The 144,179-nt window shown below is 33.4% G+C and overlaps 1 protein-coding gene and 1 long non-coding RNA gene across 2 annotated transcripts; one reads left to right on the top strand and one right to left on the bottom strand.

The window, feature by feature from the left end:
- Positions 1–655: 655 nt before the first annotated feature.
- On the bottom strand, positions 656–39,931 carry LOC127554601 (uncharacterized). The gene is made up of 3 exons (XR_007952019.1): positions 39,813–39,931; positions 29,554–29,637; positions 656–1,175 (listed from the first exon to the last, which is right to left on the bottom strand). It is a non-coding gene; the product is annotated as an uncharacterized LOC127554601 (long non-coding RNA).
- Positions 39,932–44,417: 4,486 nt separating this feature from the next.
- Positions 44,418–110,614, top strand: SLC38A11 (solute carrier family 38 member 11). Its single transcript, XM_051986249.1, has 12 exons — positions 44,418–44,663; positions 45,147–45,267; positions 46,824–46,898; positions 52,618–52,752; positions 54,833–54,898; positions 65,981–66,087; positions 69,349–69,428; positions 90,308–90,378; positions 90,975–91,136; positions 94,109–94,221; positions 99,092–99,223; positions 109,464–110,614. Exons 1-12 carry the CDS (start codon positions 44,601–44,603, stop codon positions 109,746–109,748), a joined length of 1,410 nt encoding a protein of 469 aa, XP_051842209.1. The 5' UTR covers positions 44,418–44,600; the 3' UTR covers positions 109,749–110,614.
- Positions 110,615–144,179: the final 33,565 nt, after the last annotated feature.

The raw sequence follows: 144,179 nt of genomic DNA on the forward strand, positions 1-144,179 counted from the left end.
CCCACTTTTCATAGTACTATTACTGGCTAACATTTATATAGCATCCTTCACCATCTCTGCACAAGCATTGTGACAAGTACTTTACAGTTTTTATGTCTTTAATCTTTACAATCACTCTAGAAGTAGGTGTTATTTTTATGCTCATTTAACAGATGAGGGCACTGAGACAAATAGAGGTTGACTTTCTCAGGATCACACATCTAATAAGTATCTGGGATAGAGTTTGAACTCAGATTTTCCTAATTCCAGGCAGAGAGCTCCCTATTGACTCAAACCTTCTCCCTGGGGCTTTATAAAGGACTTTTACCTTTACAACATTCTTTATATTTTCTCATTTGATCTTCACAATAGTCCTGTGAGTAGGTGCAATGATTGTGCAACATTTTACCAACACAGCTAAGTGACATAATGCATAGAGTGCTGGGCCTGGAATTAGGAAGATCTGAGTTCCAATCCTGCATCTATGTGACATGGGCAACTCATTTAAGCCTATTTTCTCAATTTCCTCATCTATAAAATAAGCTGGAAAAGGAAATGCAAACCACCCCAGGATTGCTTCCCAGAAAAACCCAAATGGGGTTATGAAGAGTCAAATGTAACTAACAACAAAATCATACAGATAAGGAAATTAAGGCTCAGAAAGGATCATCTACTTTTCTAGAGTTATATAAGGTATGTGTTTGGCACAGAATTTGGCCAAGGTCATGGGGATTTCGTGCCCTGAAGGCTTACTCAAGGATAAGAATAACTCTAAAAGATCCTTGGGGGATGGAGGGTAGTGGAGAGAAGAGGAAAAATAGTATATGACTCTAACCCTATCTCCTTCCATTTAAATAAAACAATCAAAAAGTCAGAGTGTCCTGGATGAAAAACAGCACAGATTGAACAGAAGAGAATGGATACAAACAAAAAAACCTAATAAATATTTATGTGCTTGGTGTGTGGGAGGCGTTGCCTGAAGTGTTTCCCACAAAGCCTTGATGATGGAGCCAGAAAAGAACTGTTGCAAAAAATATATTGAGAAAGAAGCTTTTAAATAGTATGGTGGGCAGCTGGGCAGCTGGGGGGGGGTAGAAGGAGGGAGGGAGGAATGAGTAATGCTGTCTATAGTGCTTTAGGAGCCCCGTAGAAGAATCAGCTTGAAATCTTCAGTCTCTCCATGTAATTGCTGCTTGCTAAAGAAAAATCAGAAAAAATCAGGTCAGACATCAGAAAGGCTACAAGTAAATACCCTTGTTCCACGCAGCCCCTACCTTTTGCCAAACATCAGTCTGTACCTATATTCACTTATTTCATGGATATTCCACCTAATTAGGACAAGTGAAGCTTCCCTTCATCATTTTGAAAAATAAATGTTTCTTCATGTTCCATATTGTGTCCATGAGACCTGTGGTATACTAAGGCTGTATTCATAAAAACTGTCCTAATATTAATTATTTAGGTAGAAATGCAGATTTTGTTACCTATAAAAGCTAGGCCTAACCTTTATTTCAAAGATTTTCTAGAGTTTCTGGAGTGTGGGCAAAAGCTAGACAATCAGTTAATAAAGTTCTGAGCCTGGACTCAGGAAAATCTGAGTTCAAATTTGGCTTCAGATACTAGCTGGGTGATTGGGGCAAGTCATTTAACCTGTTTGCCTCATTTTCTTCAACTGTAAAATGTGGATAATAATAGCATGTACCTCACAATATAGTTGGGAAGAATAAATGAAATATTTATAAAACTTTAGTACAGGGGCTAAAGCCAAGATGGCAAAGTAAAACCAATATGCTGCTTGAGTGCTCTGTTTTCCTGGAAAACCACATGAAACCAAGCCTCTGAACAGAGTCTGACAGAATGAAACCCCTCTCCATCTCAAGATTGGAAAACTTCAAGAAAGGTGTGTTTCTGGGGTGAAAAGGGTGTTCAGCTCAGCTCAGTCAGACTGTCAAAGCTGGTGTCTTAATCACAGCAAATCAGCAGCTAGGGCTCTTAGTCCTGGCTCAGTAGAAGAGCAAGTAAGGAAGGAAACCTTCAGTTCCAGCTCAGAAGTCAAATCCTGGGAAAACAGGCTGTTTCTTGGGAAAAAATAAAAACAGACAAAATTACCTCCTGCAAACACAAGGGCCCCTGTGTTCAAAGTCAAGGCTCAGAGTTCCAAAGGAGGCTTGGGCAGTGCTCCCTTTAACCATAGGAGCAGAGCTCAATCAAAAAAGTAAAAAGAAAATAAAAGAGGAAATACCAAAAGAAAAGGAAAGAAAATGAGCAAGAAATAGAAAAGAACCTTGACCATAGAAAGCTACTATGATGATAGGGAAGATCAAAATACCAACTCAGACTAGGACAAAATGTCCACAAAAATCTCCAAGAGTGATATGAATTGGTCTCAAGCCCAAAGAGACTTCTTGGAAGTGCTCATAAAAGACTTTAAAAGGCAAATAAGAGAAGTATGAGAAAAGAAATAAAGGAATGCAAGATAGAGTCAACAGCTTGGAAAAGGAAGGAAAAAACTGACCGAAGAAAACAACTCCTTAAAAAATACAATTGGTCAAATGCAAAAAAAAAAAAAAAATCCACTAAAAAAAAAACACCACCTTCAAAAGTAGAATTAACCAAATGGATAAAGAGATACAAAACTAATTGAAGAAAATCACACATTAAGAGCTAAAACAGGACAAATGGAATCTAATGATTTTGTGAGACAGCAAAAATCAGTCAAACAAACTAAAAAGAAAGAAAAAAATGGAAGAAAATGTGAAATACTTCCTTGGAAAAACAGCTGACCTGGAAAATAAATCCAGAAGAGACAATTTAAAAATTATTGACCTACCTGAAGGCCATGGCCAAAAAAAAAAAAAAAAGCTTGGGTAGCATTCTTCAAGAGATCATTAAGGAAAACTGCCCTGATAGTCTATAAACAGAGGGGGAAATACTTCTTGAAAGAATCTGTCGATCGCCTTCAGAAAGATACCTCAAGGAAAATCCCAAGGAGCATTGTTTCAAAACTCCAGAACTACAGTCTCAAGGGAAAAAAAATACTACAAACTGCCAGACAAAAACAATTATCAAGGAACAATTACCCAAGGTACTGGCAGCTTCTACAATAAAGGATCAGAGGGCTTGGAATTCCAGAAGATAAAGGATCTAGGGTTATAATCAAGAATTAACTACCCAGCAAAACTCAGCATCATTTTTCAGGGGAGACAATGGATCTTCAATGAAGTAAAAGACTTTCAATCATTTATACAAAAAAAAAAATTAGAACTAAACAGAAAATTTTATCTACAAACACAGATTAATTTACAAACAAACTTCAAGAGAAGCATAGAAAGCTAAACAGGGAAAATACATATATTGTGTAATGGTTAAACTGCTTATATCTCTAGATGGAAAATTGATATCTGTAACTCTTGAGAACCACATCTGTCACTGGGGAAGACAGAGAGGGGCATAACATGGATGAAAGGTATAGTTGTGAATGGGCTTTGGTGAGATGATATTAAAATTTAAAAAGACATTAAGGGGTGGGGGGAAAAAAGCTTTAGTACAATACTTAGCTCAATAGTAGACACAATAAATGCTTGTATCTTTCCTTCCCTTCCTTCTAGATTGTGCATCTTTGTCCTGAAAACTTTCTTTTTCCTTTTTAAAAATTTGCTCAGGGGAAAAGAGATAGTAGAAGAAGCAAATCAGAATAAAAGAAAAATAAAGAATATATAAGGAATGGTTCTCTAGGAAGGATCAAGGGTAGGTATATCCTTTGGATTAATATAAGATTTGGATACTATAAAAATCAGTAAAACTTTGCTTAATGTTTGTTGATTGAAAGATTGATAAAACTAAATTCTGCACTATTGTAGAAAAGCTTCTGCTTTGGATTTCAAAAGGAAAAGAATTAACATTTAAATTAAGAGTAATAAAAACACAACAAAAAAGTATTCCTAGGACCAGAAAAAGATACACCTTTTTGGAAGGTATTTACTTGAACTCCAGAGAGCTCTTTTCTAGACACTTCTTGGGAATGCAAGCATTCAAATATTAGGCAATATTTATTGTCCTGCACTATGAGGATGAATGAGGATAAGTGACTTTTTTAATTTTTCAAGAAAGATATAGGCCAAACACTTGTAATAAAATTCTGAGATAAGATTTAAAATGTTCTGGAAAGATGCTGAGGGATAGCTATGGTGATATATTGAAAATCTATATATATATTGGAGTCCAAGGGAAAAGTTGATTTTCTGTAGGTTCTGGGATTATAGTCCTTTCCTTCAACTTTCCTGCCTGGGAGGTAAGGAAATATTAAACATGTAAATGACTTGAAATTCTGTTTGTAATACTAATATATTTCTGTTGAGAGATCTTTGGCAGGATAATAAACATAATATGGATGAATAAATAATTTTAGAAATGGAAGAAAAATTGAAGCACTTTGGGTAGATTCTCTGTTAGGAGCAGGCTCAATAGTTCTAAAATTTAAGGCTGAAGTTGGAATAAAATGAGACACTCTTTATTAATATAATCTCATTTGTTCCTTACAATAATCTTGTAAAGGAGATGCTTTTATCATGTCAGAGGGCCCTAACTCTATATGGGTAGGACTTGTTAAGATGTTAGGTTACCAGGAGGCCTTGTCAATACAGCCAGAGATCACCAGTAAGGCAAGAACCAATTAAGACAAGGGATAGCTTTGTAGTTTTTTAGGGAAAAGAAATCCAGGGGATCAGGAGAGAGGGAGAAACATGGGTCTAAGGAATGTTATGGGGAAGAGGAGAAAGAAAAGAGAATTTATGCTAAAGAGAAGTCCTTTAGCAGAGGAGTGAGGTAGTACAGTGGACATTTCTAAATTATCCAGTTACTTTAAAAGGCAATATAAATAAAGAAAACTTAAAAATATACTTCCATCTGTACTCAAATAATTCAGTTCTCTGGAGGTAGATAGTATTTTCATCATGGATCCTTTATAATTGCCTTGCATCATTGTCTTGATCAGAGTAGCTAATCCACTAGGAATAGTTGACTATCATTACAATATTGCTATATGTTTTCTTGGTTCTTCTCAGTTCACTTTGCATCGATTCATATGTCTTCCAGGTTTTTATGAAACTATTATGTTCATCATTTCTTGCAGCACAATAATATTTCATCATATAGTATATAACATATATGCTATAGTACAACTTGTTCAGCTATTCCCCAACTGATAGGCATCACTTCAGTTTCCAATTCTTTGCCACCAAAAAAAGTTTCTATAAATAATTTGTACATAGAGTTCCTTTTTCTTTGATCTTTTTGGGATACAAATCTATTAGCAATATTGCTGCTGAGTCAAGGGGTATCCACAGTTTTATATCCTCTTGGGCAAGGTTCTGAATTGTTCTCCAGAATGGTTGGATTAGTTCACAGCTCCACCAATGGTCCATTAATATACCTTTGTTTCCATATATCCTCTAGCATTTATCATTTTTCTTTTCTGTCATGTTAGCCATTCTGATAGGTTTAAAATATTATCTCAGGCTTCTTTAAATATTCTCTAATCAATAGTGATTTAGAACATTTAATCATGTGACTATTCATAGCTTTGACATCCTCGTCTGAAAACTGACTATTCATATTCCCATATCATTTATCAGTTGAGAAATGACTCATTTTAAAATAAATTTAACTCAGTTCCCTATGTATTTGAGAAAGAAGGCTTTTTTTCAGAGAAACTTGCTATATATATTCTCCTTCTCCCTTGCTCCCAACCTCATTTTTTGCTTTCTTTCCAATTTTGGTTTCACTGGTATTATGTGTACAAAACTTTTAAAATTTCCTGTAATGAAAAATTATTCATTTTTACTTCCTATGAGTTTCTCCATCTCCTGTTTAGTAATAAAGTCTTCCCTTATTTATGGATCTTACAGGCAAAATTTTCTATACTTCTCTAATTTACTATCCTTTTGAATAAGTTATGGCATATGATTGTTATGGAATAATATTGTTTTATAAGAAACTATCAGCAGGATGATTTCAGAGAGGCTTGGAGAGACTTACATGAACTGATGCTAAGTGAAGTTAGTAGAGCCAGGAATCATTGTACATGACAACAAGATTATACAAAGATCAATTCTGATGGACTTGGCTCTTTTCAACAATGAGATGATTGAGGCCAGTTCCAGTGATCTTGTGAAGAAAAGAGCCATCTACACTCAGAAAGAAAACTATGGGAACTGAATGTGGATCACAACATAGCATTTACTCTTTTTGTTGTTTGCCTGCATTTTGTTTTCTTTCTCAATTTTTTCCCTTTTTGATATGCTTTTTCTTATACAGCATGATAATTGCATAAATATGTATACATATATTGGATTTAACCCTATATTTTAACATGTTTAATATATATTACTTGCCATCTAGAGGAGGGGGTGGGAGAACGGAAGGAATTTGGAATATAAGATTTTGCAAGGGTTAATGTTAAAAAGTTATTCATGCATATGTTTTGAAAATAAAAAGCTTTAATTAAAAAAGTTACCTCTTATGTCTAAATTATGTACTAATTTTGACCTTATTTTTCTATACACTTTGAAATGTTGATTTATGTCTACTTCTTATCAAACTGCTCTCCAGTTTTCTCAGCAATTTTTGTCAAATGGTAAATTCTTGAATCTCAAACTTGGATCTTTGTATTTATTCAATACAAGACTATTATGATTATTTACTACATTGTACTATATACCTAAACTATTCCTCTGATGCACCATTCTATTTCTTCATCAGTACCAGATTATTTTGATGATTACTGTATTATTTGAAATCCAGTACTGTCAGGCCATTTTCATTTTTTTTCCATCTATTCCCTTGATATTCTTGATTTTGTGTTTTTCCAGATGAATTTTGTTATTTTTCTAGCTCTATAAAATAATTCTTTTTTGTCAGTTTTTGATTGTATAATATTGAATAAATTAACAGATAGAATTGTAATTTTTATTATATTGATTTGTACTATTCATGAGTAATTAATATTCCTCCAATTATTTAGATCTGTATTTATTTGTGTGAAAAGGGTTTTGTTATTATGTTCAAATAGTTTTTTGGTTTGTCTTGGCAAGTAGACTTCAAAGTGTTTTATATCATTGATTGTTATTTTAAGTGTAATTTCTCTTTCTAAATTGTCCTGCTGGATTTTATTAATAATATACAGAAATACTGATGATTTATGTGGATTTATTGTACATCCTGAAACTTTGCTGAAGTTAATTGTTTCAGCTAATTTTTCAGTTGATTCTTTAAGGTTCTCTAAAATTTCATCATTTCATCTGCAAAGAGTATTAATTTTGTTTTCTTACTGCCTGTTCTTATTCTTTCAGCTTCTTTTTCTTATTTTATTGCTAAAGCTAGGTTTTCTAGTATAATATTAAATAATAGTGGTGATAATGGACAACTTTGTTTCATTTCTGATCTTATTGGAAAGAGTTTTAGTTTATCCCCATTTCAGATAATGCTTGCTCATAGTTTTAGATAGGTTCTATTTTTTATTTATTATTATTTTTAAAAGCTCTAATGAGTGTATTTTGTCAAAAGATTTTTCTCTATTTTTGAATATAATCCTCTGATTTTTATTGTTTTTGTCACTGAAAGTCAATTATGCTTATAGTTTTCCTAATATTGAACCATTCTTATATAGGTCCCACCTAGTAATAGTAAATGATGTTTATAATATATTGCTGTAATCTTCATGCTAGTATTTTATTTAAAATTTTTGCATTAATGTTCTGGGGAAATTGGTCTCTAACTTTATTTCTCTGTTTTTATTCCCCTGGTTTAGGTATCAAAGTCATACTTAACAGAACCAAGATAGAGCTGAACACCAATGTGGTGTTCTCTTCTTTAAAATATAATGGTTCTCTCTGGGAGCAGGTTTCTTGGGGAGTTTTTCTGGAGGCAACCTTAGTATCAGTTCAGATCAATAATCATCCCAAATGCAGCCAGGTGTTAAAAGTTCAGATCTTTTATTGCTTCCTCCAAAATAGCCCGGTTAGTTTTTTTTGGTAGCCTATCTCTCAGCTTGGTTCCAAGTCATAATAGAAGAAACTTAGTAAAAGACCTTTATTTTTTCCAATAGTGTATATAATATTGGAATTAATAATTCTTTTAATGTTTGGTAGAATACAATCCTGGAAATTTTTTCTTAATGGGCTCATTTATAGCTTGTTCAAATTCTTTTTCAAATATATGGCTAAAGCAATCTATTTCTCCTTAAGGATTTTCAAAATTTATCTGTTTTACTTAGATTGCCAGTTTTAGTGGTATTTTATTGGGCTAAATATTTCCTGATAATTGCTCTAATTTTATCTTCATTGGTGATGCATTCAAACTTTTCATTTTTGATACTGGTAAATTGCTTTTTTAAATCAAATTAACCAATGATTTATTCAGCTTCTAGGTTTTTTAAAAAAATAACTCCTAATTTTATTTATTAGTTTAGTAAGGTTTTTTTTTTTTTTTTTTGCTTTCAATTGTATTAATGTTACCTTTGATTTTCAGTGGGGGTTTTATTTGTTCTTTTCCTATTTTTTTAGTTGCATATTAAATTCATTGATCTCTTTCTCTTATTTATGTGACTACATTGCCTGCATTCCACAAATTTTGATATATTCTCTAATTGTTGTCACTACCTTTTTTTTTTGAATGCAGAAAACATTTATTTTACATTCTTGCAAGAATAGGTGCCTAGGTGAGTAAATGCATCTTTGTTTTTTTTATTTTATTTTATTTTTTAATAGATTTTTATTTACGAGTTATATGCATGGGTAATTTTATAGCATTGTGTTGTCATTACCTTTAATAAATTACTGGTTTTTTTGTTATTTGTTCTTTAACCCACTCATCTTTTAGAATTATTTAGTTTCTAATTAGTTTTTTAGCTATGCTGCCAAAGTCCTTTGTTATAATTTTAATTGAGTTATGGTTTGAAAGGAGTGACTTGATGTTTCTGCTTTTCTTCATTAGCTTGTAATTTTTCATGCCTTAATACAGGGGCAATTTTTTTGAAGGCATATTCCTTTCCATTCCCATTCAGTTTTCTCCAGAAGTTGAACATCTAACTTTTCTAAGATTCTATTCATCTCCTTAACTACTTTATTTTATGATTAGATTTATCGAGTTCTGAGGGGAGAAGGTTGAAGTCCTCTACTAGCACAGTTTTGTCCATTTTTTCTTGTAACTCATTTAATTCCTCTTTTAAAATTTTAGGGGCTATTTCTTTTGGTGCATATATGTTTCATATCTATATTCAAGTTTTTTATATATTTTAGCAAAATATAATCTCCTTGAATATCTCTTTTAATTAGGTCCATTTTTGCTTTTGCTTTGTCTAATATTTTTCAGCTAGGATATAAATTTTGCTCCTATCCCTGTGTGTCTATTTTTCAGGAATGTTTCTTATTGTTGAATTTTGGTTTCTAAACTATTTTACTAATCACTTCTGTTTTATTAATAAATTCATCCCGTTCATATTCACAGCTATAATTACTATCTAGATATTTTTTCTCATCCTATTTTCTGTATATTCTCTCTTTCTCTCTCTATTTGTCTGTCCATCCCTCTACCCCTCTTAATCTGCCTTCCTTCTTTTCATACCTACTCTTTTCTTGTCCCCTTTTCCTCCCATTTCCCTGTTGGATAAGATTAATTTCTATAACCAATTGACTGTGAATATATACTCTTTCCTCTTTGAACCAGTTCAGATGACAGTGATCTTCAAGTCTTGCCCAACCTGCACCCCATTTTCCCCTTCACAAAACTTTTTCTTGTGCCTCTTTTTTTGATGTGAGATAATTTTCCCCATTCTTCCTTTCCCTTCCTCCTCCTTCCTCTACATCCCTTTTTCTCAATCCTCCATTTTTTAGATCATTGCAACATAATCAACTCATATCCATATTTTCTGTATATATACATTTCTTCTAACTTCCCTAATAAAGTTCTGTATCATCTTCCTATATTGAAATGTCACCAGTTTTAACCACAATTGGCCACCAACAATTTTGTTTCTCCTTTGCTCTTGTTCTAACTTTACTCTATCCCCTCCTTGAGAAGGTAAGCAATTTGATATGCATAATTATGTACATTTTTAAATTCAGTTTTTTTTACCTATTCGTTTTTATTCATTATCTTTTTTGTTTTTAATATTTTTCCAATTACATGTTGACAATTTTTAACATTCATTTTTACAATATTTTGAGTTCCTAATTTTTTCCCCTTTTCCCCTCCCCTCTTCCAAAAATGTTAGGCAATTGATATAGGTTATTTCTATCTGCATTCAGAATCCATTATTTCTTTATCTGGATGTGGACAAAATTTTCTTTCATGTGTCCTTTGTACTTGTCTTAGATAATTGTATTGCTGAGATGAGCTGAGTCATTCATAGTTGATCAATATACAATGTTGTTGATACTATGTATAGTGTTTTCCTCATTTCAGTTTATATAAATCTTCCAGGTTTTTCTGAAGACTGTTCATCATTTCTTACTGAACAGTAGTATTCCATTACATTCACACAGCTTGTTGAGCAATCCTTACTTCCCAATGTTTTGTCACCACCAGAAAAATGTTTTTCCACATGTAGGTCCTTTCCCCTTTATGACATCTTTGGTATACATATCAAATATATTCAAATATATATAATTGGTATTCTTGTATCAAAGAGTATGCAGAATTTGATTGCCCTTCGGGATTAGTTTCATATTGCTCTCCAGAATAATTGAATCAGTTCACAACACCACATTACAATATTATTAGTGTCACCATTTTCCTATAACCTCTCCACATTTATCATTTTCTTTTTCTATCATATTGGCCAATATAATTTGCATTTATCTAATCAAAAGTGATTTAGAATACTTTTTGATATGCCTATAGATAGTTTTGATTGCTTCATCTGAAAACTGCCTGTTCATATCCTTTGATCATTTGTCAATTGGGAAATGGCTTCAATTCTTATAAACTTCACTCAATTCTCTTATGTATTTGATAAAGCTTTTATGAAAGATACTTGCTTTCCATATTTCTGCTTTCCATCTTTCAGCTTTCCTTCTAATCTTAGTTGCATTTATTTTGTTTTTGCAAAAGCCTCTTATTTTTATATAATCAAAATTATCTATTGAACATTTTGTAATGTTCTCTATCGTTTGGTCATGAACTTGTAACTCTGTATACTATGCCACTTGATGCAATTTTTAGTATTGCACATATTTAGTACTGATGTCACTTCATTGTATATGATACCTTATAGCATAATGTAATTTCCTTCCCTCTCTCTTTTAATTAGATCTGTTTTTGCGTTGTCTGAGATCAGGATTGCTACCCCTACTTTTTATTTTATTTCAGCTGAAGCATAATAGATTCTGCTTCAGCCCCTTACCCTTTTTCTGTGTGTGTTTCTCTGCTTCATGTATGCTTCTTGTAGACAATGTATTGTAGGATTTGGGATTTTGACCCACTCTGCAATCTGCTTCCATTTTATGGGAAAGTTCAATACAGTTAAGATTATTAAATATGTATTTCCCTCCTTCTTTCTGTTTTTTTTCCTCTCTCTCTCCTTTCACCCTTTTCCTCGACAGTATTTTGCTTCTGACTACCACTATCCCCAGTCTGCCCTCTCTTCTTTCAGTTCCCTCCCCCACCCTTCACCCATGCTTCATCCAATGTCCTGCTCTCCAACTTTCCTGTCAGGTAAGACAGATTCTATATTCAAGTGACTAGAGATATTATTCCCTCTTTGAGCCAATACTGATGAGAGTAAGGATCAAGTAATGCCCATCACCCATTTTTCTCTTTCCCTCAATTGTAATAGGTTTTCCACGTCTTGTCATATAAAATAATTTATCCTAGTCTATCTTGCCCTTCTGTCTTAACCCAGTGTACTCCTTTTCCTCATCTCTTATTTTTTATCATTTCTTTAAATTCACCGTATATTCATAACCTCTATATATAGTCCTTTTAGCTGTTCTATTAGTGGTACAATTTTTAAGAATTATAAGTATCATTTTCCCATTTAGGATTGTAAACAATTCAGCTCCATTGAATCCCTTGTTTTCTTTTCTCTTTTTCTATTTTTAGGAATTTCTTGGGTCTTGATATTGGAGATCAAATTTTTCATTCAATTCTGGTTTTCCTTCTATTGTGTTGAGTGACCATTTTTTCCCCTTGAAATAATATGCTTAATTTCGCTGAGTAGGTAATTCTTAGTGGTAGTCGTAACTCCTTTGCCTTTTAGAATAACATGTCCCATTACTTCTGGTCTTTTAATTTTGCAGCAACTAAATTTTGTATAATCCAGATTGTGGCTTCCCAATATTTGATGTTTCTTTCTGGCAGTAATTTTTCCTTAACCTAATAGTTCTGTAATTTGGCTATTATGTTCCTTGGAATTTTTGTTTTGGGATCTCTTCTTGAGGGGACTGATGGATTCTGCCAATGTCTACTTTGTCATCTGGTTTCAGGATATCAGGGCAGTTTTCCGGGATAATTTCTTTTTTTTTTTTTTAATCAAAGGATAAGTTTTATTCTCATGAGTCGAAAATACTGAGCCTGGAATAAATACTCTCTGCATAACTAACCTCTGGCTTTTCTCAAATTCTTTTTTTTTTTACCAGCTCCATATTTTTCCTCAGGGGAAAACAGTTTGTTCAACCTAATCTCACAAGCCTGAAGAGTAAGGTCAAATGCCTGAACCCATCAGGCTGCGTGGATTTTGAGCTTGTTCCCTCATTAACTTTTTTTTTAATAACTTTTTATTGACAGAATCCATGCCAAGGTAATTTTTTACAACATTATCCCTTGCACTCACTTCTGTTCCGATTTTTCCCCTCTCTCCACCCCCTCCCCCCAGATGGCAAGCAGTCCTTTACATGTTAAATAGGTTACATATCCTAGATACAATATATGTGTGCAGAACCAAACAATTTTCTTGTTGCACAGGGAAAATTGGATTCAGAAGGTATAAATAACCTGGGAAGAAAAACAAAAATGCAAGCAGTTTATATTCATTTCTCCAGGATAATTTCTTAAAAGATACTATCCAAGTTCTCCTTTTGATTATGGTTTTCAAAAGTCCAGTGATTCTGACCTTGTCTTTCCTGGATCTATTTTCCATTGAGATACTTTATATTTTCTTCTATTTTTTTCATTTTCTTGAATTTGTTTGATTCTTGATAGTACATTAGCTTCCATTTGCCCAATTCTAGTTTTTTGTGTAAAATATTTTTAATTATAGTATTTATTTTTCCAAATATATACAAAGATAGTTTTCACCATTCACCTTTTTAAAACCTTGTGTTCCAAATTTTTTCCCCTCTCTTTCTCCTTCCTCTCTCCCCAAGACAGCAAGCAATCTGATATAAGTTAAATGTGTGTAATTCTTTGAAACATATTTTCATTTTTGTCATTTTGTACAAGAATAATCAGACTAAAAGGGAACAACCAGGGGAAAGAAAAAAAACAAGCAAAAAAGCAACAACAAAAGGTGAAAACACTAAGTTTTGATCCACATTCAGTCTCTATAATTCTCCCTCTGGAAGTGGATGGCTCTTTCCATCACAAGTCTATTAGAACTGGCTTAAATAACCTCACTGTTGAAAAGAACCAAGTCCAACCCAGTTGATCATCATATAATCTTGTCCTTACTGTGTACAATATTCTCTTGGTTCTGCTTACTTCACTTAGCAATAGTTCATGTTAATCTTTCCAGGCTTTTCTGAAATCAGCCAGCTCATCATTTCTTATGTGTGCTGCTGCACTGAAGAAATCTGGTGGGAGTCGGAGTGACTAGTACTGCTAGAGGTCATAGGGAGCTGGAAGCTTACTAGGTGCTGAACTGGGGTCCTAGCTGGCTGGTGTGTTGAAGACAGTGATGTGTTTCTGCATTTCCCTGGATCTGGCCACTGGAAGCCATCTGTTTTCCAGGGGCTACACTAAAGCATGTATCAATCTAAGCACTGGAGTCTACTTTTCTCAGTGTGGGAGTCTGCTCATTACCTTGGCTGTGCATGTAGGGAGTTCTGGAATTGGTTTGCTTGTTCCATCACATTGGGGCTCAGGATCTCCCACTTATTTGCTGAAGTGGGGCTTTCTGCTGGCTTACTAGGATTATTTCTGTTCTAGATTATGCTCCCCTTTTACTTTCCTGCTTACCTTCCAAGTTTCTTGGGCTAAAAGATTGTTTGACCCTATCTTTATGTTGGTTCTATTATTCTAGGAGTTCTTTTGTGGTATAAGGAAAATTAGCTTCAGAGTCAGAAGGGTAAAACAGAAAATCCTAGTTTTTGCTAAATATTTGTCTTTGTAACTTTGAGCAATATACTTAGCCTTTCTTTCTCCTCTTTAATATCCTAAGCTATTATCATACAAAGCAAGTACCAGTCTACATTGGTAGAAGGAATATCCTCTTTGAGAATTCTCTATATTAAGAAAATTAATATGTATAATTGTATACATATATACATTTAGACATATATACATATAATATATAAACATGTATATATGTGTATACATATAGATACATACATGCCTATATGCACACATATATATGAACTGAAACTAAGAAAAATTTAAAAACTTGCTCTAGTCTCAAAGCTAATGTCAGATATGTGACTTAAATCCAGGAGTTATTATTCCAAGTTCCTTGTTATTCTACTCTACTTCACTAGTTCCCAAATTTATTTATATAACCCAGGCAAGGTCCACTTGCTGGGAGAGGATCTACTCTCTGACTCTCATTCTCTTGGCTACCTTACTCAACCAATCTGTGCTCTCACTGGCAGGTCTTTTATTCCCAGAATACACAATGCTGCTACAATGAAAACTCTCTCAAGGTCTTATGGGTAACTTTAGTATACGTATTTGGGAAAGGTAGGTTTGGAGTTTGTCAGGACAGGGAATGGAGGCATTCTACTACCAACCCTGTGGCTCCTGAGCCATCACTTTTGTGCTTCACATTTACACAAAATCAGTTGTGAAAGCTCCTTTGGCTCTTAAACATAAAATATTTAGGAAATCTAAGATAAAAGCAATGACAATTATAGCATTTACCCAATAGAAAGTAAGACTAGGAATAATCATATTATAATAATCTATTTGTAAACTAAGGTCACTCTTTTCTACCAATGAACAATGTCTCAATAGGGGAGAATGGAAACTCAGAAACATAGCGGAGAGCATATGGATAGGAAAAACTCTTATTTTGGGGCAACTCACACCTCTGGGTTGCAGGATTTGTCCTTGTCCATACTCTCCTCTGCTGATGTTCCTGTTTCTGGTCCTTACCTCTATCTTGCTGACCAAAGCTGCTCTTCTGTTTTTGAGCCAATGAAACAGTGACATGCACTTTTAACCCACCATAACCTTTAACAGAATACTGAGAAAATATTATACTATAATTACAAAAAGTTCCATTAAGTCAGAGAACTGCCACACTCTTCAGATATGCAAAGGGCTTTGTCAAGTCAGTACTAAGTTTCTTCTAATAGCAAAGCAAATAGCAAATCTTGCCTTTCCTCAATCAGATTACTCTTTTAAAGGTTTCCCTTCTATCAGCTGGCAGATGGCGTTAGAGAGCAGTAAGTAGATAACTTCTCATTTCAACAGGTTTCAGTTCTCTTCCAATCTTGCTCCAGTCTTTCTTCAATCAGTCAGAAAAGTAATGTTTCTCTTAAGTCAACAAGTTCTCAGGAAACTCAACAAACTCTTTCTCTGAAGAGTTAGTTGACTCGGCTCTAAGCCATTTGCTTCTTTGGTTCCTAACATTTTGTAAATTCTCTGCTCCACTAATTCTCCTGCTTCTTCTTATTTATCCTACAGCTTCCCAAAGATCTCCAAGTTCTTCTGATGTCTTAAACCATAACCTCCTGATGATCAACAACTAATCTTTACCTCAAAGTGCAAAATTAAAGAGACATTTCTGTATCTTGTGAACCCAGCAGTCCTCAAATAATCTCCCTATAGTCCCCAAAATAATTTCATTTGTTTAAAAATATCTTTTAAAATTAAAAAGTATCTTTAGTATCTTTTTAGAATTTCAAAACTCTAAAAAAACTAAATGAACTAACATCTAAATGAACTAATGGACCACAATATCTTGTAGTCATTGTTATCTCAGTCATTGTTTAAAGAAGTCTTTCCAATACATTCATATGAGGGTCAGGTGAATGTCTCAAAACATTCTGACTCTCTGTGAAATTTTATTTGAGAGATATGTGTTTCTTCACAAGTTGTTTTTTTAATCATTTTGCTTTCATAAAATTATTTTTCTGTCTTTTTCAGCAATAACACGGTTCACATATAAAAGGTACAGTACCTTACACATTAAAAGGAAAGGTTGAAATATATTAAGGTACAGTATCTTACACATTAAAAGGAAAGGTTGAAATACATTAAGTTTGAAGTAAATTTGTCATGAATCTTTTTGGACTGTAAATAATTAGCTTGCTTTGTATAAATGTTATCTATTATTTCAGGATTTTCTTCAACAAAAGGACAAAAAAGTTGTCCTATTATTCTGTGTCATTAGCTGTAAGCATTTGGGAAAGGGAAAGCAGTATGTTAGCTTTGGGGAGGGAACTGGAGAGGGATTTTGAAAGATGTCTGTTCCAATTCTCTTTCAAATGAAGATAAACAGTCACATAGCCTTAGCCCAAATGAATTTGATAGTTATTAATGGAGTGGATGACATGTGAATAAAGCAGAAACAATGTAGGCTTTTTTCCAAACATAGTCATTATGAAATGACCAATTTGAGACAAACCATTCAAATTCTTTGAATTTTTTCACTTGTAAAACTGAGATAAGAAAACTGTTCAGGTCTATCACCCATACAGAGGATTAAAAAGTTTCTGTAAACACCATTTGGCATTTCAGAAGAAAGTGCAAGATGCCATGTAGCTCTTAAATCTGTTAGTGAGAAAAACTTAAATATGTTTGCTGATAGTTTATAGGTTGCCTTATTAATCTTCCTTAGACAATTCCTTACAAAAAGTATTGATTTAAGGGACAGAATTAAACTAAGTGATTTCCCTTTATAAGTCCTTGTAAGAAATAGAAATTGCACATACAGACACACACACACACATACGCGCACACACACACACAATATATATTTCTGAAGAAGTTAATTCATCATTAGTATCCTCATAAAATCACTCTCATTCTCTTGTAATAAGTTGTGTTTCAATATTTTGGGTTTAAGACTGTAAACTTCAAATCATTGTAAATTAAATATTTAAGACACAGGAAAACAAATTATTATGATTAGAAGTTATATATATTCAAAGTTACTTTATATATTATGAATACATAATTTAACAATTGCCTCTTAGCTCTGTGAAGAAATAAGTGGTCTCAGAATTAGCAAAATTTTGCCTTGCTGCCTTACAGAATATGTAAAGATAAAAAAAAGGATGAAACATTTTAAAATTGAAGAAAAATAGTAAAATTCAAAACTAGATAAATATTAAATGTAAGAAGATCCTTGAGGGCAAGGACAATTTTAAAAAATATTTTTATTCCCCAGACATAGTATGCAATGTACTGTCTACTTAATTTTTTGATAGATTGTATTAAATTCAGTAAGCATAAAGAAATGTTAATATAACATTTTAACCAAAATTTGTGGTATCTGTGACTTTTTGTAAGGCGTGCATGAAAAATTATTAATCCATAAGGATTTCCCAGGTTGATAAGTGAAGATAGAAATACAATAGAAGCAGATGATGCTGTATTAATTTTCTTATGGTAAAAGATCTATGGGAAAATTAGCTTAGTCTTTACTCCTAAATTAAAACTCCATTTAATACAGTATTCTTTGACTTATGATGCCAAAATTAGACACTTGTTTTTATCACTGAGTTTGCAGGGAGTTGTTAAAAGCTGTGATTAAAGTACCAAAATAAATAATCTGAGGGAAATTAAGAACATTGGCTACAAATTAAGCTGATTATCAGATATTCTATCTGGTGATTTTAAGAGGCTATTCCACATTGTAAATTATAATTATAAACATATAATAAATGTTTGTTGGACAAGCCAGAGGAAAATAGCATACACAAAACAGATTCTTTAGAAAAGGAAAACCATGTCATATTAACATGTGTTGTCAGTGTCATGCAGACTCTGTGTTAGAAATGGATGATGATTAAAATGTGCCAAAAGGCCTAAATGAGGTTGCTTTTATGTTACAGAGAATCTTATTTCTTGGTTTTTTCATAAGGCATTTATATCAAAACTGTCAAATCAATTATGCATCCAGAAATTCGCTGTTCTAGACACAGAGAACCACATGATAATGTTCTCCTTTTGTATTTCCTTAAATCAAGAAGGTCTTGCTTCAGGCATCTTATGACCTGGGCTTACATGGTAAAAATTGGAAGCTCTCATTTGCTTTTGAATAGCTATTTGATCTTGAAGGATTTCTAAAATATTAGTTTTAAGATGAAGCCATCCTCACCAATTCACTACTTATATGCAACTTAAATGTATCAACAATACATTGTAATAAATTTTGCTTTCTTTTCTTAGTTTAAAAAATATTTATTAAGTACTTACTGTATACGAGGCACTGCACTATGCCCCAGGAACACACAAAAAAATGGCAGAAACGTAGTTTCTACCCTCTATGAGCTCACATTCTAATGAGGGACACAAATACAAATCACTAATATAAGTTATAAGCAGTGGAAAAGCACTTTTAAAGGAAAGAACTAGCGATGAGAGGAACATGAAAAGTTCTCTTGCAAAAGGTGGTATTTGAGCTGAGTTTTGAAGGAAGTCAGGATGCAGGTTGAGGGGAGAAGTGTTCCAAGCATGAGAGACAAAATAAAGGCACAGAATCAGACGGTAAAGTATTATATCTGAGGAATAGCAAATTGGCCAGTATGTTTATTGCTTCATTTTCAAAGATGGCCAATGACATCACTGAGTGATATTTTGACTTGCATGTGAATTGGATTTAAGGAAGGCAGAGTTGCATTGGACTCATTCTATCTGAGTCACTGGAAATCCAGGGTCAAGGCAAAAGTTGGACAACTGGTGATCATCAGGGAATTCAGTGGGTGATCTTGGTATCTTTGGTATCTGACCAAACCTCAGAAGCCCCTTTCATGGTCTTTGGAATAAGTTATTCTCATCTGCCCATTCTGCTGGGGGAAGTCTTCTTATACATAGGGTAGACAACGCTCTAATTCCCTGATGGGTTTGAGATCTGTTGATTACTCCCAACCTGGTTGCCTACCTACTGAGATGATTTTGCCAGTGTGTGGCTGCTGCATAAGCTATAGCTTCTTGGAGCCACAGTTGAGAGTTGGATGAAAGGTGGACACCTGGTCCAGTGTGGTTATAGGGGAATAGTGCTAAGGGGAATATAATATTAAAAGAATTAAAAGAAAGGAAGAGGACAATTTGTAAAGAGTTTTAAGTGTCACACAGAAAATTTTACAATTGATCCTGGAGGTAATAGTAAACCACTAGAGTTTATTGAATAATGGGTGGGGTCGGATCTGCACTTTTGGAAGAAAAAAACCAGTGTGACAGATAAACAGAGGATGGGTTGGATTTGGGGGACCTTTGAAGAAGAGAGATTAACCAGAAAACTATTACAATATTTCAGATATGAGGTGATAGAGCCTGCTCCAAAGTGATTTGTGTATGAGTGTATGAGTGTATGAGATGTATATGAAAGATATTGATGAGAAAAACCAATTAAACTTAGCAACAGATTGGATATGTAGGGTAAATTCAAATAAGACAAGGAGTCAAATGATGTTAAAGATTATGAACATGGTTAACTAGGATGATAAAGTTACAACAGTAATAGGAAAGAGAAAAGATTTTAAAGGTAAAAGTAATAAGTTCTGTGTGGATTTGAAATGCCTATAGGGCACCAACACTCTATAGTACAAAGTCCCAGTACCAGTACTGCCTTAATAGCCTTTTAATAGATCTACTGTCTTTATCCTCTCATTTCTTCAATTCATACCCTACTTTATTACCCAGTGATATTCTTTATGCACTGATCTGTCATGATCAAAAATGTCAAAACTCTATTCCTACCCTATTACTTACTGATCAATTAAAGTTCCAATTTGCTTTTCATTCAAAATCCTCCCTAACTGGTCCCTCTATCTTTTCAACCTTATTTCATAACTCTTCTTCCTGTAGTTTACCAGCCAAATTATATCATTTTTTGACCACTGAAAACAGAACATACTATGTGCTTTCTAAATGTTATACCTTTTCTCAACTTGTTCCTTATGGCTAGAAAGTTCTTTTTCTTTGCTTAGTAAATTTATACCCATGCTTTAAAGCCCAAATCAAATGCTACCTCATACATGATGGCTTTCCAGTTTCCTCCTATAGGTAATGATCTTCCCTTTCTCTCCAAACTCACATAGCACTTTCATTCTATGGCACTCTCAAATATTTACCAAGCACTATAATAATGTACATTATAATTATCTATGATAGGATGTATGTTATAATGATAACTAGATAACTAGTTCTAGATATCTAGAAGGCAAGAAACAAATACTTATTAAATGTCTACTATGTGCCAGCCAGAATTCATAAATGTTATTTATCTCATTTGATCCTCACAACACTAGAGGTTATTACTATCCCAATTTTATAGAGAGGGAAACTGAAGCAAATGGATTATGTGACTTATCAAGAATCACACAACTAGTGAATGTCTGAGATTAGACTTAAACTTAAGTCTTCCTGACTTAATGTAATGATTTATCTACTAAACCACCTAGAACTGGTCTCAGAGTCAGGAATTGCTTTATCAGATGATGCTTTATAAAGCATCATCAGAATTGATCATCGCTTCTGATGGACATAGCTCTCTTCAACAATGAATTGATTCATTTTCTTCCCGGGTTATTTATACCTTCTGAATCCAATTCTCCCTGTGTAACAAGAAAACTGTTCGGTTTTACAGTATCTAGGATATACTGTAACCTATTCAACATGTAAAGGAATCTTGCCATCTGGGGGAGGGGATGGAGGGAGGGAGGAGAAAAATCGGAACAGAAGTGAGTGCGAGGCATAATGCTGTAAAAAATTACCCTGGCATGGGTTCTGTCAATAAAAAGTTATTAAGAAAATCTCAAAACAAACAAACAAACAAAAAAAAAAACAATGAATTGATTCAGATGAAGAGAACCATCTACATCCAGGGAGAGGACTCTGGGAACTGAGTGTGGACCACAACAGCATTTTTACTCTTTCTGTTGTTTGCTTGCATTTTTGTTTTCCTTCTCAAGTTTTTTTTTTCTTTCTAGATCCAATTTTTCTTGTGCAGCAAGATAACTGTATGTATATGTATATGTATATTGGATTTAACACATATTTTAACATGTATTGGAATATCTACCATCTACCAGAGGGAGTGGGAGGAAGAAGGGGAAAATTTGAAACAGAAAGTTTTGCAAGAGTCAGTATTGAAAAATTACCCATGTATATGTTTTGTAAATAAAAAGCTATAATAAAAAAGGGGGAAAAAGAATTGATCATTGCATAATCTTCTTGTTGCTATTCATAACGATCTCCTGGTTCTGCTCATTTCACTTAGCATCAGTTCAAATAAGTATCTCCAGGCCTCTCTGAAATCATTCTACTGGTCGTTTCTTATAGAACAATAATGTTCCATAATATTAATATACCATAATTTATTCAGCCACTCTCCAATTGATGGGCATCTACTCAGTTTCCAGTTTCTTGTCACTATAAACAGGGCTGCCACAAACATTTTTGTACATACAAGTCCCTTTCCCTCCTTTAAGATCTCTTTGGAATATAAGCCCAGTAGAAACACTGCTGGATCAAAGGGTATGCACAGTTTGATAATTTTTTGAGCATAGTTCCAAATTGCTCTCCAAAATGGTTGGATCTGTTCAAAGTTCCATCAACAATGCATTGATGTCCCAGTCTTCTCACATCATCTTTGTCTTTACCTGTCATCTTAGCCAATCTGAGAGGTATGTAGTGGTATCTCAGAGTTGTCTTACTTTGCATTTCTCTGATCAATAGTGATTTGGAGCACCTTTTCATTTGACTAGAAATAGTTTTAATTTCTTCATTTGAAAATTGTTCATATGCTTTGATCATTGATCAATTGGAGAGTGGTAAAGTGATCTTTCTACACAGTAAATTTGTCACTTTTCTACTCAATAAATTCCAATAATTCCACATTGAATCTAGGATCAAATATTACTATAATTTCTATTTTTGTAGATTTTATAACTATATGCATAATTATTAGAAAACAAAGTGTATGATCCCAAAAATTCAGCATCTCTTTGGGGTATGTGACCAAAGAAATTCATTTAACTACTAAGTACATTGGACATCTATTTAAGTCAGGGATTCTTAACTTTTTCGTGTGCTGCTAACCCAGAAATGTGCTAGAGCCAGTTCCTCCTTCAGGGTTCTGAGATCCAACTCTCAAATTAGCAGTGTGAGCATTTTTACAAGCTACACATCAGAGCCTGATTTATTGTGTTGTTGGCTGTCTAGATTTTTAAGTGATGGGAGAACAGGAAATAGGAAGAAAGACACTATCTCCATTTAGAGAAAAGACTGATAAATTAGAATATTTTAGAATGAGTTTACATATATAAATAAGTATACGTATTAGTTAATATACAGATATACATATTTGCGTCTAATGGTAGCCATCTGTAGAGCATGTGAACGAAAAGAAAAAAAGAAATTTACATGATAAATTTATTATATATTTAGAAGAAATAGCCACTTGTACATAATAGATTTGCTTCATGTGCAATAATATTTTAATATTCTATCTTACAGAAATACTTGTTTTATTTCATAAATTACAAATAAAATTTTAAAATAAAAATTTTTAAGCGATGGAGAAAATGCAAATTAAACTTAAAAATATGTTCTGGATCTTTTTTTTTTCTTCAGAGAGGTAGTATTATTCCATAAAATGGAGCAGTTAGCAATCAGATGACCTCTTTTCAGAATAAATGAGGAAAAATGTATAACATATATAGAATTACAAAGGAAATCATTTTATTGAAATATTATTATGTTAAAAAAAAAAGTAAGCCAAGGTCACAGACCCCAGGTTAAAAACCCTTACTTTGAGACTATAAATTGCAGAACAATTGTTCTGCAAATTGCATTGTTCAGAACAATTGTTCTTATTTGCATCTATGGAAGAAGTTTTCTCAAAATAAGTTCCCTCTACCAGTGAAAGCACTGATTCACAACCCACACAAAAATAACTATCCATATTTGGGTATTATCCTTCTATGTCCATTACTAGACTGTTAGCCCCAAGAGGGCAAAAACTATGTCTTATCCAAACTGTATATCTTTCTTCCTCCCCCCATCTACCTGTGGAATTTTATTTTGCCTAAAATAGAATTTTTTAAATTTGAATTTTAATAGTTTATAAGATAGTCACAAAGATTACTTTCTGTGCAATTTAGCTCTTTGTTATCCAGTAGTGAATAGAAAGTGAAGTAATAATTTCCAGAAACCACTTCAGATCTTTTTTGGAACCGAAAGGGTATATAAATCATATATTTATATGGGGTGGGTAGATAGATAAAAAACTAGTCAACAGAAAATAAACATTCTAATTGGTAGGAAATTTACTATCTAATAAAGTGACAGCAACATTCAAACTTCATTATTTTCCAAAAAAATTTAAGTCAATTATTAATAAATTGTAATACATTTTAAAATCTACTGAAATTAAATACTAAGTACAATTTTCTCTGAAAGCCTGTAGAAAACTACTTTTGTGAGCAGCAATTATAACAGAAAAACAATCAAGTTGAATTAGAAATATTTTCTAAAAATCTATCCTGATGAAATATATCTTCTGCTTCTCAACACAGAGGTATAATATATACTATCAGATTCTAGAGTCTTATCAGAGGGTTTTGATTCAATGGTTTTCTTATATTATCAAGGAAGGATACAAAGAATAAAGAGTATAAGAGGAAATGCCTGAGTTGTGAAAATAAAAAGCAACAATAAAATTTATTTTTAATAAATTTTAAGAAGTTTTTTTTAATATTCTATCCTTAATGTTATTGCCAAAGAAAAACATGGTGTGAATGGAAAATTGAACTGAACAGAGAGTATCCAAAGGTTGGGTCTAGACTTGGGTTCTGCTTTTGATAAATAGCTGAATGACCTTGGGCAAAACATTTCATTTTTCTGGGTCTCAGTTTCATACTGTTAAAATGGAAAAATATGAATAGTTTCAGATGATCTCTAATGTGACTTCAAGCTCTCAAATTCTGAGTCCCTGAAAAACAGGCTTAATGAGAGGGAAAAGATGCAAACGTGTACAGAAATTCTCTAAGAACTTTCAAGGGCTTTGGAGGTTGATTGCAGAGGTCTTTTATTATGTCTAATTTGCCTTCTAAAGCACAGTTTTCCTTTTCCTTGATGTGAGTGTGCTTCTTTGCTCATCAGCCATGATTAGGGTTGTCTTTTGCTTCAGAAATGAGTAAAGAGAAAGAATGATGGATAAGTGGAGGGAAATATATCTTACTTTGTTAAGTAGGCCAGAATAGGAAAAAGGAAGGGAAAGGAAGTAAAAGTGTGTGTGTGTGTGTGTGTGTGTGTGTGTGTGTGTGTGTGTGTGTGTGTGTGTGTGTGAATAAATGGGTCTGGAGGCACAATTTTTGGATTGTGAGTAGTGAAAAAGGAAAAGGAGTGCATGTTGTCTGTACAGTTGTCCTTTAGAAGTGAAAAAATAGAGAAGGAAACAAGGCAAGGTAGGGTAAATTCAAATAAGACAAGGAGTCAAATGATGTTAAAGATTATGAACATGGTTAGGCAAGGAAACACCGTCAGACAGTTCTCCCTTCCTGCTGTGATGACCCTAGTAGTTTCTCCAAGATGCCAAACAAAGAAGAGGAGATACAGGAGAGCAGAGCCAGGGAGCTCAAGACTTCTAAGTCAACCCTACCAGCATCAACGACCTGATGTCCCTCCTCCCACTTACTGTGATTTTGAATATGAATTAGCTTCCAATTCTCCAAAAATTTTCTCTTTCTCCACTAGAATAAAGAATCCCCAGATCCAGGCTCCTTGCTTCCTTTTCCCAATACTTAGTCCTCCTCTCCCCATATAAGAAATCTATTTTAAAAAAACACCAGATTTTACTGGTTAGAAGTGCCAATTCCATCTGGCCCCAGTGGCTCTGATCTTTGTCCATAATTTTCTCTCTGACTTCTCTTTATATTGCAAGTTTGTCCATTCAAAAAAGCTGACTTGTTTTCCTATCTTGTTATTTACTTCATAATTCTTTGCATTAGGCATTAGTATTTTATACCTTTCTTATTCTACATCAAGACAACCCGTCACTAGGGAGTCACTAATCCAACCCTTATTGTTATTCTCTATACAAGAGTGCAAAATGTGACTTTTTGAGTAAGAAAAGTAGAGAATAACCTTCATTTTTGACAGAGGAAACATTATTAAACCAGGGTTCCCTAAACTGAGGAGTGCATATAAGTTTAGAATGCATTTGACTTTCTCATTTACAGATAAATATAACTATGCATTCCCCAAGTATGTATTTTAAAGCATATTGGAAATTTTTATAGTATATGCCAGCCTTCAAAGTAGGGGACTAGATCTCTGGGGGCAATGATATGACCTCGATAGGAGGTTATAACATTATCCTAAGGAGTAAGTAACTAACTTGTCATAGGGTGGGAAGATGTATTACATCCTACCCTCCTCATAATAGTTTGTCTCCAATATAGTCATATGTACTATTTATCCATTATTGGCCCAACATTTCCTCACTCTGCCCCTTCATGAAGATGTAGAAACTCATATCCTGCTTTGGCCTCTTAGAACCTAGAGACTGGTTACTTGCATCAATCAAATTAGCTGAATAGTTAGTTATTATTTTTAATAACTGAATCTTAATATTACATAATCATTCTTTGAAAACAATGAATCAGGGGCAGCTAGATGGCATAGTGGATAGAGTACAACCCTGGGATCAGGAGGATCTGAGCTCAAAGTTCACTTCAGACATTTAATACTTAATAGCTGTATTACCCTGGGCAAGTCACTTAACCCCAATTGCCCTGCCCAAAAAAGAAAAGAAAAGAATGAAGCAAATGCAATTATATCCTTTTTAGAGAGAACAAAAGGGGGGGCACATTATAGTGTTAAATACATTTTAAAGTTTGGATTTCATGTTTTATAAAGTTCATAACTCATTATTACAGACTTACTTTATGGAATTTTTATAGAAATACACTTATATTAGTAATGCATACTCAAAAAATGTTTTACTGATTGGAGTGAAGAAGTTTGTAGATTACTGGTTTCTACTACAAACATCCTCTGAAGGAATCAACAAAAAGCAGTGTGGTGTAGTGGAATAAGCATTAGACTTTTAGACTTTGAGTGCTGAGACTTCAATTTTTTATCTCTGCTCAGGTTTCAGCCTTTATTATCTGTGTTACCTACCTTTGTGCATATCACTTTCTCATCTGAGAAATGGAGATAATCATATCATTTGGCTTACAGAAAAGTATTTGTATATTTTTAGCCTGAATTTAAAATCAAGTGTGAATTAAGAAATATTCCAGGCTTTAATATTATTCTGCTCTTTGTCCTTGTTACAAAATATCAGGTCCACAATTTTCCCTACCACCAATTCTACCCTTGTGTTCAGTAATGAGTGAACAAATCAATGGTGAATTCAATAATGAAAAACATGTATTATGGGTGATATGAGGCTTAATTTCAATTCACATTTTGACCATTATTACATAGTTAATAATTATAATTACTTAAAAATATATATTTCTCTGTCTTTCTCAGACCTTAAGGTAATTTAAAAAGATTATTTCTGGAACTTCAAAGGGTCAGCTGAATATTCTTCATCTTTTAAAAAATATTATAATTCTAGCAAATTATGTTTTTTGGAAAACAAGAGGGGAAGAGCTAGAAATAATACTTAGGGATCACACTTTCTCATTTATTTAACCAACTTTATCTTCCACCAGTGTTTTTCAAATTAAGAGTCAGAACAACAGAATTTTATTTTAGAAATGATATTTACTAAGATGCTATTTACTTTTTTTAAACTTAGATTACTAAGATTAATAGTAACAACAAAACATCCCTCCAAAACAAACCTGGAATATGCTCTCCAACATACATACATAAGTAGGAAAATAAGTGATCAAGGCAACTCACAACCTCAAAACTTCAAAGTTTTGATTATTTTTCTTTTTTATTATTATTATATTCTATTATTTTTCTCAACTAATGTTTTCAGTGTCTCTAAGTGAGCAGTTTCATTGTTAGACTATTGATGATGATGTCACCATCACTTCAAAGAAATAAAAGAATTGCATTTTTTTTTCCCAACTGCTGGATCTTTTTAACTATCTCAAATGAGCAGCACTCTACTTTTTAAGAGTCACAGATTGAATCAAAAAGGTGTTCATATTTCACAAAGACATAAGGGTGTTAACATTTTGTTAACAAATTAACACCTCATCATGGTATAATTATATTTTGTGATCTGAAGAGGAAAACAAAATCCTTCCTCTCTTTTCCTTATACTAGTTACCTCACAGGGCTGTGAAGGAAATGCTTTGTAAAGAACGGGAAATAAAATAGAGTTTAATTAACTGAGGAATAACCATAAATTGATTTGTAAATTGCACAAAACCTTACTGAAACCATTCCTGCCTTCTCTTTACCCTGAAGACAATAATTTAATTAAGCATTAGATTTAGACATAGAGGAATGAAACATTTTTTCAGGATTCCTCAGTCAGGTTATGTTAGATCTGCCTCTGACTCAGCTCAGTATTAATACAGAAAGGTAGCAAAGATAGGATACAGGACTTGAAGTCAGGAACACCTGAGTTTGAGTCCTGACTCAAAGGGTTTTACTGTAGTTGTCACTTCATGTGTTTATCTTAATTTCTTCACCTGTAAAATGGGAAGGATAATACTTACCTTCCAGGATTGTTGTTAGGAGTAAATGAATTTACATTTACAAAACATCTGTAAACTTTAAAGAGCTATCTAAATATTAGCTATAAAAATATTAGACTGTAGTATATTATGTCTCTTAGGATTAGAGGGATGATAGGGATGGTTTCAGAAAAGTCTTTGTTCTTGGATTTCTGGTTAGTATAAGAAAGATAGCCCTCATTTTCATATGTCACAATTTGTTTGGTTATTCACCAATTCATTGATATGAGAAATGAATGGGCACTTATTTGGTTTCCAGAGTTATAAAAAATGTAGAAATGAAGCTTTTATTAGAAAATTGAAAATCACAAGGATATCAAAGAATACTTAAGGGTAGAAATTAGTTGTCTTCCTCCAAAAGAATGTAAGCTCCTTGGGAGTAGGGGCTGTCAAGATTCAGGTCCTGTAACTTCTGTAATATCCAATTAATGTGGAATCAGGGGAGGGACTTGTGCTTGAGGATAGGAAATAAAATCTTGCCTTTGGAGTTTCAAATATGTGTCTACAAAGCTAGGCACTCATTCTTTCAAAAATATAAAATAAATCTTTCCTGAATTCATCAGTCAGTGGAGTTCTCGTTAAGATATTTTGTTTCTTACAGTTGGCTTCTATTTTGATTCCAATTCTTTGCAAAGCATTTTCTTCACTACCCTTGAGGTAAACCTAAGAAAAGGGGGATTATTGTATCATAAAAACTACTGATAAAGATAAATTAAAAGACACCTATATGAACTGATGCAGAATGAGATGAACAGAACAAGAAGAACATTTAACAAAATGATTACAGTGATGTAAAGCACTGTTCAATATTGAGACTTTTCATGATTTTAGAAGAATAATGACACATATTTTACTCCTGAGCAATCTACTTTCAAACAAGGCCGATGTGCTCATTTATTTTTCTTATAGTTATTTGTCACAAAAGAGGATTCTATTGGAATAGAAGGAATTAATGGGAAGTTAAAATGAAATAAGAGGGGGGGGAATCAATAAAAAAAACTGAAAATAAACAGAAGATATTTCCCAAATTAAGAGATAATCTAAAAATGTGGTTGATTATTATTATTGTTATTTAGAAGTTATTCACAGATAGAAGTTGCATCAAATGTTGAAATTAAAAGAAAAAGAAATGTCCACAAGTAAAACCTTTTCCTGATCATTTCAGAGCCCAAGCAAGTGAATATTTAATGCTAAAGATATTATTTTTCTGTAGAAAGTATGCTTTCACTTTTATTTTTTCAGTGTGTACATTTTTCTCTGCTGAGTCATTGTCAGCTGACTGATCACATAAGAAAACATGTCAGTTTTCAATTTACAACTAGGGAAATCAGAGATGTTTTGAACAGGGATGTAGCTTGGGTTAAACAGATAATACAGAAAATAGCGACAGATAGTCATTTGTGTTAAATTATTCTGCTAGGAATTTTTAATAAAAAGACATTGAATATAACTATGCCCTGTGTTCAATACAAGAAAGATAAAACATACTTTGTAGTCAAGGTTTTTAGCAGAGAGTTTGAAAATAAGTTTTTTTCCCTACCTTCTCTGATGAAAGTACACATTTGTCTGGTAGACACTGGACAGCTCAACAGAATAAAATACATATTTGATTTCTTTTCACTTCCTAGGGAAGATAAAATAATATGATAAGTTCCAGTGACTCCCAGTCAAATATAAAGTCTTTTGTTTTGTCTTTTAAAGTCCATCAGATAAAACTATAAGTTCTAGTGACTCCCTATTACCTTTAAAGTCAAATATAAAGTCTTCTGTTTATCTTTTAAAGTCCATCATAACCTAGACTCTTCTTACCTTTCCAGTCTTCTTATATATCCCTCTTTTCCATGTACTTTGAGACCCAGTGATACCTTTCCCCTTGTGGCTCCTCAAAAAAAGCCACTCCATCTCTCAACTCTTGGCATTTTCATTGATTGCCTTGCCAGAAATTCTCATTTCTCTTATCTATCTCCCAGCTTTTCTAACTTCCTTCAAATCTTAGCTAAAGTTCTATCTTCTGCAAGAAGACTTTTTAGACTTCATTTAATCTTAGTGCCTCTCCTCTGTAATTATCTTTACTCTATCCTGTATATATTATGTTTGTACATAGCTCTTTGTATCTTGTCTCTCCCATTAAATTGTAAGCTTTTTGAGGTCAAGTACTGTTTTTTGCCCTTTTTTGTATCCCAGTTTTTAGAACAGTTCTTGGCACATGGTAAGTGCCTAATAAGGTCTTCCCGATTGACTCCCTATCTACTTACCTCAAATAAATACATCATTTATTTTTAAAAATAAATTCTTATCATCCCCCAAATGCCAACCAAGGGCAAATTACACATATCTTGTGCTTTAGCCATCCCACAAAAATATATTAAAACAATTAAAATAATTTTATCTCTATTTTCAGCTCCTAAGTACATTAGAATATTAAAAACAGGTACAACAAAGATCACAAAACCTCTAATTTTCCATATGAGGTTGAGTCTCAGAGAAAAGAAGAGTCTACTAGTCAGTTACTGTCTTTCTCTACATTCTAACATCTACCATCATTTTTAGTGAAGTCAATATTCACATTGATGCTGGGTTTTTAAAAAAAGTTTTATTTTTTTGTTTGTTTAAAAAATTAAGAATTCATTTTTATTTTTAAAATATATATAAAGATTGTTTTCAGCATTCACCCTTGGAACTAGTGTTCCAAATTTTTCTCCCTCCCTTTCCCCTACTCCCCTCTCATAGATAGTAAATAATCCATTATAGGTTTAAAATATGCAATTCTTCTAAACATATTTCCACATTTATCATGCTGCACAAGAAAAATCAAATCAAAAAAAGAAAAAAATTGGAAAGAAAAAAAAGCAAGCAAACAATGATCAAAAAAAGTAAAAATACTATGTTGTGATCCATATTCTGTCCCCATAGTCCTCTTTCTGGATGCAGATGGCTCTCTCCATCACAAGTCTTTTGAAATTGTCCTGAATCACCTCATTGTTGAAAAGAGCCAACTGCATCAGAGTTGATCATTACTTAATCTTGTTGCTATATATAATGTTCTCTTGATTCTACTTATTTTACTTAGTATCAGTTCATGTGAGTCTCTCCAAGCCTTTCTGAAATCATCCTACTGATCATTTTTTATAGAAGAATAATATTCAATTACATTCATATACCATTGCATAAAGATTTAAATGATATGTTGATCAAATCTGCAGGTAACACTGAACTAGAAGGAATAGCAAACATACCAGATGATAGATTCAGGATCCAAAGAGCATCAGGCTAAAACTAATAGTATAAAATTTATTAAGATTAAATGTAAAATCTTTCACTCTAGTAAAAGTAAAAAAAACAAAAAAACAAAAAACAAAAAACAAATATATGATTATATTGGATGGATTGATGGATAGACAACAATAGTCTAAAAGAGTATGATAGTCCAGAAGAGGATCTAAGTCTATAAACTCAATATGAATCTAAAATCTAATAAAAATATAATGAAAACTTGGGATATGTTAAGCAGGATGTATCTAGTAGGAATAGTGAGTTGAAGATCTCATTTTATACTTCTCAGATCCTTCTGTTGAGTATGAATTCAGTTCAGGGCATAAGAGTTCAAAAAGAATAATAATAAACCAGGTTGTGTCCAGAAGAGAACCACCAAGATGGTGAAAGGCCATGAGTTTATAACATATGAGGATAAGTTGAAGTGTCTGGGAATATTTATCTTGGGGGAAAAAGAAGACTCATGAAAACATGGTATCTGTTTTCCAATGTTTGATGGCCTATAAAGGAACAGGATTCGACATGTTGTGTTTGGCCACAGAAAGCAGAACCAGTAGCAAGGGACAAAAATAACAAAAAAACTCAATTTTATCTTTATGCTAAAGGGAAAAACTTTCCAATATTTATAAATGTATAAAAGTGACATGCGTGCTTCTTCCCACTTTCTTGGTTGTCTTCAAATATAGACTGGATTGAATATTGCTGGATATGTTAAATTAGAATTCAATGATGAGGTGGATTAAATTAGATTGATCACTTCTCAGATTCTGTGATGTTGTGACCTTTGATTTTAACAATTCTAAATTCTCCTCATTGCCACTGAGCCTAATACAACATATCTACAACCATAGTGAATTGCCTTTCTAAGACAGCATTAAATAGCTTATATACTATTACATTATATAATAAAAGATTTGAAGGAAGTTAGAAAAACCGGGAGATAGATAAGAGAAAAGATTGAACCAGTCTTGCTTTTCTGAATCCCAATTAAGTATTCTATTTACAATATCAAGTTTCCTGAAGAATATTTTCTTAATGTAATAGTGTTCAACATGTGTCTATAGTGATTATATACAATGTTCCTTTTATAAATATATTTATTTGATTGTTTTTTTTTCCTTTCTTTCTTCTTCCCTCTAATTTTCCTTCTTTTTTTCCTCCCTTCCTTTCCTCATCTATTTTTTAAATAATAGCTTTTTATTTTCAAAATATATGCAAAGGTAGTTTTCAATATTCACCTTTGCAAAACCTTTGCAAAAAAAAAAAAAACACAAGGTTTCCCTTTATCCTCTCCCCTAGACAGCAAATAACCCAATATACGTTAAACATGTACAATTCATATATATATATATGCCTTCCTGATATACCCTTCTTATTACAGAGACTTTTAAAATTTGTAACAAAGAAAAATGTGAAGTAAAACCAACTAATATGGTAACTATATCAGACAATATATGTATATTCCTTCCATACCAATAATTTCTTCCTATCCTACAAAGAAGTATTATTTTTGTTTCAGCATTTGTCCTCTGGAATCAAGAATGTTCTGTGATGATCTTTCTAACCTCATGGTCTCTCAGTTCATCAATCTCCTCATCTCTTATGCCTTGTGAATCTCTGTTCTATTTCACTCACCCAAAGGGATGGTCATAACCTTAAAGTCTTTTAGAATAACTCCATGCCAAAAATCCCAAAAGACTGACTTTTTTCTTTTTTAATCATAATCTATCTTTTTATCTCTCTCCTGATCCATGTGTCTAACCTCACCCTGACCTCCAGGCTTTCTTCCCTCCCTATCCTCTTAATGTATCATCCCTCTTCTGGTTTCTCTTCATTTTCTATATAATCTCATTCTATAGTTAGCAATTTCATCAAGCATTGTCTTCTACCTGGAATCATCCTCCCTTTTGCCATTCCATTGTTCCCACTCTGCTAATGACCAAATATGGGTCACTCCTAAAATCCACATTTTTCATTCCTAAATTCAAATCTAATAAAAATCATAAAAAATCATGGGAATGAAGAGAACTATCTTGTTCCCATTAAACATTCTTTCCTCCTAAATATGCCTGATTCCTTTGGTTGCTCCTCATATTGTTGACTAGATCTTCTACAAATTCATGCTAATTATAAATAGGCTCTCTCCTCAGTGCATAGAATTGATATGATGTCTTTCTGGCTTCTGATTTACTTGTCATCATATTCCCAATAGCTGTTCCAAACCTCTGACATCAAGGTGCCAACTCTGCCTTATTCTCACCTCTCCCTTTCAGCAAATGATGCCCTAAAATGACTAATACTCTCATCTCTTCCTTCTCACCTCAAAACCTCTCTATGAACTTATCCACCCTCTTCACCTTCCTTTCAGTCTCAAATGATGAAGTAGTTCTCTTTATTGCTAAAATCAATCCTTCTAGTTGGGTTCTTGATCTTGGGTAGAGATCTCTAAGATTTTAAGCCAAAATTTTTCTTCCCCCTTCTTTCACTTTCTTTGAATTATCTCCTATTCTATGAGAGAAGAAATATATGTTGAGAAAAGAGGTGTATGTCACATCAAAAGAGATTAATTTTAAATAATTCTCCCAACATTTAACAGTTAAATGAATATGAGCAAATTATAACCTCTCTGAAGTTCAATTTCTTCATTAGTAACAAGAGAATGCTATTATCTAGGATTATGGTTAGAAACAAATGAAGTAATGTTTGGAAAGTGCTTTGCAAATCTTAAAATACTATATAAATGTCAGCTGTGATTTCAGGGATCTTTCAGTTTACAAATATCTGTCTATATAAAACCAAAATTGAAAAAAATTAAACAAAATTCTTTCAAACAGACTATAGCATTTTTTGAAAAATTATTCCTTATGGCCAATGGGATTTATACCAGGAATCCAAAGATAATTGAACATTAGAAAAATAATCAATATAATCAATCATATTAAAAAACAAAACATTCAAAACCACACTATCATTACAGTAGATGGGAGAACAAGCTTTGACAAAGCACAATATTCCTTATTCTGAACGAAAGAAACAAATAGAAAATGTACAGAGTGTAGAGATAAAGGAACCTTTTAAAAATATCATTAAAAAGCATCTATGTCAGGACAGCTAAATGGCACAGTGGATAGAACACTGGCCCTGAAGTCAGAAGGACCAGAACTCAAATCCAACCTCAGATACTTAATGCTGTTATGGGTCAGAACTCTGAATTAGAAACAAGGATTCTTAAAAGGTGCTAATTCTTTGACAAAAATTGCTGGGAAAATTGGAAATCAGTATGGCAGAAACTAGGCATTGACCCACACTTAACACCGTACACCAAGATAAGGTCAAAATGGGTTCATGATCTAGGCATAAAGAATGAGATGATAAATAAATTGGAAGAGCATAGGATAGTTTACCTGTCAGACCTGTGGAAGAGGGAGGAATTTATGACCAAAGAAGAATTAGAGATCACTATTGACCACAACATAGAAAATTTTGATTATATCCAATTGAAAAGTTTTTGTACAAACAAAACAAATGCAAACAAGATTAGAAGGGAAAAAATAAACTGGGAAAACATTTTTACAATCAAAGGTTCTGATAAAGGCCTCATTTCCAAAATATATAGAGAACTGACCCTAATCTATAAGAAATCAAACCATTCTCCAATTGATAAATGGTCAAAGGATATGAACAGACAATTCTCAGACGAAGAAATTGAAACTATTTATAGACATATGAAAATATGCTCCAAATCATTATTAATCAGAGAAATGCAAATTAAGACAACTCTGAGATACCACTACACACCTGTCAGATTGGCTAGAATGACAGGGAAAGATAATGGGGAATGTTGGAGGGGATGTGGGAAAACAGGGACACTGATACATTGTTGGTGGAATTGTGAACACATCCAGCCATTCTGGAGAGCAATTTGGAACTATGCTCAAAAAGTTATCAAGCTGTGCATACCCTTTGATCCAGCAGTGTTTCTACTGGGCTTATACCCCAAAGAGATACTAAAGAAAGGAAAGGGACCTGTATGTGCCAAAATGTTTGTGGCAGCCCTGTTTGTAGTGGCTAGAAGCTGGAAAATGAAAGGATGTCCATCAATTGGAGAATGGTTGAGTAAATTGTGGTATATGAACGTTATGGAATATTATTGTTCTGTAAGGAACGACCAGCAGGATGAATACAGAGAGGACTGGCGAGACTTACATGAACTGATGCTGAGGGAAATGAGCAGAACCAGGAGATCATTATATACCTCAACAATGATACTGTTTGAGGATGTATTCTCATGGAAGTGGACCTCTTTGATAAAGAGAGCCTTAATTGATCAAAGATGGACAGAAGCAGCTACACCCAGAGAAAGAACACTGGAAATGAATATAAACTGCTTGCATTTATGTTTTTCCTCCCGGGTTATTTATACCTTCTGAATCCAATTCTCCCTGTGCAACAAGAAAACTGTTTGGTTCTGCACACATATATTGTATCTAGGATATACTGCAACCCATTCAACATGTAAAGGACTCTTGCCATCTCGGGGAAGGGGTGGAGAGAGGGAGGGGAAAAATCGGAACAGAAATGAATGCAAGGGATAATGCTGTAAAAATTACCCTGGCATGCGTTCTATCAATAAAAAATTATTTAAAAAAAAGGTGCTAATTCAGTGGAAATGATGATACAATGGTTATCTAGTTTAGCATGGCACTTAATAGTTCTCTAAGTTCCCTATGACATTTAATTTTACAACAAATAATGGTTTCCTAGTAATATAGTCATTGGTTTATTCAGTGTAGAGCATATAAGCTGGGAGCTCAAGCTCTCAGAGGGAAAGAGAGATTCAATTTCATCTTCTATCAGGCTCCTAGTGGCTAGCCTGGCCTCCTGCACTTTTCCATTGAAACCAAAACTCTGAAAGGCTCTCCAGAAAGCTGTCCACCCCAGGCAAGGAGGCAATAAAGAATTTGGACTTTAACACCTGGCTATTTTTGTGGTGATAACTGAGCTGAAAGGAAGCCTGCCCAGAGACCTCCAGAAAACCAAATCAAGAACATTATATAATACTTCCTAGCTGTGTGACCCTGGGCAAGACACTTAACATCCAATGGCTTTAGCTTAAAAAAAAAAAAAAGGCATTTATGTGAAGTCAAAAGAAAGTATCATATGCAATGGGGATACACTGGACATTTTCCCAGTAATTTTGAGTGTGAAGCAAGGATATTTACTCTTCCATTATTATTTGATACAGTTTTGGAAATGCTAATAGTAGTAATAATACTAGAGAAGGAAATTAAAAGCATAGAAATAAAGAATAGAGAAAATTATCTCTATTTGTTAATAACATGATGGGTTGTTTGGAAAATTTTAAGGAATCCTAAAAGAACTAATTAAAACAATTGAACAAACATACACACACACACACACACACATAGCTTTAGCAAAGTTACAGGCTACAAATAATTCTTCAAAAATAAACAACATTTCTACAAATAGCAAAATGGAAGGGGAAATCTCATTCTAAGTAACAACAGAATGCATAAAATATCTGGGGATCAATTTACCAAAGCACACAAAAGACTCATATAGATTCAATTACAAAGTACTCATTAAATAAATAATTTAAATAGTTGAAGAATAATCAGTGCTCATGACTAAGCCATGTTAATATAATAATGACAATGCTACCAAAATTAATTTTTACTTTCAATGATATACCAATTAAATTATTAAGGTAATACTTTATAGAATCTAAAAAATTAACTTCAAAAAACAAAAAAAAATAGACTATCAAGGGAAATTATGAAACAAGGATGAAAGGTAACAATATTTACAACATCAATCTACATTACAAGGGAGTGGTATTTCAAACCATCTATATTAGTTAAAAAATGGAGAGCTAAAGCAATGGAATAGATGAGAAAAAGAGGCATTGGAAACAAAAGAATTTTTTAAAACTAGCAAATGATAAAGGAAACCTGTATTACCTAGGTAAAATTTCTGAGAAAACTGGAAATTAACTAAGAATTAGGCTTACATCAGCACCTTATATCATATCCCCTAATGCATTCTAAAAGGATGTGACCTTAATTTTAAAGATTATACTATTAAACAATTAAAAGTGAAATAGATCATATATGACTCACATCTATGAATAGATCTATTTGACATACATACACTTTAAATATTATATATAACATAGTATATTTGCTACCCATATTTATAATATATATAAATAGCATACAATCACAATCATATATACATTATGTATATACTTGTATATATATCATATAAAATGTATTATATCGAATTTACATAAATAGTAAAGATTTATATGATATATACACAAGTATATACATTGTATGTTTACATGTATTATATGTTTACATAACATGCAATGTACATATAGTTCAGGTAGCATTCAAAGTAAATAGTATATATAACATATTATGCATGTATGCCATATATAATATATAAAGTATGTATATAGAGTATCTATACACACACACCCATATATATATGTACTATATATACATATATATTGCTAATAATCATTCCTATAATAGAAAAGTGATTTGAACAGTTCTCAAAGGAAGAATTTAACTATTAATAACCACATGAAAGAATGCTCCAAATCACTAATAAAAGCAAATCAAAACAATTCTAAGATTTTTCCTCACACTCTGCAGAATTTGCAAAGATTACCCCAAAATGGCAATATTCAATGTTGATGGTTTTGTGGAATGATATCACACTTGTTGGTAGAAGTGATACAGTCATTTTGACAGGGAATTTGGAATTATGCAAATAAAGTAACTAAGATGTTCATACTCTTTGACCAGAGACTCCATTCTTTGGCTTTTATATTTCTAGGAAGTCATCAATAAGAATAAAGTTTCCATATGTAACAAGATATTAATGGCAAAACCTTTTGTGATAGCAAAGAATTAGAAACAAAGTAGAAACCCATCAATTGAGGAATGCTTAAAAAAAAGGTAAATTACGACTGTAATAGAATATCACTGTGCTGAAAGAAATGATGTAATGATGAATACAGAAAACAGAAAAATCTGCATAAAAAGGATGCCAAGTGAAGTTAGCAGAAGAAAGCAACATATATAATAACTATAACAATGTAAATATTAAGAGCAACTACATACTAAAACAATCAAAAGTAAATGTAACAAAATTATAAAGATCAGGCATGATTTGAATGAAAAGAAATAGCACATCTTCGAATCATCCCTTTGTGGAGGTGGAAAGTACACAGGTGTTTACACATGTTTTTGAACTTTTTCAGTGTATTGTTAAATTGTATTGATTTTTTTCTTTTAGAAACACTATTTGTTATATTTAACAAAATGGGATGGATTTCTGGGAAGGGAAAAGAAAAAGATACTAGGAGTGACTATAATTTCATAAGAAACACAGACTACATAAAAAACTTTAATAAAACAGAAATATAGTCTCTGTCCTCAAGGAGCATCAGCCAACACACAAAAGGAAACTGAAAGTCAGGGGATGGGAGAGATGAGAATACCTGGAAATGGTTTTATAGTCCAGAAAGAAGGAAAAGAATACTTTATTCTTCCTTTTATCACTTTGGGAGACAAGCTGAAGGATACTATCATTTTCTAGTTCATCATGATGACTTGAACCAGAAACTATCTCCAGCTCCCAAAAGCCTCCGTAATATAGCAATCATACTTTACACTTGTTCCGTACTTTAAAGTTTTTACAATTTTACAATTATCCTATTTTATCTTCATAAAACTTGAGAAGTTGGAATGAGTTATCCTCAACTTACAAGGAATGAAGTATAGGCTTGTGAAAGTGATATATCTATGATCATATTACTAGCAGTTGACAGATCCTAGATTCCAATTTAGGGAGTATTACATAAAAATTAAACAAACATTTAAATGCTTAAAGCACTAGTCCTTTAATAGGCACAAAATTTTAACTTGCACAAAAGAAACCATAAGGCCTAACAGACATTGACAGGCAAGGGTAGGTATTGGGGGGGTGGCAAAAATAAGGGAAGAGGAATTTAGATTTCAATAGTGGGTCTAATATTACATGGTGATAAGAGCAGAGAGGAGATATATTTACTCCAATTCAGGTATGATGATATTCAGTGCATTCCCTTGCAAGTAAGGATTCTCTAATTCATCTCATTTTATTCCTAGTGCTTAACATATTGCCAACAGTTAGCATATTGCTTAATATGCTTAATTGGGCATAATACCTGTAGACTGATTCAAGTCAAAACAATAGTTAAGATAAGGTATGTTACAATAGAAAGAATGTGAAATCTAGGGTGAGAAGACAATCCTAGATTCAAATTCTTATTCTGCTACTTATTACCTCTGTAACCTTGGGCAAATAACTTTCATGCTATGGGCTTTCATTTTCTCATGTGTAAAAATTAGATGATTAACCTAGATGCCTTCTGAAGTAACTTCCAGCCCTACTTGTAAGGTTCTAAGATCTATGATCCTATGAAGAAAAAAAAAATAGAGCATGGCATACATATCTTGTTAGAAACTGTGCTCTGAACTTGATCCAGTTATCTTCAAACTTTCACCATTCCTCTTAGTTAACACAAAGAGTGCTTGAGTCATTTCTCTCTTCCATAAAAGTAAAGCTTCAGAATGTAATCAAGAATCTTGCAGAGAGATAGATGGCAAATGCTTACTTAAATGCCTCCGATTGGTTTGTCATTTCTGATGTCACAGATAGAGAAACTCTGGCATTGGCTAGAGGAATAGGGCATGGAAGCTCTTAAATATAGAAGATTATAGAAAAGAGATTCTAGCGCAGAAGCAGGCTATCTCAAATGAGCATTATGAATGTCAGAAAAGCCCCCAAACTGGGAAGATTTGGGAACTATCACTCACAGTATGTAAAGTGCTTTGCAAACTTTAAGGGTTATATAAATACATCTTTTTCATGTTTTCCTCTAGAAGTGACTAGAAGTTTATTATTTCAAGATTTTAGAAGTCATCTAATTTAATATTTTCATTTTCCAGATGACAAAATTGAACCTCAAAGAAGTTAAATTAAACCCAAGATCATACAATGTATTTAGTGAGTGGTAGATTCAGACCTACAATGCCCATTTCCTGATTCCTAGAACCTTCAAATGCCAGCTTAAGTGTCATAATTTTTTTTCTTTCACAATAAAGAATTATATAAATGTCAGCAATTATTATTATTATCTCACTCCTTTTATAGCTAGTTCCTCCCTGAATTCCTGCAACAATTATTGTATATGACACTTATTATATGGTGTATGATATTTGTCTTTTTCTGTCTATCTGGCATATACAGTATGTATTCTATTCATAATATGGCTCTAAACATAATAAGAATTTATTGAATGTTCATTGCTGTTGATGCAGATAGAAAAGAGAGAAGCAGTAAGTCATCTGGAATTCCATATATTACTTCCCCAGTCTGACTCAATAAGCCTTCTGGCCTGTAATAAGACCGGAGATCTATATTGTCATCCTTCTCTCTTCTGTCCTTGCTTATGCCTATCAGTGGACAGGCCTGTGCCAAGGTGAGTAGGAAGCTTTTACATATTTGAAGTCCTTTAGTTCATCTAATCATTAATATTTTATTAGCGATTTCTAATCAACTACTTATGAGACAGATTAAAATCATGATCCCTCTCTCAAGACTCTTTGCCCAATCACCATCTATACAGTAACATAACTTCAAGACTCTTCTATTAACTTGATACTATTTAGATTACCTTTACTTTTTTTAAACAAGCATTTATTAAGCGCCCATTGTGTACCATGTATTTTGCTAAGCATTTTATATGCATTACCTCATCTGATCCCTTCAACAATCCTGGAACATAAGTACTATTATTTTCCTCATTTTACACCTAAGGAAACTGAAGCTGAGGTTAAGAGACTTGCTAGGGTTATGTGGCAAGGAGTATTTGAGTCCAGATGTGAATTCAAGTCTTCCTCACTTCATGTCCAGGGGTTCTATCTGTGGTTCCATCTAGCTTCCTACATTCCCCAACTTCCCCTTTTCTCCAGTATCTATACTCTTTTCTTCTAAATTCAACTATACCATGTATTATATATGTAATTGCTTTCTGTTGTGAATGACTAAATTAAAAGGAATCACAGAAAAGAGACACAAAAAAATGATGACATTTTTCTTAAAAATGGACCCAGGGAAAAAGAAGCATTGGAAATGCAGGTTTTGTCATTGTGCCATTTGTTGATTGAATACTAATGAGCACTTGTCTTTGAATCAGAAGACCTAAATTCCAGATCTGATACTTTCTAGCTGTGGGATTTGGGACAAGTCACTTAATTTTTCTTCATTTGCAAAACTGTAAAATGGGAATATTAATTTCATCTCTATTTGATTGCTGTAGTATCTGCTTCAAGGATTAATAAATCTTAAAGTGCTGTATAAATACAAGCTGTTGAGAGCTTAAAGATTACTTTGTGGGTAAACGTGAGCATCTGTCTTCCATTTCTTCTCTCCCCCCACTTAACAGTATCTTACTTTTTCCAATTACATGTAAAGAAATTTTCAACATTCATTTTTGCAAGATTTTGAGTTCCAAATTTTGTCTCTCTCCTTTTCTCTCCTACCCAAGAGAGTAGGTTGCTCTCCTGATATAGGTTATACATGTGCAATCATTTTAAAAATATTTCCATATTAGTCATATTGTGAAAAAACACAAGAAAGAAAGAAAAAATTAAAGTGAAAATAGTATGCTTCAATCCACATTCAGTTTCCATAGTTCCCTCTTTGGATGTGGATGGCATTTTCCATCCCAAATCTGTTAGTCTTGTCTTGGATCAATGTATTGCTGAGAAGAGACAAGTCTGTCATACTTGATCATTATACAATCTTTCTGTTAGTGTATACAATATTCTTCTGGTTCTGCTCATTTCATTCAGCATCTGTTCATATAAGTCTTTCTAGGCTTTTCCTGTCTTCCATTTCTAAAGAAATCCTTTTTTCTAAATTATCTCCAATTTCTAAATCTAACAGAACATTTATCTTACCCATTAGAGGCTTGAAGTGATATGATTCTGAAAGTGGGTTCAAGTTGCTAAATAATAGCAGGAGGGACCAACAAAAAAGGAGAATTTTCTTATAACATTTGTGAAACATTATAACCTATTGGCCATATGAGGATGTGGAATATATTTCATTTTTAAATACCTTCCTGCTCATGGTTTTTTCTCCAACAAAATTATGCCTTCTGTGGTTCTTCTTTATCATGAGCAACTTGAATGCTAAAGCAGTCAAATTAATTCTAACACCGAGGGAAAGTTTATTCTCTCAGTATGAATGGGATTCCAGAGGTCACCTGCCTATATGAACATGTCACAGAAAGCAAAATGGACAATTTTAAGTAGATAAAACCTCCAGAAGATTAAGATAAAAAATAAACAGTTCCTTGATATTGTCTCCTTTATATTTCTGTATCTCTTTATAAATCCCACATTGCATGGCCTCTCTTCAGGACCAAGATTTACACCAACTCTACGTGTTGCTTAGGACTTGACACACGCTCTTAAACCTCAAGCTTTCTGTAAAGCTTTCTATGGTACGATCTAAGACTCAATCAACTTTTTGAAAATATTGGTAAAGTCCAATCAGCAGATAACAGTACTTATTTCATTGTATTTTAGCATCTAGATAGATCAGAAGACTTATCTTCATAACTTCATATCTAACCTCAGACACTTAGAAACTGTGTGATCCTTGGCAAATCACTTGTGACTATTTGCCTCCATTCCTCATCGTTAAAATGAACTGGATAAGGAAATAGCAAATCACTCCAGTATCTTTGCCAAGAAACCCTACATAAGCTCACATTGAGTTAGTCAAGAATGAACAATGCAAAACTAAATCCCTAAAAATGAGGAGACTTGGAAAGTTTAATAGCTTGTTTTATATAATGCTTTAAGGTTTGTAAAGTGGCCTTATATACATTATCTAATTTGCTCCTCCCAATCAGCTTTAATTTTTTTTTCATAATCAGCTTTTGAAGTAGGCACTATTATTAGTGTCCTATTTTGCAGTTGAAAAAACTGAGACTCTAAGGGTTTAATTATTCATTTTTATATAAAGCTTTCAGGTCATACTTTATCTAATTTGAGCCTTTCAAAAAATCTTTGAGGTCTTTGATTTACCAATGAAACTAAGTGACAAAGAGATTAAGTGACTTGATTAGAGACACAATACTAGTGTTTGACAGATTTTCAACTAAGGTCATTTTGACTTTCAAGTCCAACAATTCTATCCACTATGCCACACTAACTCTTTAAGTGCCTGAGGTCATTCAGGGAGCAAATAGATGTATTAGATTCAAACTCAGATATTTTAATTCCAAATTTCCTACTCTTTTTACTCCAATGAATGCTGTTTGGGAAGCAATTAAGGACTTGGAGAGAGGAGGTTTAGATACAGGCACTCTGATACTAGTCATGTTAGCTGAGGCCTGTCTCTCAATTTTTTTAATCTGTAAAATGCAAGTGATAATCACTTCGCTGATTCCCTCCCAAGGCTATTATGAAGGGGGTAAATGTTTTGCAAACTTTTACAGGATCATATTCATATGAATTATTACTGTTATTTGCAAGAAGCTTTTTAACCCTCTCATCTATAATCCCCAGTTTTCCAACTGCAAATTACAAACTTTATTTCTATTGGCTCCTCGGGGGAGTCAGAAAGGGAAAGTTAAAGGGCAAAGGTGTTAGGGTTGGGGATGATGGACACAAGTGGCAAAGCAGGAGGAATAAAGTGAAGCTGTCCCTCAGCCCCTCTACTTTCCTACCTAGTAATCAGGAGAAAGGGAACCAGAACAGGAGTTGACTCTTATCAGCCCATCAGTTTCTACTTAGAGGAGTCAGAGTAGAGAGACAACAGAACATGTTGTTCCTTGCCACCGAAAGCCTAGGGGCAAGAATAACCCTCTCTTATTGAGAAAATAGGGGCTGCCCTAAAGATAGAAACACCATCTCCAAAAGGAGAAATCCAACTGGAAAAGCGTTTGGCTAAAAAGCACTCCCCCGAGACTGCTGCGCTGCAGCTAACCAAAGAGAAGCGGCTCACTTTTCGCAGTCTGGCTCACAGAACGTGTCGTGCCAGGGGGCCCCCGTGAGGTGAAGGGAACAGTTTCCTAAGGTTTTCGCTCTGGGTGCCCAATAGTTTGGAAAACTGTCCCTGTGGGATGAGGGAGTGGCTGTAGGAGGAGGCGGCTTCAGGGGTTGGGGCAAAGGCAGACCAGGGCTCCAAGCATTTGACCGATGTGCCTCCCTCTCCAGCATGAACCTTGTCACTTCTGCACCAATGGGCTACCAGGGACAGCGACCTTGCATTTCACTGAAGGTAACTTGGGGATGTGTGGATCACGGATGGGCTAGGCAAAGAAAGAGTGATCCTGGAAAGCTTAATCTACCCTACAGAGTTTCAGGACTTCCTCAAGTTCTCGACTTAGAACTCTTTAAGAAACTCATTTCACTTCCCAAGAAAAATTTTGTCTCATAATTTTCTTCCTGTTGACAAAGGCTTTGTAACATCAGGAAAAAAATATCTTTAATCACTTAACAAAATGACATTTATTGCTTCGGTCCATTTGTCTTGAAGCTGTTTAACCAGGTGCCAGCCCTGTTCTTTGTGGGATACGATGTCGATTTTGGGAATGGGAATAGGGAGTGATATTTATGAAATGTCCTTCAATTATACTTGTTATTACCATTATCATCATGACATTTGTTTTATTGTCTTTTTTATCATTAATGATGTTGTCTATCATCTTTCTTTTTCCTCCTCGGACTTTTGCTTAACACCAATCTTGTCTTATCAAACTAGAGAGATCTAGATGACAAGGAAGCTCTGGTTCCTGAACATAAACAAAAAGAAAAGGGAAATTTTCGTCAGTCCTCTGCTATTTTTAATGTTGTCAACTCAATCATAGGATCAGGAATAATAGGTAAGGGTATTTTAAATTCTAATCTTACTCTAAGCATATATGGTCATACTTTGAAAGATAATATTATTTTGAAACTATAATTCAAATATGATGAAATTAGCTATTCTTTCTTGAATTTTTTTTCACGTATATGAATGAATACCAGTTTCATCTCTGCCAAAGTAAGACAAATTTCATGTTGATGTTCTACCCGCTAGTGGTTAGTGTTCTCTCCTGGGATGGAATAAGATGGTAACTTAAAGGATTGTTAGGTTCTGATTCTATTTTTTTTTAAGGTTTTGAACAGTGAGCTATGGTATCAAATAATACCTTTTTCCATTCTGCATTTAACAACCATTGCTTTTGTTATCTTTCTAAGAAGCTTTATGGGACTGAAAAATCTCCATAAATTATAAAGTTGTGAAGGAAATACTGTCACTTCAAAAGTAAACATTTCAGGGGAAATGGAAAAAATGCAATATTTTAGCACTTCTTATAGATATTAACTCATTATGACATTTTACAAGCATATTTCTGCATATCATGCTTTGTCTGAAAAATTAACTTTGGAGGGTAGCTAAGTGGTGCAGTGAATAGAGCACCAGGAAGACCTGAGTTCAAATGTGACCTCAGATACACTGCCCATCTGTGTGACCCTAGGCAAGTCATTTAATCCCAATTGCCTCAGGAAAAAAAAAACACTGTTTTAAGCTTTATTTCAAAATAAATTTATAGTCTATCTAAGCTTAAAGAACTTAGTTTTTAAAGTTTTTCCTCAGTAAATAAGTAGACAAAAACTTTTCTTGAACTGAATAGATTTTTATCCTTCTAGTAAAGTAAAAGTCATTGTGTTTTCCAAACTAACTGTCTTCCACAATGTTAGAAAACAAATAGCTCAGAAAAGTGCAAAAAAAGAAAAGGTACTGACTGAATACAATTTTTGTTAGATTGAAAACTATCCAATCAGTTATTTTCCAAGCTATAACTGCAATTTTGCCTTTTCTTGTTCTTTTTAATCATCTTCATACATTTCTGAAAATCAAAAGTTTACTGGTATCATTGGATCCTAGAGATAAAAGTATAGACAAGTCCAATTTGCTCATTTAAAGAACTTACAGATTCAAACAGGTACAAAGAAGCAAAGATGAGATTGACCTCAGATCTCTGACTCCAAAATTGAGTGATCTTTCCATTACACCATACTGTATACTTTTTATGTACACATATTAACTTATTTTTTATTTGATTATATCCCCAAATACACAACACATTTTCTAGTATATGTCTTAGTTTTCATTTCACCCATACTCAGGGAAACCATTATTTGTCAATATTCAGGATCTGTTTTTTATTTGATGCTTCTTTAGTAAGATCAAATAGTTTACCTTTAGTATCTATTGAACTTTATTCTACTTCCAAACTCAATATGCAAATTAACATTAGTCAGATGACAGTAGTATATGGTGCTACAATGATACCACTGAAACCTATAGTATAAAATTAGTGCAAATAACCTGAATATGAAAAAGCTACTGCATGTTTAATCAGTAGGGGTATATGTTTTCTTTTTTCCCCAGGGTTACCTTATTCAATGCAGCAAGCTGGTCTTCCTTTAGGGATACTGCTTTTATTGTGGGTCTCTTATGTGACAGGTAGAGTACTCTCTAATTCCTTGCATAATCATTATTACTACTTGAATAGTTTCAGAGAATATCTGCATTTGGATTTGGGGATATTATATTGGCAATATCTGGGGGCATTTACTTCCATTATTAATTCAAAGCTCTGATTATCAAAGGCAGGGCATTATATTGACCATATTTCAAACTCTTTTATGTTTCTATTTCATTTTTGGAGAAAGCGTCAGGTCATTTTTTTTTAAGGTTTGGTTAAAGAATGAAGGATAGAAACTGGAAGTGTACATTGGTCTCCTTCACAAAATCATTAACAGAGTATAATGCATTCAGAATTAATGGGCCTGTCCACCATCTGTGCAGGAGTTATTGTAAACACAGATGCTTAATTATTAGTTAAGTTTTTTCCTCCCATGATGTGCATACTGTCTATGAACCTATCCTGAAGTTCAGCAATCCAGAATTCCCTTATTTCTATTTCTTCTCTCCTTTTTTCCTTAGATTACTTCCATCTATTATCCTTTACCCAGTTCCTAGAAAGAGTTCTTCATATCTTTCCAAACCTAAACTTTATAATTCACCCTCATTTTCTCTTCTTACCACCACTTCCAATGATACTTTGAAATGTATACATTTTAACCTAGTTCTCTCCCAGTAGCAAATAAAGCATGTGGTGAAGATTAAATGGAGAAAGGATTTGGGGAAAAAAAAAACTCTCAAAAGCCAGCAAGCCTCTCCCCACCTCTAAGATCCTCCCAGTTTATCACTTTTTTGCAACTTTTGCTCTGTAGCCCCATTTCATTGGTATGACCTCCAGAATTTGGTGCTTCTTGCATTTAATCATAAAAGTTTAACTAAAATACTGGATCTATTTAATCTTTCTCATCCAATTTCCTAAGGGGTTTTCTCTACTGATTTTTAATTTCCGGCTTCCCAGTACATTTGTGCTGTTAAGTAATTAATTTCTTCCTAGGTATATTTACTTATGGCTTATTTGAGGACATTGAAATATTATGTGCATAACAAATACATAGAAGTCTAACAAAGTTCAGATTGTGCATAAATTCACTTCTGTTCATTCACTTTTTAGAGGAGTCAGAATTGCCTCTTGGGGATTAAGGCAAGGCAAGTCGAGTTAAATGACTTGCCCAAGATCACATAGTTAATGTCATGTATCTGAAGTCACAGGTCTTCCTAACTCTAGAGCCTCACTACCCCCAGAACTGCCTCTTAAAATGAATGATATCAGTGTTACAAAAGATTAGCTCAAACTATTAGCAACTCCATTAAGATGTTATATGTACTTTTACAATAGTAATTAAATGAAAGAAAAATGTGTCTTAAATAATTTTCTCATTTTACTTTCTGAGAGGTGCTTAGAGTCCTAAGGTCTTGGGTTTATTTCTCAATTTTTCTACGTACAGTGTAGTTATAGAATCACAGAATTTTAGAACAGGGGCTAATTATTTACATCTCCTAGTTCAACTGCCTCCACAGGCTCAAAGTCATTATCAAAGAACAGAAGACCTATGTCCTCTGACTGCAATTCCATCTATTTACAATACCAAGCACATCTTGGAATAGTCTCTTAGACTCTTTAAGCTTTAGGGTCTTAAATGTAAAAGGAGAATAATGATCCTTCTGCTACCATTCTTCTAAGTTTAATCAGGTTCACATTACCAGTGATTTATCATTCTCTATGTCCTCTCATTAATTAGTTTCTAATCCACTTAAATGTATTAGCAATCAGTCCATATCATTTCATCATATACATACAAGGATATTGTAATAAACTCAAATTACTTACTGACCAAAATCCAGTTAAAGCAGGATCTATTAGTTTGTTATAGCCTTGATTACTCCATTCTTTTTCTGAATGCTACCAAAATATTGTTTCAATAATATGTTGTAATTCCCCCTCTCCCCCCTAATAACCTTAAGCCCCACTGATATAGTTTAAAGGAAATACCTTCTTCTTCTTTTTGGATAAGTAGAGGCATATTTGCTTTTTCCCATTATGGCAGCACTTCTATTATCCACATCTTTCCAAGTAATATTTACAAAAAGTGGTTTAGTAGTCATATCCACAGATTCTTTCCACAACCTAGCATTCATCTGGTACAAATCTGGTATCCTTAAATAATTAAGAGATGTTAAGAATCTCTTGCCATATTCTTACTTAACTTGGATTCCATTCCCTATTGACTACTTTTGTTTATATTTCATAAAATGAAGATCATCTTTCTTGGTAGAGAGAATAGAAATAAAAATAGAAGTTAAATACTATCAAAAATGAAATTTAACAAAAGAGTAAATTGAGGCAATTCTCCCAGCAAGATAACATTTATTAACAGAAGCATGCTGCCTGTCAATAAAGAGCCTGAGCCAAAGGACAGTTCCTCTTTTATAGGTTTTGATGAGTACAAAATAAAGAGTGGAATAATAGGTGACATCATGAGATGGAGCACAACATAATTGGTTACAAAACTGAGATTCAAGGAACAGTGTGATTTATTGGAAGTTTGGTAATGGGGATTAGTAATGACCTCTTTCCTCGTGAGACTATGAAGTGCTCATTATTGGAGTCCAGTTGCGTTTTTTAGACAGTAAATCAGACATCCTTGTAGGATGGTTTGATGGTAAAAAGATGCATCCCCCCAAGGAAGAAAAAGATCAGTGATTAGCAGTGTAGCTGGATATCTAAACTTAATCTATTATAGACCAACTGAATTCTGAACCAAATTCAGAGACAAAGAGCCATGACTCAAGCAATTATAAAATAAAAACAATTCATTTTGAATAGAATTAATAAGAAAATAATACAGGATCAATCTTAAACTTCTCAGAATTTTTGTCTTTTCTTAATTATATATTGACATTATTCCATTAACTCAGTGCTCCTACTAATCTTTCTGTGATTATTCTTTTGTGTTTAATATAGCTTAAAAAATTCTTTGATTATCCTTAACATTCACTTGAGGTTTCAAGTTGTTCTGCAATTTAGCATTCCTAAGAGTCTTAAAAGATCAAAGTTCTCTTTGTAGTCAAACTCATTTACTTGTCCTTGTTTCCAGTTTCTATATATGGATTTTTAAAAACCAGAGTTGGTCATTGAATTCCAAGATTAGCCAGACCAGTCTCATTAAAAAGTTGTCTCCTTTTCTTCCTCATTAGAATTATTTGTGTTTGTATTTGAGAACATAATATCCCTTTCAAACCAACATTATCTAAAATAGAATTCTATCTTCTACCATAAGCTTCTCCCTTTCCTTTCTGAATTGTTTGAAATCTATTTTTCAAAGTCCTGGGTCCTACTCTGACCATGCCCCTTCTTCTTCTGTATGTTTCCCTTTACCTACATCTACTATTTGTGTAATCTTGGTCAAGTCACTTAACTTCCTTGGGCCTCTGTTCCCTCAACTGTAAAATGAGAAAGTTGTATTGAATATTAAATTCCATTTAGCTTTAAGTCCATGATCCTATGATCCTATTATGAACTTGTCCTCAAAGTTCTAATCATGCTACTTTGGAAATTTAACCACTACTCCTTTATTGCTTTCTCTACCTGTTAAGGTTGAAGTAAGAGAAGTGACAACTTTCTTAGCAGCTCTATTTTTAGCACAGAAGAATTTGTAGATGTAATTGAAGTTCCTCACCCTTACTATATTATGCCTCTGTGCCAGAATTCTGGCTTACTTTTGGAACTCACTATCCAATTTCTGTTTCTGGATGGTGGATCTATAATATAAAAGCACCTTACTATTGCTTCTGTTTCTCCCTGCATTTATCTTCATTTGAATACTCTTCACCATGTTCCATTTATCTGACCTTTGCTTTCCACGCTATTATATTTTCTTGTTATACAATGCTACTCTACAGCGAAGAAATGCTACTTTCTTAACTAGAGTTCTTAAAGACAAGTCTGCAAGTAAGGGAAAAAGATGTATATCTCTTCTCTTTTTGACTTCACATTCTAATTTGGATGGTGGTTTGCTTCCAGACTTGTTAAGTCTATTTTAAGCCTTTAATGAGGATGTTCAGCGAGACAAGTGGTTTGTCTCTGCCCTGTTTCTCTGTTTATAAGATGTTTTAAACTGTATTTGAAGGTAAAAATGGACAGTGATGATTTTTATTTCCCTTGTTTGTTGGTTACATCAAAAATATATGCATATGTAATGATTGAAGTGAGCATTTCCTGGATTAATAATTATATATATATATATATATATATATATATAATATATATATATATATATATATATATATATATATTTACATGTATTCATGGGCATAGCATAAATGAAATCATGGTTACATATGGATTAAAATTTGATATTACAAAGCTTCTAAATGAATATTAATTATTTTCATACCTGAACCCTTCAGAGCATGTGAGTATATATGTATATGCATGTGTGTGTATGTATGTATGTTTAACCAATGAAGGTACTCCTATGGATATCAATTGTGAACTCACCATACTTTGATACATGGGGTTCCTGTGGATTAAATAAACATAACTATAGATATAATTATAGGAATAGATATATTTGGATATGTCACTAGTAGCCAAGCTTCTGATGATGCTAAATCTGATTCTTCAAATTTAAACTAGTCTTTTCATACCAGACATACAGTCCATTGGTCAGAGTTCAGAAATGGAAACAACTTAGAAATCATTATCCAAAATTTTCATTTTTACAATAAAATGAGTCCCCACCTAAATTGAATGGATTATCCAAGGTCACATATCTAGTAAGTGACTTAAGTGACCCCCAAGTTCTGTGACTCAAAATCATTCCAACTTCCACAGTCCCAGGTTGCCTTGTCATATGAGGGTCACTTCAGGGCCTTTCACAACTAATACCTCACTGGCACAATTTTTCAGAGCCTACAATCACGATCTTCATGCTATGACCAGCCTGTTAGTAGAGAAATTCTATTTACATGTTACCAATATTTATTTTCCTTTAGAACTAAGAATATGGTAAACTTCATAGCTTAATAAAATACCTTTAAATGTATTCAGAAGGACATTAAATGGTTTGGAAAATTGATATGACTAGGGATATCACATTTTAAACCATTTATGTTCTATATATTTCACCCAAGATTGACCTTCTCAGAGAGGATCAAAAGGCTGTAAATAAAATATTATAGAAATGTTTCTTTGTGTTTACTTAATAACTATAATACAGAATTGCTGGAGTTTTCTTTTTATCTAGAAGGCCAATTGTATACTTTTCCTAATCATATTTTGTCTGTTACCTTGAGAAAAAAATAGGAACAATGTGGTGCATGTTTTTTTTAATTTAGTTTTCATATAATTTTGCTTATATATATTATAAAAATGAGGAAATGAGTCAGATAATAATGCAAGAATTTTCCAAAATTGCAGAAATTCAGTATAAGAACTGAAAATGGAATTTCTGACACTCACTACAGGGTCTTGCCTTCTATTCAGGTCAATGCACTAATCCTTAGAGCATATTTATCCCTAGAATGGAAAAAGTTCATGGGAAAATAGCAGCATTAGAAAATCATGGCATCCTAAAAAGAAATTCATACTCATACCTTATCAAGTTAATTCCTTAAGAGTGATTTGTTTTTGTTGTTATCTCAATCTAAACTGGCTGCATAAGTTAGCATTTTTCTTCCAGAATAATTTAGATTTAAACAAGAAAATCTTTGTATTCAATATATAATCTCATGCATAGCCTGTTTGTTTTCTTAACAGACTTTTCCCTTGTTTTATTGATAAAAGGAGGAGCCCTTTCTGGAACAGATAGCTATCAGTCTTTGGTTCATAAAACATTTGGCTTTTCAGGGTATCTACTCCTCTCATCTCTACAATTTTTATATCCTTTCATTGGTAAGACCACTATTAAGTTAAATATTAGCAATTTTGGCAAAGTTAAGTATTTTAATGACTGTGACAATTACTTCTGAAATTAATGACACTTAAAATGAAGCAATGTTAAGGATTTTATGTAGTTTGTATGTTTTAAAGAATACATGGAGACATTGTTTACGTAGGTAATTTATAAGATGATAATTCTAAGAGGAAATGTTATTTCTCTCTTTGCCCATATTGCCTCCATCTCTATTCTAAACTCCTTCTTCAGATCTCACTTACCAGGTACCGGGTGAGACATTCTCTTCAGTCAATACGGGTTTTAGCAGCAGAGTTAGTGATATTTGACCTGTTTCTATACAGATGTAGAGGCTAGTATTGCATCTGTGTCAGTATGTCAGATGTTATCCTTTTCAAGGTCCCTTTCAGAAAGTAATCTCAAAGAGGACATGCTGAAAGGAAGTCAAGTTAGTGAAACTTAAAAAAATGGAATATTCTGCTAATTTGTTGGTCCTCTTCTATTTTATTTTCATGAGAATCTTTTCTGGGAAAAATGAGAGTATGACAAGAACAAAGCATATCTTCTTGGGTCTTAGACTAACAAGTCAAATCTACAAAAATTTATTAAGCACCTACTATGTTCTAGGTATTGTGCTACATTCCAGATATGCAAACGCTTAAGGATGACTAGATAAGAAATGAAAACAAGAGAATCAAATAGTTCATTAAAGAATAAACAGCATTTCTATAAACTTAATGATTCATGAAAAAATTTATAAGACTAATAGTCTATTTTTAGTGTGCTTTGGCTCACTTGAAACTTAGAGTAAATTGTCCTTGCTGTGTGTAGTATCATAATGAAATGGTAATCTCTTCATTGTTAATGTGTAAAATCAGTTCACCATAGATAGTTGATCTGAGTGGACTAGATTTATTAAAAAGTCACTAACAAGTATTTAGTTTCTTCCTAATTATTTTCATGACAAATATAATTGGTAATTTTAACATGTCACATCAGTCACCTTACAAGTTGTACAATGGCTGTAAACCTCAGTAAAAAAGCCAAGGATTATAAAATTTCTAAGAAAAGTCTTTCTTGTTTTTGTAAATGAGGTAATAAGTTAGAATATCTTTCCCTTTTTGCTATTGCTGTAACTAAGTACATATATAATTTTAACAGTGTGATATAGGTTGTATCTTTGTGAATTCAACAATTTTAAGTGTGCTAGGAGAACTGATTAGTTAAAGGATCCTATGATGAATACTCCTAAAGTAAACATTTATTTTCATAATGAATGTCTATCTTCTGACTTGTGATTTTTAAATTTGGAGTCATCTTGAATACTGGGTATACAGTTTTAATTCATACATTTTAGCTGAATAAACTTGAGAATGCCCTTGTTAAAGAAGTAGCCTCAGACTATTTTTCAAACTATTCAAGATTCAGATAGAATTTTAGAAAAGTAAAGATGCCAGATCTCTGCAATGAAAGAATGGGAACAAAAAAGATTTTACATATTTCTATGTAATGCATGGCACATTTACAAAAACTGACCATGTATTGTGGCTTAAAAACCTCACAAACAAATGCAGAAAAGCAAGAATATTTAACACAATGTTTAATAACTATAATGCAACAAAATCATATTCAAAAAAAGATCAAATAAGAAGTTACTTAAAATTAATTGGAGATTAATTTGATGCCATAGAATTAGTGAGTAAAAGAATAAGTCTTGGAAATGATGGAAAATTTCTTCATAGAATATGACAATGAGACAACAAAATAAAACTTAAGGGATACGGCTAAAGGAATTCTTAGGCAGAAAATGTTTAACATTTATTTAAAAAGAGGGGTGCAATTTAAAAAAAAATAAAAAAGCAACAAATCAATCCCTCATCTAAATATGAAAGAAAAAAATCTGAAAATCAAAGAAGAGTTTCACAAAACTGACAGCAAAAATAAAAAGAAATCCCAAAACAAAACACATTGAAATGATAAATATATAACTAGGACCTTTTTTTAAAGAACCATTCAGGATTAAGTATATTATGGATAATTGTGTCTGAAATTAACATATTATCTTTACTTTGTTTCTAGCTATGATTAGCTATAACATAATAACAGGAGACACTCTAAGCAAAGTTTTTCAAAGAATTCCTGGAGGTAAGTCCTAATGAAAGATTTTTTTGAACTATTGATTATATTTATATGGATTAATATTTGATATCTATTTGATAGTTGGATTTGGGGGGGAACCATCACCAAATAGAGATTTTTAGTCATCCTATAGTCATACTTATTAATAGTAATATTCATCTTCATTCTACATCATTCATTTTATCTTTACACATTTACATACAATTATTTCTCAGTAAGCAAAGGGCAATTTTCTTTTGAAATTTTCATATAGTCAAATATACTTTGTATTCTATATTCAGTGATCCTAACAATATATTCACATGCTCTCTATTTTCTTAGAGGGAGGGAGCCTTAGAGATCATCTCATCAAACCTCCTGTATCATGCAGATCAACAGCATCTAGAATGCATTTTTACCTGGTCACTATTTGAACACTTCCAGAGAAACTTCTTACCTTATAAGGAAGTCATTTCTATTATTTTTGTACTGCTAAAATTGATAGACTTTTTTTCCTTATATTGAGGCAAAATATAATCCTCACCCATTGATTCTATTGCATCAGTTGTAAGCTATCTAGAATAATGCTAATCATCCTTCCATATGACTAAAAACAGCTATCAATCTACATCATGTCCAATTTTCTCTTCCTGCTAAACATCACTTAGTCTTCATAGGACCTGCTGCTCACACTCCTCTTGTCACCTTCTATCTGTCAGAATAATTTCCAAATAACATCAGAATTGAATATCATATACTTAAACATGTTTAACATGTATGAGACTGCCTGCCATCTAGGGGAAGGGATGGAGGGAAGAAAGGGAAAAGTTGGAACAGAAGTGTTTTCAAGGGTCAATGCTGAAAAATTACCCATGCATATGTTCTGTCAATAAAAAGCTATAATAATAAAAAAGGGAAAAAAGAATTGAATATCGTAAAGTAAATGTGATGTGATCGATGAAAAGTGCAGTGGGATTAACTCCCTCCTTCCAATACAATACTTTTATCTTGTTTAGATTTTGTTAGCAGCGCCCCATTCTTGAGTTATAGTGAGTTTACAGGCACCACACCTAAAATCTCTATTTATTACATAAACTATCATTCATCTAAATTTCTTCAGTTTTGTTTTGAGGCAAATGATTATTTGAACCCTAAATGTAATAGTTCACATGTGCCCCCCTAAATTTCAACTTGTTAGTTTTACTCCAGTGTTCTACACTCTAAAATCTGCATGGCTCCTGTTTCTGTCATCAAAGAAGTTAAATATGCTCCTTATTTTTGTATCATCTCCTGTGTTGATAAGCATGGCATAGGTTTTCAAATCATCCATTTAAAATATTGAGGAAGACTGGCTGAGGACAGATCTATTGCATTATCATTAGGAAACTTCATAAAATTAACATCCAGCTGTTAATCTTGTATATACTTTTATTTAACTAGTTTTGTGTCTGCCTAACTGCTGTCATCCAGCCTTTATTTATACATCTTATCCATAAGAGACATCATGGTATGGTGAAAAGAACTATCTTCAGAGTCAAAAACATCTTGGTTCAAGTCCATCTCTTACATATACTGGTTGTGTGATCCTGGGCAAGTAAGTTAAAGTATTCTCAATGCCCAAGACAACTTAGAAAGTTAAAACTATAAATTTAGAAAAACTACCATTTTGTATTGCTAGAGAGAATATTCTTATCTATTTCTCTCTACCAAAGAAATTATACAGGTCTGGTCCTAAGATGCAGTAAAATATTAAAAATGATTTTGATACATTTCAGAAATAAATAATAGTTAATTTTATATAGTATTTTATAAGATAGTTAGCCAAGTACTTTACTGAGATATAAGTAAATAGTCCCTCTAATTTACAGAAGAGGAAACTAAGATAGCTTATCTCTGGTCATACAACTTTGCTAGTAGACAACCAAGGAATTAATAGATATTTAATAAATGTTTTTAGCTGATTGACCATATTATCCTAGACAAGAAAACCTATTCACTATGTGCCTCCTCCAATCCTCCATCCAACTTTTATTTATAAAATGTGTCACCTGAGCCCAGGGGTCACTGATCCACTTTGACTTCAGTACCACTTATTAGTGAATTTGGGTTACAGTTGTCAGTTCTGATAGTCAAAGTTTCCTTATCTGAAGGCAAGTGAAAGTAAGGAGGCCTCTCTGACATGGAGTACCCAGGCCAAATTAGGGGAGAGAAATTCTGGGTAGATCTCAGTTTATTGATTAAGCAGCTTATGAACTTGAAGGACTATAAAACTGACAGAGAAGTCTGAAAGCATCTACTATCCCAAGGGAGTAATACAGTTACCAACTGTCTCTTCTATCAATGTCAGCATTGAAGGGACACTGAAATCCATTGTGCAAGGTTGACTATGACTATATCATTTCCATACTTAAATGTTCAGAACAGTTTTATTATAACTTGAAGTTCTATTGACCATGCTTGAAGCATCCAAAGACTATATAAATTCTGCTCTTTCTCAGTTAGCCATTTTTTCCTTAAGGATGGTAGTAAGTCAGTATCTCAATTCCTTATGAGTTACATTGGAGGTCAGGGTACTTGAAAAATTGTCAAGCAAGATAAGCTAAGCTTAAATTTTATTTCAGACCCTTAGCAACTGTGTGATTCTGAGCAAGTCACTTAATTTCTGTTTAATTTAGCTTCATTTATCTGTAAAATGGGAATAAAAATAGCATCTATTTCTCAGAGTTTTTATGAAAATCAAATGAGGAATAATTGTAAAGCACTTAGTATAATGTCTTTTTGCACATAGTAAGAGCAACATAAAATGACATTTTATTAGTTGTTATTCTTTCTATGTTTCATGAGCCACTAGTAAGCTGGTTTTTAATCACAATAAAATTATAAAGGTTAATGACATTTAGCTTCCACATTTTCATTCATAACCAGAGGAGAGATATAACTTAAACGCCAGAATGAGTGCAGTAGCTCCTCAGAGGTAGCAGGGTTTCCTGTGTAATAATAACTGATACTTACTGAAGTAGAACTCACAAACTATTTTTATCTCCCTAGGAGGGTTGACATGGATACCTGTAGTATCTATCTAAATTGGTGATTTGAGGATCAAATTAGATATTGTATGTAAAGCACTTTGCAGAGATCTTAAAAGCATAATATATAAATAGCAGCCACTGTTGCAAGTTTCCCTATATTTATCTTTGCCTAGAATGATCTGTTTATTTTTTAGTGAAATAAATACTAAAACAAGATATATAATCAAAGAATTCTTTGCCTTGACAGATTATCTTCCCCATCATTAAGTGTGACATATTTAATGCTAAGTGATTTCTTTTAACTTCTTGGAAGAGAGCCAAAATTAAAGGCCAGAATATTTTCAATAATAGTCATTACACAAAATCTATTTTTCAGGACTCCTCTTAATACCAATGTTTTTAGAAGGGCATTTGGATATTTTCCATACCTTTACAGGAAATCAAAACCATAACTCTTGATGCACACCATATTAAGTATGCCCTCACTGAAAGCTGTTTTCATAGCTGTATCTCAAGACCATGAAATATTATATATGACTCATTTTCCAGACTCACTAAAAATAATTTATTTTAAAAGTGGATATTCATACGCATATTTGTCTGATAGGTATTGGAGGGGGAAAAGAAGCATTTATGAAGCCCCTATTCTGTGTCAGGCATTGTGCTAAGTGCTTTAGAAGTATCAACCCACATGACCCATTATTGGTAATAAGCCCCAAAGTGAAAATAACTAGTAAGATACATATAATTAGGCCTTAATGTGCCTAATCATAACATTCAATCTAAATGTTCCCCTAGAACCTTAAAGGTTTTTTAGCATGACATATTGGAAATATTAGTTTTCTTTTGCACATATTCATCTATTATGAATATGAATCTAGGTAGGGAGTGAAGACTATTATCCAGATGATTCAAGTTACTGTTTTCCCAAAAATATTCAGATAATTGAAGCCCTTCTGATGTAGCTTGGGACTTGGTTTACTTATACCATAACCTATATTTCATGATATAGAAGACTCAGCTTAAATGAATGAATTCATAATTCATACTTACTTTTCCCTTACATATTTGCTATAGAAGCATTGGGGTGGCACAGTGGATAGAGCACAAAGACTGTAATCAAGAAGATCTGAAATAAAATATCAACTCAGACATTTTTTAGCTGTATGATCTTGGACAAGTCACAACTTATGTTTGCCTATTTCCTATATTGTGTAATGGAGATAATAGCATCTGTCTCATACGATTGTTGTGAGAATCAAATGAGATATTTGTAAAGCACTTATACACAGTGTCTGACATATGTAGTCATTATTTAATGCTTATTCCCTTCCCTTTCTCTCCCATCTCCCTGTAAATTCTACTACTTCTTCCTAATTCTACCCTCTAAAGAAGATTAGCAGAATAATTTAATCCTATGATGTGTCCCTCTCCCTTACTCTCCTCCTCAATATTTTTTTTCTTTTTTCAGACTAAACATCCCAGTTTCCTTCAATCAGTTCTGCCATGGTACCATCCTGCTTTCCTTTTTTTAGGATGTACTCTAGCCCACTTATGGGCTTCTAAACTATGATGCTCTAAATTGAAACACAAAACTTTAGTGTGTTCTAACAGAGCAAAGAACAGATGGATTTCAGATCTTTCATTGTGGACATTATCTAATTCATTTCAATTCTATTCAATGTCTCTTAAGCATTTGTTAGTGTAAGTTGGAGGTAGGAAAGGGGATATTGTTGTCCAATCTTTTTTTAGATAAATGGCTAAGTGATTTGACCAGGGTCACACAGATAGTAAGTGTGTGAGATCATATTTTGAACTCAGAAAGAGTAATCTTGCTGACTCTCCACCCAGAATTCTGCACTTTGGCTCTACCTAGCCACCCTTAAAGGGTGATTTTTTAAAATTCCCTATTCTTTAAGAGTTTATATTATACTGGCAGTTTCAGTGTGTGTTCATAACTTAAGGAAATAGAAGTCATTTGGAAGGGAGAAAATACTAACAACTAGAGGGATGAAGTTTTTTATACACACCTGTTGGAATCCTTACTAACTGCTAACTAATTAGAGTTGATCTAATTTTACAAGAAGATGTTTTGGGCAGAACCTGAAACAAGGTACTAAGTAGAACTACCCATAATCCCTCTCTCTGGAAGGAGCATAAATAGGCCAATGGGCCAGTCGGAGAGTTCTTCAGAGGAAGACGCTACAAGTTGAGATTTCACTGGAATGACATGAAGACTGGAGCTGGCTGGAGGCTGAAGAAAGCAGAGGCAGAGGCTGAAGGACCAGACCTTTGGATTTAAAGACATTTGGAGAGAGCTCTTGGAACCAAGCAGAGAGATAGGCCTCTAAGCTAACCGGGCTATATTGGAGATAATAAAAGATCTGAACTTTTATCACCTGGCTGCGTTTTGAGAAGAAGAAGATCACCACATTTTGGCGCCCGAACAGGGACCGATTCAGATCCATCTGAACTAGATCACCACACACACCTGAGTCAAAACTTTTAGGAAGCTCAGATTGCATGGGGCATCTAAGTAACAAGCAAGTAGTTGGAGATGTGAACTTGGGACTCATTATGCTTCTTAGTGCCTATGAACATCAAATCATTTTTTGGACTCTTAGACTATTCTCCCCTAAAACATTGCAATAAATGTTTTTAAAAGACACTGCAATAGAACAACAACAATAAACCCAGGTCATGTTTAGATAAACTTGTCTAACCTCCTTTCCCATTTTCTACTTGTGCACTTGATATTTGAATCCAAATGTAAGATTTAACAATTATAGCTTTTAAATTTTACTTTATTAGATTCAGACTTTTGTTCTAGCCTTTTCCAGTCAAAAGACCATTCAAAAGGCTTAAAATGAGAAATACAGATCACTTATAAGTATAACTTTTATGTCACCAAAAAGTATCACATAAAATACCTATTCTTTGGAGAATTTTATTGTTTTCTTGGCTCACAGACTTTTCTTTCTCTTTCATGCTGCCTTCCTCCCCAAACTGAGATTACAATATTATAGATAAAAATCTTATTAGGAGGAAGAAAAAATAGTTGCTTACAAGAACAACTGTTGGCCCTGAGGAGTTATTGAATTTTAAATCTCCAGTGTCATTTAGAGTCCTGAATATAAGGGTTTCTCTAGAAAAGACCTTTACCATGATAAATCCTGTTGTCTTCATTTGACCTATTATCTCAACTGACCAAATTTGGAGTAGGAATTAGTGGCTTTTCAACTTTCCCTCTCTTTATCTCTATTTTTTTCCTTAGCTCTGATTCTCTATAACTCTGTTTCTTTTTCTTATTTTTCTATCTCCTCCTCCCCTTTCCCTCTCACTCCTGTCCTTTTATATTCTCCAACCTTGAAGCAAGTATGTTTAGGCAAGTTTTTCAGTGTACCCCACTCAGTATAACATAAAAACCAGACATGCAGAGCCTTACCTCTTAGATTACAAAATTTCCCTCTTTTTTTCAGCTTTTTCTTCTTCATCTGCTATGGCTTAATGGTGGCCCACTTAGTGGCATGTATACTTGCTAATAGATACTTATGACCCACTTGCAATTACTTTAAACAGGAGAAGAGGAGGGAAGGAGACAATATGCTAATACTTTTCCTCCTAGTCAAATGTCTTCTATGTAAGGAAACATAGAATCATGAAGCTTCTCTGGGGATTAAATAACACTGGAGAATACTTTTCCTAGAAGAAAAGCAGAAATGAAATCATAAAGAATGATAATATAAAAAGGTCATCTTTTTTCCTGAAAGCATTTAATAAATCCCCTTCTCATTGTGTGTCTCAAAGCTAGATAAACAACTAAAAGAAAAATTAAACTACCTTTCGATTTAAAAAGCATTCTTACTGTTGTAATACCAAAGAGTTTTGCAAAAGAATTATATGGGGGCTAGACAAAGATGCTCCTTTAGAAGAAATCATAAGACGCTGTGCCACAGTGGGCACAAATGCTTATTATGCCCAGACTATGATGAACATGGAAAGACAAGGTCCTTCTTGGCAGAGGAATTCTAGAGAAACTTGTCGATGTTTTCAGTGCGGAAAAATTGGACATTTGAGAGCTCATTGTAGATATGGAGATAGAGTGAGAAGACAGGGTGAGAGAAAACCCAAAACCCCATGTCCAAAATGTAACGGGAGGGTTTCACTGGGCCTCTAAATGTATATTGACCCAGAGGAATGAGAGGCAGGGCCCAGCTCTAAAGTATCAATCAAAGGACAGGTGGGGCATGATAGCAGCTGAGGTTACACCCAGAGAGACTTTAGAAATTCAGGATTCTGATGTCATCAACCAACAGAAAAGCAATCAGGATTACAGTTGGGAAGAATACAGGCCTTTTAAGACAACAAGACAATATCCAATGCAAACGACTCCAATGTAATTACCAGATGATGAGGAGAAATCCCAAACTTGGTAAATAGAAGGGAATTAGATTAACTGCTTGGGGAAGAGGATCTGCTTATATTTCCACAGATGGAGAAAGAATCAGATGGCTGACTATGAAACTGTTAAAAAGACTTTTAAAAGCTTCAGGAATCATTGGATTTCCTAACACAAGATGAAACTGTTTTACTTCTTGAAAAACCAGCAAGAATCGTTGGGTTCCCTGAGATGAAAAATTGTTGATGAGACTTTTGCAGTACTTCAGGGCTTACAGGAACTATTGGATTCCTGGCACATGAACTAATGGACAATGGAATCCTATTGGACTGTTTCTAGGACTCCTGTGTTATATTGCTATGTACTTATGTAAATTATGTATAATGCCTCCCATATTGATGGATTTATGTATACCATGTATATCTGTTACAAAGTTCTGGCCCATATTGATGGATTTATGTGTACCCCCTCAGAAATCCCCTATGTTTTAAAACAAAAGAAAGGGGGAGATGTTGGAATCCTTACTAACTGCTAACTAATTAGAGTTGATCTAATCTTACAAGAAGATGTTTTGGGCAGAACCTGAAACAAGGTACTAAGTAGAACTAATTAATACAAGGCTTGTGTTCACACCTTTACTCATTGGAGTTCAATGAGTTCATACCTCCCTTGAAGCTCTTTGGGCCAGAGAGCACTATGGGAGAAAACCCATAATCCCTCTCTCTGGAAGGAGCATAAATAGGCCAATGGGCCAGTCGAAGAAGTTCTTCAGAGGAAGACGCTACAAGTCGAGATTTCACTGGAATGACATGAAGACTGGAGCTGGCTGGAGGCTGAAGAAAAGCAGAGGCAGAGGCTGAAGGACCAGACCTTTGGATTTAAAGACATTTGGAGAGAGCTCTTGGAACCAAGCAGAGAGATAGGCCTCTAAGCTAACCGGGCTATATTGGAGATAATAAAAGATCTGAACTTTTATCACCTGGCTGCGTTTTGAGAAGAAGAAGATCACCACATTTTGGCGCCCGAACAGGGACCGATTCAGATCCATCTGAACTAGATCACCACACACACCTGAGTCAAAACTTTTAGGAAGCTCAGATTGCATGGGGCATCTAAGTAACAAGCAAGTAGTTGGAGATGTGAACTTGGGACTCATTATGCTTCTTAGTGCCTATGAACATCAAATCATTTTTTGGACTCTTAGACTATTATCCCCTAAAACATTGCAATAAATGTTTTTAAAAGACATTGCAATAGAACAACAACAATAAACCCAGGTCATGTTTAGATAAACTTGTCTAACCTCCTTTCCCATTTTCTACTTGTGCACTTGATATTTGAATCCAAATGTAAGATTTAACAATTATAGCTTTTAAATTTTACTTTATTAGATTCAGACTTTTGTTCTAGCCTTTTCCAGTCAAAAGACCATTCAAAAGGCTTAAAATGAGAAATACAGATCACTTATAAGTATAACTTTTATGTCACCAAAAAGTATCACATAAAATACCTATTCTTTGGAGGATTTTATTGTTTTCTTGGCTCACAGACTTTTCTTTCTCTTTCATGCTGCCTTCCTCCCCAAACTGAGATTACAATATTATAGATAAAAATCTTATTAGGAGGAAGAAAAAATAGTTGCTTACAAGAACAACTGTTGGCCCTGAGGAGTTATTGAATTTTAAATCTCCAGTGTCATTTAGAGTCCTGAATATAAGGGTTTCTCTAGAAAAGACCTTTACCATGATAAATCCTGTTGTCTTCATTTGACCTATTATCTCAACTGACCAAATTTGGAGTAGGAATTAGTGGCTTTTCAACTTTCCCTCTCTTTATCTCTATTTTTTTCCTTAGCTCTGATTCTCTATAACTCTGTTTCTTTTTCTTATTTTTCTATCTCCTCCTCCCCTTTCCCTCTCACTCCTGTCCTTTTATATTCTCCAACCTTGAAGCAAGTATGTTTAGGCAAGTTTTTCAGTGTACCCCACTCAGTATAACATAAAAACCAGACATGCAGAGCCTTACCTCTTAGATTACAAAATTTCCCTCTTTTTTTCAGCTTTTTCTTCTTCATCTGCTATGGCTTAATGGTGGCCCACTTAGTGGCATGTATACTTGCTAATAGATACTTATGACCCACTTGCAATTACTTTAAACAGGAGAAGAGGAGGGAAGGAGACAATATGCTAATACTTTTCCTCCTAGTCAAATGTCTTCTATGTAAGGAAACATAGAATCATGAAGCTTCTCTGGGGATTAAATAACACTGGAGAATACTTTTCCTAGAAGAAAAGCAGAAATGAAATCATAAAGAATGATAATATAAAAAGGTCATCTTTTTTCCTGAAAGCATTTAATAAATCCCCTTCTCATTGTGTGTCTCAAAGCTAGATAAACAACTAAAAGAAAAATTAAACTACCTTTCGATTTAAAAAGCATTCTTACTGTTGTAATACCAAAGAGTTTTGCATGTTATTTCAGAACACAAAGTCTTTGTTGTTGTCTCATAAAGTTCTTCCATGGCCACTCAGGACTTCCTTCTGTTCTTATGATGGAAAATAAAAACAAAAATTGTACATTTATTTTTCACTGGAAGGATGTAAAGATATAAAGATGATGCATTCTGAGGCAGCTAGTTGGTATAGTGGATAGAGCATCAGCCCTGAAGTCAGGAGGACTGGAGTTCAAATCTGACCTCAGACATTTGACACTTCCTAGCTATGTGACCCTGGGCAAATCACTTAACCCCAATTGCCTCAGCAAAAGAAAAAAAAAACTTTAATGGTGTATTCCATAGTCTTAACTATTTTTGGTTCCTTTTAAAACGAGATAAAGTTAAAAACCTTCCACTTTGGTTTGAAATATTAGAACATTTTAACTAGAGACTGAGCCTTATGTACATTTGTAGTTTTATATGTTTGATATGCTTTCCTGAGAATTATTTCTTCCAAAAACTTTGGTGTAATGACTTACATTTTAACATACTGAGCTTTTAAAAAATGAGTGACCATATATCACAGTAACTAGAAGAATAGTTTTTGAGTCAAAAAGACCTGAGTACACTGAAAAGAATCTTTCTGCCTGTGTGACATGGGACAAATTTCTTAACCTCTTGTGCCCTCAGTTTTCTCAGTTATGAAATGAAAGGTTTACCAGCTGTACATTTATGGTGCTATGATCCTGTTACCTGGATTTCAAGTTCTGCCTCTGACATGTGTATGTTTGTGTGTGTGTATATAAATGATAAGTGACCTTACCACATACTACTTAAACTCTCAGTTGCCCCCCTTCCCAGTTTTCTAAAACCATTCATTAGAGACATGGTAGAATTATGGAATCACAGACCTGAAGGAGACAAATGTTTTCTATTGAATATATGCTCTACATGAAGAGCAGTATTGCATAGTGAATGCAAAACTTATCTAGGAGTCAAGAAGACACAGGTTTAAGTGCAGAGTTCTCTAACCATAGTGGCTGTGGGATCTAGTCAGTGTCTTCCCAAACAATTCTCTGATACTCTCAGCTGCAGAGAAAGTGCCAATTTACATTGAGAGAAGAAATTCCTCTCACCAAGAAAATCACAGGTCTGGTCAAAAAACTTGAAAAAGTTACATATAATTATGTATATATGCTCTTGTTATATAAACCCCTAAACATGCTATAATCTTCTTTGTATTTTAGTTGATGCTGGTAACTTTTTCATCAGCCGACAATTCATTATCGGGCTCTCCACACTTGCCTTTTCCCTTCCTTTATGCTTGCACCGGGACATAGCAAAGCTGGGAAAGGTAATCTCCACAATTAAAATAGAAGCAGAAATGTTTGTTCCTTGTCAACTAAAGTAATTATGCCAAAACACAGCCGTCTTTGCAGAATTCTTAATTGTAGTATTTATCTGCAAAACCAAATGATTTATGATTATCCTAAAGTAAACTATAGTTGAGTCATTAGATTAGTCTTTTAGGATCAGTGAATAATATCAAATCATAGTGTGAAACAAATATGTCCTTTCTTTTTCTTGTTAAAAGCAGGTACTATTACAAACTACAAGCTTTGTTTCTTAAGAACGAAAATGAAAAAGGAATCCATATACATACAAGCAGAATTTATTTTTTGTAGGTAGCTAAAACAACTCAGATTCTATAATCCATTTTTGTCCATTTCTACCATAATAAAATATCATTGTTTGTAAACTACTATTCATTTGTTACTAACACTTTTTGTCAGATTCAATAAATTTTAAAATGATTATTACTGCAGATAATAGCAATAGTCACCGTATAGTACTTCAAGGCTTGCAATGTATTTTACACTGATAAATGCCAGATTTCTGTTATCATAAGAATAATCAATTCTAAACTTCACAATGAAGGTGCAACTATAGTCTTTATTTATTACTATATTGTTATTCACATATGATTCTTGGAGCATATTTCTTGCTGTCCTGAAGGTTATTTTTATTGTTATTTTTCTTAGTGTGATGTCATGAGTTAAAAAAGAACTCAATGAATTTGGAGTCAGAGAAGCTGATTTCCAGTTCTACTACTACTCGAGTGACTTTTGCAAATCATTTAACCATTGGACTTCAGTTTCCTCATAAAACAATTGTGTTAGATTAGTTGAACTTCTAAGATCCTTTCCAGCTCTAAATTTTTAGCCCTACTTAACATAATAGCAAACATTTATGATGAGAAGTGAAAACTTGTCATTCATTTTGAATTCCTACAAATTTCTTAGTAATCCAATCAACTTTAATCTTTGCCTTTTTATTATATATTCACAGTTATAGGATTATGCGTTCAATATGAAGTATAGAGCGAATATAATAAATTCATAGTTATTAAATAAATAAATTTAAATTTATTTAAATAAAACAGTGGGCATAGTATTAGGCCTAGTCATGTAGAACTGAGATCAAATCTAATCTCAGACAGTATCTGTGTAATGTTGGGGAAGTCACTTAGCCCTGTTTACTTCAGTTTCTTTATCTGTAAAAATGTGTTGGAGAAGAAAATAACAAACTACCCCAGTATCTTTGCCAAGAAAACCCCAATGGGGTTTTGAAAAGTTGGATATGACTAAAACAACTGAACAACAACAAGTGAGGAGGATACAGATAATTCTAATTCTATCCTGTTCAAATTTTCCACCTGAAATAACTCAGGTTTTGTCCAAAGTGCCATTGTTCTTGAATTGTCTAGATCATTACAACATTTTTCCATTTAATAGTAGGGGTATAAACACGGCCTGCCTGGCTGCATTTGTCATTTGTTTCATTTCATTCTGTTTTTTTTCCCTCATATGTACATTTTTATATTATAGAAAAAAAGCATAAGAATTAAAAGAAGAACATTCCCATTGTATTTGGTAATTTTTAGCATTCTTTTTTGATTTTCCCTTTAAGTCAATAATTAATCAACAGACTTTTATTAAATACTTACTATGTTCCTATGTGCATACTACTGCCAGATAAATGAATTGAATGAAACAATTCCTACTAGAAAAGAGCCTACATTCTACTTCAGATTTAATATACCAAAAAACTAAAAGAAAGCTGTTAATGTAGCAAATCATTTAAGAGACTCCAAATGCCAAGAAATGAAAAGAATTCCTAGCAGAAGTGCATGCATCTGGCACATTAGGCCACTCTACAATCCTGACTGAGGAAAGCAGGCAGAAGTGTTAGAGAGACAGCTAGTCTTGAAGATAGGATGGGTTCATGTCTCATTTTTACATGTGACCATGGGCAAATCCTAGAGCCCAGTGCTATAGGAAGTTCTTTAAAATCAAAAATTGCAAAAAAGGGACTGACTTGTATTGGTTAAAAAAAAAAAAGTTTTCTTATTAAGGAGTGTCTTAAACTATTAAAATCATAGATCTAATCACTATTGAGATTATAGGTTGTATACTAATAAAAGGTTGATGACTGAAGTTATTAATAAGAAAAAAGTTATACCTTTTTCACTTTTAAATTTAACATGCATTTATTAACATTATCTCCATAACGTTTAAGTCTAAAAAATCAACAATACAATAAGTCAAGCCCTGCTTTGTAATGTTTGCTCATTTGGATGATAGAAATAATTACATCGAAAATTTAACAATCAGCTGTTGAAAAATGACTTGAGCTGACTCCAGTACATTCCTGTGAGCAGGTGAGATTTTTTTTTTTGTATTAAGAACTACCAACTAAAAGAAAAAAAATATTAATCAAGGATCAGATGAATTTCTTAAAAAGTATTTTCTTTTCCATACGTCTATGAGAAAACATACAAAATTTTCTACAAACTAGCTTTTAGAATTAAGAAGAGAAAACATGAAATATGCTCATTTATTTTTTATAATTTACTTACATTTAGTATGTACAATTTAAATTTAATATTGTTTCTGTGATATGGCAATTAAGAGAAATGAAAAAAGGGAAAAGGAGGAATGAGGAAGAAAAAGAAATAGAGGAAAAGTAAGACAGGGAAAAAAATAAAATAGAAATAGAAATATCTGCACAAATACAGACACAGACTAGGAGATATAACAATTACCAGCTTATGACTATCCATCAAAATCCACTAATAGCTTATAAATCTGGTTGTGGTTTTGCAGAAGTAGCTGTCTTATGCTGAATACTGGATGAATATAAGTAAAGAACCTTTTATTTTCTGATATCTGCTTGGCATTGAGCTGTATTGAGAATACAAAGAAAGACAAATAATAAAAATTCATAGATAAATAGATGAATAAATAAATAAAAACCCAATCCCTGTTCTCAAATGAGCTCACAATCTAATGGAAGAAGTAATACGCAAAAACAAGCAAAATATCTATAAGATAAAGTTAATTTTAGAGGAAAAGCACAGGCATTAAGTCAAGCTCGTATCTGATCTCTAGACTGAAATTTTCCTACCCCTATCTATAACAATAAATAGAATTAACTAGTGAATCTTAGTGTACTAAGTCATCAGAAAAGTCAAATTTTATTAAAGGAATAAAGTAACATTAAAATTAAAATATCTGCCTCAATAAATGGATGACACATGTATTTTCTCTTGCAGGCATCCCTTATTTCTGCAGTTTTAACTGCAGTGATCCTGACATTTGTAATCATTAGAGTATTCACCCTCGGTCCATACATGTAAGTTTTTTGTTATTAATTTGATCTTGAATTTACAGTCATCACATATATGTTAAAAAATGAAACATCATATGTATTTTAGAGAAGGATTGCATTATAGCTGTGTGAATGTGACTCAGTTATTTCGTGCTTGGTGGAATGAGGATTGAGTACTCTACTTGGAATCAAGAACAACTGAGTTCAAATCTAGCCTTAGATACTATTATCTCATACTGGGCAAGTCTCTTAACTTCTCTGTGTCTCAATTTCCTCACCTGTAAAATGGAGATAATATTACCTCACCTACGCACTTACTTCATGCACCTATACACACCTACATCAGAAGGGTCTCACAATGATTAAATGAGGTAGCACATATAAAGTGCTTTGCAAACTTAAATTATTATTTAAATGCTAGCTATTATTATTTTCCTCACCTATTAAATAGGGATAATACTACTTAAGATTACCTATCTTACAAGATCATTCTGAGAAGGAAAAAAAGGAAATAGGAAAGGAGGGAAAGAAGGAAGAACTTATCAAGCATCTACTATTTCCTTTGATTTTCTCCACAACCCTGGGAGAAATGTGTTATTATTATTCTATAGTTGAGGAAACTAAGGCAGACAATATTAAATGACTTGCCCACAGTTACACAGCTAATAATGTTTGAGGCCAATTTGAACTCAGATCTTTCTTACTTGAAGACCAGCACTCTATTGACTGCATAGGTATTCTAGAGAGAGAACCACACTTTGTGAATAAAAGGCAATTAATAAAGCTTTATTGTTGCCATAATATTAGAAACATTTTCTAAACTCTAAAGTACTATTTAGATTGAGTTATAATTATCATCATTTTCTCCCTCATCATTATCTTCATTATCTACCAGAGTGGGAAGAAATTCACAAATTATCTTTTCTGTGGAAATTTGCACCACTAACTAGCAGGGTTAAAGTTATGGGTCACTTGAGATTTTAAGAGAAGATCCTGAGCAATGGCTTCAGCCTCTTGTCATGGAAATTCTGAAAAATGGGAAACAAAGAAAACATGAGACCAAAAAGCAAGAGAGGGAAGAAACTACTGTTTCTCCTCCTTAGATGTCTTCACTTAAAATAGTAAAAGGAATAGCATAAATATCTCTAATTTATTCTTTTTAGAGTATTTCCTTCTTAAAAAAATTTTTATCTGCTTCATTTCAATTACTAAATTTAAATTTCAACATGTTGAATATGCATCTTTATACTAAGACATACTGACTTCAGATCACTAAAAAAAAACAAAATAATTCTTCCTCCTGTTCAAATCTGTGTCCAACTTATCGATCCACAATGTCAATCCCAAACATAGGTAGTGATGCCCTAACTATCCCGGATTGACCATCTGACTACATGTTTTAATCTAAATAAAAGCCATTTGTTGTCCAATTCATTCTTCCTCTATGAGTTTTTTGTGTAATCATAGATCTCACTTAAGGACAGGACAGGAAACGAAACAAGGAATAAGCATTCATTAATGTCTACTATATGCCAGACCCTACCCTAAATACTTTACAAATATATCTCATTTGATCCTCACAGCCCTGAAAGATAGGTGATATAATTACTCCATTTTATAGTTGAAGAAATTGAGATAGATAGAGGGTAAATAACTTGCCAGTCTAATAAATAGGATCAAATTTGAACTCGTTTTTCTGACTCTAGTCCTAGTGGTCTATCAAGTTATTGTTGTTCAATTGTTTAGTCATGTCTGACTCTTTGTAACCTCATGGACCATAGTATTCATGGTGTTTTCTTGGCAAAGATATTGGAGTTATTTTCCATTTCCTTCTCCAGTGAATTAAATAATCTGCCTTGGGTCATACAGTCTGAAGCTGGATTTGAACTCAGATCTTTTGACTCCCAGCTCTGTGCTCTGTCCACTGAGCCTTAATGTATCTATGTATATTGTTTGTCCTTCCAAAGAGGAACATGACATTAGGGAGGGAATGCCACAACACACAAATCCAAGTGAATTGGATTGAAGGGAGGGCTGTTCAAGGTCATTTGCCTCATTTTCCCCTCCAGAGCCATCTGGGTCCAGTGGCAAGATATAGATCAGGACGATGGGAGATGGCTCTGGTGTATATAGATCATAATGAACTACATGCTTTTAACACTATTGAAACACAGGTAGCTACCCAGTGAGCCACTTAGATGCTTCCAATTGTATGAAACCCTACAATAGTCTGACGTTTGAAATAATTAACACAATTCTACATATAAACTAAAATATCTGGAAAATATCATCATTTACAGGGAATTTTACCACCTTTTGGACCTTGTACAAGGCATCCTCTGTAACAGAGGTAAAAATTTTAGGCAAGAACATTTTCCGTTTTATTTCTTGGTTGATAGTAATATGTTTTAATGTGTCAAAAAATCTTGTCTAATCTTTTTTATATTTTTTAAAAATTTATTTAATATTTTTCCCCAGTTATATTCAGAATAATTTTTTTATATATTTGTTTTTAAATTTTTTGAGTTCTAGGTTCTCTCTCTTATCTCCACTCACAATTAAGAAATGGTTTGTGAAGTTATGCAAAACATTTCCATAAAAGTCAAGTTGTGAAAAACAAACAAACAAATCTTCCATCCTAATGAAAATAAAAACTTTCCAAAAAAAAAAAAAAAAAAGAGAGAGAGAATGCTTCAGTCTCTGTTTGGCCACAATCAGTTCCTCCTCTGGGTATGGATAAGATTTTTCTTTTTTTTTTAATATTTTATTTTATTTTATTTAATAATAACTTTATATTGACAGAATCCATGCCAGGGTAATTTTTTTACAACATTATCCCTTGCACTCATTTCTGTTCCGATTTTTCCCCTCCCTCCTTCCACCTCCTCCCCCAGATGGCAAGCAGTCCTATATATGTTAGATATGTTACAGTGTATCCTAGATATAATATATGTTTGCAGAACTGAACAGTTCTCTTGTTGCACAGGGAGAATTGGATTCAGAAGGTAAAAATAACCCAGGAAGAAAAACAAAAATGCAGATAGTTCACATTCGTTTCCCAGTGTTCTTTCTTTGGGTGTAGCTGCTTCTGTCCATCATTTATCAATTGAAACTCAGTTAGGTCTCTTTGCCAAAGAATTCCACTATGGATAAGATTTTTCATCTTAAGTCCTTCTATGTAGTAGTGGATAATTGTACATTGAGAATAGCAAAGTTACTCACAGCTGGTCATCTCAAGAATTGCTATTACTTTGTATACAGTTCATTTCACTTTGCTTGAGTTCATGGAAGACTTTCCACTTTTTTTGTTTTTGTTTTTGTTTTTCCTAGGAGCATCCCACTCTTCACTTCCTATAGAACAATAATATTCCCTCATAAACATCTTGTCTAATTTTAACAAAACAAGAGATTTCTTATTGGAAGAAATGTTTTATTTTGTTTTGTTATACAAAGTCAAACGTTTTCTGGTAATCATCAATTGAGAAGTACTATAAAATCTTGTATCCACTATATCTTTCAGTCAATAGTGTGGCTATAAAAATATGATATGGTATAGGAAATCATTTGCAAAAATTTGCCTAGTCTCCTTTCATAATTTTTTAAAAATACCCTCAATAATGGAAATATTTTCAAATTTCAGAGAACCTTTCACTTTTTGGATTTTCTTTATTATAAAGGAAACCATGTGAAATGCAATTAGGCAATTATCTATTGAACTACCAATCCTTCAAATCATCCCCCCCCGAATTTTTTTTAAATATTGATTTGTTAGATTTTTTGTTTTGTAAATCACTTAAATTTGTAACAATGTTCACAGCCAACTTCTCCTTGTCTTTAATTACTTTAACACAGAAAACTACTCAAAACTACTTCCATTTTGTTTGAAGAGTATGAGTCATTTAGCCTATTTGTTAGATAAATAATAGACTTATTTTTAAGGTTACTTATAAAAAACTTCTAGCTAAGAAAAGGCTATGTGTATTTATAACCATTAACATTTTATGTTTCAATAAAGTTAGTTTATATTGTTCAATGCAATGTTTTTATTTTCCACTTATATTCAATATGATTTCTATTTCAATATCTACATAAATAGATACACTAAGGAAGAATAAACAATAATAATGCTAATATAATATGGCACTTTGTTATCAAAAATGATTTGCCCACAAGAATTCCGTGAGTCAAATAGTTACATTCATTACCTGCATTATAAAATGGTGAAAGCTATGTAACTTGTCAATAGTTACACAAGTAATAAAAATGAGAGCTGGAATTCAAATTCAGCTTCCCAATCTCAAGTCCAGGGATGTCCTATTATGCCCTGCTCCTACAAATTGTGGTTTCATTATAATCTTTCAATTAAAAGATAAAAATATTTCATTCTGAAACATTGCCTTATAAGGATTTGTTCTGATAAATGAATCTTTAAACCTTCATGAAAGTTTTTATTTATTTAGCAAGTAAAATAGAATAGACTGACATGAAGGAAAAAATATAAAAATAATTCATTATTCATTCAATTTATATATATTGAATATTGCCCAAGTGTAGGGTATTATGGAGGAATACAAAGATAAATAAGATATCATCTCTGCCTGCTCATAAGCTCACAACTACATTTGTTGAACTAATGGGTAGTTCTATGGAAGTTACTTATTCTTTTCTGTTTCTTCAGCTCCTCTGAATCTCTTACCTAGGCCTCACCTAATTTCTACCATACCTTTTCCCTTTTGACATCAGAGACTAGAATTATATAGTTATCTTATTTTTAGCCATAGAGCAATAAAATGTCCCTTAGGTCTATATGGCCCCTTTCTCTTTTCTTTTAAGGACTTTGTTGGAGTCAACAAAAATATCATTAGAATTACAAGTTCTAATTTAAAGTTTTAATTTAAATTAAAGTCCTTTGTAGATCTAGCTAATCCCTCTGTAGATCTAGCTAATCCCTCATCTATTTAAGTTTGATGAAGTAAAATAGGATACTTGAAGCATTTAGGTAAAAGAAGTGACAAGAATATATATTACAGTGTCTGTTAATAGGACAAGCAAGGGAGGAGGGGAAATATAGGAGGAAAAAAAAAAAACAAACCTTTGGGAATAACTTGACCACAGTCCTCAAAGAGGTAAGTAAGGACAACTGAAACCTTCAGTCTCAATTTTCTCTTCCAAGAGAATTGCAAAACCTGATGGTTCACCTCAGCCTTTTTTTTTTCTTGGATGCACCTCAGCCTTCCTTCAGTTTTTCCTTTTAATTGCTTATTACCCTTGTGCTATAATTCTTTTTTGCTCAGTTTAAGTTTAAGGCAGTCTTGGGGACCCACTATCCCTATTGATGCTGCTAATTTGATTTTATAATCCCCATTAATTTCTTTCTTACTCTTTTTTTTAAAGACTATAGCTTTCTCTTTTAAACCTCCTGGGTATGGCTCAGGTTTGTCTTCAAAATCCAAATCAATTTCAGGATTGTTAAGTGAATGCTAATCCTTCTGAATTACAAAAACTAGAAATTCAGTCATTTTTCAAATCTCTATTATAATTTTTAAAAGTTGATTTTTTAACCCAATGGTATCAAATAAGAGGAAGGAAAAAGACATAGGAAGGATTGAAGGCAGGTGTGAGAGACCAAAACAAAGAGGAGTGGAGTCATATTAGTAATTTTATTACAATTAGTAATCTTATCTTTTTAAAAGAAGAAATTAAAGGAAAGATATGACATTTGAAGTAAATCCAGAAGAATGAATAGGAATTTTGATAAGTGAATATGGTAGCTACAACAGAAGTTATTCCAATCAGAAGGAACAGCAAAATGGAGGCAAGAACATATGGAACATGTTTGGGAAATAAATAGTTCTTTAACTGGAGTTTTGGATACATGTTATCAGTGAGGTATTGAAAGAAAAAGGTAAATTGGGAGGCAGATTATGAAGGATCGTTGATACCATTAATTTGTTCTTTTGTTTTAAGTTAAATGATTTTATTTTACAGACTAATAAATAGCTCCTTAGTTCAAAGAGCAATGAAATTTGGCAAATTTATGGTTGCTGTTTCTCTAACAAGTGATAAGATTCACCTGAGTGTATGAAACTTTTCTAATAATTGGAATTTGTGCTTTTAGTATTTATAGTAATTAGATGTTAAAAGAAGGGTGTTTGTAAATACCTTGCAATTTCTCTTTTCTGTTAGAGTAAGAGTGTAAATAACCTTTTTGTCTTGAAAGATAATCAGGCTTATAGCAGAACATGTTTGGGATTGGCATGGTAGCTAGTGGACTGACTTCTTGCTGGAAATGTGACAGCTATGAATGCTCATTATCCATAAAACATAAGTCTTTCAGTGTTCTGTGTGTGTGTGTGTGTGTGTGTGTGTGTGTTTTGCCTGATTTTGCTTCAGATGATCAAGAAAACTGCTTCTTCATTGAGTTTCTAAATGCGTATTTGAAAGAGATCTTGAAATCCACTATTAAAAAAAAAGGTGGGAGAATTCTACAGTAGCTGCTGATGTTGACCTTGTTACTATGGAAACACATTTTTAGCAGCAGTGATTTAAAAATAAAACACATAATTCAAGTTCTTCTTCCATAGTGCCATAAATTCTACTTTTTGACAAGATTTCAAATATTTACAGTCCAGGAGCTTTGGGGTTCTCTGAGACATAATAATTAGCTTTGTTTTATACTTTTAACCATTTGTGTTCTTAAAAAGTTTAATTGCTTTCCAAAAACTCAACAAAAGCAAAGAAATACTTTTTCTTCCCTGATGTTATGCTTACAAAAAATCAAAAGCACCTTTAATCAAAAGTACTTTTACCATGAAAACTTTCATTTCACCTCTTATCAAAACCTTTTTTTTGTTTGTTCACCCATTTTTACAAATGAAGATCATTTGAGGTACTATATATAATTTTCACTCAGAATAAAAATGTTATAGCCTAAATACTCAGTTGTGTACACTTTGCACATTTTCTTTATTATAACACCATAATCACATTGTATTTCTAAGCATGACTTTCAATGTTTACACCCCACTTCCTCAAATGTGCATGTGGATTTGGATTTCCATGTCATTAATTTGAACTTTATTTGGTAGTCATCATGAAGCCATGGTCAGAAGAGTAACAATTCTTTGAAAAATTGGCCAAATTTATATAATTGTAAAATGTTCTTTATGTAAAATTTCAGTAACATGACAAAGGATTCTAGTTTTTCTGAGGCCATTTTCATTCATTTAATTCAATGACAGAGCAGGTGAAGTAATACTCTTATTGCATCCTTTATATAAGTGTAGTCAGAGATTTCATAGTCCACACTATGCCTAAAATGAAGCCATCAAATAAAATCATTTTTTCAAAATTTACATGATGCAGTCAAAATATAGACAAGATGACACTTGTCATCTTCAAGTTTAAAAAAAAAAACTTTAAAAGAAGTTCTATTTAGAGAATGTGAAAAATGTTAAATGCTTTGAGTAGGCTAAAGATCATACCTGCAGGACCATGACAGAAATATATTTTTCAATATGTAGTCTACTTAAGAAAGCTTTTTATTCAACTTTATTTATGAATGAATGAGTATAACTCATAATTGGAATCCTTAAATTGACTATAGTCATCTGTGGTTGCTTTTCTGGGAAGATCCGTAGTTTAAAAAATGAAGGAAAGATATATGAGAATTAAAGTAGAGAGATCAATTCAGTTTTTTTCAACGGAAGTTCAAACAGGAAACCAATTTTCACATAGAAAACAGTATTAGTAGTCCATTCCTTAGATTCAAGGATAAGTTGCAGGTATAAAGATCAAGTACTCTCTACATAGCTATGGCTTCTATTTACAAAGAAATCATATTTCTTTTGGTTTGCCAAATCTGTAAATCTAGATGTTGCTAAGAGTGTTGGAAATGTGGGAATAGGGAAATATTTTTGTTTTTAAATCATTTGTTTTTTTAAATTTGTTTTTAATTTGGCTGAAAGCATGATTTTTAAAAAGAGGACTGAATGAGTTTTGTCAAGACTGACATTGAATATTTTTGTGCTCTTAACAATCACCAAATTATTTTTAAATTTTCTTTTCCCTTCACTTCTCACACATAGGCAATATATTGCCTATGTGAAGTCTCAAAAACCTTGGATCACAAAATCACAGTCTCAAAGTCTGAAGGGACCTCCGAGGCCGGCCAACTAAACATTCTGTATCTCATTAAAAATCACCTTTTCGACCAAGTGGTATTGCATCTTTTACTTAAGGACCTCCATTGAAGAGCAGACCACAACCTCTTGAAGTGGCCCATTCTATTGTGTATAGCTTGCATTTTAAGAAAGAGTCTCTATGATATTAAGTAAATTTTTCTCTGCAGCTTTCAGGCAGTACTTGTGGTTTTGCTCTTTTGGTTCAGGGGAAACAAATAAATTTTGCTCTTATCTATATGACAGCCCTTTATAAGAAACTTATGTTTCCCCTAGGTCTTTCTTCTCAGAGCCCAACATCCTACTTCCTTAAATAGAGCTTCATATTGGCATATTATTGAGACTCTTTCCCATGTTCTTGGTCATCCTTTCCTAGACAGTTCAGCTTTTCAATATCCTTAGTAAATTATGGAGCCCAGAATTAAACATAATGTTCAAAAATGGGTTCTATCCAGAGCAAGGTAAAATGGAACTATCACATGTCAAATTTGCATATATGTTCAATTGTATCCTCTACTGGGTAAAGTTTTGACTTGTGTTGTAATAGAGTGGCTCAATTGCTGATCATCACTTACCTAGGTGCTACACACTTCCCTGTTTTTGAGATTCTGATGACAGGACAGGAATAGTTCTACTTGGGCACATTTTTCTCACCTTTTTTTCACTTATATGTCCATCTTCAAAAAACTTTGAGAAAATCTTCACATGCTATCCCCTCATGGAAGCAGGATGCTTATATTACAGAAGAAAGTTTAATTTAAAGGGAACACAAAATAGAAGCTCTTGAATGAATCCTAATATAAATCCTCAGAGTCGTTTTTATTCTCAAATACAAAGATTCCTTCAAATTTCCACAAGTATTTTCTTTACCTGCCATATGTTTTTCTCTACAGGTAGTTTTTAGCTGTGTAGTATGGTTCCCCTACAATTCTCATTGCTTTTAGCAGGTAGCACAAAGTATTGCTCTTTATTGCTTACACGGGGAAATGCTTGGGTATTGTTTTCTCACTCCAAAAGGAGCATAGCTGTCTCCCAGCAAGACAATGAAAAATGAACGAATTATCTCATTTTGTGCAATTTCCATTGATTAGGCTGTGTGTAAATGAAGATTTATAGGCTTTTAGTGGAAGAGAGACTATCCATGCTACCTTGGGGTAGTTCATTAATATACCCACATTATCTCAAAAATTATCAGTAACATTTGGTGTTCTTCTGGTCTTACTGAGGATGTCTGAGATCATAGGACTAAAAGGTCCTGATTTAGCCCATAGTTTCAAGATGTGATTTTTAACTAATATGGGATACAGTTAACAAATTATGCTCCTTTGATATTTGGGACATTCTGTGACTTCTAGATTTCCCTTTGCAATATTGTTGTTGTTATTAAGTTGTTTCAATCATTTCCGACTCTTAGGGTTTATTTGACATAGATACTGGAATGATTTGCCACTTTCTTCTCCTGTTCATTTTATAGATGAGGAAACTGAAGCAAACATGATTAAGTGACTTGGCTAGGGTCACATAGCTAGTAAGCATCTGAAGCCAAATTTGAACTCAGGAAAATGAGTCTTCCTAACATCACTTCTGGCACTCTATTCACCTAGCACTATACTCTTCCAGCTTTGTACTGGCTACTTATAAACTTACTGTAATAACTAGAAGGGAGTAGGTGGTCAGGGGAAACAGAAGCAGGTATAATTTTAAAACAATTTCCATGACAAACTCCCATGTTCATATTCAGTAATCAATAATGCTAATGTCTTTTCTTCTTCAATTGGGAAGGAAATTGTAGAAAAAATATTGGGAGATCTAAATTCAAATCCTAGTTCTGCTACTATTATCTATTTGATATTGAACAATTCACTTTACTTCTCTGGTTGTCAGTTTTGTCATGTGTAAAATGAAGGAATTAGATTAAATAATCTCTAAATTCACCATTTTATTTTTTAAATATTTAAATATTTTATTTTATTTTTTAAAAAAATTTTATTTTAAAAAATATTTTAATTTTCATTTTAGGAACAAATTCCATGATTTTACAACCTGTTCAGGATCTAACAACATACTCAAATTATTATCTTTCTGAATTATCCTAATCAAGTCAGGCTGTCAGATATTGTTACCTCTATTATCAGTATAACCCCAACTTGGAGCAATCATTTCTTAAGAACAGTAGAGAAGTATGAGAAATACCATGGAGACTGAATCAATAAGATGTGATAACATTAAATAGAAAGGGATGGCTAAGAATGAAGAATTGAGGATGATAACTAACTCAGTTTCAAATAGGGGTACCCTTAACTGAAGCAGGAATGTAAGGAGGAAGAATGGGTTTGGGAGAAGAATGATGAATTCTGTTTCTGAAGTGTTGAGTTGGAGAGATTTGATAGACAATTGGACCTATTCATTCCTGCTAGTATATTTCCCTGTACCCTTTGAGTGGATTGTCCTACTTAATAGCTCTTCTTTTCTTGACCACCATATTTTAAAAATGGTTTGCTTTATTTGAATGGTCATTTAAATTAAATCTTTCCCTAAGTACCCTTTTATAATAGTTAATTATCAAGTATTGTAAATGATCTAGGTATATCCAAAAAAGTCATGGGAAATGCTTTATTTTATTATATGTGCTTCCAAAGTAAGCATGAAATTCCTTATTTTAAACATAAAATGAAGAAAATGCCTTGTCCTGGAGAGAAGTCTAGACATTAGTAGTGGTAAAAGTCTCAATATTTAATTCCCTCCTTTTCTTTAAAAGAGCACTTGCATTATTGTTGCTATCTGACAGTCCTTGCTTTTTACATGATTTAGAGGAAAGTAAAAATGATGTGTTAATAAAAGATCAGGATAAAGTAGGGTAAGCCTTGTTCTGTTTTTCTGTATATTTTAATGTCATCTTCCACTTTGATTCTTGGATTTAAAAACAAAACAACAACAACCAGATGAAGATGAGATGAGGACAATGAAGCACAAAAATAATAACTTAGGTGTAAAGCAATATAAGTTAAATTTTATAGAAAAATTCATTTCTGGATAATTGTAATGCTCATTTAAACACTGATTGTCCAGGACAGATGGAGCAAGAAGTATGGGGGAGGTGGGAAGTAGTCAACTGATGCAGATGGTGATTGCAAAGTCAGATAAGAGAAGGGGTTCACAAAGTGGGGAGAGTCTGTCTGTATCATTAATGCTTGTAATGTGACAGGAAATGGAAAGCTCTGTTTACACACCAGCCAAAGCACTTAACTCCAGGGATGTGTCTGGTTAAAGAGGTTAATGCATGGTGTTCTCTTGCCAATAACAGAGTCCCTGTAGAGACTGTGTGCTTTGGAAGGTATCTGTATTTAGTAGAAAACATTTGGAACAATGCCATGGAGACGTGTAATGTTTGATCTCCTGATGTGGAGGCAAAATGTTCTGATGATAAGGAAGGATCCTGCAGCATGTTTTCATAGGCCTGTGATCACTGTAGCTATCTGAGGATGCTAGATCTAGAGATGGAAGAAACCTCAGAGGCCACATAGTTCCAGCCCCTCCTCTTCCTTCCTATCTTTTTATCTTATCACTGCTCAAAATATAAGCTGTTCAAAATAAGATGGTTCTCTTTTGGAACTAGATGCACCGCGTGCAAAATGGGTAATTTTAGTTAAAATTGCCATGAATTTAGTCCAAGCACCTTCTCCTTATCCCTAAAAAATTTCCTTTTAAATTTGTAACTCAAAATACATGTGCGTGTGTGTGTGTGTGTGAGCATGTGTGTATGTGTGTTCGTGTTTCTATTTGTGTTGGTCTTAGGGGATGAGATGTTATTTCTTTCTTTTTCTCTTCATTCTCTTTTAGGATAGCCCCTTTGCTTTGATCTGAATAGACTCTGAAGCAATTGAAGTACCATGTATGTAAACCCAAAACAGTTTGATCTCTGTGCTAAATCCCAAAAACTTCCTCTATCCCCTCTTGTATTACTTTTATTTATATTTATTAAATATCATCTTTTGGTAACAAAGTATGAATTGCATAGACTTTGAAACAATAAGAGTGCCTTGAATGTAAATACAGGTCTATTTGACTTCTGTGACAAATCCTAAAAGCTTCCAAGCATCCTCTAGTCCTTTTTCTATATTACTTTTATTTATTTACATTTATAAAATTTTATCTTCTGATAATAAATTTACATCAGAGTTCAATGTAAAAGACTTTTTAAGCAGCAGAACTTAAATACAAAATTGTAAACTTTCAATTCCTCCAAGGATATTAACTTCATATTTTAAGTGAGAGTGGCTTCATGCCCTAAAAGGAGAAAAGAACCTGGGTCATAATCTCTAGGGTAGAGTTCTTCAGAAGAACACAAACTAAAAAATCTAGTTCTTTGTAGCTAGAACTACAAACCTTCAGGAAAACTATACAAACTTTTGTAAATATTCCTGATGATACAAAGAAAGAACCAAGACTTCTAAATTCAGAATTCAAGCTACTTGAATCTTTACTTTTTAAAGTCAGTCTATTAAATTTTACTTAGTGATACTATCATTTCTTAAATAGATTGCTAATATATCAAGTATTTGTCTAAAATCCGTAATTTTCTAAGATAATAGATGATTGTGATTTATAATTTTCCCAAACATGTTTGGCCACTCTTTGTCCATTAATGGGAACATTAAAGAGGAAACTGATTCAACAGCAAGAAAATGATGAGCAATATTCACGCATAAAGGAGCTTGAAGCAGGAGAGCAGGGCATGGATATGCAGTGGGATTGTCAAATGTATGCCAAATACAGATTTTAAGAGCCACATTTAAAAGAAACCAAGAAAACTGGGTAACCCTATGACTTTTTTTCAGGAAAGGAACATTAAGTGTTGAAGAACTGAATTTTGAAAGAAAACAGTCAGTTTGATCAATGATAAAGTATAAGGATTGTCTTTCACTATCATGCCCTAAGGTGAAATCTAAGGAAATTAAAGTGAACTCTACTGTTGCTGTGGTAATAATATACTCTTTGATTCTAAAAGGTTGTAAAGACAGAACATCAAAATTAACATAATGAATTGATACACACATTAGACTTTTTTTGGTCTAAAGAATAATAGGGTGGCCTATATTACAGATTACTTTTTCATAGTTTATCATTTAAATTAGTGGGCTAAAAATGAACAACTTTTCTTTCATCAGCTTCATTTGTAGGATTCTCTTAGATTCTCTGTCTTTTGTTTATACATTATAGAGCAATTTGAATATTTTTTCACAACAACATCCTACATTTATCATACCAAACTTCCCATTTGCTTACTGCAAAGCTATATTATGGTGTGATAATAATTCTTAGTTTTCTAAGATTATGCAAAGAAAGTACAAATTCTGGTGGATTCTACCATTCTGAAAAAGACTTTGAGTGTAGACTTAGCAAAAAAAAAAGAGAGAGAGAGAGAGAGAGAGAGAGAGAGAGACAATCTGCTTTCCAAGATAAAGTATGGAGAGACTTGCCATCAGTAAGCCACACAGTGATGCTGTGGACAAAATGGATCTTTGTCCACAGTAATATTTTAAATGGCATTCAGCCCTGTGCAGCTCACATTTCTGCAGTGATGGTGACAGAGTGGCATAATAGTTAAATAATAGAAAATAAAAAATAAAATAAATAATAATTATTCTAAATAAAATTAAAAATAAATTACAAAATATATAATTATATGTTATTAAAATTGTAAATATAATATTCATAAATTTATTTGTATGTGTAATTTATATAATTATAATATATGTGATTATAAATATATAATTATATCTATAAATGATAAAATATATAATTAAAATAAATTATAAATTAAAATAATAGTTAAATAGAAAATAAAGTTAAGAATCTCATTTTAAACTTGATATGATAACTGTGTAATTCTTAAATCAATGAGTGAACATACTACTAAAATATCTAAATCATATCAATCTTGACATCTTTGGCAAGAAGGAAATTGGGTCTAAGTGGAAATATATTTACCGGTTCTCCTGGGAAATACAAGTAAAGGCAAGGGAAGAATTTGGCTTAACTATACACATAGTAAAAATCAAGTGGATGAAGATTGCCTGTTGCTTAAATAGGACATGTCAGTATTGACCTTGCTCAGGTCTATGTGGCTATGTGTACAAGCCCACACATATGTGTATGAATAACAAATACTGTAAGTGAAATGGCCCTAGAATTAAATAGAAGGAAAGCAGGGTAGATTCCCCTTGGGGTATTGTAAAGCTTCTTTAAAGGCCCCTGATTCTCCAAGAAACAAAGATTCAGTTTTTCAATAGCGATAATCTACTGATAGTATTGGTGTATGGCTTCAAGTTATAGAATACTATAATCTGTCAGATACAGGGAAATGTAGAGGGATGATAGGTGTGAGCAACTTGTAACACATAGTGAAGAAAGAATTTTGAAGAAGAATTAGAGTAATGGATATTATTCGAGAGATGTATACTTAAGAAATAACATGGTGAGAATGAGGGATTACAGTTAGGTCAGTTTGATACTTAATTAGTATCCTAATGAAGTCTAAAGAAAAATGATCCTTGAGGTAGCTAGGTGGTGCAGTGATTAGAGCACCAGTCCTGCAGTCAGGAGGACCTGGGTTCAAATTTGACCTCAGACACTTAACAAGTCCTGACTGTGTGACCTTGGGGCAAGTCACTTAACCTCAATTTGCCTAAGGAGAAAAAAAAAAGAAGTTAAAAAAGAAAGGCTCCTCCAAGAGAATAGGTGAATCTTTTATATTATATTATATTATGGGAAAAAAGGACAAAAAACACTTGATGAGCAGGTATGAAAGTATATGATATTAGAGAGAACATCCAAATAAATAACAGGTCCACTTGAGTGGTACAACGAAGCAGGTTAGCTGTAAGGCTGAGGATGTAAGCATTTGACTGATAGGTACCGGGAATTCGAAGGTGTAGGATATCTTAGTTTCAGACTCTCAGAGAAGGACCAGGCTGCTCTGTGCCAGATGGGATTACTATAAAACCAAGTTGACAGATCCAATAGTTCTAATAGTCGGTGATCATATAGCTCTTACCCCACTGAATTGGTGTTTTTGTTTGTTGTGTGGGTGGCACAGTAGATTGAGCATCAGTCCTGAAGTCAGGAAGGTTCATCTTCTTGAGTTCAAACTTGGCTCACACACTTATTAGCTGGGTGACCTTGGGCAAGTCCCTTAACCCTGTTTGCTTCAGTTTCCTCATCTGTTAATTAAAAAAAAAAAAGACCCAGAGAAAGAAATGGCAAACCACTCCAATATCTTTGGCAAGAAAACCTCAGATCGGGTCACAGTCAGACATAATTGAAATGACTGAACAAAAACAGCTCCTTTCTCTGATACAAATTATCTTCTATATTGTCTCATCCCACTCATGCAGTTCTTGTCCATTACTTTGGACATAATATAAGTTCTCCATGTATGATAGAGACTATCCTCTGCTTTAAAGAAACAAAAAACAAGAGATTTTTAATATATCAGTTTATAACCCAGGTTGTCTCTCTACTAAATCTCATCTTGTCCCATCACTGAACTATCTTCTTCCAGTAATGCCATGAACTCAATAATTTTTGCTAATGCATTAAAAAGGCCATCATATCATGAAGACTTCCACATAACAAGTGATATAACATGATAAAAAAATGTATTTCTGTAACACTTTTAGATTTGCCTAATGCTTTCTGCACCATAGCCCTAGGAAGGAGGAAGTAAAAGTATACATGCCCCTAACTTGCAGATTATAATGAGAAATTAAGTGGCTTTTTCATGACTACAAAGCTACGAAATATGAGGGAGGATTTTAATGTAAGTATCTTGGCTCCAGATCCTATGGTGTAATTTTGTTTCCATGCTATTTAAAAAAAAGAAGTGGTACAATATCCATCACAAACTACAATAATTTATGACAGTCCTTAGCATGCCTTTTAATTTTTATTATGAATATACATGAGAGGCAAGATGGCATGTTAGGAGGCTCTAGATTCAAGTCCACTCTCTAACACATATAAACCTAGACAAGTCATTGAACTTCATAATGTCTCAGGAAATTCTTCAAGATTACACATTGCATAGAAGGGGCTTATCTGATGGGTAAAGAGATTTTTTTTGCTAAAAGTTCTAAAGCCAATGAAAACCAGAATCTTCTGCCCTCCCAAATTTCCCACAACATTTGGAAAACTGATAATTGACATTCAAAGACAGTTGGACAAGCTAGCCTCATCCTAAGTAGAAAAGAAGGGCGATGGGGGCAGGTAGGTGGTGCAGTGGATAGAGCACCAGCCCTGAAATCAGGAGGACCTGAGTTCAAATTTGGTCTCAGACACTTAACACTGCCTAACTGTGTGACCCTGGGCAAGTCACTTAACCCCAATTGCCTCAGCAAAAAAAAAAAAAAAAAAGGTGGGGGGAGATTGCTTTGATAACGCATCCTCTGAAACCCCCAAAAGATACATGGATATCATCAACAGGTAGTTGAATAAGAAAAAAAAAAACTGGAGAAGAATAATGTGTTGATTTGTTTGTAATATGAGAGGAAGATGCAATAGTGACACAGAAAAGAGTGACCACTAAAAAAAAAGTACTAAAAGCTAAAGAACAGTTAGCAGATTCTTTTTCTAGAGAAAAGCAAGGTAATTGGATTTTCTGAAGAGAAACACCTGTTTTGCTTGAAGAACTAATGCTGGATGCCCAGGTGTTTATAGAAAAGAGATCATCCAATCAGGCACATCCCCTGCTGAGTACTACACAGTCATCTATTTGTCAAGTTGATATTAACAGAGCGGATAACTACTTTCCTGAGTTATGTGTCTGAGATACTAACAAGTCTCCCATGATTTGGCAAGCTTCATATCCACTACCCACTTTAAATGAATCACATGAAGCCAAATAATTAATTCAAAAGGAACCTAGAAAGCCATTCTGAATACTAAGGTGTAAAAGGAGCCTTTGCTAAATATTTACTGGGAAGACCCCCAAGTGATCCCCATTATAGGAACAAAGTATTATATATGCAAAAATGGATAAAAGTCCACCCAATAGAAAGGAACACAGAGAAAAAGCCATCTTTTCTATTGTCCAGAATACTCTCATTTCTTTTTCAAAAGCAGCACTGGCAGAAGAATAATTTCTCCCAGCAAGATGGCTATGTGATAAGAGTGAATGGAGATCTGGCCTGGCATCAGGAAAACCTGGGATCAAGTCCAGCCTCGGATACTTACTAGTTGTATGATGCTAGGCAAGTCACTTAACCTCTGTTTGCCTCAATTTACTAATTCATAAAAACATGGATAATGACAGTTTCTTCCTTCCAGGTGGTTGTGAGGATCAAATGATATAATATTTATAAAACATTTGGAAACCTTAAATGATAGCTATTATTATTATCCGATGTTATCTGCAGATCCTCAGCTATCCACCTCTATTATAAAAGAAAAGATGAAAGGCATAGGAACTATCCATCAGTTACTCAGTGGAAACTCCCTATTCCAATATGGCTCAAAGAATTCTGTTCAACAGATAGTTTTAGCTGCCTCTGAGATATTAAATAAATTATCTTTTCATGGTCATATGACCTGCACATGTCAGAGTTGGGATTTGAACTCAGGTTTTCCTTAACTTCAAGGATTGCTCTGTACAATAATCTTTACCATTTTATCATGATGCCTCATTTTCATAAAAAAGCTGTGAGTGAAAAGGTTCATAATATTTGTTTTTTAAAGGATCTTGAAATCCAACTAGCTTAAGCCTCAGGTGATGAAATCTATCTGGAAGAATTTTAACAATATGCCAAGCTCCACTTTCCAGTGTATAGTATTAAAACATGTAGTTATCTACTATATGAACAAATAGATAAGGTCTTTAAAATTCTTTATAAGCTTGTCCTGCTGGAGGGAAAAACAGACAACACTTCTTTCTTATGGATTTTACCTGCTTTTACCCATGCCTCCCTCTTTCTCTTTCCCTGCTTTTGCTCAAATTGGATAGAAAGAGAAAAAGGAAGGCTTCATTATTTTTTGGATGATATTGTCAAACAGAGGGGGAGAATGAAAAGCTGCATTCAAATTTTTAAGTCCAAAGCTTTGAAAAATAGGTTTTTGTCAGAATTTTTTCCTGGAAAAAGCAGAGATTTCAAATGTAGGTAGCTGATAGAGAAAAATTATTTTAAAAGCACTGGAAAATCTGGCAATCTTTTGAGTTTCTACAATTATCAGTTGGTTCTGGCAGTGCTGAGTCATTAGGAATGGCGACAAAGAGTGTGTGTGTGTGTGTGTGTGTGTGTGTGTGTGTGTGTGTGTGTGTGTGTGTGTGTGTGTGTGTTGTCCCATTAATAAGGAAAATTGACAGATATGGCAGTTTGTTCATTCTTAGTGCAGCAGGAACGATGGAGGCAGCAGGTGGCAGCATCTCCCACTCAAAAGAACTGAAGAAATTGGAGCAGGTTTAATTCACAGCAGACAGCTGGCTGACAAGCCAGCTTTCTTCTCTTGAAAGCTCTTCTGCATCTGTGCTGGCTATCTCACATTTCTGGAGTCATGGTCCATTAAGGTGGCCAGAAGAATTTCCACCAACTCCCACTGAAGGAAGTGCTTCCTAGCTTTACTCCAGCCCCATCATGAAAAACAAACATGAAATTGGGCCTCTGCTTTATCATCTATGAAAAGAATAAATTGGACTAAATCAAGGGATTTTAACCTGAAACTATGAACCTGTTTTGAAAAGAATATTCTCATAAACAATCAACATAAATTGCAATCCTATATATTTTACTTTGTGCATTTAAAATTAAAAACATTTTAAAGCAAGTGAAGTCTATAGTCTTCACTGACAGACATATATATACACACACACTAATAACCCCTAAATTAAGTTATCGCCAAGATGACCATCCAAGTCTAACATTTTATGATTCTATAAATCTATGTCCTATAGTATATGATAACAAAAAAGATGAGCTGATAATATGGTGAGAGAAGGAAAGAGAACATAGACAGCCCATGTGCTCCACAGATATCTTGGAAATGCTCAGAGCAATTAAGGAAAGTATCCAGTGTTTTGTTGCTCTCCTGTAGTGAAATTAGGGGAAGACATGGAGAATTGTTACACAGGATGGGCAGACATAAACTACAATCAATATTGAAATCACAGAACCATTTGAATTTAAATATATAATCACTAAAATGTAAGTCAATAGTGTCCAGGAATTGTCTTATTTTTATCTGAGTGTCTGACAGTTCATAGCAATCTTTGAAGGAGATATGGGAGACATTTAGTAAATTTTTATTGACTGGATCGAATTGAATAACTATACATAGATAAATTTTTTCTTCAAAACTAATATCTTTAGGTCAGGAAGTTGGTTTTAATCCTTTTTTTTTTCCTATTATAGACTCCTTACAAAGTCTGATGAAGCCTGTGGACTTACTTTCAGAATGTTTTTAAATGCATAAACTAAAATACATAAGATTACAAAGGAAATGAATTCTATTGAAACACACTTCTCAAAACATTCAACAAAAGCAAAGTTTGTGGACCCCAAGTGAAGAACCCCTAAATCTAAATTAACATTTCTAGCATGCTCATGCTGTCCAAGGCCCTAATTACTGGAGAACCTCATTAAAGGCTGCCTTTCCCAGGTTTCAATTTAGAATCCAATCTTTTTTTTTACTTCTCCCCTCCAGCAAAACTTATTTATATTGTGGCCCATTCTTATAGAACCTGGCTCTCTTAGTAAGGAGAATTTAGGTGGTAATGGGTTAATCAGATAAAGTAATCTATTAAAAGTGTTAACTAGTTACTATTATTTTCTCCCTTGGCTATCTGCCTAGCCAACCCTACATAATGCCTTTATCCATTTAAAATTAAGACTTCCCTTAATGGGTAAATCCAGGGGTAGAGATTCCAGGGACCAGACATTTTGTGATATGATTGAACAGCAGTGATCTTGGATTCAGAGGATCTGGGTTCATATCCTCTCTGCTTCTGTCTCTCCCCTCCCCACCTCTTTTTCCTTTCTGTTTTTTCCTTTTCCCCCATCTCCCACACTTATCAGTATGACTCTTGGCAAAAATCATTTTGCCTTTCTGGTCCCTGTTTTCCTCATCTATAAAATAGGGGAGTTGAACTAAATTACTTCCAATATCCTTTGGAGTTCTAAATCTATTTATAAATCCTTATATTTAAGGATAGGCAAGGTATTTTGGATCCATGTAGGGCCAATTTGTCAACGTGACCTGAGGATAGACAAAAAAATCATGAAGGAAAAAGGACCATGTTTTCTATTAAACCATCTATCCATGATAATATCAAATATGATAATATTTGTAAAGTGCTTAGCACAGTACTAGACATACAGTAGGCATTTAATAAATGCTCATTCCCTTTCTCTGCCCCCTTCCTGTCTCCAATAATATAAAAAGACATGTGAAACAGTATTTCTCACACAAGTATAAGCCTGCTTACATATTATTGTCCTACTGTGGAAAATGGAGGTTGGAGAGGGACAAAATAATTAAAATTTCCTCTTATCTCACCTTCTCTGTATTTTGTTTATTTTTGCAGTTAATTAAGAAAGAGGGAGTTCTTTTTTACATACTGGTTTGACAAGACATAATTTAAACTTATGAAGCATTTCAAACTATCTCTGATAATCTTATATTTTATCACTTTTAATCATGAAAGTTATAATATTAAAACTTTTTTTCCTGTAGATCAAGAACAGAAGATGCCTGGGTTTTTGCAAAACACAATGCAATTCAAGCAATCGGCATTATGTCATTTGGTAAGTGAATAATTCAGATCTTTGTTCAAACCATAGGTACAGTGTAAAAGTACTTTGATTCATTTTTTAGATGTCTAGTACTTTAGCTTTCCTATTGCAGCAAGTGAATAAGTTTGAGCCCTAGTAAAATTATCTATTAGCCCTTCTTATTCACGTCCAAAATTTCTATTTATACATAAATCCCTTTCAAGCCCAAAAATTCTTTTATGATAATTTCTTAGCTTGGAAATTCAACAGTCATGATGTTCTTCCAAAGTTTTGGGTGATATTTGTTATTAGTTGCATAGTATTCTAAAACTACTCTCCTCATATCCCAAGATTATCCATGGAGACTAACAGGAAGAGGTATGAACTTCCATCTTTCCATCAGAGTATGGTTGTTGTCAGAGATGTCATGAAACTACACACACACACCTGGTGTGAGTAGGGGGTGCTGTGTTCCTAGAAGTGTAAAAGAGAGTTTCATTGGCCTACTTATAATTATTAGATTTATATTTGAACTCTATGATTATCTCCTTCTTTTCTGGAATGAAGAGGAGAACCTGGATCAAATGTGGAGTGTGTTTTAATAATGTTCTCATTATTTTCTATTATAGCATTCATCTGCCACCATAACAGCTTCTTAGTTTATAGTTCCCTGGAGGAACCCACAGTGGCTAAATGGTCTCATGTCATTCATGTGTCAATGGTGATTTCTGTATTTATCAGTGTGCTATTTGCGACTTCTGGTTACTTGACATTTACTGGCCACACACAAGGTATGGTAAGAAATTCAAATTTATATTTCATTGTTTTTCTAGCAGCATTTAACATTTTCTTATTTTTAATTTAACCTTTCACATATCTCTATGTACATCCTCTCCTTCCCTCCTTATTTGAGCAATAAGTATTAACTCTTTCATGCTGGTCGCCTATACCATGTGGCCTAAAACTCAACCTAACACTAAACTCATCCTATTTTCTCACAAATCTACCTCTTCTGGCTGCTTTGCACATTTTCCTCACTAGTTTCATTACTCTCCAATAACAAATGACTCTTTGAAACTTCCCACATCCTCCATTTAGGCACTAAGGCTTGTGGCTTTTTCTTTCCCCAGCATCTTTGTGCACTCTTTTCCATCACCTTGGCTTTATCCCCATAGTTAAGAACACACTTATTTCATGACTAGCTTCTTAGCCAGCTCCTCTGACCGTGGTGGGACTTTACCTCCAATTCATGCTACACACTGTGGGATTAATCTTTCTACAATCCAATTATCTTTATGTCAATTCCTTGCTCAAAAACCTTAAGTGGCTGCCATTGCCCAATGCTTAAAAATCAACTCCTTAGTTTTGCATGGGCCTGTGATTTCATTGCTAGTAGGGAACTCTCTGATGAGAAAACCCCATCAGTACAAATGAGCATTTTTGCAACAACTCAAAATCATAGAGAATTTCATAGAAACTAAGAGGTTAAATGACTTGTCCATAGTTACATAGCCAGTATGTGTCAAAGGTGGGATTTGAACTCGGTTCCTTCTAGCTTTGAGGCCAGCTTTCTATCTACTAACTTCACAAAAATAAAGAATAAAAGTTAAATAGAAGAATAATAAATGTATCATCAAAAAGCACAAACTAAATTTCATTTGTGATTCAACTATGATAGTCTCACCTGGCATCAGCACCTTCATCACCATGTTTAAACTATAGTTCCCCTGGCACCCAACAAGAATGCTGTTAAAAGTATGTTTAAAATCCCAGAATCACTAAATTTCAGAATGAGAAAGAAACTCAAAGGACATCTTAAATCCATAGATTGTGGTTCTGTCCTCCAAGGTCAATAGAGCTACTCTAATCAATCCCTCCAACCCCATGAAAGCTTTTCAATAGCTGATGGAAGATATTATATCAGGAATTAAAGGAATCATACATTATATTCTTAATGGGATTGACATTTAAAAGAAAAAATTCAGAGGTTGTTTTCCCTTCTTTTCCTCTTGGAATAACTAAATAGAGTATGCGATTTTAATCTAGTTTTCCATCTGGGCTGATTAAAACAAGGTGGCCAACTAATTTAAAAGCAGGAAAAACATTTTATGCTTAAAAGAACAGGCCCTGAATAACTATTCTTTTATCATTCCCCTCCCCTTTCCTGCCTTTTCCTCTGCATCCTCTTTTCTAAATTGTTCAGAGGTGATAATGCTGTCTCTTGAAAAGGCCTGTTTTGATGGAAATATATAATCACTAATTCAATTTTTAAGGTATAATATATCTATTCTGTCACTTTTCTTTGTACTAATTCCATATAATGTTGTCTGTGGAAGCTTGTATCTTTTTTTGTTGTTGTTAACATAATTATAATGTCTGAAATTCCTCCCCATGGTACAGAGACTGTGCTTAGATCTTGTAATGTGGTATTCAGGAAATGTAGGTCTCCAGATGTCCATCTTTCCACTTCCTTTGAGGGCTGTCCTTGTTCTGAGAATAACACTTCAAAGGAAAACTTGTTTATTTTAACCTAAGATTTTTCCTTCTATTATTAATTGAATAATGAGAAGTAAAGAATATAAGGATATTTTGTTAAGTTAATTCCAGAGTTCTCCAATATTGTTTTTTTTTCTCTATTTAAATTAAAATTTATTTTTAATTAGCAAAAATTCATTTTCTTTCCTTTCCCAGAGAAAAAAAATAAAACAACCCTTGTAACAAATATGTCTTGTTCAGCAAAATAAATTCTCACATAAAATCTCAGCATTCTTCATCATTGAACTTTCTGGAGGTATAATGAGTCCTTGTATCAATCAGGGAATCCACCAATCACCTCCTAAAAGAAAGCCCAAAATGAAACTTCAAGGAATGTCATAGTCAAAATCCAGAGCTCCCCAAATCCAGAGCTCCTAAGTCAAAGGAAAATTATTGCAAGCAGCCAGGAACACCTCCAAGACAGCTTTCAAAAGTAATTTGTAGTTAGGCCACCAAAAATGAATGGTGAGAACAAGATAAGAGTATCCTCCTGATAACTCAGTTCTGAGGTGGAATAATAATTTGTGTCTCAGTAAATAATTTAGCAATGGTTTTGCTTAGATCTCTGAAACTGGACAAAATCTCATGTTTGTTCCAAATGATTTTTTAAAAACTGAAAATGTGAAGTTTTAGGTAATATCATACTGATTTAGAAATATTTTTATTTTCTCAATTATCAGGCATTTTTCCACCTCCTATCTCTCCTACCCCACTAGGGGCAGGGAGAATTTATAAGAATAAGTATAGTAAAGCAAAACAAATTCCTGCTTTGGCCATATCCAAAAATGTATGTCTCACCTTTATGATTTCTGGCATGAGGTAGACACTATTCTTTTTTTTTTTTCTTATAGCTTTTTATTTAAAAATTATATGCATGGGTAATTTTACAGCATTGACAATTGCCAAACCTTTTGTTCCAATTTTTCCCCTCCTTTCCCCATCCTCTCCCCAAGATGGCAGGTTGACCAATACATATTAAATATGTTAAAGTATAAATCAAATACAATATAAGTATACATGGGTAGACATTCTTAATTATCACTCCTCTAGAATCATGTAGATAATTGCATCAGAATTGTTAAGTCTTTCAAAATTGTTAATTTATTACAATATTTAGGTTCTGGTAAATTATTCTTCTGGTTCTATTTACTTTAGTCTGTGTCAGTTCATACAAATCTTCTTAGGTTTATTGAGTTATTAAATTCTTCAATTTTATGTTATTCCCCAGGAGATTTGTTTGAAAATTATTGCAGAAATGATGACCTAATTAACTTTGGTCGATTTTGTTATGGAATCACTGTCATTTTGACTTATCCAATTGAATGTTTTGTGACCAGAGAGGTGAGCATTTATTTTCCAAATATCAGTTTTGCATATGTAATTTCTTTTCTGACTTGATATTAGAATAAATTTTGTACATATATACATTTAAGACAGGTTTTACCACTCACATTTTTCACATTTACCATTCACATTTTCTTTTAAATGCTCAGTAAAAAGACTTAAGGAAAAGTTATCTTTTTTGAAATTCTAGAGCTGAAAGAGCTCTTAAAATCATCTCAACCCCCTTTGTTATTTCATATATAAAGACCTAAAGAATGAAAGGTTAAATAACTTTTCCAAGGCTAATTAGTAACAGGATTATAACTAGACTTGACACTCTCTGAGCAGTATTCATTCTACTAACTAGCCAATACAGCTGCCCATTCAGAGATTTATGAGAAACTTTCACAAACAGAATTTGTAAATCTTGGTTAGACTTGAGTTTATATTAACATAAGGTCAAATATTTATATAAGTGCATTCCAAGGTTTTTCCTGGTATTTGGTACAGACTAACTGAATTGTAAAAAATAAAGCCATATCCAAACTTTTTTTCATAATTTTTGCTACTTAGATTTTTCTTTCCCCACAGTCAACTCTATTTAAACACAGAAGTATCATGGAACAGAATCCCCTCAGTAAAATTGTGTGTGTGTGTGTGAATATTTTATTCTTTCTTGAATCCCTAAATTTTAAATTAAAACCTTTAGTTCTGCCCTTATACAGATGCATATAATTTTACATTTCATTAATATCTCCTTACTTATCTCTGTGGCAACCATTATAAAATCCCACCCAATTTGATTTGAGAAATTAAAGGAGATCTACATTAAGATGGGAAGGGAAGGAGTAAAATAAGTGTTTTGATTCTTACAATAAGGAAGTAGGAACGTGTGGCTTTCAGATGGTCTATCATTCTGTCCATTAAAAATCCTTTTACATTTATTTTTAGTTTAATATAACTGATTCACAGTGAGCTTTTCAAAAATCACACTAAGAAGACCCTTAGAATTAGGAGCCTATTCCTAGAGACTATTTACGCAGTGTGAATAGGGTGAAGTTATTCACAGGGTGAATAGGTCTAATATTTTAAGTGAACAGTTTAAAGATTAAGCAGAATGTCCCACTTAACATGCTCTAGATGACAAGAAGATATTTTAGGGAAAAGGTGGAGGAGTTTGGTCCAGATCTATGATTTCCTTAAAAGAGGATATTCTAGGTTTGGAAACTCCCCCAAACTGTGTAGATTGGCAACTTATATAGGATCATACATGTACAAGAAGCACAATTTGAGAGAAAGGTATGATCCTCTTTCTACTATATATCATGTTATTTTTTAGGCAGGTATTTCAAATACTGCAATCATGGGCCAGAAATATCGTAAATATGCAATTCAAAACAGTACTTATACTCTTTTTGCTTTATTTTCTTTTCCAATTAAATATTCTCTCCTCCTTACTCTTCACTCCCATCTCAAAATAAAAAGAAAAAAAAGGAAAATAAAGAAAAGAAAAAAAGAAAATAAAGAAAATAAAAAGAAAATCCTTGTAACAGAAAGGTAGAGTCAAACAAAACAAATATCTCTATTTTCCATGTCCAAAAATGGTAGTCTCATTTTTTATCCTGAGTCTATCTCATCTCCATCAGGAGATGGGCACCATAGAGCTTCCAGAATTATAATCATTGCATTGATCAGACATTATCTTTCAAAGTTGCTTGTCTTTATAATAATGTTATGTTATTGTATATTTGTTCTCCTAGATAATCTTACTCCATCTTGCATCAGTTTATACAGGATTTTCTGAACCCATCCTTTTTATCATTTTTTACAGCACAATAGTATTACTTTATATTCATATAATTTAATTGTTGAGCCATTCTCCCATGATGGGAATTCTCTTACTTAGTTTTCAGTTCTTTGTATTCAAAAAAGAGTTGCCCTAAACATTTTGTATATATTTTTGTGTGTGTGTGTGTATATATATAAACATTTTGTATATGTATGTATATGTGTATATATATATATATATTTGTATATATGTTGTATATTTTGTATATATTTGTATATATTTTGTATTTTGTATATATGTAAATATTATGTATATATATAGCATTTGTATATATAGGTAACTTTTCTTATTTCTTTGATATCTTTGAGATTTAGATCTAGGAGATATATTAATGGATCCATGGGTATGCTTATTTTAAGGACTTTTTTGCAGATCATTCTGAACTGATTTCTAAAATAATTGATTTTGCAGATTTCATTCTTTATATGTACTAATAAGTGGCCTTTTTGTGAGGTTGTGAATACTCCAACTCAGAGGCTTAAATGTGAGTTCTTGTTCTTATAGTAGAAGAGGAAAGATATAAGGATTGACTTTGATGTAAGGATTGACTTTGATTTAAGCAATGAAGGTATAGGAATCTTCTTGTTTTATTTCTTCTCCAACTCTAAATCAAGTTCAAATCTAGTTTTCAGAACAAAACTGATGCAATATGCACACCTTGTTTAACTGTGGGTGCTAGGTATTAACTGTTCAAATTAGTTTTGCATTTTGTAGTATTTAGAACTGGATATTGGTTGTTGTTGTTGTTTTTTTTTCTGTTTCTAAGTACCATGCCTAGAAGAGTAATGAAATTAAAAACTCTGCAATGAAAATAGTGATTAAATAAAAAATATCTTCATTTTTTTTCATCTTTCCTCTTTCTTTTTATTCTCACTTTCATACATACATAAGCAAATACAGATACTAAAACACACACACACACACACACACACACACACACACACATACACCCCACATAGCATGAGCTCAACAAGGATTATTCAAAGGCAGAGTAAAGAGCATGCAGGGTATTATTTGAGGGTTGCTTAAATGTCCGTCAGTCTTAAAATAACTCCTTTACCACTGTTAGAATGTTGAACTTTCTATCAGTATAATTATTTTGTCAAGACCTTTTGAGGATGTGTATTTTAATTGGGTTAAGGCATTATGTAGGTTTTTTTAATTTGGTTTAGTTTGGGACAGACTTATGACTTCATCTACTTAGGGAACTCATGGTATAAAAAATATCATCTATACTGGTACAAGTTGGAAACCCATCTGTAACTTAGAATCCTAAACAATTACCTGAATTACTGAGAGACTGTGATTTTCCCAGAGATGTTTAATCAGTATACATTAGAGACAGAACTTGAAATTAATTCCATATCCACAAGACCATGCTATATTATATCATTTGGGAGAAATGACTTATCTAGATAACACAGAAAAAATTATTTGCATCTTTCAACCATTCTGTAATTTAGTATTCTAAATATTTCACCATTCTTGTTTTTTATTTATTCAATTTAGCAAAACTTTATTGTGTACCTTCCATAAAATACTTTGTTAGGTCTTGTACACACAAAGAAAAAATAACAGTCCCTCCAGAACATTATATGCTACTTAGTGGGATGCAAGAAGTAAATAGAGAAGTAAATGCTAGCTAATTTGAGAAGAGAAATTATACCAATAAGTAGGTTAAACTTTACCTGAGCCCCAAAGTAAGCTAAGGATTCTAATAAGTATAAGTACAGAGGGGGACACGTTTGAAGAATAAGGGAAAGCCTATGTGAAAGCACAAATAGATAAGCTTAGAAAAATAATTAATAAGCTACTGTCTGGCCTGACTGTATCTCTGCCTACATGAAGAGGAGTAATAGGAAATATGGTTCAAAAAAAGTAGTTAGTGATGAGATTGGGAAGGGCATTAAAAGAAAGCCTAATGAGTTTAAAAAATGTGTCTGTAAAGTAAGCAAGTTGGATTAGGTAATTTCTAACAATCTGGATTAATGATAATTAGATCAAAATGTCTAAATGATCATCTAACTAGATGATGCCTTTCAACTCAATGCATGGGCATCTGTGACTCCATGACTTTTTTCATGCTCTTCTTATCTTCCTTAAATGCCCTTCAACAACACTTTAGCCCCTTCACTTAAATATGAGCTCAAGTTCGACTTCTTTATACAAAGATTTTTGTGACTATTCTAGTTGACAGTATTATTGGATAGTAAGCTCTCTGATCACTTGAAGTACTCAAGAAGAGCCTCCATAAGCATTTGCTTATAGCAGATATTTCAGTATAGTAAGAGACCTAGTTACTTTAAAGGTTTCTTTGAAATTGCAAAATCTCTTATTCTAAAAACTCTATCCAAGTAATATGTACTAGAGAATCAGTCCTTCAGTCAAATAACAATCAGTTCCTCCTATGGACAGATACTGTGCTAACCATTTTAGCATTTTAATGTTATTTCATATGCTTCACCTTATTTTCCAGTATTACTTGTGAACTCTTAAGAGCAAAGTTGTGAAATCTCCTCAGAAATCTTTCAAATAAACCACCATCTGTCTACTTTATTTTAGTTATCAACCTGCATATATCCAGGGAAAAGGAACAAGATAGATCCTCAAGACCTTTTCCATCACAAGGATAGTTTATATCTTACCTTAATGCTAATATTCAGTTGCCTGTATGTCAATAATGTTTTTATCTCCTGAGCACAAAATGTAGCAATTAGCACTACTGGTCATATCAAGGATGTGTTTTGGAAAGAACTGAGACATCATGATTAAATTTTGATTTTGTCCTTAAAGAATTCACATACATACACACCAGATTCATGTGTGTGTGTGTGTGTATAGACATATATATAGTGTCTAGTAGTATAGCACAAAAAGTATTCTATCCAACATTTATATACAATTCAATTTTTCTGGTAAGTTATTATAGGAAAATATTATTTGTTAGAAAGTAACATGTCAAAAAAAACTATGTATAAAGAAAAAATACATTGACATGAAATGGACTCTCAATTTTCTAAATCTTATCTTTTTTGACAGGTAATTGCCAATGTTTTCTTTGGTGGGAATCTTTCAAAAATTTCCCATGTTATGGTGACAACACTCATCATTATTATGGCCACACTAGTGTCACTGCTGGTTGATTGCCTTGGGATCGTTCTGGAGTTCAATGTAAGTATAATTAAATTATTTCTGTTTTCCATTCTGAAGAACAGAGCAGGTTTACATTCAACAAAGGATGTGTTCTACTTAAGATATGTTTTCAAGCTTCAATAAAACACATTGTGAAATATATATTGATTCCATGATTAATCATGTATAATATTCATAGTGCTTCCTATATGCTATTAAAATGTAACCTGACAGATTTTGAATTTTCTATACCAAGCAAAGACATATTCAGAGACAGTCACTTATCCCTCATATCCAATCAGTTGCCAAATTATATCTTTTTTTACCTCTATAACATTTTTCTGCTTGCACAGATTCTATCCCAGTTCAGATCCTTGTTCCCTCTAAGCTGGACTTTTGCAATAGTCTCTACATTTATTTCCTTACCTCATCTCTCTCTTTTCTCCAAGGCATCCTCCACAAAGATACCAAAGGATTTTTCCAAAAGTTATACATCTGATAATGTCTTTCCCTTATCCAGTAGATTCCAGTGTTTCTGATTTGTTTATAGGACCAAAGAGAAGCCTCTTTATTTTTAAAGGCTTTTATAACTTGATTCCAATCTACCTTTCCAAACCAATACTTTTATATATGTATTGTAGAATGTAAGCTCCTTGAGGGCAAGAACTATTTCCCTTTTTTTCTCTGCATCCCCAGTACCTGGCACATCATGAGTACTTAATAGAATGCTTGTTTGATGTATTAATTGCCATGTATGTAAAAGATAATTATCTATCCATATCACAGATCAATTATGTCATCAAACCTTGAACATTTTTCCTACAAAACTTCTCTTTCTTTATAAACCTAGAAGCAGTATATAAATTTGATTTATTCATGATCCCAATTTCATTATTTATTTTGTATTTAACAAGTGCTTCCTGTGTTTCAGGCACTATGTTAGACTCTAGAGTACAAAGGAAAAAAAAAATGAAACGGTTACTGCCCTCAAGATGCTTAAATTCTAATTTCAACAACAAAGCATGCTGTTGAAAGGAGAGCTATTGTTCACAGGCAATAGTATACTACAATGCTAGGTATTTGTAATATTTATGTTATGGTGGTATTTTTCATTGTATCCCCTCCAGGGTAAAAAAATCACCAAAAAAAAAATCATTAAAGTCAGATGTGCTGGCCATAAAAGATTATTCTTTTCAAATTCATGATAGTGGAAAATGAAAATCAGAATTCGAGGACCAACTAATAGTCTAGTCTGACCAGAATATATAGAATATGTAAAAAGGAATAATATAAAAAGACTAAAAATTTAAACTCGATCCAACTTGTCTGGAGCCTTCAATGCTAAACTAATGAGTTTGCTTTTTATTCTAGAGGCAATACTGATCTGATGAAAACTACTTTTCAAGACAATAGCATAGTCCCACCCATACTTTAGAAAATTTCTTTTGGCAGCTATGAAAGATAGATTGGACAGAGAGCCTAAAGGGAAGGAGAACAATTTAAGAGCTGTTAAACTAATACAGGTATTGAAATGATAAAATAAAAATACGTGTGTATTGGTAATATGAGTAAAAAGATGAAGTAATAGGGGAAAATGTTATGAAGTTTGAATCCAAAAGACTTGACAGTGACTTTGACAGAAGAAATACAGATGACTCCAAAGTTATAAATCTGGGATCCCCTCTGTGGAAATAAGGAAGCCAGGAGAAAGGATAGATAATAAGCTGCTAAGTTCAATTTTATACATATTGGGTTTGAAGGACCAGCAATCACATCTAAGGATGTGTCCATCCTGCAGAGATAAGAGACTGGAGAAATCCTATGTTCCACCCTATCTATTAAAATTTATTTACCATTATTTTTCAGCTTGTACCTTCAATTCTAGTCTCCTCCCTGTGCCATAGAATGCCTTAGCATTGAACCTTTACTCAGGTTGGAATGTTGCTTCTCTCCCACTTATAGATCCAAATTACATTGCTGCTTCAAGATCACTTCAAGTTCAGTCTTCCTCTTTGAAATCAGATTGGCTAATATAATCCTTGCAAATTCCTATCATCCTTTTCTGAATTCATATCACCTTTTAATCTCTTTTGCCCATATTATTGTGTACTTGTTTTATACTATCAAGTTCAAAACCTTTTATAGGTGGGGAAATCACAGAATTTCAGAATTGGGTTGACCTCAGATACTGATCTCAGCTAACTCACACTAAAATAGGAGTATCCTTTAAGACTCAGCTTCTTAAACTGTGGTTCACAGCCCCATATGGAGTCTTGTAACTGAATTTGAAGGTAACAAATGATTATCAGTAAATATTTGATTTGTACATACCAACTTTATATACTTATATATCTTGAATCATGTAAAAATTTCTTGGTCCAAAAGAGGTTGCAAGTGGAAAGAATTTTAAAAACCCAGTTCTATGATACCTTAGACTAGTGGTTCTCTAGTTTCTGTTTGAAAACAAGTCATGAGGAAACCTACTGCCTCCACAAAGAGCCTATGCCACTTTTGGATAGTGCTACTTTTTTTACCTTTTTGGTATAATGGAAAGAGCATTAACTCTGTGGTCAAAAGGCTTGGATTTAAACCCTGTCTCTGACATTTCCAGCTTATATGATCTTGGGAAAATAAATCACTTAATCTTCAAATTTCCCCCCCTAAAAGAAGGTATTGGACTAGAAGTTCTCTGAGATCTATTCTTAGGGTGGTTATTTTTTGTTGTAGTTGTTGCTATTGTTTCTTTTAAGAATGTAGGATAATACAGTCATTAGAACACTGGATTTGGAATCAGGAAAAAAAATTCAAATCCCATCTCTGCCAATGGCTAGATGATATTAAGCAAGTCTCTAATTTCTCTGTTACTTAATTTCTTTTCTTTAAGATGAAGAGATTGGATTTGATGGCCTGTAAACTCTTTTCAAGCTTTAAATATATTATCCTATGATCCTTCCATCTGGATCCCTCCATATCCCTATGATCTTTCTCTGCAACTTCCACCCACTCCTCCCATTTCCACTTTCTGAAACCAAGTGCCGTAAATCTAATCCCCCTTCTACACAACAGTCCTTTAAATATTTAAAAACAGCAGTCTTTCCCCACCCCATGTAGAGGAAGCTAAACAGCCCCAGTCCTTTTGTAGATTTTCTGTCATAGGCTCTTCTGGACAAGTCACTCAACCCCACTTGCACACACACACACGCGCGCGCACACACACACACACACACACACACACACACACACACAGGGTTCTAGTTTATGAGGACCCCTTGATTTACCAGATGAACATTAAATCACTTTCTTCCCAGAGAACCTTCAGAGAGAGGAAGAAAGCATACAAGCCACATATCACATCTCCAAGGTATGGAATGAAAGCAACCTGACAGAGTGACATATGAATAGTTGGGGACACAGTAGGATAGCATGCTCCCAAGAATATACCTTAAAGGTTGGAGAACAACAAGGTGAACCATTTCCATCCATTAGCAGCATTGTCTTTATGATTTCAATACAGACCTATAGGAATCAAGAGAGTAAGAAATAAGACACACCATATTGAAGAAAAGGTTACTACTATCAGCAGAGGACCGGTGCCCAAGACACATTTATATCCCTGATCCTCTCCCTAACAGTTGCTGTATCATTTTATATGCCAGCTTTGATTACCCCTGATGTTATGTCTTGTATTTTGCTTGACTCATAGTAAATACTTAATAAATCCATGTTGACTTTTCTGCTAAATTGGCAATGCAACTCAACTGCAAACATCTTGAGAGGAGAGTTTGACATATGTTATATTTCCTCTGTATATTCATACAAACTAGTAGAGAAATTAGCACATAGTATGGATAATTCTCTACTATTCTTCAGAAAAGTACACAGTCCAAAATTTATTTCTGCATCTTTTCAAGGGTAGAAGAACACATCTGGCATAGGAAAGCATAAATAACTTTAAAGCAATTGGGAACGATAGTGAAAGCATCTCATCATCTATATAGTAAATGATCAAAATGGTCACTTTTGGATCAATTATTTATTGATTTATGAAGGTCTCATTTGAGCTCATCTGTTTTTCATTAAATTGTTGTAATATTGTTACAAGAGGAATGAACATTTTTTAGGAAATTTCTCACTACTATACCCTATGTAGTATGTTTCTATGAGCTGAAATTCTACCTCAGGCATTTACTAGCTGTATGATTCTGGGCAAATCATTTAATCCTGTCTGCCTCAGTTTCCTCATCTGTAAAATGAGCTGAAAAAGGAAATGGCAAACCACCCCAGAGTCTTCACCAAGAAAACCCCAAATAGGATCATCGTTGGAGATGACTGAACAACAGTCAAACAGCTTTCTGTTTCTCCTTCAGAGCAAACAGACATTCCTAATGCTACAAAATCAATATATTCTAATTCTTTTAACCATAAAGCAAGTTCTTTATTTTACTGAACTTCTTTTTCTATAAAACCGGAAATATATTTCCACATCTAAAATCCTCCAAAAATTGGCAGCCTCTATGTACTAAGATAGTATGCTGATATTGTAATGTGTAGGAAGCCAGTCAGTATGAGTGGCAGAAATGAGGTCACTGATTGATAGGGATAACAAAAAAGATAGAAGATGTCTAAGATATGTACTCAAGTCTAAATAAGGTTTTATGATATGATTGGTGATAATAAGTCTCATGCCTACAAAAAAAATCAAGAAAAACATTTTACAGTTGATACTAAACTGAATAGTAGAAGACTAAAAGGGCTAGCTACATACATTTTCTTTTAGAAGACACAATGGACAGAAAACTGAGCTGGAGTCAGAAAGATCTACATTCAAATCTGGCCTCAGACATTAACCAGTTATGTTCTTGTTTGGGCAAGTCACTTAATATCTATTTGCCTCAGTTTCTTCAACTGTAAAAATGGTTTTAATCACAGTACTTACTTTTCAGGGTTTTTGTAAGGACCAAATGAGATGGTATTTGTAAAGCATTTAGCTTAGTACTTGGCATGAAGGAAAAGTTAGCTTTTTTTAAAGAATTAGTGTTATTTTAACTTTTTATAAGACTGTTCTCCTGAAACTAGGGTCACTTCTTCAGCTTGAGCTCCAAAGTATGCAATATATAACTTAATTCCTTTCTCTGTAAATTGTGTAAGTTTAAAAAATTCCATCCATTGAATTTATTGAAAAATGATACCTGCGGGTAGCCTGTGACAGTGGATTTGTGTTTAAGTGCCTAGAAAGGAAATAAAAATAGAACCTTAAAGGGAAAATGTTATTTTCACTAAAGAGCTGTAGTACTTTGGCAAACCTGTTTGATTACCATTGCTGAGCAGCTGTGGCAAACTGCAAATCTTACAAATGAGATACACACACAGTCTAAATTTTACAAAACCATAGTAACATTTACCAGCATTTCTATTTGTATTCCTTCACAAATACATGATTGCTCCTTCAGCTTGTCACACTTTTTTAAACCTCTTGCTTAAAGTACTATTTTAACCCTAAAGAAATTATATTCAACAAGGCATGTTGCATAGAGGAAGTGATAATACCATTCCAGCACTGCCCTTGCATTGGTGCTGTGATGCCATCATCTCCATAATTCCCCAAAGTAGGAAGGTAAAGAATTGAATGTTTCCACGCCCTACCCCGTGCATGGGACTGTAAGACAAGAGTCTTTTTTCCTTTTCTCAACTTCACCCCTCACTATAGAGTGCTGGTGCATACTCTTCAGCATTTTTTTTTTTTAGGTTTTATCACCTTTTCACCTGTTCTACAAAACTCAGAGATTCTGATTCACTGAAGAAGCTCTACTTTAGCTAATAATAATAATAAAAGACACTTAAATGAAAGGGGTCATGGAGATCTCACAGTAGATTCTTAATTCTGTCTTTGTTCTGATGCTCTGTTGAAGATATAGGATCACAGATTTTTGGTTTGGAAGCATGTCATTATATGTTAATCAACTTTTCATCTTCATCATTGAATCATAGATGGGGAGCAGGAAGAAACTTTAAAGGTCTACACCATCATTTTTTAAATGAGAAATGTCACAGCAAGTAAATGTCTAAGATACACATGTCTTCTGAATCCAAATTCAATGAGTCTTTCTCCAATTCTCTTTGGGAAGTATGATATAGTATGAGAAATCAGAAAAATGGAAAATTTTGTTGTTCTATTATTTCAATCATGTCTTAAATAAAATGCCCTTATTTTTGAGGGGGTTTTGGCAAAGAAATCAGTGTAGTGGTTTGCCATTTGTTCCTCCAGCTCATTTTACTTATGAGGAAACTGAGGAAAACAAGGTTAAGGGTCACAGAGCTAGTAAGTGTCAAAGGCTATATTTGAACTCAGGAACAAGAGTCTTCCTGACTTCAGGTCTGAATAACCTAACTGCCCTAATCTAAAGGTAGACATCATTTAATTAAGTTGTAAAATAGTCTCACCCAAACAATTTTTTAAAAGCAGTACCCAAGCAAGATAATGTAGCTCTGAGTGAATCTGAAATACTGAGCTTATTTTGGCACATATAATTAAATGGAAGAGAACTGAGATTAAAAAAAAAAAAGCAATATGATTAAAGGAATCAAAGGAGATTGAATTTACTATAATATTAAAATCATTACATTATTTAGTTATCTAATAATCAAAATTGGATTAATAACGAGAATCATTTGGCCCAATGCGAAAGGAATTAAAAGGATAAAATTAGGGGAAAAATTAATTTGAGCTTGAGTGGTAGTTCAGGGAACATGACTCATATAGATTTGTTATATTATTTGTAGCCAAAATGAAGTGGCAGAATTTTTACTTGCCATGTATAAAAGATCACATCCTACTGTAAAAGTGTTAGCAGTTGAATTTGATGTTTCATTAACAGGATGGTAAAATATTAGACCTTTACAGGCCCTTGCCTTATTTCTCTGTTGTATAACATATAATGACATGCTTCCAAAAGCAGACATAGCGTCCTCAATTTAAAAGAGTACAATTTTCCAAAGCAAAGAAAATGATAATGGCTATGCTGTCAATGTTGACATCTATCTCAGACTTGTCATCATTCTGGTATAATTCTCAGGGCTAACTCCCAATGACTATAGGCTTTTGAACATCCTGAAACAGGAATCTTGCATTTAGACACAACATTTGACCAGACTTCCTCCAGTCCAAACATTGACTTTATTTCTAACAATTAGATTGCTTCCAAATAACTTCTTTCTCAGTTGTGAGAGGCATAAAATAAACAGAATGATCACTGGTTTGCCCTGCCCAGCACATTGGCATTAGAACAGTTCCAAAATTCTGGATAGCCAGAGCTCCTTAAGGAATGTTGTCAGCTTTATGCCTTAGAAGTACTTCCACACCTCTATGGTTCTAGATGAATAAGTGTCATATATATTTATCATTGCCAAGAAATAGGTTTTTTGAATAGTACAGTATAGTCTTTCTATATTTGCATTTGATATGTTTCAAATGAGCCTTTAATTCAAGGCAATAAAATAGTAACATTTATTTCATAGGAAATAGGGGTTAAGCTAGTTTATAATCTTCTATAATATACCCAAATATAGTTAGTCAGCTCCTCATTACATAGCCAAAATCTGCACAGTTCACTGATGCATTCAAACCTGGTTCAGTTAAAACAAATCTTTTTTTGTACTCTATGTCAGTTACCAGTCAGTCATTTTACAATTAGATTTTCTAAATGGAAACCATCAAGAGACTTCTAGTGTTTTTTAATTAGAATGCATTTATATAGTTTTTATGGTGTTATCTCATTCCCAAAGAGGATTATTAAATCCTATTCAATGCCTGTTCTGCTCTCCCAATTTCTTCCCCAAACTGCAGGGGGATGCCAAGTGGTACAATGGATAGGGCACTGGACCCAACCTGAGTTCAAATCCAGTCTCAGACACTTAACTAGCTGTATGTCCCTGGTCAGGGTACTTAACCCTGTTTGCCTCAGTTTCTTCATCTGTAAAATGAGGTTAATAATAAAACTTACTTCCCAAGTTTGAGGGGCAGCTAGGTAGCAAGTGATAGGATTCTGGTCCAGGAGTCAGGAAGACTCATCTTCCTGAGTTCAAATCTGGCCTCAGACACTTAACTCAGACCCTGGGCAAGTCATTTGATCCTTTTTGCCTCAGTTTCCTCATCTGTAAAATGAGCTGGAGAAGGAATTGGCAAACCACAATCATATCTTTGCTAAGAAAACCCTAAATGAGATCATGGAGAGTCAGACATGACTAAACAACAAACCCAAGGTAGTTGTAAGAATCAAATGAAAAAAATATTTGTAATGCTTAGCACAGTGTCGATATATATATATATATATAAATGCTTGGTTCCTTCCTTCCTTAATCCTGTTTCAATTCAGTTCAATATCTCCAAGTACCAGGGATACAAAGACAAGAATGAAATAGTTTCTGCCTTCAAGGAGTCTGAATTCTGCTAGAAGTAGTTTTCTATCTGCCTTAAGCCTATCAGAAACTTTGTAAAATAGTAACTGCAGATATTATCTCCATTCAACATATGAGATTCAGTGAGGTTGAATAACTTACTGCTATTAAACAGCTAGAAAGTATCAAAGGCAGAATTTGAACCCAAGTCTTCCTGACTCAAACAACAGCATTAAACTGAATGCCTTTCTTATTCAGAATCTCCCAAATTCCAAAACCATAGTGCCACTGTATTTTCTGTTCCCTTTTGCCATTTTAATTGGCATTATGGCTCATTATATAATTTTGTAAACTATAATTGCCCATGTTCTTTTTTCCAAAGTATTTTTAAGGGTAGCAAAATACCAGATGACATCACTAAATGTGGGAAAGGGTGCTTCTATTAAAGCTATTCTATAGATGTCAATTGTTTCTTTATCATATTCATAAGATTTGCCTTTATAAGTGTTATCAAAGACAAAGTATGGCAGCACCAGAAAAAAAAAAAAAAGCAAATACTAAAAACTTTAAAATATTGCTTTTATGAAAAAAATTGCCTATGGATCGATCCAATTAAATCCAACAACCTTCTATGTGTTCATTAGTTGTGTGCCCTGAAAGGCATTAGGTTATATACATATATATATATATATATATATATATATAATATATATATATATATATATATGTATATATATATATATTAGCAAGCCTTTAAGTTAAAAGCTTCTAGTATGTCTTTATTATACTACAGAAGATGGTCAATAGCATCTATAATGGAAAAGGGGAAAGTGAATTTTAGCAATAGGTAGAATAGCCAAGTCCCTCTTCCTTAATTATATATTTTATCTTTTAGAACTCTGTTTCAAATCTGAAGCTTTTCCCCTTGGTTGAATTTATTTATATGCTAATCTGGTGATTAACCAGGCTATTTAGGCCCTCATGTCTATTTGCAAAGGTAAATCAGGGTGTTTGGTTTTACTCAAAGAAGGGTTAAGACACTATTTATTGCTAAGTACATTTAGAGTGATAGTTTTCCTGTTTTTATTTTCATAGATATACCCTTAAATTTACACTGAGGAGGCTTCCTGAGCAGAAAGGATAAATTATGCTTCCCAAAAAAGCTAATCTCATAACAACAAAGCTTTAGGCACTTTATTTTTCCCAATCTGTCAAGTTGTATAGAAAAATGACCATAGTGGAAAGTAATACATAACCAAAAATAAAGTTTTTAGAATTTGTCTAAAGTAAATCTTCATGCCTTATTTTGTTTGATAAATAGGATATTTGAACAAAACTGTGATATAAACACTTTTCTTAAAATAATTAGAACATTCATTTGCAAAAAAGCTTATTCAATATTCATAAGAAATATTCTTATTCTTAACTATATGTTTAAATAATAATAACCTAAGAAAATTGTCTACCTAAAATTTTGTGTTTTTATTTTTAAAAAGTCTTATAAGTAGAAATAACATTGGATTTAGGAATCAGGAAGCCTGTGTTCTAGATTTGTCACTGCCATTTCTCTGATGTTGGGTGGGTCACTTTCCATCTCTTTGAGATTCAGACCAAAGAAATGATTGAACAAGATTATCTCTGAAAGTTTTTTCTAGTTCCAATATTCTTTGGGTCTGTGATTGCAAAATCTTCTATTTATAAACATACCCTGAGTAAACCATAATTTCTAAATCCTTTGACATTTTCTCTTCTTTCTGATTCAGTTTCAAGTCATTAAATAAGGTTTAAAGAACCATTACAAACACTTTTTTGTTTGTTAACTGTCTGGGAAAAAATGTGTGTGTTCTGCCAAATTACCTTGTTTCTTCTCATTTCTAACTCACAGGGTGTCCTCTGTGCAGCTCCACTTGTTTTTATTATCCCCTCGGCTTGTTATCTGAAGCTCTCTGAAGAAAGATGGATCCACCCAGATAAAATTATGTCCAGCGTGATGCTTCTTAATGGTGTGGTTGTGATGGTAGTTGGATTCATCATGGCAGTTCTGCATCCCCAAGATTGCAGCCATGGACAGGAAATGCCCTATTGCTTTTCTACAAATTCCTCTTTCTTCAATACCTCATCTTCTCATCAAACAACACAACCTCCTGTTTTGAATATCAGTATTTTCTAGTGATTTAGTTGCTAATAAAAATGTGATAATGTTATATTTTTATGTGACGTATAAATTTTGAGTTGTGTAATTGTATTCTGCTCTGTTCTTTCTTACTCTTATTTTAGGAGATACCTTTGATACCCCAGCCTTTATTCAAATTTCATTTTCTTTTCTATTATGAGACCATGCCAGTAATTTGAAGAAGAAAACTTGATTTTTTTTATAGTAGGTCACAAGTCTTAGAATGATTATTAAAGATAGAATAAGAACAAGACTTTAAAATCTACTAACTCCTCTCAAATTATATTTTCCTCCACCTAATATGTGAGCTAATACAATGCTCTCTGAAATGGAATGGAATGTAAGATTGCAATTCTTTACATCATCATTTAAAATTTTCAAGATCTAGTCTTTAGAAGGAAAGGAAAAAAAAAGCAAAGGCCAACAAAGATATATCTACATTGAAAGTAGATAAGATGGAAATACCCACTATTACACCTCCTTTTCAGTAAACTGATAAAATAAACTAACTACCTGTTCTATTTTGTGTCTTTCTAGAACATGAATATCTTTTCTGCCAGACCTCTCTTCTTCCTAACTTTCTTATGACTGTTAAGGTTTCCATTATCCTCCTTGTCACCCAAATTTGAAAGCTGGAGTTCATTCTCCTTCATTCCTCACATTTGTCCCCTGTCTGATCTGTTCTAATGAACCGTCAATTTTACTTTTTGTAACATGTTTGATCTGTTCTTTTCTATAACACACTTGTCTCATACAGGTCCTTAGGCCTGAATTACTGCAATAGCCTTCTGTTTTGTTAGTCTTGCCTCGTCTTTTCCCTGTAATCCATCCTCTACTCACCTATTAAAGTGACTTTCCCAAAGTACGGGTCTGACTATGTGTTATATTAATGTTATATGATTTTTAAGAGAAGTTCGAATCCGCTTTTATAAATGATGCTCTCAGGCTCATTTAAAGTAAAGGTAAAATTTAATTATACAATGCACAGGATAGGATGCTTGCAATAACAACACATACAGCAAATAATACATAAGAGGCAAAGAATAATAAGGATTATGATTAGAATAGCAGAGAAAGAGAGAGAATACATTACTCAGTACGATCGAGGGAGCTTCAACTCTAATTGGACGGCTGGGAAGGCCCCGATATTTCAGCCTGTGAGTCTCGATCGGGAAAGTCCTAGGCAGATCGTCATCTCCATAGGTGAGGCTTCAAAGTGGAGAATGCTTTGCCCACTCTTTATAGGGGTCCAAACAAAGAAGGCTTTGGGCCAAATGAAGACCTCATCTAAGACAAGGACGCACCAACTAGGGCTCCAGGTGGTTATAATCAAATGTTGCATTGATAAGGGGGCCAGTCCTTATCAACAGCAACAGTTCCAAGGAGTGGCAAGTTCCTGGAATCATATAATTGGAGCTAAAACACCGGTGGTACATGCCTGTCTTATAGATTAAAAAGTAAAGAGTTGAAATATATGTTCTTATGGGTCAAGGAACGGTCAGGTTTTCATAGGAGAAGGAGTTAAAATATATGCTCTTGGGGTGAGAGAGTAGTCAAGTCCTCACAGGGGGAGTCACATCCTTCCTCGATTGGGTTCTCATGGTTTACATGGGAATTAGGTTCATATGGGGAAAGTCACGTCCTTATAATGATTTGAAATGAACTTACTACTAATAAGGAGATTTCTTATTCACTATGTCACTCTCCCATTCAACAAATTCCAGTGGTTCCCTATCACCTCTAGAACCAAAGACAAAATCCTGTTTGGCATTCAAAATCCTTCTTACTTCCTCCCTCTCCCATTTCAACCCTTGCAGTCATTTTAGAACTTACTGGCCCCCCCAAATGCTTAGTGATCCAATAATATTGCTCTCTTTTTTGTCCTACAACTAGACACTCTGAGTACTTTCAGGGACTCTACTATGTGACTTGAGTCCTCTTCCCTCATTATCTCTGCCTCCTATGTTCCCTAGCTTCTTTCAAGTCCAAACAAAAATCCTACTTTCTACAAAAAGTCTTTCCTGATTTCCTTCAATGCTAGTGACTTCCCTTTGTATGTAAGTCCCAATTTATCTTTTATGTAACTTGTTTGTACATAGTTCCTTACATACTGTCTTCTTCATTAAACTGTGAGTTCCATTGGAGCAAGGCTGTCATTTGCTCTTCTTATTGCCAGAGCTTAGTATTGTCTCGGTTACAAAATAGAGCTTAATGTTTATTGACTGAATAATTACTATTATTTGGGGGGAAACAATAATTTCAAAACATTTAAAATTCTGTGCTGGCGTTTTTAAGTTCCCAGTATCTGGTAACATTGATAAATGATTTTTTTTTCTTTAATTAGACATTAATTTATAGATATTAATAAAGCATTAATAAGATATTATTCCCTGATGATATGAGTCAGCTTTCCTGTTTGTATTAGTGATATTACCATTCTTCCAGTTATCAAGGCTCAAAAACTTGGGGTCATTTTTTAAATCCTTTTATCTGTTTTTCCCCCACACCCATGTCATCATGCCTAATTCTTCCTTTTAAATCTTTCTCATATCCATACCTTCCTTAATTCCATTGCTTCAAACTAACTTTAGGCCTTCACTTCATGTACAGATTACTTCATTATCCTTCTAATTTAACTTTTTGACTCCAATTTTTCTTTCTTTTAATCTATCTTTAAATAACACTTGTCATGCCTCTGTCCAAAAAAGAAAAAAAGAATCTGCTACAACAAATATAAATGTCTCTACTTGACTTATTTGGCGCCTTGTAATATGCTCTACCTTTCTTGACAAACATCATTTCCCTGAACATTAACCCTCTACTTTAATAAAACTTGTTTCTTCTTTTCTCTCAAACATGATAACCTGTCTCATCCATAGGCCTTTTAAAATTTTCTCCTTATTTGAAATTTTCTCTATGTGTGGGTTTTTCTGTTTCTGTCTTTCTGTCTCTGTCTCTATCTCTGTCTGTCTTTCTCTTGTCTCTTGGTCTCTCTCTCTCTCCCTTCTTCCTTCTCTCTTTCCCTCTTTAACTTTATCTCCTCAGATTTTCCATTAAACTACATTTAATCATTTCAACTTTCTCTCCTAGACTTGGGTAGTTAGTCTATACTACGCATTATAATATTAAGTATCATTTCTCTCATATCAATCAGCAAGCATTTATTAGACCCCCTACTATGTGCAAAAGAGAGTGCTATATGCTGCAGATATGAACACAAGGAATAATTCAATCTCTTATGTAATTTATGCCTCTTGTTTTTTCTTCTCTTTTTGCTATTGATTCTTGTGTATTATCTCACATCTCCAAAGAAACTGTAGAAGTTACTTGAAGGTCAGATATTATTCCTTTTAATACCTTATATACATTAGGAACTAAATAAAAACTTGTTTTACACACACCTTGGATTCTAGTACTATTTGGTCCCCTGGGATATTTCTCTTCTAGAGCTCAGATTTATACTATTCAAACATATCACACCTGACAGATATGATATGACCCTAAAACACAGTAATCATTTCACAGCAAGAATGTAGCATACATAATCCCACAAGCTAACTACATAAGTTCAAAGTGCAAACCCTCCACACACTGCCTTATTTTTTTGTTTCACTTATACTCCCTAAAATAATAATTTAGAGTAAATAATGATTTGGGGGTAAATTCATCATCCATACTTTGACATAAACCACTCATACTCTGAGGTTCTTCCATTCAATTATATCAGTCTCCCTGTAATGCTGAAGAAACTGAGCAAAACAGAGGTTAGAGACCAATTCAATAGGAACTTTGGTACAACATCCCAAATGCACTCTCTTTGCAGACTTATGATTTCCAATTCTACAAGAGTTCTTGCCATACTTCATCCTACACAGAAGCTACTTTCCAAGCTGCCTACTCCACCAATTACCAACATCAAGATAACTACTTTTAAATTTGGAGGTAGATAAGAAGATTCTGGGAAGATAATGAAGTAAATAGGTCAAAAAAATTCCAAGCTCTCCAGATTTCCCTCATAAACAAGACAAAAATAGCATCTCAGGGCCAATGTAGAGTAATAAACAAGATTTGGGGCAGAACAGTAGTCTTTTGGGGACAACCAGAGAAAATCCAAAGAAAGATACTAAGAGGAAGTGTTGTACCAAAGTTCCCTTTTAATGTCATGACTCAGTTTCTTTTAATGTTGTGACCCAGTTTTTCCAATTGTCCTATTTAGTTATTCTGCCTCAGGTTATAACCTTTCCCTCTTAATGTTTGATGAGATAAAGATCTATCTCATTACTCTTGCCCCAAAACCCCAGGCCATAATCATTCCCTCTTAAATGATTGATGAGATGAAGGTTTTATATCTTTAGGTTATAGACATTCCTTCTTAATGTTTGACAGGATAAAGTTTATCTTTTTTAGATGTCATTAGAATATCAGTAACTTCCCTCCATTGTGTCATCGTAGGGCCTCTCCCACCATTAGATTATCCCCACCTAGGTACCTCCCCCTTTATGTTACTGTTTCTTGTTATCCTATAAAAAAGCTTGCTATCCAGCTACACCCAAAGAAAGAACACTGGGAGATGAATATAAACTGCTTGCATTTTTGTTTTTCTTCCCGGATTATTTATACCTTCTGAATTCAATTCTCCCTGTGCAACAAGAAAACTGTTCGGTTCTTCACACGTATATTGTATCCAGGATATACTGTAACCTATTCAACATGTAAAGGACTGCTTGCCATCTGGGGGAGGAGGTGGAAGGAGGGAGGGGAAAAATCAGAACAGAAGTGAATACAAGGGATAATGTAAAAAAAATTACCCTGGCATGAGTTCTATCAATACAAAGTTATTAAAAAAAAAAAAAAGCTTGCTGTCCCAGTACTCGGGGCTGGATTCTTTGAGATGATAGTCTCGTCCAGCCCTGGGACCAAGATCCCTCTGGTCCCAGTATTTCTTTCCATTTAATAAACTATTGAATTGGTTTCTAACCTCTGCTCAGTTTCTTCAGCATTACAGAAGTTTGGTCCTGGTGAAGTATAAACACCTCCAGGCTAGTTCCACTGAAACAGCAAGTTGTAAATCTCAGGGCTAGCTGGTTTGGGAGGTAGCTTCAATGTCACCTACAAGAATTTTCATCTCCCAGTGTAGGGAGCTGGGAAGACTGAGGTATTGATAAGGGATGACAGACCCAACTATGCTATTGAGACATAGTCCTGGGCAAGAAAAAATCAGCACATGCTTGGTGAGTAGAAAAGCAGTGGAACAGGGAGATGATGGCTGCCAGCACTTAGAGAAGGGCAGAGTTCTCGATTTCAGACTAGAGGTGATTACAACAATAGCATACTACAAAAATTAAAATAAAATGAGCAGACAAAGGAGAAAGAATCCAACCACAGAAAGTTGGAATTTATCCCCAGAGGAAGATATTGAAACAAACAAACAAACAAAAAAGTCTCTCCAACTCCAAAGAGTAATGTCACAATGTCACCTGCCCAAAAAGATATGATGGAAGAATTCAAAAAAGACTTTAAAAGTCAAATGAGAGAGTTCAAGGAAATTTTTTTCCACTTAATAGTATTTTATTTTTTCCGATTACATGTAAAGATATTTTTCAACATTCACTTTCATAAGATTTTGAGTTCTACCTCATATGGAACTGAAAAGCTATGATAAAAAAAATTGACACAATAATATAAAAATAATGAAAGAAAATTACACTAAAATAGTAGAACAAGAGGGAAAAGTGGAAATAGGAAAAAAAAAACCACCAATTCTACTTGAAAGAGAGCCTATGAAGAAAAACTGAAGGAATATTGTAGCCAAATTCTGAAATCTTCTGGTCAAGGAGAAAATATTATTAGCAACAAGAAAAAGAAATCAAATCTGTTGGAGCCATAATTAGAATTACACAAGATTTAGCAGGAGCTGAAGTTGCAGCCAAAAATATCATACTCAGCAAAGTTAAGCATAATTTTGAATAAAAAAAAATTAAAGTCAATGAATTGTCAGACATTTAGGATTTCAGTCATAAAAAGACCTGAACTGAATAGAAAACTTGACATACAGGATCCAAGAGAAATATATAAATGTCAAAAAGTAATTTCAAGAGATTCAATAAGGACAAACTTTTTTATATATGGTAATGTATCCCATTTGTCCAAGATTGTGCTTAATAATTGGGTAATTTAAAAGAAAGATAGGTAGAGCTAGGTAGAAAGATGGGGTAGAGCTGAGTATGATGTAATTCTAAAAAGCAAAACTGTGGAGGAAAAGGTAAAAAAAAAGCAATTATCTTACAAAAATGAGGTGGAAGAGGAAGAACTGACAGAGGAATTAGATGGAGGAGAACTGGTAGTTTTAGAATCCTATTCTCATCAGCAAAGGGTTAAATGGGGAACTATATGTATGTGTGTATGTACAACACACACACACACACACACATGTATATGGGTATAACAATCTTCTAAATTCAGAAAGAAGTAAGATAAAAGGAATAGGGAAAAGGGAAAGGTTAAGAGGGATTTTTTGAGGGAACCCTACTCATCAGATCTGGGTTAAAGAGAATAACATCTACATTTAGCAGGTAATTAAAGTCTTCTAAATTTATAAAGAAATAAGAAGATGAGAGAGAATAGAATAAAAAGGATATATAGAAGGGTATGTAGATTAACAGCAATAGGATAAAGAGAGTATAATATATATATTTGGAAGGCTATAAAAGTCTTCTGAATAGATAAAAACAAGTAGGCAGGGGGAAAGGATAAGGGGAAAGAATAAGGGAAGGAGCTTTCTAGTGGTGGTGGGGAGGTTAAGTAATAAGAAGGCAAGGTAGCAAGTAGAAGTAAAATAGAGGACCCTGCAAAGATAGGAAATAAGAGATACACACAAACAAAATAAAGATCAGAGTAGAATTTATTAGGTTAAAAAAGGGTAATATTCATGATCTCAGGCAAAACTAAAATAGATTTAATCAAAAGAGAAAAACAGGAAAACCACACTGTGTCAACCATATTAATCAATATTGTTTTAGACTATTTAACTAAAGAGTATAAGGTTGGAATATTGCTATGATGTAGGAAATGATGATTTGATGGAATTAGAGAAATACGAGAAGACTTGGACTTATGAAGGAAGATGTTATCCACTTTTAGAGAAATAAATAATAAGCAAGCAAAGTGCTTGCATATGTGTATGATTATAGATATTTGTGTGCATATTTGTATGTATTTATGTGTATATACATACATGTTTGCATGAATTTGTGTGTATACATCTGGATGTATATACATAGTTATGCCTAATTCTAATTTTCTTGAGGCAGTGGGAGGTGGAAAAGGGAAAAAGAAGGAAAAGAAATGGTTTTTTAAACTTTTTTAGTTTTTACTTTTAAAAAGAAGAGAACAAAAGAAAACCTATAAGTAAGCAAACAAATATGGGTAGCTCAGAACACAATGTATAATGGAAATTTATTGCTTTATATTTTGAAATCTCTTATGTTCTGCTATGCACATGACAATGTTCTTTTCCTATTTTGTATTTAAGTTTAAAATAAATAATTTTAAAAATTAACATTCTTACCCCCCAAAAAGGGAAAAAAATTTAAAAATAAAATTTTGAAATAAATAACAATTACAGAAAGACTCACAGCCTCTTTAATATAGGCAAAAGGCTTTGCCACTATTCATTCATTCAGCTTGAAGAGATAGTGAATGATAATGCTCCTCCACTAATAGTAATACAGGGATTTGTTTTGTACAATTGGCGGTATGCTTTAAAAGGACCATGCATTGATGAATTTCTCTGCAGACTTTCAATAATACTGCCAGTATTGTTTATAAAACTGTTCTAAGAGACTCACAAAACTTGTAAAAGTACAGCATTATGATAGTGCTTTCATTTTGCTATTTTGAAAAACTTCAAAGGTTCCTCAAAGAAGGGAATTACCTTCTTCCTGCATTGGTTTTTTAATAAGATATCACACAGTTCTTTTTGAGTGAGATGCTTACTGCATTTTGACATTTATAAATCTGCTTTGAGATTTGATTTTTTTTGTTAAAACTTTTATAATTCAAAAAAATTTGAATGTTACCATTTTTTATGGTTGCAGAATACAGTAAGTGATTTTCTTGTAGATATTATGGAACACAGGCATCTCCTTTGCAGAGGTTTTAGATCAAGATTTGTTTAGACAAGTCACTATTTATACTAGTAAGACTGCTTTGTCTCTCCACAGTAGGCCTGGGATGCTGAGGCATTCAGCTGCATTACCAATACTGGCAAGATAGTACCTCTACCCTTCTCTTCAAAAGCATGAAAAGTACATTAGAATAGTATGTACATAGTACATACTACATAGCACATAGTGCAATAGCACAGCAAGTTTCTCATTGTTGTCAGGTTAATATTTATAAAAAAGGATCATTTATTAATGCCCTAACTTTAGGTAATGTTCCAAGGAATGTCCTTCCTCTGGAAGTATATGGATTTGTGGTACTTAAAAATATATTTTTCTCTTTCCATTTTTTTTCTTTTCTTTTTATACTTCATTCTATTAGGATTGCCTTGATGCAATATTTTGTTTGCTTGCTGAAGATTCTGGTGAATTATATATATATATATATATATATATATATATATATATATATATATATATATATATATATACACAAATGTATTTTAAAATAGATATGTACAGAATATATAGAAGATATTTATATATGCTCTATTATATGAACAATATTATTAACATTAAATACACACATCACACTGCTGTTAGAGCACCTTTTTTCAAGGATTTATTACCCATCTACTGTGACAAAGGTAGGTATATCATGAATTAAAGTATAATTTATATTTACCACCTCTCAGACTAGCTAAGATGACAGGAAAAGATAATGATGCATATTAGAGGGATGTAGGGAAAATTGGGCTACTAATACATTATTGGTGGAATTGTGAACTGATTCAACTATTCTGGAGAGCAATTTGGAACTATGCCCAAAGGATTATCAAACTGTGCATACCCTTTGATCCAGCAGTGTTTCTAATGGATCTGTATCCCAAAGAGATAAAAAAAAAAAAAATGTAGTAGTCCTTTTTGCAGTAGTGAGAAACTAGAAACTGAGTGGATGCCATCAATTGGGAAATGACTGAATAAGTTATGGCATATGAATGTTATGAAATATTATTGTTCTATAAGAAACAATCAACAGGAGGATTTCAGAGACTCCTGGAGAGACTTACATGAACTGATACTAAGTGAAGTGAGCAGAATCAAAAGAGCATTGTATACACTAACAACAAGATTATACATTGATCAATTCTGATGGATTTGGCTCGTTTCTAAAATGAGGCAATTCCAATAGATTTGTGATAGAAAGAGCCTTCTGCATCCAGAAGGAGGATTGTTGGGACTGAATGTGGATCACAACCGTTTTTTCATCTTTTTTTTTGTTGTAATTTTCTTGATTTTTTTCTTTCTCAATTTTTTTTTCTTTTTGATTTGATTTTTCTTGTGCAGCATGATAATTGTGGAAATATGTATAGAAGAATTGTACATGTTTAACATATATTGGAATATTTGCTGTCTAGAGGGAGTAGGGAAGGAAGGGAGAAAAACTTGAAAGATGAGATTTTGCAAAGATGAATGTTGAAAACTATCTTTGCATGTATTTTGAAAATAAATAGGTATTATTTTAAAAAAAGGAAACTGACCTCAGAATCAGAAAGACCTGATATATAGTGGTGGCGTAACTCTGTCCAGATCACTTATCTTCTTGATGGTCTAGGCAACTCACTAAAATTATAAATTACAGAAAAGTTGCTGATCCTCATTGCTAGAGGAAATTTCCACACCCAAGAATTTCCTGTGCAAGTGAAATCTCAAGTCTAACTCTTATCCCTTAGGTAAGAACTTATGAGAAAGTGAAGGGAAATTTGATAAAAACGTCTTGATATCCTCATCACCATTAGCCACTTCCTATTTTTCAGATAACCCATCTGGTGGATGAACGATCTGTATCATTCAAAAGGACCACTATATTTATATTTGGGGGGAGGGTTCTAAAATTTTTTCAAAAATGTTTTATTTTTCCAAATCCATGTAACGATAGTTTTCAACATTTATTTTGTAAATCTTTGTGCTTCAGATTTTTTTCCCCCTTCCTTACCGCCTTGTTCCCCAAGCAAGCAATTTGATATAGGTTAACGGGAAATTCTTCTAAACATATTTCCATATTTGTCATGTTGTACAAGAAAAATCAGAACAAAAGGGAAAAAATACAAGAAAGAAAAGAAAAAAATAAGAATATTATGTTTCAATCCACATTCAGTCTCCATAGTTTTTCTCTAAATTGGTATTTTCTTTCCCAAGTCTATTAGAATTATCTTGAATCAACACATTGTTGAGAAGAACCAAGTCTATCGGATCACTATATTTAGCCATAAGGAACCTCAGATAATAATATCTAGTCTAGTCCTCTCATTTTGCACCAGGAGAAACTAAAGGTCAAAGAATTTGTGGCTTATCTCAGGTGATATGTGTTAAAAATAGCAAAGTTAAGATTCAAACCAAGGTCTTTTGATTCCAAACATAGGAGCCTTTCCATTCCATCTTCTTGCTCATGGTCCATGATCAAAGAGTATTAGAGTTGGGAATCAAAATCCTGGCTTCAAACTACAAGACAAGCATTCTAAGTTATAACATGCTGCCTGTTCCTTGCTTTTTTTTTTTTTTTTTTTTTAAATAGATAAAAGCAGTCAAGAATCTGTGACAACCACACTGGATCTATAACCAAAGAGATCATAAAAATGGGAAAAGGACCCACAAATACAAAAATGTTTGTAGTAGCAAAGAATTAGAAACTGAGTGGATGCCCATAAGTTGGGGTATGGCTGAGCAAGTTATGGTATATGAATGTAATAGAATATTAATGTTCTATAAGAAATGATGAGCAGGCTGATTTCAGGAAAGCCTGGAAAGACTTATATAGACTGATGCTGAGTGAAGTGAACAGAATCAGGAGAACTCTGTATACAGTGATAGCACAGTGATATATGATTAATTATGATAGACTTAGCTCTTCTCAGTAATGCAGTGATCCAAGACAATTTCAATAGAATTAGAATGGAAAATGCCATCAACATCCAAAAAGAGAGCTTTGAAGACTAAATGTCTTTGAGCCTAATTTTTCTTGCACAACATGACAAATATGGAAATATGTTTAGAAGTCTTGTACATATTTAATCTATATCAGATTATTGCTGTCTTGGAGGGAGGAGGTAGAAAAGGGAGAGAAAAATTTACCTTACAAAACCTTACAAAATGAATGTTGAAAACTGTTTTTTTCTTGTATTTGGAAAAATAAAATACTACTGAGAAAGAAAAAAGAAAAGATTTGGGAAAAATCTGGAACAATGACAGTATATATGGATAAAAAAAGGACAGAATGAATTCAGGTGCTCACCTGAAGAATGATCCTGTCTTTGTGTAAACTTATGCAAATTATATTTGAACAACATATCAGCAAACATATCCATCTATTCCAATCCTTTCTGTTGTTTCATTTGAATAAAACCCTTGATAACAGTTTAGTCAAAAAAAAAATGATTGGTATAAAGTTACACAATACCAAATCATCTTTAATCATTCTGATCCCCAATAATCTTTTCATTGAGTTTCTGTAACATGCATTGTCTGCTTTTCCCCCCTTGACCTGTCTCTCCTTCACTACATCCACTTGATGGAGACCTTTCTCCACTTTGGCCTCTCCAAACACTTTACATTGATTGTATAATATTGTATACCATAGTTATCTAGGTTGGGTCTTTTCCTACAGAAGCACTGTGAGTTCCATAAAATCAACAAAGTGTCCCTCCTAAACTGTGTAGCTTGCCTACAGTCTATTACATAGCATTCAGTAGTACTTAATAAATTTTTATTGAATTAATGCACTACTGATTTTAATTCAATTCTATCTTCCCAAAAATTATTATTTAGATATTTTATTCGTATGCATTCTGTCTTCCTAACTAATCTCTATCCATTATTCGTCAGAAATTATCATTTGAGGAATATGAGTTTCCCAAGAATAGAGACATGGTCTATTCCTCCATTGTCCAATACAGAATAATCTAGCAAAATGGGGTTTATATTAGAGTACTATATAAATAAATTCTCCAAGTAAGTTTATTTAACTTATTCCAGGTTATGATAGAAACAATATCTGCCATGTAAGGCTATGATAATTTCTCCTTTAAATGTATTAAAACTATCTTCAAAATTTAATTAGCTCAGAGGACTAAGTCTTGATGCAGCTTCCTAGTGGCCTAAGTAAAAGAGTTAGCCATTGTGAATACAGGAGTTGCTCTCTTCCTTTAGGCATCAGGCCAGTAGACCAATATGACCAACAAAAAACAGGGAATCTGTACTCAAATGAATCAATGCTGTACCCTTGCTTGGTCAGTATCCTTTCCAAGTTATAGTTATGTAAACCTCCTTTTGTTAACTATTAGAGAATCTATGAGTGTCTCATTTTGTTTCAATTCTGACCTCAAAGCACAAGATAAGCTAAGTCAAACCTTGTCTACCACATAGCACAAATACAATATAATGCAGGACTTGATAACTTGTGCTTTATTATGCTAAGTCTCATAAATTGGGTATCCTTTCTATAGTCCCTGCTCCAACCAATATACCAATACCAGATTAATCTTCCTGAAGTACTGCTCATATCATGTCATTCTACCGTCCAGAAACCTTCAATGGTTCCCCATTTCCCAATAGGGTCAAATGGAAACTCCCCAATATAGTATTTATAATCCAAAATAAGCTCACTCTTTGGATTCTAATTGTGCTACTGAACATGTATATAACATGCATATTGTATGTATGTGTATATATATATATATATATATATATAGAGAGAGAGAGAGAGAGAGAGAGAGAGAGAGAGAGAGAGAGAGAGAGAGGGAAAGTCCTACATCTGATGAGTGGAGAGAGAGAGAGAGAGAGAGAAAGAAAGAAAGATAAAGAGAGAGAGAGAGAGAGAGAGAGAGAGAGAGAGAGAGAGAGAGAGAGAGAGAGAGACTCAGAAAGACAGACAGATGATTTGTAGGGAGGAAAGAGATAGAGAGATAGGTAATAGATATGTAAAGTGAAAAAGAGAAAAAGGGAGAAAGATCAGATGTAAGACTCAAGAATATCAATGCCTTATTTTAATATGGCAACACACTATTCTCCTGTAAATGCCTGATTTCCTGTCTACTTAAGGGTGGATTGTTAACTGTTAAGTTATTCTCTGACCTCCTGGTCACTCTCTGAACACCTTCCTTGCTCTATTGTCCATGACAGGAAAGACACCGTGGCTCTCAGAAAATATTCATCATTCAGCATCCTGACTGACAATATTTTGACTAGCTCGTTTGACCTTCCTGGAACTTTTACTATTGACCACCACACAGATTCTACCTTAGATATGCAGTTTGTAAAATCTTTTTTTTTTTACTTTCAGCTGCTTGATAACACACACACACACACACACACACACACACACACACACACACACGAAGGAGATAAGGTGAGATCTTTCAAGACAGTTGTGAAAATCGAATAAGGCTTCATCTATTTCAAAGTTTGAGTAGGCCTGAAAGACTTTAAGCATTAAGTCAAGAGCATACTTAAAGTCTCCTCCCTGTATTTCCCTAAGGGCATACTTAAGTCCCCTTCTTGTTATCCTCCCTATTTCAACCAAATATGGGCAACTATGTACTTATTGGTCAAGTTCAATTTCCTGGGTAGTTCCTGCGTTTAGAATGTAAGATCCTCAGCCAATAAGGATGAGGGTCAGTGGTGGGAGGGGGAATTTGCGTTAGGGAATAAAATCGTTGACCCTGCCCCCTACGGTGCTTCCTCCCTTCGATTTTCTGCTCAATGGATGGGATGCCCAAGAGAGAACGTATAATAAACTTTGCTTTGCTGCTAGAGATCTCTCCAGCTTTTTTTATTAAATGGTTTCTGACCCCCACACACACACAAATTAACACAATACAAAAAAATTAACAGAGAAACATTCTCTGGGTATAATGAATAGGCACTATGTTACTGAGATCATAGAAATATTACAGTAGAAAAGCAACTTAAGGCTTAGAAGGGAAGGGAACTGCCCAAAAAGCATGAAAGTATGATCTCCTGTCTATTGCATTCTGCAAAATATTGACAGATAATCTTATATCTGTTTCTCTAAAAGCAATTCCAGGAGGAAAAGAGTAATTTTTAACTCATGCAAGATTATCTGAACTACATCACTATGCATGTTAATCTTTGAATTGAATCTAGAATAACCATGCATGTTATTCTAGAGAGCTTTAATAAATTCTTAAAATCCATACTCCCTCACCACAAACTTTTCCCTTTGCTTCTGAGTCTACTACCAGGTGTAAACTGACTCATAACATCTGTCATTCGAGTATATTTATAAGCTATAACTTCATACTCCCATCATGAAACCTTCCCAAAAATCCTTTATATGATTCTTGTCCTCATTCAGTATTTCCTTGAATCATTATATGAAGAAATGAACTAATAATCTAAAGGAAATTTGTTTACAGCTCAGAAACAATTGTCACTAGACTTAACCTCAGAAAACCCCTTAAATAATTTGATATCCTCCTGAATAAAGAGGTGACATTTCAGAACAAATAGATAATTTTAGAAAAATACCTCCAGGCAAATATAGTAGGTTACAATTTAGATTTTCAAGGGCTTTGGAAAATTTTATTTCCAAAGTACTGTGGCACAAATTTATTTATCTTTGCTTTATTCCTGGCCTAAGGGTAGCAATGCCAGTTCCAGAAAACAAATTCAGCACAGGCTTCTTGCAAACTAGCCACAGTTGTAGCAACAAAATACTTTTAAAAAAATTTGTAGGTCCCAAGCTTAAAATTAAAACATATTGTGAAAAATAAATTTAAAGTTCCTTGTCCTTACAAATTCTTTTTTTCTTTGGAGATTTTTGTAATAACCTTTTAGCAGGATATTCTAGTCTATAGAGAACTGAAAATACTAGGACTGATCTAAAGAGGAAAGATTTGAGAAACAGATGCATCTTTTTAACTGTGATGATTAAAAAGTTTGAGAAACATAGTTTCTAGGTAATTTAATAACTTTATTAGTAAGACCAGCAAGTTATTAATAAATTAAAGGATGATTATTTGATTGTCTCTCTTAGATCAAAGACCTCTATTGGCTTAGGACCATGGTTTATATGCCTTTTGAAGAGAAGCTGTTCTGGAGGTTGCCTACTCTACTTTGATTGGTTAATCAAATGGGAAGTGGATTATCTTGAGGTAAGTGGCTTACATCATTCAAATCTTGATCAAAGAGACATCAGTTTCCATATCATGATCAAAGAGACATCAGTTTCCATATCACCTGTCTTGATTATAGAGAGAATCAACAGGGAGAATCAACATTTTCTCTGGACCTGTCCTAGTAAGCATAATGAACAGGAACACACTCATTAGCCTAAATTTACAATTTCTTTTAAGTCCTATTAGAAGTTGGCCTGAGTAAATCTGAGTAAATTCCTCATAGATTGATTTCTGGATGAGGAAATAGATAAGAACTAATTATTAAATAAAAGAGGGAAATATTCATTTTTCACATAACTATAGGGTCATATAGAAAGGATATGCTTTATCTACCACAATTCTGAAGCTTTCTGCTGGTCAAATCTCAAGGAGTGTGGTCTTTCAGTTGCACTATAAGTAAGATAGGAGTACTGGTCTTAGGCTAAGAAAAGGAAGAGAAAAGTTTAAAAATTTTAGAAGAGGGAAAGAGACAACTTTATATAAGTATTCAAAAAAATATTCTGTGCATTATAAAAGGATCTTGTCAAGAGAATGTCTCAAAATAATAGATTTTTGGAACTTAAAGAGACCTTAAGAATCATCTTGTCACAAATATTTTTCTCTCTTTTATGGTTTTTTTGAGATACAGACCCAGTAGAGATACTGCTGGATCAAAGGGATGAACAGTTTCATAGCCCTTTGGACATAGTTTTTAATTCTCTCTCCAATAGTTGGATCATTTCACAACTACACCAACAATGCATTAATGTACCGGTTTTCCCACATTCCCTCCAACATTTATCATTATTTTTTTCCTATTACCTTAGCCAATTTGAGAGACAAAAGTGGCACCTCAGAGTTCTCTTAATTTGTATTTTTCTTTTTTTAAAATAACTTTTTATTGATAGAATCCATGCCAGGGTAATTTTTTACAGCATTATCCCTTGCATTCACTTCTGTTCCGATTTTTCCCCTCCCTCCCTCCATCCCCTCCCCTAGAGGGCAAGCAGTCCTTTACATGTTGAATAGGTTATAGTATATCCTAGATACAATATATGTGTGCAGAACCGAACAGTTTTCTTGTTGCACAGGAAGAATTGAATTTAAAGGTATAAATAACCCGGGAAGAAAAACAAAAATGCAAGCAGTTTATATTCATTTCCCATTAATTTGTATTTTTCTAATCAATAGTGATTTAGATCATTTTTCATAAGATTATAGATAGATTTTATTTCTTTATCTGAAACTTGTTCATATCTTTTGATAATCAATTGAGGAATGACTTGTTTTTATAAATTTGAGTGAAATCTCTTTATATTTTTAAAATGAGGCCTTTATCAGAAATACAGGCTATAAAAATTATTTTCCAGCTTTCTGCTTTTCTTCTAATCTTGCCTGAATTGGTTTTGTTTGTGCAAAACTTTTTAATTTAATATAATCAAAATTATTCATTTTTCATTTCATAATATTCTCTAGTACTTCTTTGGCCAAAATTTCTCCTTTCTCCATAGATCTGAGAAGTAGAATATCCCTTATTCTTCAAATTTACTTATAGTATCACTTTTTATGTCTAAATCATGAACTAATTTCAACCTTATCTTAGTATAGAAGGTTAGATATTGATCAATGCCTAGTTTCTGCCTTACAGTTTTACAGTTTTCCCAGCAATTTTTGACAAATAATGAGTTTTTACCCTAGAAGCTGGAGTCTTTGGGTTTATCAAATACTAAATTACTATAGAAATTTGTATTTGTCTTATAAACTATTGTATCTTGTGAACCTACCTATTTCACTGATCCACTGCTCTATTTCTGAACCAGTACCAGACAGTTTTGAGGATGCCATGCATACACTTTGACCAGCATTGTCACTGCTGTCTCTATATTCCAAATAGATCATAAAAGAGAAGAAAGGATCTACATGTGCAAAAATGTTTGTAGTAGCAAGGAACTCAAAATTGAATGGACGCCCATTAATTGGGGAATGGTTGAATAAATTATGGTCTATGAATGTAATGGAATATTATTGTTCTATAAGCAGTGATGAGCAGACTGATTTCAGAAAAACCTGCAAAGACTTATATGGATTGATGCTGAGTAAATTGAGTAGAACCAAGAGAACATTATATACAGTAACATTATGATTATGTGATGATTAGCTGTAATGAGCTTGGCTTTTTTTTCAATAGTGGGATGATTCAAGGCAATTCCAATAGCCTTGTGATGGAAAAAGCTATCTGCACCTAGAAAGAGAACTATGGAGACTGAATATGGATCAAAAATAGTTATTTTCACTTTTTTTGTTCTTGTTATTTGTTTGCTTTTTTTCTTTCTCGTGATTTTTTCCCTTTTGATCTGACTTTTCTTGTGTGGCATGATGAATATGGAAATATGTTTAGAAGAATTGTACATTTTAAACCTATATTAGATTGCTAGCTGTCTTGGAAAGGGGAAGAAAGGGAGAAAAATTTGGAACACAAGATTTTGAAAAGGTGAATGTTGAAAACTATCTTTGTATGTATTTGGAAAAACAAAATACTATAAATTAAATTAAAATGTAACTTAAAATAATCATCTGTCCAATCTCATTTTACAAATGAAGAAGCTGAAGTTCTAAGACAGAGAAAAGAATTGCCCAATATTCTATGGTTAGGAAGTACTGAAGAAATGGGTTTTGAAAACTGATCCTGACTTTCCATCATATAAAGCTTCCTCATCCCACAAAATAATTTGATTTTTTCCTGGAAAGACTTTTTGAACTCTTATTTTTTTTTTTCTGAAAGGAGAAAATAATTTCAGTTAAAATGATGTTTTTTAAAGATTAGGAGTTTTCTGAATAGAAAAATTTTATATTTATATCCCTGTTACTTATAGGTTGTAAGATCTGTGAGGCAGAAATCGCATCTCATATATTTACTTTTTTTTTTTTTTTTTTTTTAGTGGGAGGAGGGAAAGAGGAGAGGACGATCAGGAAGATCAGCTTTCATCAGTGTGGAAACTCTTCCCTGATATAGCTCCCAGGATACTGAATGACGAGTTTGAGTGTAGGCACTAAATGATGAGATTTATGTGAGCAATTGTACTAAATGATGAGATTGGTGTAGGCACTAAATATTGGGGTTTGGTCATGGCATGAATTCAAATGGCCTTTCTCTTTTGCAAAAGGTAGTTTTATTTATGAGAAGTTACAGACAAAATAAAAGGCAAAGTAAACACTAGGAGCGGTAAACATGAAATAGATTTGGGAGAGCATATAGTTTAGTAAGGAAAGTGGTTTTAACAATCAACAATGGAAAAGACAAGTTTCCCAGTGGAACTCACAATTAACCAGAAGAAAGAGAATATGCCATGAGGTGGGAGTATGCCATTAACTGGCAGGCTAAATTCATAGAATTTAGGATTTTAAAAGTGTTAGCTATAAGGAGAAAGACTCTTGGAGGCAAGGGGAAGGGATAAGAGGAAAGACCCTAAAACACAGGACACTGCCTAGAGCTAATCCAAAAGGCATTCAGCAAAAATTGCATAGGCTATGGACGGATTTATAGTAGAAACAACCTCAGGGTTTTGACTTATCTTGGCCCTTGAATTAGTGTAAACTCAATAGCACTGTAAAGTTGAGCTGATTCCTATCAAAGCCTTTCCCTGCTTGCCTTGGGGAATACTCTTATATTCAGGTTTTCACTACCAACCCCACCTATTGATTTCATCCCTGAAAATTTAGGGACTTTCTTCCCTTCGTATCACTAATATGTGACAGAATTGCTTTTTAACACTGTATATATTAGGTAGTTATTAAATATTTATTGAGTAAGTTAGGGAATGAATGACTCTACTATTCCTCATCATGTGTTTGAATGTTCTCTGAGTTGATAGCCCTACATTTCTCCACCTATTGAAATGATGTTTATTCTTAGAGCCCAAATTCCAAATCCTCTTCCTTTCAATACTCTCTTCAAACTACTTTAGCTTATGGAGGTTTCTCATTTAATTTCCTACTGTACTTCTGTCCAAAAATATGGATTTTTTTTTCCTTTTGTCATGTGGTATATGTTTCATTTGGAAGCACACTTTGGGAGAATATTTTCCCCAGTTTCCATTTCCTGATAAGATCCTTATTAGGATTTTAGTCTGAGTAGTTTGTGCCACTATTGATGAAAACCAAGATTCTCCAAAGGAAAGTTAGAGTAGACTCAACTAGCATGGCACTCTACAAACAAGGCTCTTCTTTGTGAATAGATTTTGGAAGCTCAATGAACTTGGATGTGAAAAAAAAAAATTACTAACCTCTAATTAAAATTTAGAATTTCCTTCCCATGAAGGAAATTTTTAAAATTCCTATGAATTAAAAAAAAAAATCTAGGGAAGAAAAAGGAAAGGAGTAAACATTTATATAGTGCTTAAAGCTTTTTGCTTAGCCCTTTTTTTTTTTTTTTACAAATATTATTTCTTTTGACCCCAACAACAATCCTACAAAGTTTTTATTATTATTATCTCTGTTTAATAATTAAGGAAACTGAGATTAAGTGACTAAGTGCTAGTTACATAGCTAGTGTCAGAACTTGAATTGAAATCTTCTAGTTCCAGGCGCAGAATTCTATTCTACCACCTAGTTGCCTCTGAGAGTGTATCCATAAGTTTCCCAAGAGTGCCAAAGGGTCCACTACATAAAAAAGATTCAGAACCCCCTAATTTATATAATAGATGTGTATATGAGTCATTCCAGGGGAGATATAATATTCTAAAGGTACTTTCCAGGAGGGTACAAGGCAACCATGTGGCACAGTGGATAGGGCATTGAACTTGGAGGTACAAAGAACAAAGTTTAAATTCATCATCATGGACAGCTAGGTAGTACAGTAGATTGTACAGTGAAGGCACAGTGGGGAGCTGGCCTTGGAGTCAGAAAGAAAGCCAATGAAATTGTACTGGTCTCTAATCCCTGCTACTAGGGAGACTAAGGCTGGTGAATTGTTTGAGCTGAGAAGTTCAGAGCTAGGGCCAAGAGGTCAAAACCTTCCAGCATCAATACAACGACCAGAGCATCAAGGGAACTACAATATTGCCTCAAGAGAGGTGAATCCATCCAGGGAATAGGATGAATCAACTTCAGTGCTGAGCAGCAGAAGGGTAGGCTTGTAAGGAGACTTTTAGCCTGGACAAAATAGGGAGACTCAGTTTCAAAATAAAGATTGTCAGGGAGGATATTACTACTTTATTGAGAAACTGAACTAGATAAGAAAATATTAAGCTCTCTTAAGATTCTATGAGTCTTTCCTCAATTTCACAATTATTTCTCCTTGTTTACCTTTTTCATACTTTTTTTTTCAATTATATTCTGAGCTCCTTGAGAATAGGAACAATTTTTTTAAACTATTTTTTTTAATTGGCAGAGTTATGAACTGATCCTGTTATTCTGGAGACCTATTTGGAACTGTGCCCAAAGAGCTATCAAACTGTGCATACCCTTTGATTCAGCAGTGTCTCTACTGGATCTCTAGCCTAGAAAGATGATGAAAGAGGAAAAAGGACCCACATGTGCAAAATATAGCCGCTATTTTTGTGGTTGGAAGAACTTAGAAATTGATTAAATGTCCATCAACTGGGAGAGTGGTTGAATAAGTTATGGTATTTGAATGTAATGGTATACTACACATAGTATAATTTCTTTATTTTTCCACTTTTGATAAACTTTAACTTTGTCTGAGATCATGATTACTATCACTGCATTTTTTATATACTAAATTCTAGTCTTACCCTTTATTTTATCTTTGTGTGTCTCTCATTTTTATCATGTATCCTGAAAGCAACATATTGTTGAATTCAACTTTTTAATCCGCTGTTTCCATTTTATGGATGAATTTGTCCCATTCACATTCTAATCTACAATTATTTGTGTATTTTCCTCCTTCCTATTTTTCCTTACTATCCTCACTCTATTTGCCCTATCCCTCCTCACTCCTCTGCTTTACTTCTACCTGCTACCTTTCCCTCTCATTCCTTAACATACGCACCTCTATAACAGACCCTCCTTTATTCTCCCCCTGTAACATGCTCTCATAACAGTTACTATTCCTAGTATCTCCTGATTCCTAGGCCTTCAGAGTACCTCTGGCCACTGACCTTTACAGTGTCAACTAATTCTACCAACTCGACTCCTCTGAGGCCTTCAGAAGTCTCTGGCCATGATTTCTTAAATTGTAGTTTAATAACAGATATCATGCTTAAGAACAGCCAGCCATGTGCAAACTTAAAGCCTTTATTATACCTACTCACATAATACCCTGACTTGTTAACTCCCTAGTGAACACCTGGCTCAAAGACCCGCGTGTTCACTATCAACCTCCTTACCTCTCTTGGCTATCCATCTATTCAGCTCGGCTACCCCAGAATAAAGAGAGTGACTTGCTGCCCTCAGTGGGCTTATAGAGGGTCTGTGAGGTCACACACACAGTCAATCAGAGAGAGAGCTTTCTCCCATTAAGAAGCTATCTCAATATGGAAAGGATCTCACTTAAGACAGTCCTAAACCCACAGAGATTACTTCTGGGCCACTCAAATCTCCTGTTGCACTGTGGCCGCCCATTTAAAGGACCCTTACATTCCCCCCCATTCCCTTGCCCTGTTATTTTTTCATTAATCTAGAAGACTTTTATGTCCTTCCAGATACATGTTGTTCCTTTTGAACCCATTCCCAAATAAAGTGAGATTCCAATACTACCCATTTTCCCCTTTAATAGCTTCTTCTATATCAATTTTAATTTTTATGCTTCATTTGTATGAGATAATTACTTCTTTTTATTTCTCCCTATATAGTTGTATTTTTTTAAGAACTCCATCATACTGAATTTTCTTTCAAAGTACTCAAATAATAATGACAATCATAAAAGTAAAAGTAAATGAAGCAAATAATTTGATTTTATTAATTCTCTTATAATTGGTTTTTAATGTTTACCTTATATTTCTCTTAGATGTTATATGTCAATTTTTTCCTCAAGTCCCTGGGTTTTTATTCAGAATTATACTTAACTTTTTTAGGTAAGGTGCCCTTTGTTGTAACCCCAGTTCTTTTGCCTCTGGAATATAGCATTTTAAACTAATGGTTCTTCATTGCAGTTGCTATTAGGTCTGGATAATCCTTATTGTAGTTCTATATTAATTTTTTTTTGCTTCCAATATTTTCTGATCTCTTTCATGTGGTGACTGACAGATTTTTTTTTTCTATTTCTACTTTGCCTTCTTCTTCTAGAACTTCAGGGAAATTTTCCTTGATAATTTCTTGCAACATATCAAGATTTTTTTATCATAATTTTCAGGTAAGCTGACTATTGTTACATAATTTATCATCAATCAGTTCTGTAGATTCATTGTTTTTCTGATGAAATGCTTCAGTTTCCCTTTTGATTTTGTTATATGATTTCTTGGTTTCTTAGATGTCATTAACTTCCCCTTATCCAGTTCTAGTTAAGTTTTTGATCTTCTATTTTCAGTTGGTAGATTTTCTTTTCACAATTTTCTCTATTTTCTTGGATTACTCTTATTTTTTCCTCAGTCTCTCTTTGTTTTTAAGTTCTTCTAAGAATTCTTTTTGTTCTTGGGACATTTCCCATTGAAAAAACAGCGTTGTTTTTTTTTTTTTTTTTTTAAATACTGTTATCTTCCTCTGAATATGAACCCAGAGCTTCTCTATTCTTATACTAACTATGGTTGAGTTCTTTCTTCTTTGCTTGTTTATTTTTGTTTATATATTTATTTATTGTTTTATTTTCTTTTTAGCCTGTTAGTTTAATCAAGTTGTAGTCCTGAGATATGGGGAATGATGCCCCAAGCCTCAGGTCCTTCTTCCTGTTATTTTTTGAGGTCCCCAAGCCCAACCACTGACACTCTTCTCCATTCCTAAGGCACAGCTAGGGCACTCAGCTACACTATAAAGCAAGGGATAGTGCTCCCTGCAGTTCCTCCTGTGACTACAAACTACAGGTACACATGCATAAATATATGTGTGAATATATCTCTAATGCTTTGAATACCTTAAAACTCTATATTGTTGTTGTTCAGTTGCTCAAATGGACAAAGTGTCCAACTCTTTGTGACCCCATTTGAGTTGATTTAGCAAAGATACTGAAGTAGTTTGTTTTTTCTTTCTTAGAAGAAACAGGATTAAGTGACTTGTCCAGGGTCACATACCTAGGACGTATCTGAGGCTGTATTTGAACTCAGATTTTCCTGACTCCAGGTCCAGAACTCTATTACACCCTCTTGCTGCCCCAGATTTTACATAAATGTTAAGTAGAGTTTTGTAGAGTTTGTTTCATATAGTAGGTACTTAATAAATGTATATTAAATTAAAATGGATAATCATTTCATTCTGAATTCTATCTCCTTTCTGAACCTATAGCCTAAAAGCCCCAAAGCCCCAAAGCTTCTTTTCCAGATCTTCTAATAGCAAACTTCTGAAACAACATTTCTAATGCCTCCTAAAAGCTGACTGAATAATACTTCAGAGTGGGTATGAGAAAGGTAGAGATTATGTGCAAATATATATTTACCAACATCTTCAAGACTGTTCCCTTTAATCTCTCTCTTTTTTCCTTTTTTTTTTTTTTTTGCTGAAGCAATCCAGGTTCAGTGATTAGCCCAGGGTCACACAACTAGGACTAATCTGAGACCAGATTTGAAATCAGGTCCTCCTGAATTCAAGACTGGTGTTCTATCCACTGTAGTTAATTGAGAATCTAATTAATTGAGAACATGGACCTCTGAGAATTAGCCCTAAACTAATAATTACTTCTTCCCTGCCCCTAGTTCTTTTATCATTGGAAAACCTCTTTCTTAGTATGTTTCCAATATGGTACTTGACACTGCTCTTTCCTCCTCTGTCAAATGCCCCAAGTTCTTGGCAGACATCTTTTCAGATACAAAAGAAATGGACATTCAAGGATGTTGAATTCAGGGAGAATTGCATGACTATACACATTTCCTATCTTCCCGTGGCTTTGCTGATCTATTGCTTCTACTCATCTATTGGAAGATATTAGAAATTCACTCTTCTGCCCATATTTCATCTTTCTCACCAGCCCACCTGACACATAGTCACATTTCAACTCTTCATCTAAGATCAGCTTACGTTGCCTCAACTGGCACAAAATTCACTTCTATCAGGTATATCATTATCAGACTAAAGAGATTTCCGTTTGGTCTTTCCATTTAATTTCAGTACAACTCTCCTGTCTAACCAGGATGATGGCTCCAGTTCTACCAAGATTTCTGTCTGAGAAAGAAATGTCTACTCTCTGTTTTCCCCCTTTTTAGTCAGAGAAACTTTTAAAGTGACAAATTTATACATTTTTCATTTCTATGATCTATTTTGATGATAGATTGTTAATAACATTTTCAATTTTTGCTTCCTTCCGTTACTAAAATCTGTTAAAGAATTTTTTCCTACTTCAGTTTTAGAAGTCTAAAATAAATTTTTCATTTATTCACAGAGAAGCTTGAATACACAAATTCTCATTTATTGACCTGTATCTTAGTATTATAGGAAGAGTAGGGTCCAGAATCAAAAGATGTTACAAATGTCATCTTTTAAAGAATTCAAAAGATTCTCCTACAGCGCTTTCCATAGTGTGGAGGTTGTCCTGGCTCTTCCTTAGCCTAGCATCACCAGATAATGAGGGAAATGGGAATGGCTGATTCTTGGTCTTTGCAGCCTAGTATATGTTTTTAAGTTGATCATGTAGTGAGAGTGATGTCTGAGTACTCACAGAAATTTGTTGCAGCGGGAGGGAAGGAAACATCTAATTGAATTCAGAGCCTAAATTTCTTATGTTCTCATTGTATTGAAGAAGGAAGAAATTATGGATGGGTACCTGTGTAACTGCTCCAGAAATCAAATAAGGTAAACACCAGAGATAGAGAACTAAGGAATGATGAATCTCCAGCCAGATTCACTTGTGAATGGACTGACTTTATTCTTTTATTCCTAGAGAAAGGGCCTTGTTATAGAGATGAAAAATAATATGTAACTTCCAAACAATGCGAGTCATTTTGTTATCTGCTATTGATATTATGAGAAATATAGCCAATTTTAGATTCCTAAAACTTCCAATTCATTTATGAGACTAAATGTGCCATCTTTTTCAAAGCAATTTCATGGCACATATATAAAACAATATTGCAAACAAACCATGAAAGAATAAAAATTATTAAATGATTTCCTCAGATGGGCACACACGTTTTTGTTAATTTTTGCAATACATTCCCTATATTAACAATGAAAACAATATTCCAGAGTGTGTCTGTAAATATAATATCTATAATGAGGGTAGAATAATTAGTGAATCTTTTGTTGAATTTAACTTACTGATTAAACTAGGTCTTTTGTGTTGAGTAAAGACATTAGCATATGAAAGTTGGGGAACTTTTTCCCTTGAGTTTAGATCTTTGGTGTGAAATGTAAGATTCTTGTTCATATGCAAAAAGCTTTAGTAAGTAAAGAACCTTACTTATACAAGTAGATAATTAGCCATCTAGAAGAACAAAAAGTATACAAAAGAATCTGCTAATTATTCTTCCCTCACTATGGATGTTGGCTTGAGTTTTGAATACACATTCAGGATACATGGTATATATTAAATGACCATAAAAATTAAGTCATTTATTGCTTTAGACCTATCTTCAGTTTATATTAGCAACTTTCAAAAATTCAGTGGTTTAAGAGAGACTGCATTTGTCCATAATAGTTCTTTTGAGTCCAAATGTGTTCAAATACACTTTCTTCCCAGAATGTCTGAGAACGTGACTAAAGATAAATGAATTACTTTTATCTGTTACCCAAGGTTTTGGAGGTAGGTCATCTATCAATTTTACTGAAATAAAGAGTTATCCTCTCATATTAACATGACAGGATTAAAAGCAAAAAGGGATCTAGTGTTGAAATAAGGACATGTTCTTTGAACAATATGCCAATTATTGTTTTAATAAATTTTTAAAAATATTTTCAATTAAGCTAAATATTTGCCCTTCTGGTACCAGGAGGTAAAAGACCAAGCCAACAATATATCTAAACAATTCATTTTTCATTTGATTAGTATTCAATAATCAAAAATATGAATATGCCAACCTCCTTGATTTTCCTGGAATTCCCCAATTATCCAGGTAATTGAAGGGAGCTGTATGAGACTGATTTGACCAATGTACAAAATGACTTGACAAACCAATAATCCTTTATGATGACAATGACACAGATAGTTCAACACTTAGTTACAAATAAAGTATGAGAAGATAAAATGTCTTCAAGGCTCCAAATTTGATTAGTTTCACTAATACTGTACTTCCAACTGGGTTTACTCTTGGTCACGACAAAGGAATGTTGGTTTGTCAACCCATTCTGCATTCTGATTGGTCAGGTCAGTCTTATATAATTCTCCTTGATTACCTGAATAATTGGGGAGTTCCAGGCAAATTAGCCCCCCCCCCAATGACAAAACTAGAGAAAATGGGCATAATCCTCATTTATTTATTTGTTTGTTTATTTTTTGCTGAGGCAATTGAAGTTAAATGACTTGCTTATGGTCACACATCTAGGACCCATTAAGTGTCTGAGATTAGATTTGAACTCAGATCCTCCTGATTTCAAAACTGGTACTCTATTTACTACACCATCTAATTTCCCCCATAATTCTTAATGATAGAAATGACATATAAGGAAAAACTTTCTGACAAAAATGGTGATTTTATACTGAAATAGGTTATCATGGAAGGGTATAAAAACTGATTTATGAAGATTTCTGCCATAGAACAGATTGTATGTATACAATACATACTTGTGTGAAGTTGGGTTGAACTCCATTACATTTGGGTTTCTTTTTTAGTGTAATAATTTTGTAATTATTAATAGGTCATCTTAATTATATAATGTAATATTAATATTTTTGCTTTATGGGAAAAACACAAAGTATGGGGACTTGGGATTTTAGGGAACACAGAGACTATTTTTTCTTCACTCTATAAATTGGAAAGCTGAGATTCAGAAAGGTGACTTGTATTAGGTTACAAGCAGAGTAAGTGGAACTTCAAATTATTTTCTGAACATTGATTTAAAGAAGAAAAAAGTTATGAGACAAATTCCGATTTCTTATGACATAAGAAATGTCATAAAATGACATATAAATGAACTGTTTTCTTATCTTTGGAAGAAATTTGAAGTGATTTAAATTAGAAATTGGAAAGAAATTTATAAATAATTGTACAAATTGCATGATTAAAAAAAATGAAGTTAAAACCAACATTTTGATAATATATATAGATGAATTAGAAGTATTTTCAGTAGATCCACAGCTGAGAAGATTCCCCATTAACTGTGTTGGTTTTGATAAGATTAAAACCAAGATAAAATGACTTAATATCAGATAATGAAAGATTTTTCCAATAAAAATAAAAGGTTTCAAAACTCTTCTGGGATTTTATATAATTTATATATAGTGAAATCTTAAAAAGTAGGATAACTAATCAACTGAAAAATTATTAAGCATCTGCAATATCAATTACAAACGAACTATCTAATGGAAAACTGACTCTTTCTGAAAGCAGTCCAGAAGTGAAATGGACAATTCTAATTGTTTAAGTTCTTTTTTACATTGAGGTAAAGTTATCTTGTAATTTCTAGCTAGTATTCTCAGTTCTGCTCTTTGGTGCCAAGTTTAATTGTCCTTCCACAGTGCAATTGCCCTGAAGACTACTGCTGGGCACTCCTTCTCTGGCATGGGGAATCTAAAGTAAATTCAGTGAACAATTTGGAACCATGCCCAAAGAGCTATCAAACTGTGCATACCCTTTGATCCAGCAGTGTTTACCAGGTCTGTATCCCAAAGAGATTATAAAGAAAGAAAAAAGGGCTTACATGTGCAAAAATTTTTATTGCAGCCCTTTTTGTAGTGGCAAGAAACTGGAAACTGAATGGATATCCATCAGTTGGGAATTGGCTGAATAAGTTATGGTATATGAATGTTATAGAATATTATTGTTTTATAAAAAATGATCAGCAGAATGATTTCAGAAAGGCCTGAAGAGACTTATATGAACTTATGCTAAGTGAAGTAAGTAGAACCAAGAGATCACTGTTCACAGCAACAATAAGATTATGTAATGATCAATTTTGATGGACATGGTTCTTTTCAACATTGAGATGATTCAAGCCAGTTTCAATAGACTTGTGATGGAGAGATCCATTTGCATCTAGAAAGAGAACTGTTAGGACTGAATGTGGATTACAACATAGTTTTTCACCTTTTTTGTTGTCATTTGCTAGCTTTTTGTTTTCTTTCTCATTTTTTTCTTTTTGATCTGATTTTTCTTGTGCAGCATAATACATGTGGAAATATGTATAGAAGAATTGTAAATATTTAACACATATTGGATTACTTGCTATCTAGGGGCGGGGGTGGGAGAAGGAAAGAAGAAAAATTTGGAACACAAAGTTTTGCAAAGGTGAATGTTGAAAATTATCTTTGCATGTATTTTGAAAATTAAAAAGCTACCAAAAAAGTAAATTCATTATCAGGCAATACAATTCCATGGACTCTCAAGGAAATACTTATGCCAAACTTCCAGTGTACTTATTGTAGCAAACTACTTATGTTACTTATTGTAACCAACTAGTTATGCAATTACATAAAAACATCTATATCGTGTATATATGTGAATTTTAGGAGTTGTCCTTTTAAAGGTAATATGAAGTATGATGATAACATGAAAAAATAAATTTGAATTGTTTTATAATATCATTTTTTCTGAATTTATCCAGACAAACTAGGACTCTCTAGTGCACCAGCATGTTATAGAAAAGATCCTAGATTCTTGAAAATGATGGAAAAAATGAATAAGTTCTGGCAATATTCTATCATGCTAGAAAAGGAAATATGGTCCCAACAACAAATTATTTCTGCTTTCTAGGGAACAACTTTTATAGGTTTTATTTATAGATGCTTTAAAGTTATTGTGTTTTGTGTTTATTTTTTGAGTTTACCTGTGGCCATAGTAGTTTTTTGAGATCAGGTTCTTTTTTTGTTTGTTTGCTCATATTGCCAGTCTACTTCTAGCCTTCAGTCTTTCTATTAATGTTGCATTCTGCTCCCCTTTGGAGTGGGGAGGGTGTCTGATTTGAGCTTCTCTTTCTCTTTCTCTGATGCTTGCTCAGCTCATTCTAAAATGGTATGATGTGGAAATGGGTCTATTCACTGCTCTCTGAGTCTGATCTCAGCAAATTCATATCTGTTAGTTTATGTGTGATTGAATTTCCATAGATTACTGCTGGATTGAAGTACAATTAGTATACTGGGAAATTCTGTAGGTTCAGAACTTCTGAGCAACTGACTCTCTTGGTTTTGTTCTCTTGTCCCAGTTTATTCCACTGCAGCTTGTGTGTGGGACTGATGGTTAAAACTAAGCGCTCACTCTGCTACTGAGCTCAGGACCATATAGCTATGTTTCTGTATCTTATTCTTGCTTCTTATGCAGGTAGAGTGCCTGTTACCTCCCTCCTGTTATTCCTATCTTTCATGAATTTGTAACCTGGAACTGGGAATAACCAACAGAGATGCCAGCTGGCATCTGTTCCTGCTTCCAGTGCTATTACAGAGATCTACTAGGAAATCTGCTGGACTTTTTCTTCACAGTACATCCAATCAGCCCTTACTTTAGTATCTACAGAGCTCTCTGTCTTCCATAGCTGTCCTTAGCTAGAAAAAAAAATTACTTATTGTGACTTTTTCTTGGCTTTCTCATTTAGAATTTGATTCGGCGTGCTTTCCAGTCCATTGTGGAGAAGTTTATAAAAGAACAAAGACAAAATTTCTACCTCTCACTCCACCAACTTTACTCTGCCCTCTAGACTAGCAAATACAAGCATCTCATCACCAATAGGTTGGACACTTGGTGATGGATTCTTTGGCAATAAAAACACCCATAAATTAAGAAAAATAAAGAATGTCCAAAAGTCCTATATAGTCCCCTTCTTTTACAGTGACAGTGACAAAGTATTAGGAAAGGGGGAAAAGTGTGGCTAAAAGTCATATACAGTCTTAAAAACTTCTATAAATATTATCTTAGCTATTCATATTCTAAATATGAAGTCCACAAATGGACATACTCTGAAAGAAAGACATTCTATCAATCTGTTAGAATGTTAGCTCCTTGAGAGTAGGGATTGTTTTTTTAATATTCATTTGAGAAGTGTTTTTGAGCAATTGAAATATTAAAAATAAAAATAGAAGTTTTATTTGTAGCTAAATAGAATGGTTCACAAGATATCCTAGAAGACAAATAAAAGGATTAGAGAAACTGGTTCTCCTAAGAGTCTAAAAGCGAACACATGTTATTTTACTTAGTCTTATAAAAATTTGTTTTCATCTTTAAAAGAATTACAATTAATAAGTCAACTTTGAATGGAATCAAGAAAGAAGTAAAGTCTCTCTGAAAAATTAAAAAAGATCCTTCAAACTTAATAAATATACACATTAATATTTATAGAGAAGGGCAGCAAATATATATAAGAAAATATCATTCAGAAATAAGAAATTGGAGTAGCCAAAGTCTTATGAACTACCCAGAAAACTTACCCACTACACATCTTGAATACTTACACCCAGGAAAAAAATTAAGCACCAACATAACCACAATACAAGAGAAATTGATTATATTTTAATTTTGAAAAGCAACTCATTACTACTTATGAGTTATTGCAAATCTATGTAGATTCAGACCACTAAGTCATTAGAACAAAGATCAAATTACTACTAAACCTGAAAAAAAGAACAAAAATCAGAAAAATATGGAGCAGGCAATAACTATAACTCAGGTCTGAAAAACTTTTAGAAAAATCCAGGGATGCAAAATTTAAAAAAGAGGGGGGGATGAATGAAATAAAAGATATCAATCATTTTTTAACATTCCTTGAGGTCATTTAATTGACATAACATTATCTATAACAAGCAAACCTAAGGTACCTAGAAACAGCCTAAACTAGGAAACAACATTATTGCCAGGCTGAGATATGGAGAGTAAGGTTAAACCTAATTCAGAATATAACTTAAAAGAATTGAGAGAGAGGGGTTTGTGAAAATTGTTTAACTATATCTACTTAGCAAGATAACATAGACAAAAGCTGACATGTAAGAAGAATGGCAGTAGAGATACTCAAAAACGCACAGGAAACAACTCTTAGAAAAAATCCAGTAATAAAACCCATGGTCTCAAATATCTGTACATAATAGAGTTTAAACAAAGAGAATATGAACTAGAAGGTCTTATTCAACCAGACAAATTTGAACTCTTAAGCCTCACTGAGATTTGATGGAATAAGAACCAAAACTGTGCAGCATAGGTAAAAAGGGTAGAAGTGACATTATATATTGAGAAGGCAAACTCATGTGAAAAAATCCAGGTCCCAGAAAAGGGGAAAAATGAAGAACAATTGGTGAAAACCAATGGAGAAAAAAAAAAAACAGAAGTAAGTTTCTTGTCATTTGAGTTATTGCAGAGCAGTAGAAGAGAAAAAGGGAATAATAAGAATGTGGGAAACAGATTGTAACCTGGTACCAAGAAAGGCTGGAGTGGTGATGAGGGAATGCAATTATCTATCAGTACTCTTTAACTTACACAGAGAAACAAACAACTTCTTTACTTGCCTTAAAAATAATTTTATCTTCTTAAGGAAGGAAGTAACAACAGTGAATTCTCTTCTAAATCTGATCACCAAAATAGCAGAATTGGTTGTTTGAGTGGAAATGATATGGAACTCTGGGAGGAAATGACTGCTCCCTCTTAGATTGAGTAGTAGAAAAAAAAAAGAAAAGTCAGACAGAAGTTTGACATGTCAGAAGATTCAGAGAAAGCATAGGTAGGACCTCTTTAGTTTAAAGTTCTATAGAAATATATAATTTACCAAGATAATGTCAAAATGGATACATGAACTAAATACAAAGGGAGATATTATAAGAAAATTAGAAAAACATGGAATATATTATTTATCAGATTTATGGACAGGAGAATGTTTCATAAATAAACAGGAGAAAGAGCATTGTGAAATAAAATATATGTAAATGATATAAAAGATATAAAATGAGTAATTCTGATTGTAGCAAAAAGGTTTTGTATAAATAAAACCAATGTAGCTGAGATCAGAAGGAAAACAGAAAATTTTCAAGGGGGGATTTTTATAGATAATTTCTCAGAAAAAAAGTCTTGGATCTCATGGAAAAGTTTGTCAAATTTATAAAAATGAGTCCTTCCCTATTGATAAATGGTTACATGACATGAATAAACAGTTTTCCGGTGAAGAAATTAAACATATATATATATAGTTATATGGCTTTACATATATACATAACATATATATATATATATGTTATATGGGAAAAATTCTCTAAATCATTATTGATTTATTGATCCAGAAAAATTGGAACTGTGAACTGATCCAGCCATTTGGAGAGCAATCTGGAATTATTCCCAAAGAGTTATAAAATATGTCTATCATTTAACCCAGCAATACCACTACTAGGTCTGTGTCCAAGGTGACTAAGGAAAATTTGAAAAGAAATGTTCTAAAATATTTATAGCACTTTCCTTGTGATAGCAAAAAACTGGAAATTGAGGTAATGCCTGTAGCCTTCGGGCTAGCTTTCTGGAGGTCCTTTTGATGGACCTTGGTCTCAGCAGGATAAACACCAAGAGATTGATCAGGAATAGAATCTAGAGTCTTTATTCTGGCTCAGTCTTGATCTTAGTGGAGGAATGCAGGAAGTAGAAGAGCCACCAGGGGGATGATCAAAAATAGAATGTCTCATTTCCAGTCCTCCTCAGCCCTTAAATACTTTAAAACACACTATGTATGTGTGAACTAGAGAACCATTACTAAGTACCATGTAAAGTACTAAGTATATGTATACTAAAGAACCATCATCTCATCAATTCCACTGAGTTAACACCTTGTTGTAAGTATCCTTGTTTCAAGTACACTTCTCCAAAGTTCTAGCCCTCTAACAAATGCCCATCATTTGGTGAAGGCTAAACGGCTAAACAAATTGTTTTATGTAATTGTGATGGAATACTACTGTATTGTTAAAAAAAATAAGAAAGACAAAAACAAAAACAAAAAACTGAAAAACAATGATGAACTGGTTGATTTTAGAAAAACATGGAAAGATTTGAATGAAGTAATGAAGAAGGAAATAAGCAGAACCAAAAGAATGTTGTATGTTCTAAGAATAACTGTGAATGACTAGTCACTTTGAGTATTCTAAATAAATCAACTACAAAGACCCAGGAAGATGCTATCCATATCTAGAAAAAGAACTGAAAAACAGAAACGTATAGTATGATATGGGCATATTTGTGTGTGTGTGTGTGTGTGTGTGTGAAAAACACATATAGGCATAGATACCTGTGGCTATTGGTGACTTTGTCTAGCTCAAGTTGGGGAGGGAAGGAGGGGGAAAAAAGTACCCAGCGGAGAACATTAGAAAGCTCAGAAGGAAACACTAAAAAGCAAGGTAGCTTTGAAAATGATATATCATATTTATTATAGTTTTTTGAAAAAAAATAAACTGTGGAATGTAGATTCATAATTTTATATTGTGCTGTGTACATTGAATTTTTTTGTTTTTTAAATTCAAAATGAAAACAATTTTTTTAATTCTACAGAAATAAATTGAGGAGGTATAGGAAATGTTCAAGAATGAACTTCTGAAGGCATAAAGGGAAACAATTCCAAGGGAAAGGAAAAAAACAGGATTTATCTAAAGAGACATTCAATGAACAGAGAATTCACCATCCAACTTAGATTTTAAAAGGATACGTTTAAATGATGGCAGAAAGATCAAGGAACAAAGGAAGATTATAAAAAGGAAGATTGTGACATGATCCTGTAAGAACAGTGTTGGATAACTGAAACTCAGACTAACCTAAGGCTGTTGAGAAAAGCTAAAAGCAAGAAATGAGCTATTCTTTTTTTAAAAGCTAAATTTCAGCAAAGAAAAGGATCAAGGAAAGTATTGGACCTCCAATTGAGAGTGGACAGGATAACAGACAGAAAAGACG

This window comes from Antechinus flavipes, chromosome 3, assembly GCF_016432865.1.
Source record: "Antechinus flavipes isolate AdamAnt ecotype Samford, QLD, Australia chromosome 3, AdamAnt_v2, whole genome shotgun sequence".
In the NCBI taxonomy this organism is placed as follows: Eukaryota; Metazoa; Chordata; class Mammalia; order Dasyuromorphia; family Dasyuridae; genus Antechinus; species Antechinus flavipes.

What these genes read in the sequence shown, in the direction of transcription:
- SLC38A11 (XM_051986249.1), top strand. Translation starts at nt 44,601, where the DNA reads ATGAACCTTGTCACTTCTGCACCAATGGGCTACCAGGGACAGCGACCT. An exon ending in ATTTTTATATCCTTTCATTG is followed by an intron (nt 52,753 to 54,832) that starts GTAAGACCACTA and finishes CTTTGTTTCTAG; the next exon opens with CTATGATTAGCTATAACATA. An exon ending in TTTTCAAAGAATTCCTGGAG is followed by an intron (nt 54,899 to 65,980) that starts GTAAGTCCTAAT and finishes TTTGTATTTTAG; the next exon opens with TTGATGCTGGTAACTTTTTC.